General features: G+C 39.4%; 1 protein-coding gene across 3 annotated transcripts; it reads left to right on the top strand.

Annotated features, from left to right (window-relative positions):
* Positions 1 to 38222: 38222 nt before the first annotated feature.
* Positions 38223 to 127284, top strand: LOC131066770 (uncharacterized). 3 transcript variants are annotated; one of them, XR_009111723.2, is made up of 12 exons: positions 38223 to 38799; positions 66179 to 66339; positions 67558 to 67681; positions 67817 to 67949; positions 83985 to 84052; positions 84221 to 84311; positions 84422 to 87814; positions 87944 to 88030; positions 88249 to 88353; positions 88471 to 88531; positions 88928 to 89037; positions 126352 to 127284. XR_009111723.2 is itself a non-coding variant. In XM_058001609.2 (11 exons), the coding sequence occupies exons 1-10, from the start codon at positions 38645 to 38647 to the stop codon at positions 88516 to 88518; spliced, it is 4365 nt and encodes a 1454-aa protein (XP_057857592.2). In that variant the 5' UTR covers positions 38223 to 38644; the 3' UTR covers positions 88519 to 88531; positions 126352 to 127284. The 3 variants fall into 3 exon arrangements, 1 of the variants encoding a protein (XP_057857592.2); XR_009111724.2 differs by having other exon boundaries at positions 88928 to 89061; XM_058001609.2 differs by lacking the exon at positions 88928 to 89037.
* Positions 127285 to 144179: the final 16895 nt, after the last annotated feature.

Here is a 144179-nt window from a genome sequence, read left to right as displayed (position 1 = left end):
CTCTCTTAAACTCAGATGGTATTTCACTATCAAATGAAGTTCCAACCGGTGAGAGGCAAGCTTCCGGTTGTAACCCTTCCGAGTCACTTTCCTTAATACCGGTGATATTCAATATATTTTCCTTGATCTCTTTCACCTGTTTAGTTTCTTTCCTGATATATTGCTCTCTTTTCTTCCTTCGTTGTGTTTGTACTTTGCTTTCAATGGTTTCAACACTACCAAATATTTTCTCTTCAGGTTCTCTAGGGGCTTCAAGTAGGGCTTTGGCATATGTCTTAATTATGTTTACATCAACCTCATAACCTATTTATGTCACCCAAACAGTTCTAGTAACCATTGCCTCCATCCAAATTTCATCTTTCTTAATAACAAAACAAATTTCTTTCTGATATTTGTCAACAATGTTCTGAGGTAGCCTTTCCCTTGTTTTCATTCTAGCCTTAAATGCTTGGAAATATTCAATTATATTGTTTTCCCTGTCTGTTCCCATGCCGGTAAAGATATCCAATAGTTGTTTACCTATCGGTATGTCAAAACCAAATTATTTCCTGCCTATACTGGGAACTTCCTTTGTAATATATAGCATTAGACACACAAGTAGATTACCAAATATGAAAGTACCTTTCTTATCACCTTTCATTTTCTTCAAGTTGTCAATCAATTCATCCTTCAACCATTCACATATAACTATCTTAGAATTACTATTCACCATATCATAAGCACTCTTGATACATAGACTAGAAACAAAGTTCAATCTGTTAGCATGTGTAGTTTTGTATCCTAGTATCATGCTAATGAATCTGACATTTATGTCTTTCACATCATTGACTCTTAAGGATCTACTGTCATGGGTTGCACCAGTTAATGTCATCACAATGTTATTTGAAACTTTCTTAGTTTTGTCAAGCCTGCTACCGGTGGAAGGTAAGCCAATCACTGCCTTTATTGCTTCTCTAATGATCTTATGGATGGAATCAAGCCAAAAGAATTCTCCATGAACTATGTTGAGTAAAATCCTCACAACTTCCTTAGGGAAATCCGGAATATCAAGTATTTCCACAAAACCTAGGGTTTCTATGATCTTATGTTCTGGTTTCACAACACTATTCTCATCACAAATGACAGTCTTATACATATTCATGATTTCATCAACACCTAGTTCCTCAATATGACAATGTATGTATATCACAGGATCTTTTGCATATGCAACTCCTTTAGGGATTTTAGAGAATGCAACTAGGGTATCATCCTGCTTTGCTACTTCGGGTATGATCTTGAATACGGGCCTAGGGCATTTAACCACTTCAATAACAGTAGGGTTTGCAATGAATTCGGGAGCAGAGGAGGAAGCCAGTGATAAATACCTTAATCTGCCTTTAGGTTTGGATGCTTGAAAGATTTTGCTTCACTTCTCATTGTGGATGCCTTCACTCGGGTTTTTTGTGCTCTTAGGAAATTTGAATGCTCGGTGAGTGAAAAGGAGTGAAAAATACTTGGTTTATAATGTCATTTCCTTCAACTACCACAATAAATGCCTCCCGGTTAAGTGAAACTTAACACATCCACCGGTAAAGAAGCAATTCATCTTCTTACCATCAACCGAGGGTAAACTAGCATGATTTTCAATTAGTTGCCATACCCCCAAAAGGTTTCTTTTCAGTTAGATGAAGAATCTCCCGCCAGTGGAGTGATACTTTGTTCTACCGGTGAAGGAATAGTCTCATCAACATTCTGATCTCTCTTTCTAATCCATTGTTTTGAAAATTCTTGCTTTACCTCATCAACCTTCTCTGTACCTTTCAAACTGGGTCCTTTATTATTTGTCGGTGATGCCTTACTTCTACAAAATTTTGCAATATGTCCAATCTTGTTACAAGCATAACAAGTCACATTGTTTTTTTTTGAATAGCCTTTCCATATCCTATGTCGGTATGTGTTCTACATTGATTAGATAAGTGTCCAAATCTTCCACAAAAATAACATCTTACATTCATTCTGCAATTTTTTGAATTATGACCAATTTTGTTGCATTTGGAACATTGACCAATGGGTGCATTAGTGTTTTGATAGTTTCTAGATCTACATTGATTTTCTCTATGACCATACTTGTTACAGTTAAAGCATTTCCCATTAAATTTGCAGGCATTAGGTTGTCTTACTGATTTACCGTGATCATGATTATTTGCAGTACCAGGGCTTTCACCAAATTCAAAGCCAAGTCCATTAGTGTCTCCATCAGGTCTCTGATTTTCAGCATGTTATCAAGTTCCTCTGAAATTTTCTTGAATTTCTCTTTGTGTTGATTTGCAGTAGCTAACTCATTTTCTAAGATTCCCTTCTGTCTTATAAGTTTAGTTTTACCATTTTCCATGTGGATCAGATCTGTCTTCAACATATCATTTTCATGACTAAGTCTTAGATTTTCAGTTCCAACATCATCGAGTCTTCTAGTCAAGCCATCTTCATTCTTCTTTTTGTCTTCAATGTCTTTGCAAAACCTCATAGTCATATCTTGCATCTCATTCCTCATAGCATTGTTTTCTTGTCTCAACTTGTTCACAAGGTCATTAAGAGTTTCCTTTTCATCATCATCACTCTGCATCTTCTCATGAAGTTCTCTTTTTTTTTCTAGCAATAGTGAAATTCTCTTGAAGTCCTTGAATGAATTCATGTGCAATCTTCAGATCATCTTCAAGTTTGATATTCTTCAACTTTTCTGAATCGTAATCTGAAAGAGTTGTTTCCAATTGCTTTCTCAAACTTTCCATCTATACCGGTGTCAGAATCTCTCTCAAGTTGTTAGGCTTATAAAAATAGAGGACCAAGCTCTGATACCAATTGTGAGGATTCCCAAAGATACTAAGAGGGGGGGTGAATCAGTATCTAACTGGTTAACAAATTTTCTAACCTTATTAAATAAATTGCATTCCAAAATAGTGTACCGATAAACAATAATTAATGCAGTAAATATGAACAATAAACACAACATAGAAAGCACACCATAACACAAGATTTTTGGCGAGGAAACCCGGTGTGGGAAAAACCTCGGTGGGATTTGTGACCCACAATATCACTCACTGGCCAATGAATGGATATTACTTACAATAGTTGTGCCTGCACATGCAGGAAGGCCAACTGCCTAGAGCTCACTGCTCAATTACAAAAGGAAGTCTCACTGACTTACAAAATGGATTATGGAAATCCAATGTGATGTACTGCTACAAAAAGCATCTGCTATGCCACATTTAGTACTGGTTTAAGCTCATACAACAACCATAAACCTTACTCCAAAATCTGCCTTAATATTCGCTCATCATATTCATCCTATCATATATGTGTATGTCTGAAATGATCTTCAAGGTCTCATACTTATATATGAGTCTTGTTACAATATGCCATGTCAACTTACAAAAAGATATTATAATTAAATACAATATACAATAATCAAAATCTTGTCGGCTGGGGTGCCGGTAATCATCTTTGTCGCTATCGGTGAACTATCTGTCGGTGTAGAGTCTGTCGGTGCCAGTGCCACAGGATTGCAAGGTTTCCATCAATGACAATAGCTTCAATCATCTACAATTATCATTGGAGTGTGCAATGCCAACACTAACATCTAAATTGTCATATAGTTGTGTCGATATTTGCTTCTCAATTTCCAACAAAGCTTTCTTATATATATCCAAATATAATAAAATTGCTTCCTCAACTTCTCTTTGCTCATCATTATCTAAATGCTCATAATAGAATTTTACACTTTTCAACATACCATCCTTAGTAATTTCATCTACCAATTCTGCACAAGTCTTAGGTGGAATAATAGTTACATTACCGATGACAATTGCCAAGTTTGTGTCATCCATCTTCTTTCTTCTTCCAGTACCAAATGGAGCAGAAGGTGTTTCCTTTGGAGCTCTTTTCTTTGTCGGTACCTTGATTGTAACCTTCCTTACAGGTTGCTTCCCAGCTTCCTCCTTGGACTCTTCACCTTTCTTCCTTAATACCCTCTTGAATGCTAAGGGTGTGTCATCTTCAGTTCCAGAGTCTGATGGAATAGGCTCAATAAAAACTTCAGGCTCTTTCCTCTTCCTTCCTTTTTTTGGAACAACATCCATTAATGCCTTGATGTCCTGAGATACTTGTTCAACAAATTTGCTTGCCTTGCCCTATTGTTTCTCCCTCTTCTTTCAGTTAAACTCAGTTTGAACCTCTTGCTTCTTCTATTCTACAGTACCAAAGGATTTCTCAGCTTCATCAATAGGAGCATCAATTAACATCTTTGCATAAGCATCCAAAATATATTCATCAACTTCATAACCCATCTCTTCAATCCATATCTTCCAAGGTTTGACTGCTTCCTTCAAGGTTTCATCCTTTTTAACCATGACACATATCTCGGTTGAGTATTTCTCAACAATTTACTTTGGAACCCTCTCTCTAGATTTCATAGCCTTCTAGAATGCCTTGAAGTAACCCCAAACCTTATCATTTCGCTGACTACCCAGAGTAGCAATAGATTGTTTTAGTTGTCTTCCTACCGGGATATCAAATGCCCACTAACTCTTCCCAAAACTAGGAGTTTCGTTAATGAAAAAATAGCATCGAATAGACAATAAGATTTTCATACCAGAATGTCCCCTTCTTCTCTCCTTTGATCTTCCCTAGGTTAATTAACAACTCATCTAACATCCATCCACGAAGATCTAACTTCTCATTTTCCCTCATGATCTTGTGTGCGACATAAATGCAGGAGCTAGAAACAAAATTAAGATGATTAGATTGAGTTAGCTTGTATCCAATAATCAAGCTACCAAATCTGATGTCTCTATCTGTGATGGTGTTAATCCTCATCGATTGTCGGTCCAAAGTTGTGTCGGTGAGTTTGTTAACCTAATCATTAGAAATATTCTTCTCTAGACACTGACCAATATGCGACAAACCAGTGATGGCCCTAATGGCCTCCTTCGAGATCTTATAAGGTTTGTCCAACCAGATGAATTCTCCATGCACTCTGCTCAATACATATCTGACAATCTCATCCTCAAATTCAAGAATATCCATAATACCGATAAACCCTAGATCCTTAATGTGCTTGTACTTGGGCTTGATCTTTCCAGAGTTCATATACATGCTCTTGATATCACTAGTACCCAAATCCTCAATGTGGTAGTGAATGTATGCTCTGACATCTTTCACATATACAACTCCTTCTGGGACACGATAAAATGCGCCAACCAAATCATCCAAGATGGCAATATGCGGACATTATTTGAAAGTCATCCTAGGACGATCCTTAACCTCAACAATAGTAGGATTTGCAATAAAAGTAGGTGTAGAGGATGATCCCGCTTCCATGATGAAAGATGATATCGATAAGTACCTGAGAAATAGTTGTCAGTGAAACCCTAAAGAACTCTTCCGATCGCTGATGAAGATATCAGATTGCACTGAATCACCTTAGACTTGCTCTGAATCGCTCTGAATGCAAGGTGATCAGAAATGAAGTGGATTCAACCTTTTAACCTCCAAGAAACCCTAATTTGTCATTGATATGAATGACTTTCGGTGAAAGATACTAGATCTCGGTCGAACATCTCCATGCCAGATAAGCATTTCCAATGTCTAGAATATCTTCAAGAACTCCTTCCCGAGGCTTAAGTAGTATGTTCATGAGATTTTCCTACCCCTAAGGCATTTGCATTAGTTACCAGATGATCTTCCTACCAGTGTAGGAGCAACCCCCTCTATCGGTTGAGTAACTAGAGCATTTCCATCTGCTGATTGATCATCTGACTTCCTGACCCATTTCTTGATATGATCTTACATGATTTCATTAACCTTATCTTTTTCTTTATCATTTGATCCATCATTGTTAACTGGTGGATTTTTGCTTCTATAGAACTTAGCTATGTGTCCAACCTTGTTGCATGCATAACATGCAACATTGTTCTTTTGAATTGCTTTGCTATAACTGGTATAATTGCTTGACCTACATTGATTAGCCATATGTCCAAATTATCCACATGCATGACATTTTACATTCATTTTGCAATCATCTATGTTATGACCATACTTATTGCATTTAGAACATTGACCAAGAGCAGAATTATAGTTCTGATTTGCTCTATTTCTACATTGCCTAGCCATGTGACCAAATTTATTACAAACAAAGCATATACCATGATAATTTGTAAGCATTAAGTTGCCTTATCGGTGCCTTTTGGTTTTGATCTTCATTTGCAGTACCAGAGCTTTGACCTTGTTGAAATCCAAGTCCACTAGAATCTCCATTCTGTCTTTGACTTTTCAATAATTCATCAAGTTGTGTTGAACTAACCTTGAATTTGTCCTTATACTCACTTGCAATAGTCAGATCATCTCTTAGAATTATCATTTGTCTTTCAAGTTCTTGTTCATTACTTTGGGATTGTACTAAATCAGTTCTCAACATATCATTTTCATGAACCAACCAGATGCATTCTTCAGATCTATCTTTCAGAGATCTCCCAAAGTTTTCTTCATTCATCTTGCAGTCTTCAATCTCCTTTGACATCCTCATAGTCAGGGCTTTCATTTCATTCCTCATGACCATTTTCTCCTGACTCAGCTTCTGACATCTTTCATTAAGGGCAACTTTCTCATCATTATCCTAATTTTGCAGAAGTTCCTTCCTCCTAGCTTGAACATATGACAACCTCTCTTGTAGGATAAGAATGAATTCCCGAGAAGAATTCAATTTATCTTTTAACTTTAAGTTCTTCATCCTTTCAGCATCATAATCTTCAAGTGCTACCTTAAGTTACTTCTCCAAACTCATATCCATGGATTCCGGATGCAGGATCTCCCTCAAGCTATTAAACTTCCTCTGAGGCACAAGGCTCTGATACCAATTGTTGGAATCCAAGAACACTGAGAGTGGGGGGCGAATTAGTGTTCTACCAGAATGTTCAATTTTAACTTTATTAAAACATGCATTCACCAACCGGTAAACCGATACATATAAGATTGAAAGAAGTAAAGCAATCAATAATCCAATCACACAAATTAATACCATAACACAAATAATTATAAATGGAAAACCTCAAAGAGGAAAAACCATGGTGGGATGGATTACATCCCAAAGCACATTGCTCATCATAATGGAGTCTCGCTGACTATAGTTACTCTAAATAAGAAAACATAAAACTGAACTCGTATAATGCATCTGTTATGCCTGATAGAGTTTCAGTTCAAGCTCTGACTGTTTCGGTTCTGAAACCCTAAACCCTTACCGGAATAACCTCTTACATAATCTTCGCATTACAATTGTCTCTCTCTCTCACTCATATTACATTACATCATATCACAAAATGATCTAATCAACTGACCTATATACCCTTACAATCCTTCATGCCTTATGTCGGCTTTGTTGGTATTATAGATGTGTTGCATTGGTTTTGTCATTGATGTCAACACTTGTCAACACTTATCCTTGTGGAGATCTTTAGTTGTGTTCACTGACATGTTTAGTGACTTATGCACAGTCACTAGTATCTGGTTCACCGACAGGTTATATTGTCCACCGGCACTGAGGATGATCTGTTATCATCTGGAGATTACTTGGTTATGTCAAAGACATTGTTTGGACACTTGGTTTTGGTGATTTGGTTATTGGTACAATCGAGTTTGCGTATTTGTTGTTACCAGCAAATAGGTCTAGGTTATGGACCGACAAGCGTTATCTATTCCAGATCAACACGACACATTATGGAGATGTTTTATTGATTGGTTATTATTGCAAATGTATTGAGCCGACATTATGCATCACATATTGATTCATTTGTAATTGATTTTATTGTAATATCTTTAGTGAGCCGACCTACACATTTGGTCTTAGGTTTTGGTATATATGTAAGATCTCATTTGTGAGATTAGTAGAGAAGGGGAAAAAGGATTGTAATAAGGTATACGTGAATATAGGCAGAGCTATACACGTAGACATCATTTAAAGATTCAAGGAAGGTATGAAGAAGACAATCCGAGCTTAACCGGTATTGAAACTAGCATATGAAGATGTTATTTTGAGCAGTACATTATCATTGGATTTAACCATTCAATTGTAGTCAGTGTGACTCTCATTTAGTGATCGAGCAGTGAGCTCTAGGCAGTTGGCCTTTCTGCATGTGTAGACCCCATTTGTACACACATACTATCTGCAGTAGTATCATCTGATTGTGGGTAAGGTTTCCCACCGTGGTTTTTCCCCTTACAGGGTTTCCACGTACAAATAATTGTGTTATGTGTTGTGGATGTTATTTGTCTTTCTGTTTCATGTATTAAACTTTACCGGTATTGTTATTAACTATTAAACTATTTCATGCATTTGGTTAAAGTATATTTGGGCTGAAATTAATAGACAACTTATTCATCCCCCCTCTCAATTGCCTCCGAGTCCTAACAGGCTTACATAGATAATTACAAAATGAATATACATGTCGACTCAATTACATGTATACATAAATATCAAAATCAATTATCGATTGTCGGATCTCCCAAATGAAATGACATCGGCCTCCTATATCAGTATTCGAAATGTAAGTCATGTCGGCCTGCAATGCCGGTACCCAAATAATTTCTCCTACCGGTGAAGATACCTACTGGTGCCGGTGTCAGTGTCGCTAAACAACCAAACCAAAATATGAAAGCCAGAACATGTTGCCATCAATGTCAACATATTGAAACCAATTAAATGAGTGTCAATTGCCAACATATCTTTCTTCTAAATCTTTGCATTCTTCTCCCCATCCTTATCTAAAACATTATATTTTGAAGGAACATTACAATTCCTCAATTGAATATCGTCAACTTCTATTACATTCAGACCAGGAGCATTTGAATCAATCTTAAATATTTGTTGAGGATGATTGTTCTTCGGGTTTGGAACTGGTTGTGTCGATCTCTAAGGTTGATTCACTTTCTCATTAGTAGAATTAGGTCAAGTAATAAGAGGTGGAGGTTGTCCCCAAGGTCGTTTTAGGCCTTGGTTCTGCCAACGTTGAAATTGAGGTTGATTTTTTTGCCACGATGGAGGATTGGGTTGCTACCATGGTTGATTTGGTTGCCATTATGGTTGGTTCCATTGATGAATAATCCACTCTGGAGGTCCCCAAGATGTAGGAGATTGTTGCATTGCATAAGGAGGGGTTTACTGATTGATATTCTGCCACTGGTTTTGTAGCGTCGTAAATTTTACACCCTTGCCAGCGTGGTACAATTCCATGCTTGGTTTAGAACCAACCTTAGTGTGTTTTGCATCTTGCATTTCTAATGTCCTTTAATAATTTAATTAATTAAATCTAAATTCATATTTCATCACTGCACACATTATAAAGTTGGGCCCTTTACCCTAAGCATGCCCCTTTTCATTTTATTCCTTCAATAAATCATTAAATCTTAAACCCTGATAATGTCCTATTTCAACCTTTAAGTCTTGATTTTGCATGTCAAAACATCTTGGAATCAGCTGTAACTTTGGGATTATCTCTAATATTATCATATCTAACAGCCCTGAAAAATTTAGTGAAAAGTTGGTCGGACCAGGTGCAAGTTGCACTTGGTCCCCGACATTTTTCCCAAAAATTTGGGAGTATAAATTTATGATATTATAATGCTTAACCCCAAGAAATTGGCAATAAATTCAAATCCTAGGTCAACCTAAAGGTAAAATTAAGATCTAGGGTTTCATACATAAGAGGTTTCTTTCTTCATTTGAAGAGGGAATTGAAGATCTAGGAAAAAAGCTTTTGGAGTGATCACGAGGAGCCTTCTATGCAGTGAAAGAGAGCAGATCTTTTGGAGTTCAAAAACATTCAACAACATCTATCAAACATTCATCAAGCATTCTTTCATCAATTGGGGGCTTTTGAAGATGTAGGAAAGCAATAGGAGATCATCAACTGAAGATTGGCTTGTACCTCTCCCTTAGGGTTGGGTATGATTTCATGTTGTTTCCATGTCTTTGTATGAGCTTAATTGCATAAATTTAATTTACATTCATGCTTTAGATCACTTTGAATCATTGATTTAGAGAATTTACTTTGTCAATTACGAGCATTTAGAGTTTACTCTTTAGGGTTGCTCTAGATTGTTTGCATTCATCTTAGGGTTTTGCACACACACAATATTCTTGCACACACTATTTTACTATAGAAATTGGCTATTTGTTGAGGTGGAAATCACCAAAAAAGGGGTTTGACTAAGACAAAACCCCATATAGCCACCCAAAACCCTGTTTTCAGTTATAGGTGCATATTCGAGATCCAAGGGCTGCAATTTTCAGGACTGGCATAGCACACATACATATTTCCAGGGACCAAATCTAAGCATAAACCACTAGGATAGGGGCATGGCACCCTAGTCCTACCCAGGATAGGAGTGTGGCACCCTGGTCCTCCCATATTTTGGCAAATTTTAGCAAGATAGCAATTCACAGTCTTTAGATCTTGGCATGTCAGTTACAACTTCCAGTCTGCAAAATCAGGATAGGGGCATAGAACTCCTATCCTGGACATTTTGGCTCAAATTTATAGCATAAGTGCACCTCTGAATTTGCCTCCTAATCTTTGCTTTTTAGCAACATATCAATTACTCTCATTCTAGGTTAATTATTTAAATCTGCACTTTGAATTTCTCCTATCTCTCATTTACAACAAAGAAATAGAAACCCTAAGAGGTAATCATTGGCTCTCTCTTCCTCACAAGAAGTATCTAAAACACATTACCTCCCTAGGCTCTTTCATATTCCACGAGTGTGTACATGAGAGTGTGATTAGGGTTTATTTACTTGGTCTCATTTTTTCCCCTACACATCTTTGAATTCCAATTATTTCTAGGGCCATATTGTCCTGAATAAGCATTAAACCCTAAATTTTGAGATCTTTGTCTGACATAGTTAAGCTCTTCTTCCACAATAGGAGGTTTATTCAAATGATTCTTAATCTCTAGTAATAGATTACAAGAGCTTGTTGCATGGTGCTTTTCACAAATTTCACAAAGATCAATTTGATTCAATGAACATTCCCTCAAAAGATGTTTTCCCCTACATTTTGAACAGTAAATGGCTAAGGGCACAATGTTTTTCTTATTTTCCTGAGTGTTAAGGTGAAAGAGTATATCAATTTTAATTTTTTCTATTTCTTTCAATACTCGAGATATATCATGACCTAAAGCTTTGTTCCTTTCATAATCCTTGGTTCCAACTTTGGTCCAAGAGTAATTTCTGCATATACCAATAATATCTTCCATTAAGGAATCCATCAAATTCAAAGCTTCCTTAGATTCATCATAAATTCCCCTTAGGAAATTTTTCCTACTAATTTCATCATTGAGTCCATCAATACATCTTTTGTATACAAAAAGAAACCTATCAACATAATCTTCCAAACTTTCATCTTTCATTTGCTTCATTCGAAACAAATCATCCTTCCTATCTCTCACCCAACAATAATCTTGGTACTTGTCTAAGAATACAATTTCCATCTCTTTCCATATTGAGATTGAACTAGCACTCAAACCCTAAACTATCATAATGTTGACTTTTTTAGAGTAGAAGGAAACAATTTTAACTTCTGGTTATCAGATATATAATCATAAGTCTAACAAAAGACTTTAAACTCAAAAAGAAACTAATCAGGATCTTCAAAAGTTTTTCCCCTAAAAGTAGTTAAAAGAGAGGGTGAAACATTTTTCATAGGTGGCTCATTATCTCCCACATTCAAATTATTAGGATATGAGAATGTCCTATTGGGTGGGAGATCCTCAGCTACTACTCGATCACCCATTTCTTCTTGTTGTTTCTCATATTATTCTTGTTGTTCTTGAGAGCCTTGAGATTCCAATAGATCAATATTATAATGCCTTGGAAGGAATCTTCCAAGAGGATCTCTAGCTCTTCTCATCAACAACTTAACTTTTTTGTTTATCAATACTAAAGCTTCAAACTTTGGTAGCCAAATCTTTTAGTTCCTCGACAACAGTGCCAAAAATGATGGATGAGGCCATTCGTGTCACAACTCGCATCATTTAGTTTCTCATTATCAAACCAGGTGTGTCTTAGAGCTATATGCAATAAGGGTGAGTTTAAGTTGGGGGGTTTTTGCAATGAGAACAATGACTTATGCTTCGGTCATGCTCCGCAAGGAGCTCTTAGGATCACTTTCTAAGAACTATTTCCTATGTGGATGACACTTCTCTTTCCTAACAAAAATGAAACTTAAGGTACTAAATCTATTCCAAGAAAGACTTTGTTTTTTTAAGTGCAATATAAACAAGACTTGATTAAAACTAATTCATGGAATTATCTAGCTAAGACTAAGACCATATTTAAACTACAACACAAATTCAAATTATATTCTACTTGTTGAGTAATAAAATCTATTTTACATTTGTAGAAAATCAAAATTCTATTCTACAAAACATTTAAAGTAAACTAAATTTCATGAACAAGTTTAATAAAGCTTATGTCTAATCACTACTTTAATCACCATTGTCATTTACTTTAATACAACTAGAAACTAGAATGCAATGGTTGATGAAATTAAGCTAAATAAAACATAAATCTGAACATACATGAGCAAATTAATCTATTTTTGAAAGCTACTTAAACAATCTATGAATGAAAGCTATATATTGCAATTGATTTTTGGCTTTTAGAATTAACATAAACTTACAGAAAAGAATGCAACTTGTATATGGTGAAAATGGATAACAATAATAACAATATTGAAAGGCTAAATAGATTCAACCACAAAACCCTAGCCTAACAATCAACAAAGATCCACCATAACATATGAAGATTACCTAAGACAATGCAAATCACATGAAATCACAAAGATTATACCATCACATGTCCAATAGGATTTTGATCTCCATTCTTCCTATCTCCATTGATCTTGCTTGATATATATTTGCTCTCAGATTTTATGTGCACAAGAGCTCAACAAAGAACGGAATGTGGTTGCAAGTAGGATCGTAATGTAGTCAAGTCCTTAAGATGATTCATTAGCTCATTAGGGTTTGATAATGAAGGAAGCATCTCCTTATATAGAAGACACAATATGAAATGGAGGGTTAAGATTGAGAGGTGTAAAAGAAGGTCAGCTAAGATTAGAGGGTAGGTAGAAGAAATAATAAAATAATGAAAGGGGTAGGTAGTGTATGAATTAAGAGATGAATGACATGTGTCATGGGTAGAAAAGGTTAATGAATTAATTAAATAAATAAAGATTTATTTAATTAATAGAAGAAGTATGATAATTAAATAAATAAGAATATTTATTTAATTTAGGAAAAGGATAATTTAAATAAATAAATGTATTTATTTAAATGAGAAATAAGGCTAGAAGAGGATAAATGAATTAATTAAATAAATAAGGATTTATTTAATTAATAGAAGAATTAGGCTTAGATAATTAAATAAATAAAATATTTATTTAATTAGACATGACAATTTTAGGTGTCTACATTTTGCCCCTCTTTGAGACAATGCGGCTTGTCGCGTTGTTTCACAGAAGATAAGATGAACTGATACATAGTTGCCCCAGAATGGGAATGATATGCCCCCTCGAGAGATTGGATGAAAATGTCTGAAAAGATTGCAGACAATCTCTCGATAAGAAAGAAAGGCTAGAATGGACTGACCAGATAAAGTGACAGAGTCACGGGATAACGAAGACTGACTCCGGAAATGAAGGCTAAGGCTAGGGTAGGCTATAAGATAGACCACGGGCAAAAGACATCCTCATTGTCATCTACACCATCATGAGATCAAAGTGCAGAGCGAGAAAAGAGCAAGAGCAGTCAACAGCGATAGCTTTGGTTCACAGATTCGACCGCGTTCGCCGATTCCAAAGGCCAGCAGAGGCAGGAGAGCCGGTAAGTACCACCAAACCTCCTTGTACTTTGATGCATGTATTTTTGTCATTAATGCATGCTAGTTAGAGCAATAAATGCGCTTAGGAATAGGGTACCAAAAAAGTCTGAAAACGTGCAACCGTGTCTGCGTCGGTGCCAGGCGCATCTGTGTCCGACAGGCGCGTCTGTGTCGGTGCCAAACACGTCTGTGTCTGGAACCGCGTTTGCGTCGATTGCGGGCGCGTCTACGTTGCGCAGGGGCGTTTGCGATGTATAGTCGCGTTTATGCACCGCCTAGGCACGTCTATGTCCTACAGGTGTGTCTGTGTTTTTCAGGCGCGCTCGTGCAGTCTATAGGCACGTTTGTGTTAGTCAATCACGTTTGTGTTGAAAAAAATGCAAGTTCGGTCTTCGAGGTCAAATCGACAGTTCTGTGATGAACATATGCTGTCGATTGGATAAGCTGCTAAGAGGATACACTCAAGCAGGTCCTCTAGGAAGACTAGGATAGATCAAGGCACTTTGTGATGAACAGTGAGTACCAAGATAGAGTACTTTATGATGAACAGGGAGTACCCCAAAGTATGAGCAGCACTTTGTGATGAACAGGGAGTGCAAATGTGAGTAACACTTTGTGATGAACAGGGAGTGTCACACACGTAGTACTTTGTGATGAACAGGGAGTACTACTAGAATAGAAGTAACACTTTGTGATGAACAGTGAGTGTCACTAGGATAGATAACCATATGCATTTAGATAAAAGAGTAGCATTTTGTGATGAACAGTGAATGCCACCATGACTGACATGATTAAGTTGCTTGACTGCAGGAGTACTTGCCTATGCTGGAGTCACGGGAGAGATTCCCGTCGACGCAGAGATTGCGACCTGAGCTGACCTTCGAGGACAGAGCTGCTATTGAGGCTATGGGTCTGAGACATATTCTGTATGTGCCTGAGTTTCGGGCAAACATGGGTTTGCTGACTGCGCTTGCTGAGAGATGGCACTCAGAGACGTGCACCTTCCATTTGCCGATGGGTGAGATGACAGTCACCCTTAAGGATGTCTACAGGATTCTGCATATACCGATTGATGGAGACTTGATTCCATATGATCGAGATGGTGACAGAGAGGCATTGAGACGGGTGTTTCAGGATCCCGGCCTAGAGATGAGGGCCGGTCATGTGGCATGGGACACCATGACAGCCACAGGGTTAGCATTGCCAGCTGTGATTGGAGGAGTGATTAGTGGGTTCTTGTGTCCAGATAGGGCGACACGGGGATTGGTAGTGGGCTGGAGCGGAGCATTGGAGACACTGGTGATGCAGCACACCAGATATGCTTGGGGACCATGTGTGTTAGCCCACTTATATTATGAGCTTCACCAGTTTGTATACCATGGGTCAATTGGATTGGGTTGCAGGGTGACACTACTGCAGGTTTGGGCCTATGAGCATCTGCCAGTGACGAGGCCGATACATTTCCGAGGCAGAGGACATGGACGCAGCTTTGTTCATTTGTACGACATGATTACCTCACAGCCGCGGATTGGCAGGTTAGAGCATTGGCGGCGAGTGCTGGATGATATTGATGTAGTCATCTGGAGACCGTATCTAGGATGCGAGGAGTGGGAGGATGACGCATTGGAGTTGCCATACACCTTCCGGAGCAAGTATCTGATTGGGCGGATGCCCTATGTGTTAGAGAGGCAGCTTGTGGACAGGGTTAGCCGACAGTTTGGCTGGATTCAGAGGATGCCACGAGGCTCGGGTATGTATGCCCGTACAGTCAGGGATCAAGCGCAGTTTGGGCCGCTACTATCGTATGATCAGGCAGTGACACAGCTGATAGAGATGATACCTCTACCCTGGGACATGTGGCCAGAGGTCGACGATGCTGGGATGGATGCTGAGTATTCAGCATATTGGGCAGAGCATCCATTCCCACGAGTGACAGATCCAGGGGAGCTACTGGATGGAGATGGAGGAGGAGATGATGATGATGATGGTGGAGGTGATGGGGGTAGAGGCCGACGGAGGCAGAGGGGAGTAGTGGGAGAGAGGCGAGTTGCACCTCGGAGAGAGGGTGGAGAGGAGCGGCAGGCTCGGGTGGTGAGGGGTCGCGGTAGATTACCCCTACAGGTACCAGCAGCACAGGATCCCAGGCAGAGACAGGTGCAGGGACAGAGGCATGCACAGAGACAGGTACCCGTACAGGTACCGATACAGGGGTAGGCACCTGCAGAGGGGGAGCCACAGGCCGAGGCAGAGGGTGGGGATGCAGAGGAGGATGAGTTGATTGAGCTCAGGGAGATCTGCCAGGGTCAGACAGATGAGATACAGGAGTTGAAGAGGGAGAGAGACCGACTCAGGACGAGGCTCAGGGATACTGAGCGGGAGAGAGAGATCAGGTGATTCAGTGCTACACAGAGGCTGAGACAGCGCTGAGGGCAGGGAGGTAGGCGGCGGAGGACACAGGGGCAGGCTATGCATATGTCCTGCGGGCAGGAGAGGAGATTGGATACTGGAGGGACCTCTACTATGGTACAGTGCCAGCAGATCAGCGGGCGAGGAGCTTCCATAGACCGTCGCGCACAGCGACAGCTACGGGAGGGAGTCGGAGGAGGCAGGCATCTAGCGGTGGGGTTATGGGTCCTCCACCACCACCAGATAGAGGGGGCAGGCGGGATGATCCTGGGGCGGATCCTTCAGGGGCTCAGATTCCATCGAGGCCAGGCGGCTCCAAGAGAGGGAGTTCATCATAGCCTTAGAGGGCTCCCATTGTATCAGTGTTGTACCATTCTTTTGTATTGTAGACACCTGCGGGTGATTGTAGCCATATGATTTTGACATCATTGTATCATGACACTTTTGATTATATATATGAGATGATTCATCTTTGCGACAGCTATATGCATGTGTACCTATGTGATGAGATGTTCTTATGTGATGCTTATGATATGGATGCAAATATGTATGTAATGCCATATTTTTGTTCTTTTATGTTTTATATGTGTATGCATGATGCAAATGTGAATGTATGTAATGCAGATGAATATGATAATGCAAATGTAAATTGTGCTAACAGGTGTTGTGTGCAGGATGTGATGCAGTTGTGATATCTATATGTATGTATGAAATACTTATATGTGGTAATGCAGGTACAACTACATGAAATGCAAATGTTTTTGGTGTGTCATTATACTCAATCATGTGATAGCAGGCTACGCGGACTCGAGGAGGATGATAGAAGTCAATCAAGAAAGGGGGATGGAAGACAGAAGATATGAAAGTGAAAGAGCTTCTTGTGCGTTATCATCATTGAGCTTTATTATGGCAAGTAGGTTATGACAATCGAGGCATGTGTTCGACCCAGAAAGTCATTGTACCTATTTGCATGGAGATAAGACAGTCACAAACAAGGAATGCCCCAGTTCACACTAGACTCACAGTGTCCTCATATCCTTGGACAAGTCATAGCATTACTAAGAGACAATCCACAGACAGCAAAGACAAATAGGTGACGATACCCCATCCTCGCCTTTCTAGTCAAAGACATCCTGGAGATAGAATCTCTAGTCAAAGACATCCCGGGAAAGCTAAAAGACATGTCACCAAAAAAAGATGAAATCAAAAGAAAACCAAGACTCGACACCAACATCCACTGTAGTCCTCAAGTTTAGTGTCTCTTGTCACTTGTATAAGTCTTATTTTATTGTGGTCACAATGTTCACTTTCACAGAAAGGATAGATAGCACTGAACCATAATGTTGTTTGAGTCTGTTGAAATATTTGATTTGTTGAAGCCCATTGTTGCTGCTGTGTCTCATCTAAAACTGACTGAATCCATGAAACTGATACTTTATTGCGGAGAAGATGAAACTTCATTGCGGATCTGTGATGCAAATGTTGCTTTATTGCGGATTGTGCGTGGATAGACTGAAGAAAGCTGGAAGAAACTGTACTCCTCGAAACATGTGATGTTCTCAGTTCCACACCCATTACTAGACGTAGGATTTTGCCTTAGCCACAGATAGGATCTGATTTATTATGGATGGAAAGGGATGTGAAAAGGGAGGTTTATTATGAATGGCTAACCAATCTTAGGTAGATCAATAACAAGCCATGATGGGAATGGGTAAGTTTATCATGGATGAATAGGGTGTGAGTGTGTGCAAAGTGGAGGATGAAAATGAATCCTGAAGGAGGGAGGAGCAATGTCTCTACGCATGGTGCTGGTAACCCAGTTTTCACCATGGTACTTGCCCAGGGCGCCACCGAAGTGGTTTTCACCGTTGGACGAAATTATTTCTCTTTACTTTTTTCGATTTTTCAATGTTTTTTGTGTCACAAGGCGCCTGTTTGCCAGGTTTTCACCAAGTAACGATTTTTTTGTTTTATAATTTTTTTGTATTTTTGAATTTTTTTTTTTTTTTGAATTAGGATATTCCGACGAGCTATGTGTAGAACCTGCGAAGGTGCATGTTGTTGATAGGATCCTCCAAAGGTTCACCTTCTGTAGTTGAGAGCTGATATGCCCCAGAGCCATATACTGCTGTGATGATGTAAGGACCAAGCCAGTTTGGTTCAAACTTGCCCTTCTTCTCTCTATCTTGCTGATTCTTGGGGTTTTCTCTGAGAACCAAGTCACCTACCTCAAATGTGCAAGGCTTGACTTTGTGATTGTAGCTGTGACTCATTCGTTGTTAGTAAGCTTTGAGATGATTAAAAGCAGTTTGTCTCCGTTCATCCAACAATTCTAGTTCTTGTAAGCGAGAGACCCTGTAGTCTTCATCAGTGATGATGTTTTGCAAAGAGACCCGTAAAGAGGGTAACTCGACCTCAATAGGCAAGATGGCTTCAGAACCATAGACTAGTGAATAGGGTGTAGCTCCTGTAGGTGTACGGACGCTTGTGTGGTAGGCCCAGAGTGTAGGATTGAGTTGGATATGCCAATTACGGCCAGCGTCGTCAACTGTCTTCTTGAGGATTTTAAAGATTGTTTTATTAGACGCCTCAGCTTGGCCATTACCTTGGGGGTAATATGGTGTGGAGAAACGATGGGAAATATGGAAGCGGTCACAGAGTTCACGAACATCTTGATTTTTGAAGGGACGCCCGTTATCAGTGATAATGGAAACCGGAATACCGTATCGGCAAATGATATAGTTAAGGATGAATGTAGCAATTTGCTTTCCTGTAACTTGTGTGAGAGGCATGGCTTCAATCCATTTTGTAAAATACTCTGTGGCAGTGATAATGAATTTATGACCATTGGAAGAAGGAGGGTGAATCTTGCCTATGAGATCGAGTCCCCACTGACAAAAGGGCCAAGGAGACGCAAGTGGTTGTAGTTCTTGTGCTGGCGCATGTATGAGGTCTCCATGAATTTGACAATGCTTACATTTCTTGACAAACTGATATGAGTCTTTTTCCATATTGGGCTAGTAATATCCAGTCCTAATGAGTTTCTTGGCCAAGGTAGGACCACTAGCATGTGGACCACATATCCCTTCATGCACTTCATGTAACGCAATCTGAGCTTCGTCACTTTCTAAACATCTAAGAAGAGTGCCATCTAGACCTCGCCGGTATAGGATATCAGCTAAAATGACATATCGAGAGGATTGGCGAATGAAAGTACGACGTTGGCTATTTGATAGATCAGGAGGTAAAGTATTGTCGCGTAGGTATGTGAAAATGGAACCATATAACTGGGATTCGGGACCGACAACACATATCATCTCAGTAGGCATTATCTCATATGAAGGGACTAAAAGGTTATCCACCAAGAACTCATAACGGGTCTCGTTTGGAGGTAAATCAATCAATGAAGCAATTGTAGCCATGGCATCTGCGGCGCGATTCTGCTCTCTTGGTATCTGCTCAAAGTCTATCTTTGTAAAGTGTTGTTTCAGATTATCCACCATTTGTTTATAAGGCATTAACTTTTCATCTTTTGTTTGATAATCACCAGTTGCTTGATGGATAACAAGTTGGGAATCTCCAAAAACACGAAGTTCCTGGATCTTCCATTGAACTGCAATTTGTAATCCTGTTGTTAATGCCTCATATTCCGCTATATTGTTAGTGCAAGGAAATGATAAGCGGTACGATTTTGGTATAGAATCCCCTTGAGGAGTTATAAAGAGGATGCCAGCTCCTGCCCCATGCTGTGTGTATGAGCCGTCAAAGTATAGTTGCCATGGCTTTGCATGTGATATTGTTAAAATGGATTCATCTGGAAATTCTGAATTTAGAGGAACATCATCAATCATGGGAGCATCTGCTAATTGATCTGCGATGGCTTGTCCTTTTATTGCTTTTCTGTCCACATACTCGATGTCAAATTCACTCAGTATCATTACCCATTTGGCCAGTCGCCTAGTAAGCGTTGCCTTATTGAGAAGGTATTTCAACGGATCTATCCTTTCAACCAACTTAGTCTTATGAGTGAGCATGTAATGTCATAATTTCTGTGAAGCAAAGACCACGGCGAGACATGCGCGCTCAATTGGTGTGTAGTTTAGCTCGTATCCCACCAATGTGCGACTGATATAGTATACTGCTTTTTCCTTGCCCCCAGTAATTTGTTGTGCTAAGAGTGCCCCTAGTGCTGTTGGAGTAGCTGATATGTATAGTAGCAGTGGTTGATCTGGAACTGGTGGCATCAGAACTGGTAGATTTAGGAGATAGTCTTTGAGCGTCTGGAAAGCCTATTGACAGTTGTCATCCCATTTGAATTTGATGTTTTTATGTAGCAGGTGTTGAAAAGGATTACACTTATCTGTCAGTTGTGCTATGAATCTTCGTATGGACTGGAGTCTGCCTTGTAAGGATCGAAGTTGACTGATATTTTTTGGTGGTTGCATTTCCAGGATAGCTTTGACTTTTGCTGGATCCGCTTCAATTCCTCTTTTGGATACAATGAATCCTACGAGTTTCCCGGAGGTTACTCCAAAGACACATTTCTTAGGGTTTAACCTGACTTTGTATTTTTCCAACCGATCAAAGGCAACTGAAAGTATGTCCAAGTGTGTATTTCTGTCTATTGATTTGACCAGGAGGTCGTCAACATAATCTTCCACAGTTACATGCATGAGATCATGAAAGATAGTAGTCATAGCTCTTTGATATGTAGCACCTGCATTCTTTAACCCGAAGGGCATGACATTCCAACAGAAAGTTCCCCAAGGATAAGTGAATGATGTTTTGTGTTGATCTTCGGGTGTAATTCTTATCTGATTATAGCCAGAGAATCCATCCATTAATGATAGCATTTCATGACCTGCTGTGAGATCAACGATCAAGTCAATGTTTGGTAATGGGAAGTCATCCTTTGGACAAGCTTTGTTGATGTCTCTGAAATCTGTGCAAATTTTGATGCTGCGATCTGGTTTACTGACAGGTACCAAGTTAGAGATCCATTCCGGATAATCAATTGGGCATATGAATCCGACATCGAGTAATTTCTCAAGCTCTGCTTTGACTAGTAATGCCACTTGTGGATGCATTTTTCTCAATTTCTGTTTTACTGGTTTTGCCCCTGGTTTAACTGTCAGATGATGCATTACCAAATCTGGATCCAATCCAGGCATATCAGCGTATGACCAGGCGAAGTTGATTTGTCGCTCTTTGAAGAAACTTATGAATTTTGACCTTTCGGACCCTGTCAATGATTGAGCTAGGAATATGTTGTGCGGAACCTCTTCTGTACCGATGTTTGTTTTGATAGTTTCTTCTACCAACATGGATGATTTTTCCTCATATGATGATGGGAGAATGTCGAGCCTTCCATCTTCGGGCGCCTCAGAGAGGTTTTCACCCTCAGATACGTCCTTTCTTTTTACTTTTTTGGGATCAGATAGCGCCACAGTGTGGTTTTCGCCATAAGACCCTTGATTTGTTCTTATTTTCACATTTTTACGACTGGAAGGTCCGACACCCTCACCAAAATATGCCACGCTATTGAGTTCTATGGTGTATCCCGCTTTATGGTCTCCAGGAGGAAGATCATTTCGTATGCCTAGATAATCAATAAAAGCTTCATCGTTTTGGAAAGTATCCAATTGTGCAGGTCCTTCATTATCCCAGTCAATGAGTTGGTGATGAACGAGGGGAAGGCCGTTAATGTCTTCGAAGTTAGCGGGGCTAAGAGTGAAGATGTGGTTATATTCGGGTATGTCAAGGTAATTATCGAGGTCATCGATGGCACTCTCCTCATCAGTCTTGATCACGAACGAATCCAAATTATCATTACTAGTAGCACATTCTGGAACAGGTGTTCTGATCCTATGTGATTTCAACCTAGAACCTTGAGACAAGGACTGTGTAGACTCCTCATGGGTTGTTTCTTGACCAACTCTGAATTTGTTATAAAATTCCTCCTCTTCTGTGGGTTCATCTGGCTCTCTGAATGTCTCGGTGAGCTCATTGTCACTGGAGGATTTGTCTGAACCCCATTCCCATTCGTTGGAGTCTGTGGAATAGCGATCCTCTTGTTGAATTTTGGCAATTTTGATTTGTGATGCTTCTTCTGTCCTTTTAGTGTGGATCTTGGAAGTCAGAAAACCGAGTCCCTTCGAGCGTTCCCTTTTTACAGTCAATTCAGGTTGTAAGGGCTCCATAACGCCTTCTTTGCGTAACCCAAGAGGGCTTTTTCCATCATACCCAAATTTTTGTAGAATCTTGAAGCCTTTGCCATATTTCTCACAGGGTATATTGATCTGATCTTGTGTGTCATCTTCAATGTCTTTGTAGAGCATTTTGTATAAGCCTTCCTCTTCCAATTCGCCCCATCTTTGAAAGGTAGTAGGATCCCATTTGAGCGTCATGATGAATGTTTGCTTGTTAGGATGTGGCCTTCCATATTCTTTTGGAGAGTTCATGACTTGTCGTAAATACATGGTCTGATTTAAAGTGTATTCTCCCATGCCTTTGTCCTGAAATCTGCCTTTAAGTTCACCCTGTTTTGATGTCGAAGGTTTTAATGACTCAGGGTCAATGTATGCCGAAGAAGGAACAGCTTCACGATTACTGGGAATGATGGTCTCAGTATGTGATCTCAAGTTATTGCAATATATGAACGGATTAGGATCGCCGTTAACTGTTACCTCGACTCCATTATGAGGAAACTTAATGCATTGGTGATATGTCGATGGGACTGCCCTCATTTCATGAATCCAAGGACGTCCTAGCAATATATTATAAGTGAGATCTAAATCTAGGACTTGACAAACTACATCCTTTGTAACTGGCCCAATTCTTAGAGGTAAGGTGACCGTGCCCTTGGATGAGCGTTCTTCATCATCATATGCCTTGATGGTGATTTGATTTTTTGAATTCATAGCTTTATCGAAATATCCCAATTGTTTAATGGTGCTCAATGTGCAAATGTTTAGACCAGCTCCTCCATCTATCAGGACTCGTTTTATTCGATGTTTGTGTATGAAGGCTTCAATATGTAATGGTGCATTATGTGGCTGACTTACGGAGGCATCATCGGCTTCTGTGAATGTAAGGGAATGTGGAATGGAAAGGTGTCCCACCATGGCTTGAAACTGGTCCACGTTCAGATCAGTAGGAACGGCGGTGTCTCTGAAGATTTTGTCAAGAATAGCTTTATGAGCGGGGGATATGCGTAAGAGCTCAAGGATGGAGATGAGCACGGGTGTCTTCCCTAACTGTTCTACAAGGTCATACTCAGGTTTGGTAGATGAAGAAGCGGTGTTTTTATTTGAAGCACCTGGCAAAGTAATTTTACCTCAACGAGTTGTAACATGACATTCAGAGGTAGGCTCGGAAGAAGATCCAACACCTCTTAGGACAATCTTGGGTCGCTGAGGAGGATTCTCAGGGTTTTTGTTCTTGATGGTAATAGTAGAGATATGATTGTCCATCGAGATATGATTGATAGTTAAATCATAGTTGTAAGGTGCTCTAGTATAGTTGGCTTGATCATCTGTGACTTTAGCTTTTCCATTGTCGTGCTTTGGGAATGGTTCCTTAAACATCTCATGTTCTTGATTGGATGAGTGTCCCTCAATCTCAATGTCACCTCTATCAATGAGATCTTGCACAATATTCTTCAGTCGATGACAATTACCTGTTTTATGACCCTTGCTTTTATGAAATTCACAATACTCATCATCATTCCACCAATTTGGTTTGACCTTTGGTTCATATGGCGGGAAATCTGGAATTGTGATCACTTTGTTTGCCACTAGCTTTTTGAAGACTGACTCAAGTGGTTCTCCCAAAGGAGTGTACTTCCTTCGTGACCTGGAAGTTGTTTGAGTATTCACTTGATTGTTTGTAGAACTTGATCCTGAAAAGATGACTTTGGGTCGCACTGTGTTGGCATCAACAACACCATCATTGACTGTGTTCTTGTTTTTATTCCAAAATCTTGGCTTGTCTTTTCCTTTAAAGTCATCTTTGTTTTCCTTGAATATCTTAATGACTCCTTGCTCAATTAGGACCTTTTCTGTTGCTAAGCCTTTTTCAATGACGTCCTTGAAGGTGGACAAACTAGCTTTCCTTAAGTCATAACCAATCTCTTTATTAACATTCTGGGTGAACATTTCTACCATTTGTTTTTGTGGAATTTCGCAAGAGCATCTGCTGGCTAGATTTCTCCATCTTTGTAAAAATGATGCAAAAGATTCTCCCTCTTTTTGCTTAGTGTTGCACAAAGTAGTGACTGATATGTCTATCTCTATATTGTAGGAGAAATGTTGAATAAATGCTTCTGCTAGGTCACCCCATGACTTAATACCAGGTGGAAGTTGGGAGAACCATTCCATAGCTTGATCACCTAAGCTTTGTGGGAATAATCTCATCAAATATGTCTCTTCTGCTGCTACCTCAACGCAAGCTGTGAAAAATTGTCTTATGTGTGCCTTAGGATCCCCTTTTCCTCTATACTTGTCAAATTTAGGCGTCACAAAGTGTGTAGGAAATGAAGGCATTGGAATGCTCTTGTCAAATGGATAAGGACATATGTCTCTCATTGTGTATGTTGGCTTCGGTGTATTTATGTCCTCCATTTTCTTTTGTAAGTCCCTGATTTGTTGTTCCAAACCGCTCTTAGGTGGAGATCGACTTCTTGGACCATATCCTATGTTTGAGGTACCCATTGGAGGAGGTGCATGTTGCATATATGGATGATATTGATCATACACATGTTCATATGGAGGAGGTCTGTAATGATGCTGCATATGTGGAGCACTTGGTATAGATTCATGTTGAGGAACACCATATCTATTTTGTGCATGTATACCATACTCTACAGGAATGTCATGTTCTATTGTATTGCCCCTAAATTTGACATGAGGTTTCCTTGTGTCCAAATTTTGAGCATGCCTTGGAATATCCCATTACTTTGGTGGTTGATCCTTAGCATTGATATGTGATTGAGCATATTTTTCTCCATAAGACTTCCATAATGGTCTGCGAAGGTGAGTATCATATGTTTGACCATGTGTATGTGGGACCTCTGGTTTTTGAAGCAAAGCTGATGGTGATTCAGGTACCATGTGTGGTCCTCTATTTCCTCCACTATTAGGTCTCCTTTGATCCCTATTGGAGTGAGGTTGTTGCAAAGGTCTATGTTCCATTATTTGAGACATGTCAAAATCATGAGGTATCTTGGCTCCACTTTGTGCCATCATGTGTAAGAAGTATTGTCTATCCCTCCTCATTATCTCCTCAATCAATCGATTGAAATGGGGATTCATAATGGATTCTTCCACATTTGCTGAATGTATTGATAAGTTGTCCAAATTATCATTGTGTGTAGCATTGTTGTTTAGAGTGTCCATGTTCTCAACATTTGGAATGTTTCTATAAGCCTCCATGTCAGGTAATGTAGTGTGATCGGTATTGAAAAATAAGTCATTGTCATACTCATAAGAACTCATGTTTGCGGACTCTTGAGCTTCTTTAGTTTCTCTCCTAGATTTTTGAAGACGGGTTTCAACCATGAACTAGGTATTGACCAAGATGTGAGAGACTAGCTTGAAAATGGAAAAAGTATGGAAGACCAAGAGTTGGATGGAATGTAAATGAATCTGAAGTGTACTTGCAATGTCCAAAGTGTAAGACCAAGTATGTATGTAGTAGAGTAGGGGTGACTTCCAAAGAGAGGATAGTTTCTCTTGATGAGGTAAGCTGACCTTGACCCTAAGTAAAACCAAATGAGACCCAAAGGTAAGAAACCTTGATGAGGGACCACTTAGCAAAGTGTTGTTGTATGTAGTGTGCTGACAAAGTATAGTGAGGACAAGCAAGTGACCTTTTGACTCAAGTTTAGACAAATGTGAATGTAATGTAAGGTGTAAAGCAATGATGGACTTTGTGAGACCCAAAGACAGGTTGAATGCTAAATGAAAACCTTAGAGAGATGACCTAGGAAGCTCAAGATTTCCGAAACTGACTGTATTTGCTTGCTGGACTGTAACAGTTTTTCAATTCTGGACGCCGACACGACTGTATACTGCACAGACGCGGTTTCCTGACACAGATGCTACTCTGTTTAACACAGACGCGATTCTGAGATTTTCCTGTTTATGTTTGCTGGACTGTAACAGTTTTTCAATTCTGGACACAGACGCGACTGTATACTGCACAGACGCGGTTACCCGACACAGACGCTACTCTGTTTAACACAGACGCTGTTATAAACACAGACGCTATTTTGCCCTTCACAGACGCGCTTAGACAACACAGACGCGGTTAAAACATACACAGACGCGTTTCTGTAAAATTTGTGCAATTTTTTCAATCTATGAAGTCGTTTTTGTTGTGACTCAATCTGACTGTTTGACTGACTTTCATGACAAGAGGACACAGTGTTAATGAGGACTCAATGTTTGCTAGTGTTTAGACTCCAAAATGACTCCAAGAAAAGTGTGTTGTTTGATGTAAAATTGTTTTGCATACACTTGAAGACACAAAAGACACAATGTTTTGTTGTTTGGTCTTGATTGTTTGAATGTTTAACATAAGTCAAGCACAATTTTTATGGCTGGCCAAGACAATAGTTGTTGATCCCACATGGGGTTTTACCCCCGAGGCTACGCTATTCAGAGCGGATACTTAGATGCTTGACCTCACTGGCTCCACCCTCGGCACTCACTTCTCAGGTCAGCCAAGCATCAGTCTCCATGAAAACTCCCCATGGCGAACTTTGTATCTCTACTAAGAACCGTATGTGTGTGGGCCGCTACCAGAGGTCCACCTCCTGCCCCAACAATTAGAAGGATTTGGGCCTCTAAAATAAAATGGTGCTAGTAAGGGCATCCGCTCGTGTGGCCATACATGCAGCACTTTCAACTCTGTAAATACAGAAGGCTCCCAGCCGGTAGGGGTTACGCCCTACAAATGATCAAATAAATTTGATCAAACGGGTTTATGGGGAGACATAGTGTCGGTATGAACTAATCAGCACACGTTATCCATAGTTTTCACCATGAATACATTTGATTATAGTGGTTCGGATGAGGTGGGTTTTCCTCACTACCACTTGGGTCGTCCTCTTCTCACTAGTAGTCCTAATGACCACACGGAAAGACAGGCCCTCTAAAGAATTAAACAAAAAGAGCCTATTGCTCAACACACAAAAGACAATGATTCAATTTTAGTGCACCAATGGAAGTGTTTGTTAGTCTATGAAAACAAGGCACACAATAAAATTCAAAACCCTAGCCAAGAACCTACAACAAAAGTTGTTAGTAGTTTGGGTTGTTTGACATAATCACCCCTTCCTGCAAACACACAAGTTAGGTACATTTTAAAAACCCAAAAGACTTTGTGACATAGGGGCCTTCAACAAAACATTTTTTTTTGCTTCCAAGACAAGCTGCACCAATTTAGTTAGCTAGATCTGAAAGTGTTAGTCCGAAAATAAACCAAATCTGAAACCTTAAGTACAAAATCCGAAAGTCGAATCAATGAAAACTTCCAAATTCTGAAACAGTAAATACACAGACGCTGTTACCCTCAACGCAGATGCGCCTGGATAACACAGACGCGGTTCTGTGATGCACAAACGCTCCTTTCCGACACAGACGCGAGTGAATGCAACACAGACGCGCTCCTGTAACACAGACGCTCTTCTGTAACACAGACGCAGATAGAAAAGACACAGACGCGCCTATCCTGGAACCTGCAAAACGAAATATTGACAAAACACAGACGCGGATAAAGTTGTCACAGACGTGCCTGAAAATCAAAAACGCGATCCGAAAGTGCACAGACGCGGGAATGTCAAAAATGTTGTCGAAAATGCCAGATCTGCAACTTCAAACAAAAATCTGCAACAAAGATGTTAATGTAAAAGGGACAAGAGTCCCACCGGCCGTGCCAAAATGTATATGGTGAAAATGGATAACAATAATAACAATATTGAAAGGCTAAATAGATTCAACCACAAAACCCTAGCCTAACAATCAACAAAGATCCACCATAACATATGAAGATTACCTAAGACAATGCAAATCACATGAAATCACAAAGATTATACCATCACATGTCCAATAGGATTTTGATCTTCATTCTTCCTATCTCCATTGATCTTGCTTGATATATATTTGCTCTTAGATTTTATGTGCACAAGAGCTCAACAAAGAACGGAATGTGGTTGCAAGTAGGATCGTAATGTAGTCAAGTCCTTAAGATGATTCATTAGCTCATTAGGGTTTGATAATGAAGGAAGCATCTCCTTATATAGAAGACACAATATGAAATGGAGGGTTAAGATTGAGAGGTGTAAAAGGAGGTCGGCTAAGATTAGAGGGTAGGTAGAAGAAATAATAAAATAATGAAAGGGGTAGGTAGTGTATGAATTAAGAGATGAATGACATGTGTCATGGGTAGAAAAGGTTAATGAATTAATTAAATAAATAAAGATTTATTTAATTAATAGAAGAAGTAGGATAATTAAATAAATAAGAATATTTATTTAATTTAGGAAAAGGATAATTTAAATAAATAAATGTATTTATTTAAATGAGAAATAAGGCTAGAAGAGGATAAATGAATTAATTAAATAAATAAGGATTTATTTAATTAATAGAAGAATTAGGCTTAGATAATTAAATAAATAAAATATTTATTTAATTAGACATGACAATTTTAGGTGTCTACACAACTAAAACAAACATGTAGTATCTAAATAAAAACAAAGAACCAACTTAGGATCACCTCCCTTTGGTTGAGTAGGCCCTGCTCTTCCTCTGGTGGGATACATGAACACCGAGATTTCAAATCAACTTCATATTTGCATTTCAATTGGCTTCCAGAAGGGAGTAAAACAAGTTTTTTTGAAATTACAAAGAAATAAGACTCTAAAACTGATGATTGATTTACATACTAGCTAGCTAATTTTTTTTATGAAAGCTATGGGATACATATACACATATCCTTATTCAAATTCAAATGCAATGTTACCAGCCTATATGAGCAATGACTACTAACTTAAAATATAGAAGACTTGATGTCTTTATTACAATGAATTTACTGCTTCAAATGAAACTAAACGTTTCACAAATAGCCGATGAAAATAGATTTGGAGAGAACGAATGTACCATCCAATTGGAGTGATAAGAAGAGTGACCAATCTTTCCACATTGTTGGACAAGATGTTTATAAATCCATGTCTTGAAATTTATTTTCAACACATCTAAAAATATATACAAGAAAGATAGAACAAGATATAACAACAAAAATCTTGAATATCGGTTGTTTCTTCGTTAATTAGTCATAAAAGTAATATATTAGCGGTTGAGACATTTTGATTATCGAGTTCTCTTCAACTAGTTGACCTGGAGCTTTGTGTTTTAGTACTAAAATTGTTGGTGTATACACCTAAAAATGGTCTAAAGATAATTAATTGAATAAGCAATTATTTAATTAACCCCCTTTCCCAATTTAATTGAATTCATTAGCAATTTGATTAATTCCCTTTCATCTGCTTATTAGTAAATTTAAGGATTTATTTAATAAGTTCATCTCAATAGTCCCCTTTGATTAATTAATCCAAATTAATTAATCCTCCCCCCATTTAATTCATTCCTTGTAATCGCCTAATTAATTAAATCAAATCAATTTATGAGTTGTTGAAAGTTAATTAACCTTTTCCTATTATTGGAATTTTTAAATTCAAATTACCCACATGCCTCCTAACTTCTAACCACCTAACCTAACCACATTCTAACCTAATCCATTCCACCTAACCCTGGGTTTAACTAACCCTGTCCTATCTTGCACAACCTAACCTCCTTATCCTAACCTCCTATGGGTTGGATATCCTCCCCTTGAGACACATGACACTTATGCCACGTGTCTCCTCCCTTGGACACTTGCCCTCTTAGGAGCAAGGCTCCTTGACACTTGTCACCACAAAGGTGACAAGTGTCCCTCCCTCCAACCTCTTCTCCAACCTCCTCTAATTTCACCCTTGATATCTTCAAACTCAATCTTGACCGTTGATTCCTGCCACCTCACCCGTGCCCTTGGAAATCCTATAAATATTCCTCATTTTGGAGCATAAAATATCCCATCTCATTTTCATCTTATGCATTGTTACTACAGGCATATCCCATCTCATTTTCATCATATGCATTGTTATTATAGGCATATCCCATCTCATATCATTTTAGGCATTGTTACTATAGGCATATCCATTCTAGCATATTATTTAAGCATTGTTATCATAGGCAATTGCATCTTAGATCTAGCTTAATTTGATCATTTTCTAGCATAATTGTTGAATCATGTAGCTTAATCAATTTATATTCTAGCTTAATTGCATCATCATCGTCATATCTTAATCATGCATATCATTAGCTTAACTAGCCTCTTGGATCAATCTAGCATAATCAATCTCATCTAGCTTGCATATCATATCATTTTAAATCCTCCATTTAGGTGTAGTCAAGTCACCGAGATTACTTATCCAGATCTAAGAGCAAATCCACACTCACATCTCTTAGGAGGCAATAGGTCGCTTTGTCGTGGTTTATCTTTCGTTTGATTTCAATTTGCTAACCATGCTTGTAATGGTCTATTGAGTGTTTGTGTTGCAACTACAGGTACCCTACTTCACACACACGATAGTTGAATTTTTTTTATACTTGAAGGTTACTTGCATGGATTGATAAGATGTTATGCCCGGGGGCTTGATCATACTCTGCTAAAGTGGGGGCTAAATGCAACATCGTAAATTGTACACCCCTAGTTAGGGTTGTCCAATTCCACTCTTAGGTTGACATCTGCCTTAGTGTGCCCCATTGCATTTACAAGGCTCCTTTAGGCATTTAATTATTAATTTAATTAAATATAAAGTCCTCTCTAAACAATTCACATATCATAAAATTGGGCCCTTAACCCTAAGCGTACCCCTTTTTATTTTATTTTAATTAATCCTAATAATGTTCTAATTTCAATCTTCAAAGCACATTTTCGCATATCTAAACACCTTGGATTGACCTACCATGTTGGATTTGACTTTTATAATCATGATATCTCACATCCCTAGAAAATTGGAAAAAAGTCAGGCAAACTAGAATGCTAGCATTCTGGTCATGTACTTTTTCCCCAAATTTTGGGAGCTTAATGTAACGATGTTATAATATTCAAATCCAGCTTTGTGTCAATTTTTTTTAATTCTAAGTCGACCTAAAGGTGAATTTAATCATGAAATCCCTATATACGACATCCCTCACAATTCATTTTCACAATTACACTTTATGCAAACATTATCATCAATTCAAAAGCAATTATTCTTCCTCGAGAGTAGATTTGATTCAAGGAGTAACAAACTACATCAAGACATCTTCAACTTATATTTTATCTATGATTTCATGATGGATTTTACGTGATTTATCATGTTATTACATTAGCACATGAAGGAATTATCCTAAGATCATTGCATCACCTATTGAAGGTATAATCATTTACATTCAAGCATTTCAACCTTACCCTCAAAAGGCGTGCTTTTCCATTTCAATTCAAGTTCAATTTCTATTTCAATTAGGGTTAATTCCAAAGCCGAGGTTTGACCTAAGGCAAACCCCTATCCACAACTCCCTTTCTTTCCTTTTTATGTGCAGTTATAGATATCTAGTGGAGTCGAAAATCATAACAACATCAAGACCTAGAGACAGATAATCTAGCCAAATTTCAACAGAAAGTACCAGGACTAGGGTGCCTAACATACTAGTCCTCCTCAGTCAACCTTATATTTGGTAGGAATCTCTCAAGCAGTCTCAGACTTCATCCCCCAAGATTGTAGCTCAACCCAGTCTCTATGACCAGGGCACCCAACACCCTGGTCCTACCAATTTGAGCTCAAATCTTGGTCACAAGTGCACAACAAAATTCCATTCTCAGATATATACTTGTTGTATCGGTTCTATTAAGTTATTAGTCTATTATCTTACTATTTTAGTCACTTGTATTCATCTTCTTTGCATAGTTTTAAATTCTTCCATATTTTGCACATTCCCTTTCATAGCAGCAAAGGAATATAATCCCTAAAAGTATTCCTTGGCTCTCGTTCACAAGAGTTAGTCAAAGAGAATCACTCCTTAAGGTGCTTTCATATTCCAATGTATGAATAAAAGTGGAGTTAGGTCCTAATAATACCCGATTCCATTTTTATACAATACACATAGATTGATTTAGTAATCTCCTTTTTGTAATGATGAGTATTGGATTGAGCCCTTTAGAGCTAATATGGGATTAGCCGGAACCACCCAACAAGCGTATCCTAGAGTCCTTTTGTGATTTTTAGTTGTATTGTGCTAGTATGTGTCCTTTTGTGTTGATTGTGGGTGTTGTGGGTATAGTTGTGGTAAAATGAGTCCACTTGGCCTCTACCTTGTCTTGTAGGAGTCATCTAATGACTCGGTGACACTAAATTTGATCTATTTTCTCATTGTTTTCTCATTTTCTCCCAATTCAAGAATCATGTTTGCATTTTGACTTCACCAAGGGGTCCGAGGTGTCTAGGGCTTCATATAGCCCATCTGGGAAGCTCATTGGTTTTGGATGAACATGGAATTCAGGGACATTAGCATGTGTTCACCAATCTGGAGGATGCCAACACAACTCCAAGACACTTTTGTCCTCAATTCATGCTAGTTTCCTCACAATACACTGGTGAAGCTAGCTCTAGTGTCTAAGATATTGATGAGGCTAGCTCTAGTGTCCTCAACTATGCAAGCGTCCTACTTGTTTGACCCTATTTCAGTTGTGTTGTGAAGGTGGTGATATTAGGGAATACTTAGATAGAGGTAATTTGAGTAGCTTTTAAGTGAGTTTTGGATGGTGTCAAGGATGTTTGATTGTAATTAGGGTTTCGCAAGAGCCCATTTGTGACACTTAGACTTGGCAGTATGTCCTGTTTGACAAATTGAGCTTGGCAATTTTGGGGATGGTCATGTGTGATCCTCAACACCTCTTAGACCTAATCCTAGAGTCTAGGAGACCTTTCCCCTTGTCTATTTGAGTGTTTTGTCTTCCACTTGTGCATTATTAGTTATCAACATTTTGATCTTATCTAGAGGTTTTAGTGCTAGATATTTGTATATGTTATGCATGATGGAACTTTATTACATAAAAAAAATATTTTCATGCATTTCTTGTATAATTAGCTCATATCCTCTAAGGTTCTTTGGCAGAGTGTTACAACCTGAAACAAGAGGGAAGAAATCAAATGTAAAAACCCATGCATATGATGCTGAACAACCAACATACATGGTAATAAAATGATAATATTCACATGGCTTTAACATGGGTACGTAGCCCATAACCAATCAAATCTTCGACTTCTTGGATTCTCAACAACTCTTTAATGACTCTTTTGCTCATACTATAACACAACCTTTCACCTTCCAATCTTGGGTGCCCAGCTCATGAATCTTCACATTCCCAAAAGTGGATGCTTAAAATGAATCTTATCTCATTTTTCCCTGTAACCATCACCACCACATGTTCACATCTTTGAAATGCAATTACAATTTTTCATAGAAAAAAATATTAAATATTTTCCCTCTCATGTCTCCTAGAACACTTTCCAAGGAATGTGGAGACACTTAAGAATGGCATGGGAATACAAGGTTATTGTCAACTACCCTAACACTTGTAACTCCCTCTTATATGCTTTTACACACTTTATAAAATCTCTTATTAGTCTTACTATGTCATATACGCTCTCACATTTTACATGGTATTAGATATTCTTACATGACATCATAACACAAATTACATCAGCATAAGGTTCCACCTCAAGTGTCTTGTTAGTTTTAGAACTTAAATAATAAATATGAACATTAAGAATTAAATGGTATGATACCTAATCATAACATTCTCCCACTTTTTATATACTTGCAAGAGAAAAAGGGAATAACAACAAAATTGAACTATCTCCCAAGGAAAAAATACCCATGACTCTATACACCATTTGAACCTTTTCATCTCCACAGGCTTTGTCAAAGAATCTATGACATTAAATAAAGTATGTACCTTCTTGACCATAGCCTTCCCATCTTCCACCATGCCATGATCAAAATAGTACTAAACATTAAGGTTTCTTGACCTTGAATGAAGTGGAGATTTATTTGCCAAGTTAATGAAACTCTCACTATCAAAATTAATCCCTACTATTCATTGACTTAGTCCAACAAATGAACAAAACCCCTAAAAATAGGATACCTCCTATCACATATTTTTCCTCTGTAGTGGAAAGAGCGGCCACATCTTGTTGCTCACTTAACCAACTAATTGCACTACCAAGTAGGGTAAATACACAACCACTAGTTAGTTCCAAATATTCCACCTAATTTGAGCCTACAAACTCTTATACCTCTATTGATTGCTACAAGTGTGATCTAGGTATCCCAAAACACCACTAAAAGCATCATCAACACAACTACATGCATACCTCAAGTGACCCATGATTCTACATGCATTTCGAATACTACTACAAGCATGCCTTAAGTGTACCAAGGTATTGCTACAAGATCACCAACATGGCTACAAGCATACTCTAGGTGTCTTGAAACGCTTCTTTGATAACAAATATAATACTCCATTGTGATCCACATTTATTTAAAGGTTCTCTTCACCATTACCTAGTGTTCCTTGCCAAAATTAGTCGTAAATTGATACAAGACTTTCACTACTTGGGTGATGTTTTCTCTAGTGTATACCATAGTAGCATACATAAAGATTCAAACAACATTTAAACAAGAGTTATGAATCATGTCCTCCATCTCATTAGGCATGGGAGGAAATCGCTTAGTCAAAATCCTCGTTCTTACAAGAATAGGAACACTCACTAGCTTGTAGTCCTCCATGTTGCACTTTATTTTGTTGTCAATAATCATATCCAACATTAGTTCATTTAAAAATATTTTTTACATTAGTCCTTGAAATATCTTTTGAACATTAATCCATCTAGTTGACAAATTTTATATACATGACAAGAGTTAACAAATGTGCATTACATATATTTTCTCAAGAACTATGATATCCAAGGGATTCATAAATTATTGGTAGTAGAGTAGTGCAAATGTGAAGTTTGTGAAATGTAAACACTACCATGAAACGAGACAAATCTTATATACAAACCAATACATTATATGTAAGTGGTGGGAAGGAAGCAATTGAGAGGTGGAAACATGTCAACATAACTATTAGAGACACACACATTTCAAGTTTGAGTCATTTCATGTGTGCAAGGTTACATTACTAGAGCTATAATTAAACACATCTATGTAATAGTTTTTATTACTATTCAGTATGATTTTTTAGCAGATGAAATGAGTTTGAATAAAACACAAAAATTCAATATACTATTCCATGTGTCATACAAGTATTGCTAAATCTAATAGGATATTTTAGGCTTTTATCTTTTAACTTCTAGTGATGCTTTCCTTCACATGGTCTTACAAAAATCCACTCTTATGTATTTTGGTGACATATTTTTTTGATGTCTTATCATTCTAGGTAAATGATGATTTTTTATAATCAAATCTCTTGCTAACTTTAAGTTGACTCTAAGAATTCATTATCCTTTGACCAAAATGGAAGAAATTGAGAAAAAGTGTTGCCAAAAATATCTATTACAACACAATTTTGTAAGATTGTAGGGAGGAAAGTATAACAAAAAAAATTAAAAGATAATACACCAAAAAATCTTATTAGATTTGGCTGTATCCATTTGAAACTTGGAATAGTATATGTTCTAGATGAATAAAATGATTTCATCTACCAAAAAAATAAAATAAAATAATAGGAATCATTACTTGGCTATGTTTAGTTGTAGTTTTTGTAGCTATGCTTGGTTGTAATTTTAGCTTCTAGAGATTACTGTCTAGCACTGTGCCTACTTTTCCTATCCTCTCAATTGCTTCCTTCCCATTGCTTACATAATTTATAAGTTTCTTCTCATTCCACGATGGTGCTTGTATTTCATAGACTTTGTATTTACACTAAGTTCTGCCAATAATTTATGAATCCCTTAGAGGTCATACAAAACTTGACAACCATGGGGTTAATGTTGAAACACTATTTCAACAAGACCTTATACAAATCAATTTTAAATGTATTGATGTTGGATATGGTGAAGCATCAGTAAAAACTAGATGTAACGACATAACGTCTCATTTAAAAGAGTTTCCTAAAATAAATTTTATTTTGCAAAAATCATCTCTCAATTTTCATAGCTCTAAGCTTTCAATATTAAAAGTAAAAGTTGTTAGGTTTTACGTATTCATAATTAGGAGTAGAAACACAATCAATTTGTTGAAAAGATCCCCCTAGTGGATTTAAGTGCAAAAAGGGAAGCTCATTATATCTCCTAGTCGTGACTCCAAATGCAAAAGAGAAGCTCACACAAACACTCTCTATACAACCTTATTCTCTTGTACAAGTATTTTCAATGCTTGAATTTAAACTTTGTTCGGTACGTTTGCTTACCATTTAAAAGTGAAATAGATAGGCACAAAAATAATGAGAATGCTATTTTTAATCAATATTGATACATGTATAAACTAATAAAGTTAGTAAAATCAAGTTATAGTGTCACATGTCTTTAGTTCACACACATTTTTGTAGTGTGTGTTGCCACATACACCCACATGCCATTGCTGATAAATGCCCTAACAATCCAAATTGCCACATACACCCACATGCTATTTTTGATAAATGCCCTAACAATCCAAATCAACTAAATATTTTGGTTGTATGCCCAGGTGTGAGAATACATGACTATGCTTACAATTGTGAGTGTTTGAAACTACAAGCATTTGACAAGATGGTTTTAATTGATGTGCGTGTCAATTTGCTACCCATCAATGAACTCCCTTTTTTGCCTTTGTTTCAACATTATATTTTTGTTAAATATATTGTAAAGTATCTACACCAGAAGATTTGAATATTTTGTAGTCACAACGTAAAGCCATCCCATAGCTACATCATACAATCTCGTCTCTTATTTTCTCTTCTCACTTTGTTAATTTTACTTATTCTCATATGAAATTTGTTAGATTCTATTTGTTTCTTTGATATAACTTTACCATACAAATAACTATAGACTTGACAAATATATAAAACTTTTAATAATACATGAGATAAATTCTTTGTTTGTTGGTGACTTTAACTACCATAGCCAAATCAAATCCCCTTTCCCCTATTCAAACCACTTCTATATTACCAATGTTGATATCATCCATTCTATGTTCTCACCATAATTTCTTTCTCCTTTTCCATATGCTCACATTGATTCCTTCTACAAAATATTTAACTTTGACTAAAAGTAATATCTAAAATATCATATAAATGACAATTTATTCTAATTTCAACCTTCTTTCTTTCTTATTGATTCTAATTTATATCCATTTTCTTATGTCTACATTGATTCTTTCTACAAACTATTAACTTTAACTAAAAGCAATGTCAAATAAATGATAATTTATTCTAACATAATATCTAAAATACCATATAGATGACAATTTATTCTAATTTCAACCTTCTTTCTTTCTTATTGATTCTAATTTATATCCATTTTCTTATGTCTACATTGATTCTTTCTACAAACTATTAACTTTAACTAAAAGCAATGTCAATAAATGATAATTTATTCTAATATCAACTTACTTTCTCTTTTTATTCTAATTTGTATCCATTCATTGCAATTTTATTTAAATATTTTTGTTTTCCTTTTTATTACAAGCCTAAATTTGATGGCCGTATGCAATTTCTTTTATTTTATTGATAAAATACATTTTCCATTCAGTAATTAAAAATGCCAGTCACTTCCACCAAAACAGTGCGTTCTGAACTAACGGGTACGTGACACCGCCTTCCACTTCATCCCGCCAATGCCATTGACATACAAAAGCTTGTTTAATTTCTGATCCAGGCCTATTTGTCTTGGCTTTCACGCCCAGTTTCATAAACATTTTCAACAGCTCAATGATACCTCACGGATCTTTCTCTGCACCCCAACTTGGCAATGTCCAAATGCTACATAATCCTTTCTCAGACCCATATTATCCCATCAGACAACAGAGCAGGAGCACACTTGAAGGTTACGTTGGCTTCGGGGCACTGTAAAATTGGGCCCAGCTAAGCGCATAATGGTTTTGGCCACTACATTTTGCTTCTAGTGTTCAGATTGAGCTTTTAAGCGCTCTCAACGGTGCGGCTTTGGTTTGCATTAAGGAGTGAGTAAATATTTGCTTGATCATGCCGCTGGTAAGATATGAGATACGAAATGAGTACAGTTTGGCGAAGCCTGAGTTGTACAGGTCAGCAGGGAAGGATGAGTCTGATGTGTTGCTGGAAGGGGTCGCCATGGCTGGGCTTGTTGGGATACTGCGCCAGCTCGGCGACTTAGCCCAGTAACTTCTTTCTTCTAACCCTTGCTCCTCTCTGTATATCTAGTCTTAATGTGACTCTGTTTCTTCAGTTTTAGTTCCCGGTGTTAAATGTTTGTGCTTTCCCTAAGGTTGCAGTTAAAAGTCGGGGTTTATTTTCAGTGGCGGTGTTTTAGCAACATTACTCTTGTTAATTTAGTATTTTCGTCTGCGTTTTATTCTGAATCTCCACTACATGTTGCCTTGCACTTTGAATTAAATAAGATTTGCCTTTACGCCTGCTATAGTATATGACATTTCAGACTATTTTGTTGTAAATGTCAGATGAGCATGAGATTCTCTGCCATTGCATTAAATGACAGTGGCAGTTTCACGTTATCTCCTCGGGATAAACCGTTCGGTCAATCTATTCAGTTTATGCAAGTTTACTTTTGGCGTTTGCGAGAATGGAGTGTGTCTTTGGTGCATTAGTACATCTCTGTTCTTCACCTGTTACCTTATTTATGGTAGCTTATCCTTCTGGTTATCGGATTCAGCCGTGGGTTTTAAAATTGAAAATACATTATAAAGGAAAGGGACACCTGGCTTTTTAAATCGAATAATCTGATCTAGGCCGGCCTTAACTAGGAGAAGAAAAAAAGTCAGCAAGCATGCTTTAAGGGGGCGATTCCATGTAGGAGATGTTCCTCCTATTTTTGGTGTGCGGGTGGCTTATAGGAAGTTTTTAAGTGCTACAGGGATAAAATAAATTTTCTCACAAAAGTCTAAATGGCCAGTATCAGGATTTTAGGTTGAAGGTTTGAAGGCGTTCTGGAGACAGGGGATGGCAGAACTTTGCAGCCTCTGCTAAGAGAATTTAGGAAAATAGTTTAGCAAATGGAAGCATGTATATTGTGATACTTTTTAAGATATTTTTATTTTAAATCTAGGACATAAACACTTGAAAAATTGTACGGGATAGCTCCAACGGTTAAGCCCACAGAAGAAGTTATGGTAGTCTCCTACAGTGCCATCTGACAGGGAACATATAGAATGTAGATACATTTTGTGCAACGACACATTATAACGAATTGAGTTTTTCAGTTTCGGGAGTGGGTTGCACCAGTGCTAATAATGTATGTTCGTTACACATTCAGCATCTTACCTAACCTTTCTCAAAGCCTTTAGCCCGGAGGAATGCTTAACTAGTCACTACACCAAGACTAAACTCGCTCCCTCTTGCCCTCCCACTTCGCTTCCCCAGAAAAAAAAACAGAAGGATCTAAAGTTCTAAACAATTTAATTTATTTTAGTTTGGATCTTAATCTCCACAAGTGGCTGATGGGACGGAAGAAAAGTAGATAGTCCAGAAGCACACGAAGAGAGTGCATAGTGCATTTCAAATAAACAATCAATAATGGCAAGAGAGAAGTAATGTGAGGCAACAGACCTGAAAATCCAAAACTATGTCAACTAGCCGCTGTCTTCATATTAAAGAAGTTGGTGATGGGTTTATATTGATATTTATCTGGGTTCTATAATATAAATGTTTTCTGAATTATTTCTTACCATGTTTTGGAACTTACAAGGTTCCTCGCAGCTTGGCAACATGGAATGATTTTTAGCCGATCATTTTCTGTGTAAATGGTAACACGCCATTAGATTGGATGAAGGTCCACAAGGAACCATGAGAATCTTTAAAGAGGCAGTGGAACCTGCTGCTGCTCTCACTACTGGTAGAATAGCCTACAAGTATAGGATCCTCAAACCCAGGCTCCCAGAGAAAAAGTTGAATGTATTCACCTCTTGTTGGAGGTGGCAACCTGATGCCATAAGAGGTTGAAGAGAACAAACTCAAATCTGTGCTTAAGGTGATCTTAGGTAGCAGCAATGCATTGTCTTCGTGGGGTACTTCAGAACTTGGATTCAATAATTTTGCAGGAATAAATAATTAATAAAATTACAAGCAATGGAAAAAATCAAATATAAAAGATTCTCTTAGACATTTCCATATTACCTAGGTTAGGTTTTGTAAACCTCCTTGTGGACACCTCTGTGAATCTTCTGTTTGGTGAGTTCAGGGATTGCTTGTAGACTCAAGAGTAGCAAGTCTCTATATCAGTAAGAACAGAAGTTAAGATGGGTAGCGATGACAAATATATGCATAAAGTAGCTGTGAACACCAAAATCTAGAGGAGAAAAAAGGGAGATGAATGCAAAACAACTCCTACGATGAATTTGACATTATAACTTTGATAGAGCAAAAAGGCAAGCGATGCACAAATTTTCAAAGATATCCAAGCATTATACCTTCTTGATGCATGCATGAGCTCTTTCTTGCGGATGAAGGATTGATAGGTATGGAATGTAGGTTGCTCATGAGAGGCTCCTAATTTGGCAACATGTAACTATGATCTTTGAAGCACCTCCACATATGGTAAGTGTCTCTGGAATGAGGATTTATATAGATTTTAAGCCCATGATATCGATGGTTGAGACATGTTTTAGATTGGATGGCTAACATTTGTTTGCATGTGAGGATGGATGAAAAGATGCAAGCGGAGGGATATGATTAAATCAAGTTGACAGAGGGCTAGAATTGCTTAACTTGCATTAATAGATGATTTAGGAGCATATGGGTGCACAATCAACATCAACAAAAACATCCCAGGTTTTGTTTGCTTTGTTTTTGTTGGTTTTTGGTGTTTTGCTTCATGAGAAATTTAGGATGCAAGTTGACCAAGGTAATGAATTTTGGAGGTTTGCTAGGTTTGCAAACTAGTTGGCTCACCAAAATATTTCATTGTCAAAACAATTCGCACATTTGATTGAGCGCCAATGAGAACATCGACTAAGTCATGAAGGTTCGACAGTTCAAAGTTCTGTTGAATTGGCAATTGTTGAAAACTCTTAAATCTAGCAAACTTCTTAGTTGCAAACTCTTTGGTTTGCTAGTTTGAAGTTTCACTGAATTGTAGATCATCAAAACACAAACAAAGATATCATAAAGCCTTTGTCAATAGGTTCAGAAGTTTGCGAACTTGCCAACTCGCCAAAGAAGAGATGGATCAGGCAATGGAACAAATGGTTTGTGGAGAAGTGATTTCGTCTTCATGTTCGCCAAATTGTTAAAAAGGCAAAACAACTAAGGGAGAAAGCTTCAAAGGTTTGTGAAAGTCTCAGTGCCGAAAGATCAAAGTGCCAAATAGTTTGAAGGCTTGTGAACTCATCGTAACACCAAAGATGACAAGAATTAAAAGCTCAATAAGGTCGAACATGGATGTTGATAGATCTCAACCATACAAGGACTCAACAAAGAGAGAATTGGAGTGCTATGATAGGGGCATGGACAACTAAAGCTCATGTTAGAGGATGCGGTTGTTGGATGATGGTTATACATGCAAATTAGAGAGCAACTATTTTGGGCGTGACTTCTTCCTCATGTGTGAGAGTTTGGAAGATAGTCTTGTGGAGTTAGATATTTGAGCAATGGTTAGAAGAAGGGAAATGAAGTAGAAGATCGAGGGAGCCGAGAAGAGGGTGAAGGTTGGGTGAGTTTTCCCGCTAGTCCACTGGCAAAGAGAGTGAGGAGGGTGTTAGAATCAGAGATCACTGAGAGGGGGGGGGGGGGGGGGGGGGCGTGAATCAGTGATTTGCTGGAAATCAAATCCACAAACTTATTCTTTATCCACCGTTCAACAATGCATAACAGAAAAGAACATAAACATGCAATAAATAAACCACAGATCCACAACACCGAAATTTTTACGTGGAAACCCGGAAAGGGAAAAACCACGGTGGGGCTGGAACCCACAATATTCATATACTATGGCTAGGAGTACATAAATATTACATAGATGGGGAATGCACTTGCATTCAAGCTCATTGCCTAGATGTCACTGCTCAATTAAAATGACCCGAAAGGCTACAACCTCTAGGGAAGTCTCACTGACTTACAATTTGATTACAATGAGAAAATACAATGAAATGAACTCTAAGATAGCATCTGACAATGCAAGAATGAGTTCCGGTTAAGCACTAGATTTGTGTCTGTCCTCGCTCTGCAAATACTCTGTTTCTATCTTAGTCAGCTACTGGATTATCCATAAACCAAATGTGCACGTGAAACTGCACTCAATCGCTCCAAAACGGATCACCACACTTGTATTACCTCAAAAACCAATCGCCAAATCGATCTTATATATCCGGTCTTAACATAAAAATAATCTCCTTCAAGTCGGCTTCAAGAAGTGTAATGTGTAGCTCCAAGTCATCTTCAATCTCAAACAAAACATAGCACCGGACCGAAAGAGTATAATCACACGCTTCCTAAGGATCTTTCCATTCACCAAGAACACGAGATCAACCACCAAAATCACTGCAATCATCGGAAGTCATTTCAGACCAAAACATTACTTTGATAGCCCTGTTTTACCCGTTAACTGTCTACCGGTTAACTCCTGCTTCCGGATAAGATGAATCACAATCACCAGATTGAATCACCAAGAAGAGTTGCCATAAATGACAACCCTAGACCAATAAGCAACTATTGGAAGTCACCGGATGAGTGTCAATTGCCAACAATCTCCCCCTTTGGCATTGATGGCAACACTTGTGAAAAATGATTGTGTAGAAACTTGTGAAACCTGTACACCGGATGAAAAAGAATGAAAGAATTCTAGGGCTCCCCCTTAGATCAATAACCCAAAAATCTGCATCACTGAACTGTACACTCCATACACAATTAGTCTGTACATTTTTCACCTCATCTCTCCCCCTTTGACAACAATGCCAAAGATATGGTGTGCAACAAAATATTCAGTACATATATACACACACACCGGATGATCAAATCTATACATGCTTAAGTATATCTGCATATGCCATCTTAAGGAACCCAATATAGGTGTTCCAACCTGCCCGCAACTTCTCCAGAATCGAAACAAAACCATTTAAAACATAAGCATGAAATTCTATAGTTGCAATCTCAGTTGGAGTCTCCTGATACATGTTTTGAATGCAGTCCATCTTATGGTACACTAAGGTGTCTAACCAGGGACCAATTAGGTTCCAGAGTTCACCTGTCCGCCTAACCATTCTCTCCTTGTCAAAATTCCTAATCTGCTTGGTAATAGTCAAAATTTGGCCTTCAATACCGCTAGTGAAGTTAGCTATAGGATCATAAGCTTGAGAAATTTGAGCTAATTGTCCTTTGCAATTATCTAATTGCTTGTCTATTTTAGTAGTGAAATTTGTCAAAACTAGACAAGACATATAAATTTTACCGCCTTCTGTTAAGGCCTCATCAATTAGTTTTGATTCCTTTTCAAGCTGGGCCTTATCATTGCTGATCATTTGCAAAAATGTTTGAACTTTGGCATCTTTAAATTTCTCCACAGCCTGCCTAGCTGATGCCTTGGTCAAAGAATCAAATTGAGTGGATATATGATCTATCAAGTTCTGAAGCTTACCGAATGAACTGGTAGTAGCATCAAGTTGTAGTTCCAGTACCACCTGTTCCAAAATTGAAACTGTTTTCTCAATGAGTCTTTGTTGCCAAGTCTGTCAAGACCCTGCTTTATCTGTTGGGCCACCGGTCAAAAGCCCACTGCACTCTACTGGTTTTGGGGATCTGATTCATGAAGTAAAGTGCCAGATAGATAACCAAGGAACCAAATTTGAAGACATGCTTTTTATCTTGCTTAATTTTCTTCAATTTTATCTTCAATTCCTCCAACAGAACACTACACAGATCATAATGTGCATCTTCCTTAACCATCTGGTAGGCCGCATGGATGCTAGTGCCGGATATAAAATTCAGTCGGTTAGATTGATATACCTTGTAACCGATTACCATCGCAGCAAACTTAACATCATCTTCCTTGATTGTGCTGATCTTCATTGATCGTCCATCAAACTATGCATCGGTTAACTTGTTGACAGTAGGGTTTGTGACTTTGCGCAGCCTTGGCTTGTCACCGGTTTGATTCAAACAAGTTACCTCCCTAATTGCTTCCGAAGTGATTTTATAGGGTTGGTCTAGCCATATAAATTCTGCATGAATTCTGCTCAATACATAACTCACCCATTCATTTTCATCGAACAACGGAAAGTTCACAAATTGAGTGAAACCCTTTCTCTGCAACTGCACAAATTCCGGCTTAGGGTTGCCGATTTCATCCATAATGTTGTTGGTATATAGGTCCAAGATATCCTCAGTGCCGGTTTCTTCGATCTCACAGTGAATATAGGCCCGTACATCATCTACATGCAAAACTCCGTGCGAAATGGAAGAGAATGCTCCAACCGGGTCGACCTCCATGGATTTGTAAGGGTGTTTCTTAAACACGGGACGAGGTCTATCCTTGACCTCAACAACCAGTGGAGTAGCAATGGAAGACGAGGATGCCATTTCAAATTTTCAGAAAACCAAACTTAGAAGTGCTCTTCGAAAAATACCTCAATTGAATGTCGAATGCCCTAGATCACTTGCCGGATTGCTTTTAGTTTGCTGATCGCCTGGAAGCCTTGATCACCTTGTTCTGCAACTCGAAAACATTATTCACAAAGTGAATAATAGCTCTCGTATTTGCCCTTTTAACTTTGCACACCCTAATTTCACTTTGAAATAAATGCACCTCAGATATCCAATTGGATGCCTTGTTTAACTACCGGATGCCAAAATCAGCCATTTGAATCCCGGATGTCAATTGAAATTCAATTCCTGCCATCTGTAATCCATCGATTACAGATCTCATCAAGGGGTACTGCAAGATTTGCATGAATTTGCCTCCCCCTAAGGCCAAAAGCCCTAGTTACCGAACAAAGGTTCTACACCGGATCCAGGTACAGATCAACCATTTGCCATAGATTCATCCTTCTTTACCCACATCTTCTTATGCTGATCTGTGATCTCATCTACCTTTGCTTTTCCCTTTTCTTCTGATTTGTTCTTGTCTACCGAAACATTGTTTTTGCATCTGCAGTACTTTGCAATGTGACCGGTTTTGTTGCATGCTCTGCAAACAACATTATTTTGCATAGGTTTGAAGTTCATTTGATTTGGTCTTGTCCTGCACTAATTAGAGATATGTCCACAAGCATAGCATCTTTTGTTCTAAAAGTTATTCATTACTGCTCTACACATATTTGACTTGTGTCCAAAGTTATTGCATATGAAACACTGACCGATAAAGGTAGGTACATTATTCATATTGTTCATCATATTGTTACTATTCATCATTCCATTATTCATCCTACTTCTGCATTGACTTGCCATATGACCAAACTTATTGCAAGTAAAACATCTACCATTGAATTTATGAGCATCAGGTTGTCTTACAGGAGGATTCTTGCTCTTCTTCTGATCAGGTTTTGTATTTCCTTGTCCAGATCCAGAGGATTCACCTTTCTCAAATCCTAAACCTCGCATGTCCTTTCCATGTCTCTGACTTTCCAACATCTCATCAAGCCTTGTTGAACTACCTTTGAATTTGTCTTTGTACTCATTAGCAGTAGCAAGTTCATCTCTCAAGGTAGCATTTCAAGTTCTTGACCATTATTCCTTGATTGTGTCAACTCAAGCTTCAAATGATCATTCTCATAGGTAAGCTTGAAGCATTCATCAACTCTTTCCTTCAATGATTGTGCCAGATTCTCTTCATTCTTCTTCCGGTCCTCAATTTCCTTGGTTAGCCTCATCACAATGGATTGCATTTCATTCTTCAAGGCAGCATTTTCTCTCTCAAGCTTGTTAACTTCATCAGCTTTGTCCTGATATTCCATGATCTGATCTTCTTTCTCCTTCAACTTGTCCATCAATTCCTTCCTCTTCTCTCTACAGACACTTGCTTGATCCTTCAGCTCACTAACGAATTCATCAACAACATTCTGGTTCTTCTTCAAGGTACAGATCTAATTTCTAGTTGCATCAAGATCCTCAAGTGCCACATTTAGTTGTCTCTGAAAACCAAAATCCATAGAATCAATCTCCCGGATCTTCCTCAAGCGGTTAAGCTTCCTCAGAGGAACTAGGCTCTGATACCAATTGTTAGAATTAGAGATCACTGAGAGGGGGGGGAGGGGGGGTGAATCAGTGATCTGTCGGAAATCAAATCCACAAACTTATTCTTTATCCACCGGTCAGCAATGCATAACAAAAACTAACATAAACATGTAATAAATAAACCACAAATTCACAACACCAGAATTTTTATGTGGAAACCCGGAAAGGGAAAAACTATGGTGGGGCTGGAACCCACAATATTCATATACTATGGCCAGGAGTACATAAATATTACATAGATGGGGAATGCACTTGCATTCAGGTTCACTGCCTAGAGCTCACTGCTCAATTACAATGACCCAGAAGGCTACAACTTTCAGGGAAGTCTCACTAACTTACAATTTGATTACAATGAGAAAATACAATGAAATGAACTCTGAGATAGCATCTGACAATGCAAGAATGAGTTCCGGTTAAGCATTAGATCTCTGATTGTCCTCGCTCTGCAAATACTCTGTTTCTGTCTTAGTCAGCTATCGGATTATTTGTAAACCAAATGCTCACGTGAAACTGCACTCAATCGCACCAAAACAGATCACCACACTTGTATTACCTCAAAAACCAATCGCAAAATCGATCTTATATATCCAGTCTTAACATAAAAATAATCTCCTTCAAGTCATCTTCAATCTCAAACAAAACATAGCACCGGACCAAAAGAGTATAATTACACGCTTCCTAAGGATCTTCCCATTCACCAAGAACACGAGATCAACCACCAAAATCACCGCAATCATTAGAAGTCATTCCGGACCAAAACATTACCGAGATAGCCTTATTTTATCGGTTAACTGTCTACTGGTTAACTCCTGCTTCCGGATAAGATGAATCACGATCACTGGATTGAATCACCAAGAAGAGTTGCCATCAATGACAACCCTAGATTAATAAGCAACTATCAGATGTCATCGGATGAGTGTCAATTGCCAACAGAGGGTAGAGAAAACGACTATGAAAAGAAGGCCATGCCTGTAATCTAATGTAATGTATTTCTTGAAGCATATGAATAAAAGAAACATGTTTTGACTATATGCATGTGTTGTTTTGTGTGTTGTAGGTTGAGCAGGTCACATGTTTGGACAATCTAGTAAGACTCCCTGGCTACAACTACACCAATAGATGAGATGCAAGCAAGTGGAGGCTTGAGGACAGTGCAAGTATTTGAGGGAGATTGCACCATAGGGTGGATGAATGAAGGCTCAAGATGCAAAGTCCATTTTTTGGACTTTTGTGGTGAAATGAAAATGATTTTTAATTTAATTTTTAAATGAAGAGAAATGTGCATTAGCCTAATTAGTTAGATAAGCATCTATTCAATTAGTTGGTGATGGAGGAAGGTTAAGGTAATTAATTAAATATTATAAAATTAATTGGTGAAAGGTTTTAGCTTAATTAATTAGCCATTAGAGAAAAAACTAAATTAAATTAATTAGTGAATAAACGATGTAGGATCAATGATGGTGGTTGGAGGTATAGATAAGCTAAAACAGGAAAGTAGGTTTTCGGAGTTTACATTTTGTCTTTATTTGAGACAATGTCAAACAACTAGGAGAAGTGATGTTGTTTCAAAGAAAATAAATATAGATGTTTGATGAGGTAAAACTGAGGGCAAGATGTCCTAGTTATTCATAGGAAATGATGCTAGTAAGTAGGTTAGAGATGCTCCCTTGAGAGAAAAAGCAGTTTGGCAAGACCCAAGTGGTCTCTCAAAAGAAGAACTAGGTTCAAAGGGATAAAAAATGGAGAGAAGGGGTTTGAATAGATAGAGGGAAGGAGGGAGTGGGGAATGATTAGGTGCATGAAGTTTGAGCATGGAGAATAAAAAATAATATTAATAAAGGGATGAAATGTGTGAAGAGTTCTTGAAATGCAAAGGGAGATGTGAATGGCTACGATGTGAATGGATGAGGAAGGGAGAATGATAATGATATGATGTGTTGGGATTGAGTATGGTTGATGGTAGGTACATGCTAAGAATCTTTTGGAGGAATCCTAATATGGCAAGCAATCAAAATTTGTTGTAGCACCAAAAATTATGCACTATGATATAAGGGTTCACGATGTTGTGACAAGTGCATAAAGGATTGACACCCAAGTAGGCATATGAATTGATTCATCATGATATGGAAAACATGACAATGTTGGTGACGAGGTGCCCTAAGGATTGACTCACAATTGCAAGCTACAAAAGAAACACACAAACATGCACAAATGATGATAAGACGAATAAGATTTTCCCTTCATCAAGTTGAAAGCCAAAGATTAATTGATTTGATGATGATGATAGAATAGTTTAAGGATTGGGAACAATATATCTCAATAACAATGTAAAATTTGAAATTGGACAAGGTTTAGATTTTAGCAAGAGTAAGCACAAACTTATGGATGCTTTTGGATTTGTGTTGGATTGCTTGGCTAGATTTGTCTCGATTTTTTTGTTTTTCAAATTGTGTTTGGATAAGTTGTAGCTTTGGTTTTGGATTGGTTGCATGTATTGGACTTGGGTTGGTTTAGAGTAGCTGGATACTTGGTATGGGATCACAAAATTGAAATCTTGAGTATCTAGAATTCAGGATAGTGGATTTGTGTTAGGAATTGATTTGTTGTATGTTGTTGAGCTTGAGATTGGTTGATTTTCAAATCATTGAGGAAAGAATCCTTTTTAGAACTAGGGATGAAGGTGTTGGATGGAGGGAAGGGTTTGGAGGATTTAGGATGTGATGAGGGATGGAATTCATGATGGAAATGGGAAGGGTATGTAGGATGTGGTCACCAAAGACTACATGGCATAGGAATGATATGCCTCACTTTACTATTTGCAATTCATGATGTTGTGTTGAAGTGCTCACCAAATCTGATTCAACTTAATCCATGAATCATTACAATAAAATTGAGTGTTTAAGTTGAAGATTAATCATTAGATAGATCAAGAGGTTTTCAAAAACATGTTTCAAGATCTTGTGCACTTCTTTATCAAGGTCAAAAGTGGGAATGAAGATCAATATGATGGCATGCAGATGCAAATGTGATGGATGGGAATAATTTGATGGTGTGATATGGATGATTGGCTAAAGTCTATGGAGGGTGGATGTTATGAGTGGGTGGAAGAAGCTTGCCCCCACGTGTAAGGTACACAGATAACTAATTTGCACATGATGCCTACTGAAGGGTTTTCATCATGGTACTTGCCCAAGGTGCCATGGGAATGGTTTGTAATGTCAGTAGCTGTTTCAGGCATCTGCGAGGAAAATGCCGTGGGAATAACAACGGGGGCTGAGAATGGAATGGAGACTCGTGGAAATGCTTCTTGAGGGTCAACCGATGTTTTGGCGGGTGCTAGTGTAAGGGTAGTGGGAATTTGGGTCTGCATTGTAACAAAATGGGCAGCAGTAGAAGGAACAACTTGAGCAGAAGGAAAAGGCAAAGTAGGGTGTAGCTGAACCGTGGAAGTCACCAGCTGCTGAGGAACTGAGGGGACCTCTAGGGCTTGAGAAGATGAGCTTTTCTTTGCTGAATCTAGATTTTGCTTCTTACGCGAAGGAGGGTCGGGTGCCTGTTTCTCAGCTTGTCTCTTACCTGCCTGGGAACGAGGTCTACGAGCAGAACTGGCGAGAGGAAGAAGAATACGAGGCTCGGTATCTTGCTCTTCGATACTTATAACCTCTACGTCTTGCCGCTGGGCCACCTCAGGAGACGAGTACCCACGTGGTGAACTATCACCCGTCTCTTCATTAGATTTATTGCACTGGCGCCATTCTAGCTCGAAACGCTCGTCTAGGGGGGCATTCCCAATATTAGCCCTAGGCTGACTCACTTCTTGCCGGTAGATCCAAAAATCCTCCCTCTTCTTTTTGGGCCAAGAATCTAAAGTCATGGCTTCTAGCATCGCCTGGGGAATGGGCTTTGCGGGGTTATACTTTTGCATGATTGAATAGAAGCTCAACCACGGGGGCCGCTTTAGGACGGGAAAATCATTGAGACCCACATACAGAGTTGGGTCATCCACCTGTGGATTTGTGCGTCCTTCCCACGAGCTTTGCGGCTCGTGTTTCACTGCATTCTTCCTTCTACTAAGACACCCATCTGGGTCGTAACTCCAAGAATCGTCAATCACCACTAAGCCGAGTTGCACCAGCTTGGATGTCAAGACTTCCTCCGCAATGTTCCTCCGGACCAGAGTGACGGGGCCAATTGCCTTGTGGTCTTCAGTGATGGAGGTGTCATGCTTTCCCGCCCCGATGGCCCTTTTGATTCTTACCAATTGCCGCACAATTTCAAGGGCGAGGGTCCTTTTTGTTACATAAGTAGGTAGGCGAAAGGGTTCTTCTGAGAACCCATGCACTCGAATAAAAGAAAAATCGCTACCTAGGAACCAGTCGCAGGGAGGGTGTTCATTGTACATCCAGTTCATTTGAATCTGAGAGAAGCGGGCAAGCGGTTCATTAGGGATTGACCCAAAATCCTTAAGGATGGGGGTTAAGAAACAATCGGAGAATTGATAGGCATCGTAAGAAGCTAATAGAATGGGCGTCCAAGCTGACATCGACATCTTGTTCCCTGACTTGTCGTAGATAGCCAATCGCATATATTGGCTGAAGAAGGCCTCATTTTGGTGCAGGAGCAGATGGACAAGGACTGAGGTGAATTTGAAGCGCCGCAATTGCTGAAACTCTGATAGTTGCTTTACCATTGCTCTGGCTATGAAGACAGAGAAGTCAAAATGGAAAGACCCCTTCTGCTTTCGGCATTTGAAAAGGAAGCCCATCATAGCAGTCGTGATTTCCCAGTCATTTTCGTGACTGCATAGCCATGCAAGAGTGGATGAGATATCCCTTAGGTCATCATGCTTCAAGTCACTGTAAGATAGAGGAAGCCTTGGGAGTCTGGAAGACAGACTCCGATTGAGGGTACAATGGCAAAAAGAGAGGGCATCTCTTTTGGTGTTCCAAAATTCTTCCATAGCGGTCTCAGAGAAAACCTTTGTCCCCTCAAAAATGGGGCAACACATCATATCCCTTATGGCTTCCAGGGAGATTACTACTCTTAAGAAAGAGATGCTAATTGAGCAGGAAGTAGGGTCAAACCCGTTAGCGCACACAGCCACAAGCTCTGGGGAATAAGGAACCATAGGGACCACGAATTGGGGGGTGCCACTGTTCCAGAAATGAGCCGCCATGGATTGAGGCTCGACTCTACGATGAAGCATTCTAGTGCACGCAGCCTCTCTGAGGTTTTTGGGCTGCTTGTGGAGCTCGGGCTCGACAACATTTTCATAAGAATCTATTACTTTAGACGTGTTGCGGGTAACCATCTTGGACCTGGCTTTGGTTCTTGGATATTCCGACCTAGGCGGAATAGCGTGGGAAGAATAAGAGAGCTCCCCAAAAACATCTACCCACAATCCTCCCTAAGCAGCACCTGAGGAAGTAGCTTCTGTTTCCATTTTCGGAAAGAGATCTCCACTCTGTCAATCTTTCAGAAGTCTTGGGCACTTAGGTTACAAAAGTAGCAATAAGATGAATATCGGGCGGCCTCCTTCCTTTAATGCACTGCATGCCTAGATTTTCGCGAAAGGGGACGCTTAATGACAAGCGTCCGTTTGCACGTATGCCAATTCATTTTGCAGTCGCAATTAACCCTGAAGAGGATGAGCGTCACCATTTACGATTTCCAAGGGAAAACTTATTTAGCCTGCCGTTAATCAAAGCCACTTGAGGCAATTTACTTGTCCGGACGGACCCCCTCCTTTATGAAGGAAATCAACAGCCAGCAGGGTTCGTACAAGTTAAGATAGTCCTGCGGGATTTATGGTTTAAAACGCGATGTACTTACACATACGTGTGGCGTCTGTTTGCATCATCTCTTTCTTTGAGGAACCGGGTAGGACGTTTGCCAACTCTGAATCAGATCTCGCCTACTTGTGCGAATTGATGAGGAATGACAGGAGCATTGGATTTCGGGAGTACTGGCGTCTTTACCACTTCACCTTGAGCCGATAATTCGTTATAAATGTCTTTTCAGACATTCTTTTACAGAGTATCAACTTCAACGACGGAGCTTCTTTCAGGAAATGGATACTCCTGTTAGACTCATCAGTAGTAACTTAGGTCGCTTTCCTTGGGAATGTTTTTGACCGGAGGCTGTAGATTATGACAAGGCGGAAGAATCCCCTGATTATTGCTGCTATCAAATGGGTGCTTGGCGAGGATTTTATAGATAACGTGGACCAATACTGTGTAAACACAAACATTTGTTCGCGTTTTGTGGCTTCGTTGCTGGATTTCGGAACGGCTGGGCTATTGACCTCGGAACTCACCAAGGCACTCTTCTCCCAAGATTTTTTTGGGGGGCTGGAAGACGTAGTAGCGTACTATGTCCCTTTCAAGGGCCTCCCTCTGGCATCGGACTTGAGGCGCTTCATTACTTCCGGCGAGGAGGTGACTTGGCACCCGCTTATCGGCGGTCTGAGGACGATGACACTGTCATCCCATCGTTTTCGAGTGGAGCTTGCTGCGGAGTTTCTCCTTCGGGTCCATCTGATAGTCCCTGTCCCAGATGGTATTGAATGGTACATTGATTTTAGGGATTACATTTTTCCAAGGGTCTTGATGCCGCACATTCAACCGAATTTGGTTGTTATTTCCATGGCCGGGGCGCCTATTGCGTTTTTGACCATGAGTGGTCAGAAGGGGATGATACTTCAGATGATAGTGGAGACCTTGATTTCCAGATGGAGGACGATGAAGATGGAGAGGATTTTTAAGGAAATGACAACCTTGGTTTTGAGGGCTTCATCTTGCTTCTTTTTGTAAAAAATGGGCCGGAGGCTTGCCCAAAAATTGTAAAAACCACCCATAATATAATGATTTTCTTTTTGCTTAATTATGGTGCATCATGTGGTTTTACTTTGCCTGCTCGAGAAAATGATCGGGAATAATTAAATAAATAAGGCACACAAAAGCACTTATTTACATTATATACATTCAGAGAAAAACCGCTTAATGAAAAGGCTTGAGGTGGAACTCGTTGATCGGGATCCTGACAGAGTCCCTTTGCATATCTTCGAAGTCAAACAAATTGAAACCTTTGTAGCCTATGATGCGGAAGGATCCCTCCCATAACCCATGGAACTTGGCATGTTGATCGGGCTAGGCCGCTCTTTCATTGTATTTCAAAACAAGATCGCCTTGTTTGAATTTTGGGTCGGAACTCTTTTTACTATCGAACCACCTCTTGACGGTTTGCTGACGGTTTTGGAGAGTTGCGAACATTGCCTCCCTGGCCTCTTCTAGTTCCATAATCTCTACCAACCTTACGTCCATGGGACCATTCTCTGCTACTTCGACAGACTTAAGTAATTGCAAGGCTGGGATTTCCAGAGAAACAGGAAACGATGCGTCCTTATCATAGAACAGCTTATAAGGGGAGTTCTTTAAGACCTGCTTGGGCGTTATTTGGTCGACCCATAACACGTTCCTCAAGTGGTGGTGCCACTCCCTCTTGCACTTCGAGCCTATCCTTTTAATGAGTCTGATGAGATTCTTATTAGTGGACTCGACGAGCCCAGTTCCTTGCGGATTGTAGTTTGAGGAGGTTTTGAGGTAAATACCTTTGCTGAGGGCAAATTGGGTGATTCGCGAACCTACGAATGCGCGCGCGTTGTCTGAGATTACGGTCTTTGGCGGACCATATTGGCACACTAGGTCCTCCAGGAACGTCAACACCTCGGTCTTTGATGAATTCTTTAGGGGAACAACTTTAGACCATCTGGTGAAGTAGTCGGTAGCGGTTGGGATCCACTTATGTCCAGTCGAGCTTGGGGGATTGATCATCCCTATGAAATCGAGTCCCCATTGAGCAAAGGGTTCCTCTACCATTATAGGCCTGAGTAGCATCGCTGCTTTTCTACTCCTGCCACTGTAATATTGGCATTCTTTGCACTCCCTTACCAAGGTGTGCACGTCTTTGAACATAGAGGGCCAGAAGTATCCAGCACGAGTGATCTTGATGATGGTTGTTTGTGCTGAAAAGTGACCTCCTGATGAACCATAGTGGAATTCATGTAAAACCTTGCCAGCTTGGGATTGGTTCACGCAGCGGAGTAGGATTCCATCGAAATTTCTTTTGAAAAGTATGCCATCCACCAAGCGGAAACCACTGTTCTGAAGTCTATAGAATCTCTTCTTTTCAGGGGGGAGACCTTCAGGAAAACTTCCCGTCTTCATGAAATGTTTCCAGGCCTCCTTCCAGCACGTCTCTAATGGTTCGGAGGTAACCATCACGACTTCTTCTGCGGCCATCTCAGCTTCTCGGGGCTTGAACACTTGGGCTATATATTTGCACAAGCCTTTGCCGCGGATTATTTTGGTGGGCCTAACATCAATGTTGTACTCCAGGATTTTGGTAATCCAGTTTGCCCTTTTCTCGGTGATGTCGCCTTCCATGATGTATTCTCTGACTGAAGGATGAGCAACATACACGGTAGTCTTATTGCAGGCGATAAAGTGCCTAAAATTTTTCAGGCCCTTGACTACGACCAAAGCTTGCTTTTCAACGAAATTATACTTAGCCTCATATTCTTTTAGAGTTTTTGAATGGAAGGCTATAGGGTGTTCACTCCCTTTTTCCGCATCCTTCTGGGTCAGGACCACAACAATGCTATAGTGGCTTGAGAAAACATACATTATGAAGTCCTTCGACATATCCGGGTTGGATAACACGGGGGTTGAGCAGATAGCATCTTTGATGTTCTCGAAAGCTTCTTTAGCTTCGAGAGTCCATTTGAAATGCGTTTCTTTGTTGAGCATCAGGGTGATAGGCCTTACCATTCCTGCAAAATCAGAAATAAAGCGGCTAACGAAGTTAACCTTACCTAGGAAAGATTGGACCCCCTTTTTATTGACAGGAAGGGGGAGCTCTTTTATTGCCTTAATTCGATCAAGGTCGATAGAGACTCCTTCCTTTGACACTACGTGCCCTAGTAATTTCCCTTGAGGGACTCCAAAGATACATTTTTTGGGTTCAAAGATGTCCCAAATTCTAGACACTTTTGGAACACCAGCTCGAGATGATCGAAATGATCTTCTCTGTGCTTTGAAAACACCGTTAAGTCATCCAAATATAGAAGGATGATTTTGTTGATAAGCTCCTTGAAGGCCAGGTCCATAGCTCTTTGAAAAGTCGCGCCGACATTTGACAACCCAAACGACATTTTTTGATAGGCAAATGTTCCCCATTTGGTTGTGAAGGTGGTCTTATGTTGATCCTCTAGCTTCACCAAGACTTGATTATAGCCCGAGAAACCGTCTAGCATTGAGAACATTTTCGATACCGCCACTGTGCTTAGTAATTGCTCCATTGGTGGCAAAGGGTAGTGATCTTTTAGAGATGCTTGGTTTAAGTCTCTGAAGTCCACGCAAAGGTGGATGTCCCTGTTCTTTTTCCTGACTGGCACCAGGTTGGATACCCAGGTACTGTGCTTGATGGGGTAGATGATTCTGGATTCTATCAGCTTTTTCAACTCTTGGGCCATGAGGGACTCAATCTTCGGATTGACTGGTCTCTGCTTCTGTCGGACCGGTTTGGCTCCATCGGTGAGCTCGATGGTGTGCTGAATGATGTTGGGATTGTAACCTTTCAAATCTTCATAGGACCACACCAGTACACCCACATATTCATCACAATATTGGGTCAATCTTTTTCGGTCCTCTGGAGGAACCTCCTTTCCGACTTTGAGCATTCTCCCACCTCCTACCGATATTTCGGTATAGTTTCCTTTATCAGCTGTAAGCTTTCGCTTATCATTTGGTGTCATCCTGGTTGAACAAATTTTCTAGGGTGATCAACCCGTTAGGAAGCTTGTTGGATCTCAGCTGGATGATTTAGTTCCCAAAAGCCTCTTTCACTTTAGGTTGCAGTTGATCTGCAAACTCCCTTGAGTTTTGAATGAATAGGGCAATTTGCTCATCACTTTCGAAGACTTGCCAGTGGGTGTCATTGTCAGGAATAGCTGGCTGAACAACCACACAGACCGTCTGGGAGTTGGCGAGCAGGTCCGTAGCAGGGTCAAATTGCGATCCAATTGTAGCCATCTGATCAACAACAACATTTGTTTTTCGAGGAAATCTCTGGATATTGAAAGCTTCGAGCTTTCAATCAGATCCCATGTTCTGTGACGGCAGGACCTCATTGGGACATGCTTGGCACTAGAGACTCCTCGAACCTGGTGCACCAACAGCTCAGAATCACCCAGAACTTTCAATTGTTTGATACCCATCCTCTCTGCCAAGCTCAAGCCTTGGATCAATGCTTCATACTCCGCTTCATTGTTTGAGCATGCGAATCTTAGACGGAAAGATTTCAAGATCCGTTCACTTGAAGGTGAGTTGAGGCAAATATTGGCTCTTGAACCTACTTTGCATCTTGCACCATCAAAGTGTAGGGTCCAAAGTGCAGAGGACAACTCCTCTTCAAAAAATGGTTCCTTGGTAAGTTTTGGGATGACCTGGTTTTCGTCAAAAATGCAATAAGTACCTAGGCCGGTGGCATGGTAGTTGGAGTATGGATCAGAGTCTATGAATTCATTTAGGAAAATCTCCTGATCTGGTGGAATATCCCTGGTCACTTCTTCATCCTCTAGGAGCTCTACGGTTTTCCTTTCTTTGTTTGAGATGGAAGTATGAGTGGGTTCAAAATTGAGCATGGCCTGATCTGCTACGTGTTCAGCGTGAAGGGGCTCTGAAAGGATTTTGAGTTTGGCACTACGCTGAGTGCGGAGGATAAGGTGGGACCAGTCTAAGGACAAGTAACCTCCTAATTTGGCGGTAAAATCTCGGGAAAGGTAGAGCCCAAAAACAGGCGGGATGTCGATGACTACCACTTCTTGGGGCACAGTGACACTAGGACATGCGAACAATGTTAGCAGAGGGTTCTTGATAAGACTTACGGTCTGGACTTTATTCCCGTCTAACTTCATAACACCTCTATTTAACGGCTCATATTTGATATTCAAAACCTCAACGATTTGCTTAGGCATGACGGTAGTGCTGGCACCAAAATCTATCATAGAATTATGCAAGAGTTTATCCCCAACTATGAGGCTCAGGTAGAAAGGATTTGGTTTGTGTTTACCTTCCGTTTGAGACTTAGGAGGCGTGGCTTCATTAGTTAACACGGTTGGAGAGCATGATCTGTCCGTAGAGGGCTGAAACCTTCCTTCGTTGATCTGCGGAGCTTTGGTGGCGTTTCCGCTTGCATTTTTCCCGATGTCGGACAGGGCCTCTTTTAGTCGATTCTTTTGCTCTAGGATACTAAGGAGATCCCACAAGGAGACGTTGGCTGAAGCTTTCTTCAACTGTTCCACCACGTCTAGTATTGTCGGCATCGACGCTTCTGGCTCTCTTGGTTTATAGGGGATAAACTCCTTCCTTGGGTATGTGGGAGCAATCGCGGGTTGTTCAGGAGCTTTATCTGTGGACATTCTCTCCGGTGTGTTTGTATTCTCCCCATTGAAGCGCCTTTTCGAGCGGAGGTTGTAATTTCATTGCATGAGGGGGGCCCCTTCCTTTGAGGTAGTTGCGCCATTGGTGAGCACGACATCTTCGTCCTCCATCCAAGAGAATAGTGCGTGGTCTAGAGCTATCTTTGCCTCTTGTTGCATCGACATACCCTACATTTGGGCAATGAGAGATGCGTTATCCATGCCAGGAGACGCATAGACTGACTCATTTGGTATCATGCCTAGGCTTCGTTGCTTTGCAATTTTTTGCTGCAAATTACCTCTCGGACAATTTCTGGGAGTGTGAGCATTATTGCATGGAAAACACCAAGAGTTAGTATCGTCCGCTAGATTATTTTGCCCCACTGTCAACTCCTTACTGGTGCTGGGGTAAATGGTTTGCAAAGGATTGGGGATCGGGACTATTTGATCGTTTGGCTGGGTGGACTTATCAGCACGATTATTTGCATACTGGTTTTGCTGGTATGTTGGTCTATTCCCTTGGAAATTTTGTTGAAAAGGGGGTCTAGCGGGTGAGATTTGGGCCCTTTTCAGATCGACAATCTCAATGGAAAAAGTTCTCAACAAATTCTTCATGTCGCTGGCTTCCACGGCCAAAGACGATTGCAGAGGGGCTTATGCTTGCTGTGGGCCGGGGTACATATACATGGATTGAGGAGTAGATGTGCTGGGCACGGCCTCTTCAAAGGCTTGGTTAGATAGCTCGGGAAAGATTGGCATGAAGGGGCGTGGCGCGAGCTTCCCTGCATCGATTAGGTTATTTTTTGCTTGGACTGCTATTTCGAATGCTTGCGGGAGGGTATTGCCTCCTAGAAACTGGATCATTACTGATATGTCGGAATTGAAGGCTTTCAGATAAAAGACAAATGCCATATCCGCAAGAGGGCAGGTGGACAGAGGTATTCTTTGCCAGGTCCTCTGGAATCTTAAGCTGAATTCCGTCAGTGCTTCCTGAGGGGCCCTCTTTATCGTAATCAACTGGTGCATCAACGATGATCTATCGGCCTTGTCAGAGAATCTCTAAAAGAAGCGGTCACCTAGTTGATCCCAATCCGCTATAGTATTCGGACCTCAGGATCTGTACCAATCTAGAGCCCTTCCTTTGAAAGAGGCTACGAGCAATCTTAAGGCTACATGTTGCTCGGTGATACCGTGGACGGTGCAGACATTGGCTATATCTTGTAGATGTTCCCGGGGGGTCTTGTGACATTCTCTAGTAAATTTAGGGACGACTTTTAGCGCGGCAGAGGGAATTGGCCCCCATACTACAGGTGGAGTGGGGGGAATGAGAGGGCTTCCGTTATTCCATGTTACAAAATTTCTAGGAGGGACATGTGCCATTGTTGCAAGGGCGACTGCAGGGAAGATAGGTAAGCTCTGTAAAGAAGAGGCTGCAGCCGAATGGATGTTTACTAGGGGAGGAAGGAGTAAACTGGGATTCGGGGCTGTTTGACTCCTGGTAACAGGCCTGAAACTCATAAACTAGCTCAGGCTTTTTCAAAATTATCGTCCCATCGGGCGTGCCAGAAAAAAAACTGTTGACTCTAAATATCACCTTGAAAGCGAACAACCTTATGGGAAATTCAGTGATGGGGGACCTATTGCACTAAACTCACTGAATGACCTCCAGATTTAAGAAGCCAACTCTTCCTTGTGATTGGGAGAAAAGGGGAAGAAGAAACTTAAAACAAAATGATCTAAACTATTTAGGAGATGCGGCAGAACATTTTGGAAAAAGCATAAACAACATATAAAACCTAGACACATCCGGTTTTAAAGTCCATTCAACAATCTATATATCCGAACATAACCGCAATCAAGATACAACCAAGATTTCTTTTAACATAAAGAAACATACATCATGCATCCACCAGATAACAAGTGCAAAACATAGTTTAATCGGCGGAGTATTAGGCATATATTTCCAGAGTTATCAGAATCACAAGAATGCACAGATTACTATCACAACATACTGAAAGACGAGCATCACAGAGGCCACAGGCACAATTTGATTATCCTTTCCTCAGAAAAAAACAATAGCTCCAAGGCTTAATTCCTATCTAGAATACTTAATTGTCTCTTTTCATAAAAGTTCTGAACCCCTAAAACAGGAAAAACCAAAGCATAAATAGAGCCCTTGACTCAGCTAACAGTTCAAAGCATCAGCCATCCTCCCGCAATCGCTTCAGACCGGAAAAACTGTTGTGGCAACCTTGTAGGAATGCACCTAGCAAAACCGCCTCCGAGATTGTTACTTCCACCCTATCGTGGCGATCTCCATACCTGCCCAAACATAAAACTTTGATGCGAACCGCAGCCTGAGGGACAAGTCACCATGGAAAACATGCGGCAGCTCCGGGGAGATCCACAAAAGAGTGCAGAAACAGAAATAGAACGAGCAGCGTGGAGGCACCAAGTGTCCCTATCTTTGCACGATATGGGGTGGGGGCCAAAGAAATGCTCAGTCATCAAAACTTGAGCCACTTGGCAAATCTGCGTTCCCCCAAACTTCAAACAGAAAAAGCGGGCCATCAGGGACAATGCTGAGACGACATCTAGCCTACGCGTTTTGTACGTTGAGCATTGCTGGAAAGTCACAAAGAAAGGGGTGCCACCCGATAAAAAATGCCGCCTACGGATTTTACCTTAAAATAATGTTAACAATAGTCTTATACACTTTCATGGTTTCATCATCCTTTTTAACCAAAGTACCATTACTTTGAACGGAGTCTCTGGTTGAATACATCTCTTTTGCTTGTTTTTGTACTTAACGATTCATAATTCTTTTTATGGTTTGTGTTACTTAAATACTCTTCTAATTTAGAGCCGAGAGATTAATGGTATTCTCTAGATGAATCTTCTTTCCTCCTTGGAACTACAATATTATTTTGGTCTGTAGAGTTGTCAACATTCTGATTTGCTCCTTTTAATGTGACACAAAATATAATAGATGTGTGGTAGAACTGCTCTTTAAATTATAAGTAAAAATTCCTTGAAAATAAATATTAAGCTAATTTGCACAATATATACTTGTTATTTACAATCTTTACATTGTTTTTTTCGGGTGGTTCACGATCACGTTCAATAAAATTAAATGTGTTATCTTTCTGGATTTACCTAGGGCAAAAAGTTAACACACCTAAATGCAAGACAAAAGGTTTTTTTACGTTTTTTGGCTAAAAATAAATCCTACGATTTCACTCTTTCATTGTTTAGCTAAAAACAAAATTGGATATTGTTTGCACACAAATGGGGTGAATAAATTTAAAGACACAAAAACACAAATGTTTTGGTAGATTAAATTAAGGGATCGGTACAAAACCACAATCTCCATTTTTGAGCAAACTTACAATATAAAGCAATTTGATCCACCTCAGCACACATAACAAATAAGACTCTCAATAGCAATTTAGAAGCAAGATAAACATAATAGATCTTATTGAATGAATACTGAAATCTGGATAAAAAATAATATTGTATAGCAATTTCAGCAACAAGTAGGTATGACTATTATAATTAGAAAATTAAGTGCAAAATGAGATTTATTTATAAGGTTTACAAAATGTTTAATTAAAATAAATTAAAGAAATTCACCGCACCTCTACTGTGGCTATGATTGCTTGCATGGCATGGAAGTTTTATTACAAAATATTCTATCCACTAATTCTAAATATAAAACCATGCGATGACCAGTTAGATTGATGATAGGAATTATTATAAACTCCCACTTAGAACTCACACCTCTTGCATAATAAGATACCCCCCAAAAAATCATCTAATAATAGTTGATTCTTTAAAAAAACTCCTCGAGCCAAAAAGAGGGAACTGCTAGGAATAGTGTGGGCTATAAATAGATTTTTGGATAGGAAGATAAAATTGATGAAACTTTATTTGAAAACAAAACCGTTCTTCTCTATAAGACTGTCAAAACCCTACAAAAGGGAACTAACCTGCTGGTGTACTTTTCATTCAAATATTGGTAAATAAAATTATGATTTTAATATATTCTGGTGTCATTTTTCTGCTACGATTTGTTTTGAATTGGATTTCTTCAGTGCTTTACATTGAAGAAGTAAGTTGCTTTGATCATAAAGTTCCTTTCAAATTGGGCATCCTCGTCCTATTAATAGGGGAATTGTCTTTTTGAGAATGCCGCTTGGGTGTTATAGACACACCTATAAATAAAGTATTCCTTATTTTAATAGCTCAAAGCCAGCCTTATAACGTGATGAATGTAATTTAAAACATCGAAATCTGTCTTTGGATTCCTATATAGAGGGGTGCACCACTCAAGTTTTACTTAATATCTTCGATCAAGTGCATGCTTATATACTGGGTGTACACCTATCCTTTGAAAACTTCAAATCCTTTTTGCCTTTATGCATGTACCAACAAAGTGACATAGTTTTTTCTTCCTTTCTATAGGGGTGCACTTCATCACCAGGTGCACCCTTTTAAACATGAGATAAAAACAATATTTTGAAATTTGAAATATAAATTTGATCAGATGCGCACTTCCTCACTAGGTGCACACCTTCGAATGTGACCTAAGTTTGAATATTCCTTTGGTGAGGTGCACACCTACAACTCGGATGTGCACTTGATAACTAGATCTTGCACTTGAACTTTAAATCAGAATTTAGTTGGACATTGCTGCTGCTAGGATATGTTGTTGTCATTGATGTTATCATATTCCTGTGATTTATTGCTCTGGTGGTTGCAGATTGGTTTATTGAGATCATGGTTTGGTTTATGGAGTATTTCTTGTATCATTATATCTTTCTGTATTGGTTTCAGTGATCCGGTAGCTTAATTGATCATATCATATAATTCGGTTTGCAGTTTAGTTTTTCTGATCAGTGCTTTGCAGAGTTTTGTATTTCCTCCGGTATATTCCGGTGTGATCAGATCTTGAGTTATGATTTTGGGATTGTTTGGGATGTCCATGTGTATCTCTACATTTCAGATGGTTCGTGATTTGGTGCTCCGCAAGCTATCTTTCTAGTCCGAGTTGCTGCTGTTTGGTTCTTGAGTCTCAGATGTTGATCAATGAAGATTTGATAAGTGGTGTTGATGCAGCTATTGCGGATGGTTCTAATGTGCTTGTTGGTGTTTCCTAATCGTGTCCTATTTGTTTTGGTGGTCTGCATTTATCATTGTGCGCGGTATTGGTGATTTTGCTGATCCAGTGATATTCTTCGTGTTATGCGGTATTCTTGGTGGTGTAGCGTGTTGCGGTTGATCTTGGCGTAATTTTCGGTGGTGTTGCGTGTTTGAGAATTTGATTTAGGTCCATGTTATATCATGTATATCATTATATTGGTCTGGTGGTCGATCTTTGTATCGTGTGATGGAATTTTGTAATTGTGAGTTGAGGTTTAGCTGACCTTGTTGCCAAGGTTGATGAATTGTATATATAGGTGATATATTCATGTAAATTTGGTATTGATGCAATGTTTGCATTATCAAAGAATGGTAAAGGTGCGAACAAGTGAATACATCCTTCGCCATTGTGATTGAGCAGAGATTGGAGTGTTGCAGAACAGACAATGTGCTTAACCGAAACTGTCATCAGACATTTGTAGATGCTATTCTTTCAGTTCATTTGATTTCAGATTGTTATCCGAATATTTTGTAAGTCAGTGAGACTTCCTTGTAAGGTAGTGAACCTTCTCTGAGAGTTGTAGCCTTCCGGGTTATTATATCCTGAGCAGTGAGCCTGAATGCATGTGCATTCTCCATTGTAATTATTTTCACACACTATTGCAGAGTATCATCTTATTATGGGTAGGTTCCCACCGTGGTTTTTCCCTTAACCGGGTTTTCCACGTCAAAATCTTGGTGTTGTGTGTTGTGCTATCAATTTGCTTATCTTTTTTGTTACAACAATTTATCAGATTTGCTTTCAAGGTTAAGTTTGATAATCCGATGAAAACTGATTCACCCCCCTCTCAGTTTTCCTTCATTGTTGTTGCTAACAATCCCTTCGCTAAGTGTGCTCTTATAGGATAGGTTCACCCTTATAGGATAGGCACACACTTTTGAATCCAAACACATCATTTTGATTTTCAAATCAAGAAACTCTTTTGTTGGGCACACCTTTGAGTCTCACATGTGCACCTAATAATATGACCAAAGCATTTTCAAGTTTCGAAGAGAAGTCCCACAATCAGGCATTCACTTGTATCAACTCTTCTGCAGTAAGATTTTTGATTTTTCTTTGCTATGTGTGCATTGAACATGAGACTTATGATTTGAAGATTGATATCCCCTTTTCTTTAATGAGGTACTCACCTCTACTCTTCATGTGCACCTAAACATAACTTGGATTTCAATTTTCCCCCTCATTGGTGCACACACCTCATGCTCCCATGGACCGCTAACAACAGCCATTGGAAATTGAGACTTCACCATTTTCAAGTGCATATTTCAGCTCCATGCGTGTCCTATAACATAATGTATATTTTTTTTGATTTGAATGCCTCCTCAAAGGTGTGCCCTTGAAGATAATGCTTAGCAAATTCTTTTGGGTTTTGAACATGACTTCAATTACTCCTTATAGAGCCATGCACCTTTGAATGTAAACTCTAGAGTTGAATTTGGATGAAACTTCCCTTCATAAAATCGCACCCTCTCTATGCAAAAACTTTGACATTTTTAACTCCTTGCTATATTGGGTGGTGCATGCTGATCTTTAGATTTAGCAAATCTCTCCGTGAGCTCAAGAATTTCTATCAATGATCCTGCAAACATTAAAAAAATAGCCACAAAGATATGAAGACAAAACAGACTAGACAAGACCTAATCATGACTTGATCTTGGGAAAACAATGGACATTAACTTTAAACTTGACACAATACAAATTTTTTGTTTGGGTATAACAAGAATAAAATAGGACATGGCTTTAGACCCATGCATATGGAGCTTTGATCCTTCCATGAAACTAAGTTTCTGAAATTTATCTACTAGAATGGGTAGCCTAGCTAGTATTTTCTAAATTATTTGATTGTTTATCATAGTCTTTTGTATTCATTGTTTATCTAGATTTTAACTGTTGTAAGAATACCTACTATGTTGTTTTGAGGTTTGAATTCAATTTCCCTTCGTGACTTTTAGTTTGTCCCATGTATCTGTCGGGTCTTCAGCTTTGGTATCTACTGCAGTTTGAATGCTATTGTACCATGCAAGGCTTTTCTCTTGTGACTAGAACTACCATGGCAATTTTTTTGCTTCACTTAGTTCATTAATTTTAAGTAAAGATCTGTTGCTACTGGACTGAAAGTATGGGTGATAATTTCTCTCAAGCTTGTGGTTGGTGTTCACATGTTTGTTAACTTGCAAGTTATTTAATATTAGTGGCTGGCCCTATGATGGCAATTTCTTTCCACATCTCTCTCTCTCTCTCTCTCTCTCTCCCCCTGTAATACCTCAAACACCAAAACCTTTTCCATTGTTTGTTCCTAAGAAAAATACAGTTATATTGTGGAAGTTAAGTGCATTTATCATTGCCTTGAAAATTTCTTATGAGAAAATGGAAAAATCATTGAAATGCTTTTACTTTGTGTTGGACTTTAATCAATTTTTATTTTTTCTCATATTGAGTTTACATTGTTGTCAAAATCTTTGATCTTTCTGAAGTTCTCCAATTAAAGCTCTCATTTCTGTCCTATTATGTTTTCCAAAATCATCATTAATATAATGCAACTTACAACATAATAAAAAGTGAGCCACTTGTTTGTTGAACATTTTACAACGTGCTTGATGCATTAAGTATTGTGTTTGTTTCATGCTTTTAGGATATTAGATGTTAGACAGTCTAAGATTTTTAATTTTGACACCAGGTTTGCTGCTGAAATCTTTCATGACGTGCATGAAGAAATGATGGCAACTGCAGCTAGAAGTCATGGACTTATAATTCGCATACAACAACTTGAAGCTGAGGTCCCTTCAATTGAAAAGGCATTGATGGCTGGAAACCAAGTCCGTTTTGCACATACACTGGGTAAGCTTTATTTGTGAAACAATCAAATATGTTCTGAATACACTGTAGTTAAGGTTTTTCTGAGGTACAGGGAATACATATACCTATAACTATTAAGACACTATTTCTGCCAAGAACAGTTGTTTGTTGTTTTCAGGCTCAATTTTATTTCTTTTTGGATGATAACTACCGAGAAACCTTTTCTTGGTCTAACCTTAAAGAAAGCACCAATTTTCTTTTTGGAAATTAAAAATTACATGGGAAGACAATAAAAAGGCTGTAATGTTCAGTATATCTGTAACTTTTGTATCTATTTTTATCTGTTTGAAAGCATCCAGGCTGATAACTTGCTAATCCATACTAATCAGTCACTATGGATGATAATAGTGGCCCTATATAAGAAGTTAGCAATTATAACCCATAGGGCTTGCTGTCTGTACTTTGTCATGATAATTTCAATCTCTACGATGATTTACTATGGCTATGAATTTAGTGGAAACAATCAGATTGCATTCAAGGAAGGCTATCAAAATGTAAGGACAAAATTGACATGCTCTGTGGACTGTGTTATTTTTAGCACACCTGCAATCTTGACTTAACCACAGAAGGAAATTAGTGGTGATTCGATCTACAATTTGAGCTCAATTTTTTATGATATACATTGCTTCATTAAACTAATTGATTTTTCCCGCCTTCACAGAGCTCTTTGTAAGATACTTAAGCTGCTTCTTTTTTGGGTACTAATAGATCAGCAATATTTTATTTTAGTTGAGTAGCCATGCTATTATAATGGCAAATATGTATATCTAGTATCTACAGAGCTTGTAGAATAACAGAATATTGGTTTTAATGCAAATTTGAAATTACTCACTGTTAATAGTTTTGTGATCTCCTAACAATTAAATGATATTAATAATTTGATTGTTTAAATTTGATATTATTTAAGCATGTATGTTCAAGCCATTTTTTTGTAAAGCAAATTTGAAATTACTCACTGCTAATAGTTTTGTGATCTCGTAAGGATTAACTGATATTAATAATTTTATTGTTTAAATTTGATATTCTTTAAGCAGAAATGTTCAAGCTATTTTTTTTGTAGTTTCCATATTGAGTGTAAATTACCAAAGAGTTCGAACATGTGAGAACCCAATAAATATACTTATTTACTACACCGCTTAGCTGTGTATGAATGTATTTATTCTAAATTCTGATGTAGGGTCTTTACACACATCCTTGCAGGCAGTGACTGGCAGGCGAGTATTCCAAACCATCATAATCATCTCACTTACAGTGAATTGCCTTGCTTTATACGGAATGCCTATGAAGAATGTAGAGGGCCACCCCGGCTCTTTACACTGGACAAGTAAAAGCTTAGTTTGCTTCATTGTTTATGTGTTTTTGATAAAGATTTAAACATAATGCAATAGTTTTTTTTAGAGCTTATTTTTTGTTATTTATGCTTATTTTTTGCAACTTGGTTTTTTTGTGGCCAATTCAGGTTTGATATTGCAGGGACTGGAGCTTGTTTGAAAAGGTACACGGATCCTTCATTTTTCAAAACAGAATTGGCCAGCTCTGAACTCAGGAAAGCAGAAAATGCTCAAAGGGACAGATATACAGCCAGATTGAAGGTGTTTATTAGATCTCAAAAAGAGTTAGATCTTTATTTCTAGTATTTTAAAATTTTCCTTTCTTAATGGTATTTCTACCTGTGTAGGGGAAAAAGTGACACTAAGCAAACATGCCCTAATCTCACTTTCAATCACACACTTATGGAATACGAAAGAGCTTAGAGGTATCACACAATTGGCTACTTCTTTTTGTGGAAGAGAGAGCCACGGGCTACCTGTTAGGATTTCTATTCCTTTGTTGCAAATGATAGATAGAATGATGCAAGTTCAATTCCTAACCCCAAAGTGCAAGTATGAACTACTAACAAGATTGCAGAATTGAAACTAAACAATGGAAAGCTGTAAACACAAGGACAAAACAAGAGTGCAGATGCGTACCTGGAGTTAAAATTTGAGTGAAAATGTTCAGGATGGGGGCGTAGGCGCAGGCGCCACTGTCCTGATTCTGCTCCTGAAACTGCTGTTTTGCAACCTGAAAAGCTGTCGGAAATGCTAAACTTGCTGTCTGATAGAAGGACCAGGGTGCCCAGCGCCCCTGTCCCAAGGACCAGGGCGCCCCACGCCCCTGTCCTGGTCTTTTGCATTGAAATTTGGTGTGAAGTTCTGTCTCGGTCCGCTTCCGTCGGATCTGCAACTTGCGGCGTCCTTCGAATTCGGAAATCTGCAGTTATATCTGAAAAGGTATGGTGGGCGGCTATATAGGGTTTTGCCTTAGTCAAACCCTCGCTTTGGTGATTTCCACCTCCACGAATAACCAAGTTGTATTGTAAAAGTAGTGTGTGTGCAGACCTTGTGTGTGTGCAAGATCCTAAAATGCAAGTAAGCAAACTAGAGCAACCTAGAAAGTAAACCCTAATTGTTTGCAAATGATAATGTAAATGCTCCAAATCAAGATGTAAAGAGATCTAAAGCATGAATACAAGTGATATAATGAGGCTTATGCAAAGACATGAAAACAACATGAAATCATACCCAACCCCAAGGGAGGGGTACAAGCCAATCTTCAGTCGGTGATCCCCTATTGCTCTTCAATGTCTTCAAAGCCCTAAATGGATGAATGCTTGATGGATGGATGTTGAATGTTGTTGAAGTCTTCAAAGATCTGCTCTTTCGTTGCATAGAAGGCCCTTGAAACCAAAAATCTGGATCCTTTCAAATGAAAAAAGAGAGCTCTTATATATGAAACCCTAGGTCTTAATTTCAACTTTTGGCCGACCTAGAGATTGAATCTCCTACCAATTTCTTGGGGTTAAGCTTTATTTTATGATTGGATTGCGCTCCTAAAATTTTGGGAAAAATGTCCGGGACCATGTGCACTCCGGGCGCCATGGTCCCGACAACTTTTCACCAAATTTTCAGGGCCGTCGGATATGATGATTTTAGAGAGAATCCCGAAGTTACAGCTGATTTCGAGATGTTTTGACTCCCGAAATCAAGCCCCCAAGTTCAAAATAAGACCTAATTAGGGTTTTTGGTTAAATGATGTATTGGAAGAATAAAATGAAAGGGGCACACTTTAATGAAAAGGGCCCAACTTAATGATGATGAAATGATAAAATAGAACCTTAGGCCTAATTAATTTGATTAATTAAGTGCTAAAGGGGAAATGCAATGCAAAATGCAAAATGCGCCAAGGCGGGTGCTAAACTAGGTGTGAAATTGTACCACCCTAGCAAGTGCGTACAATTTACGACGCTACACTACCTATTTTTGTTTTTAGTGATGACTATTCAAATTTACTTTCAGTTTTCAGCTCTTCTTTCTGGGTCGTATAACTTGTTTCTTAATGCACCTTTTTCATGCAAATATTTTTCCATTATATCCAAATGTTAATGCATTTTACCTTTATTTTATGCTTCATGTTTAATAATTAATGATAAAATGTATCAGATTGATACTTCATTCTTGTAGATCTTGGGGAGTGCTCAAAGCCCCTCCTTCTGCAAGAGAGAGGCCTTCAGATCCTCAATTAGAGCCCTTGTAAGAACCCCTCTAAAATTTCACCCAAAATCATGCATTCCTCTTCATACACATTTTGTCAAACACTTTGCATACTTTCTCAGGTTAAAAGGTTTTAGTGTTGCAGGTTTGGTCTGTTCAGATTCATGGGTGTTTCATAGAATAAAGTGATGCTAATTGTATAGGAAATAAAGCATGAAAAACCATACAATCATTTGATACAGGAAATGCCAAATAAATTTCTGAATATGGATTGTATTAAATATCAGAAAATAAAATAACTCAGATTTGACCTGTCATTTATTTCTTGAAATCTTGCATTACATTGTCGACCAAGTTTGGTACAAATTTACATAAATGATGTGGCTGCCAATATACTTGAAAAATATCTGCCCAAACTCATCAAATAGTGTTAGTTTTTAGTGATCAGATTAACAAATAGGTAGCAGAAACAAAATACACAGTAATGCAAAGCACACAACACAAATATACCCTGGGAAAACCTCCCTCTTGGAGGAAAAACCCAGCAACCAAAGTATCAGATCTGAATATTATTAAGGGCAGAAAACAGTTACAACTGTTTGCCCTCTCGGGTAAACGGTTAAATGCAGAAAGTAAATGCACAGAACATAATGGAAATAAATTAAATAACCAGCCTTTGTATTAATTCCGCAGTCCATGTACAATAAGTGCTTATAACATTACATCTGACACGACTAATATGATCCTTTCGAAGAAAAGGTACACAATATATAATACCCGAAGGGGTGTGACACAACCGTTGCGACTCCAACTACCTACCCGTTGGCTAACTAACTGACCGCCGTAACTCATTATTACCGACGACAACATAAACATAATATAACAACATAACATAATGATTATTCCCGACAACATCATCCCCCCCAAGAAAAGAAGTCGACTCCGACGACTTAATACAAAATAGAGATGAATGGCAGGAACTATTGACGCCAGTCGGGCCCGGATCTTATACACTTGCTGCGTCCTCGCCTGAAAATCCTTTTCTGCTACCATCCGATGCTTAAGTGCGGATTTCACCAATATTGCTTCCTTTGCCATCACAGTCCTCCTGTGCCTAACCCAAACTTGTCTGCAAAACACGTTTTTCAGTCTCAGCTTCCACCAACTGCTACTCAATTGATACTATCTCCCTAGCCAATTTGTCCTCGATAGCCACCCGTGCTGCTCTCTCGGCATCCAACTCTTGGTTACGCTGAACTAAGTCTCACGCGACTATTGCCTCCAACCTGGTGGTCAGCTCCTCCCGAGCCCTCTGTGCATTCACCAAGGCAACCTCACGTCCAGCCGAGACATACTCCGAGTTCCTCAAAGCGTACCAGTCATGCCTGGAGGTGGCCACAATCTGCTGGCACAAATGCTAGGAAACACCTCAAATCCTCCATCACACTCCCCAAAGGCTAAAAACTGAACTGAATAACTCCCTGGTGTCATACAACTGCGCGGACCTGCAATGCCTTCCCTCAAACTCTGTTTGTTCCCAACCTCCAAATCCGTCTCCCTCTACGGCTTATGGCTTCCCCGCCAATGTTTAGCTGCAGGCTTCTTTCTCGCAGTACGGACAACCACAACACTTTCTGTGGTATTCTGTAGCTCAAAAATAAACTGGGGGTCTGGGGGCAACGCCCCCAGCGGGGTCGAGGGGCAGCGCCCCTCGCGGGGTCTGGGGCAGCGCCCCAGCGGGGTCGAGGGGCAGCGCCCCAGCGGGGTCTTGGGGCAGCATTTCATGGATATTTTAAGATGCCAACAACCCTTCTTTTCCACTCTGAATTTCCAGTGTCCTGGCTTCAAACTCCAGCGAATCATTTTAAATCTGGTCGTCGTCGTTATTTTTTTTAATTTTTTTTTTCTTTTCTTTTGGGCACTATAATGTCCCTGATGGCACCCCGGCCATACAACCTCCCTGTACGGTCAACAACAGCACTGGCACCTCCGATCATGCGGCCACCTTCCTGTGCCGTCAACACCCCTCCACCGTACGGCGGACCATTGACGACGGAGCGGCTGCGTGGTTGTGCGTCTTAATCTTTGCGGCTGTGGGCTGTTCGGTGCGAGTGTGCGGGTGGGTGAGTTGTGCGGCTGCGGGCGCCACCGCCGGTGTCCACCGTACGGTGTTACCACCGCCGATGGCCCACTGCACGATGTCAGTGTTACCACCGCACGGTGGTCCCACCGTAGGTCCGTCCCCCCCCCCCCCCCCGGCCTTTTTTTTGACCGTACGGTCGCTGTCGTACGACCGTGCGATTTTTTCATTTTTTAAAAAATTTTTGATCATACGGTTGCCTGTCATACGACCGTACGTTTTTCTTTCTTTCTTCCAACCGTACGGTCATCTGCCGTACGGCCCCGTACGGTGGTGTTTTTTTTCCTGCCGTGCAGTTAACTGTCTCGTGCGACCATACGGTTTTTAATTTAATTTAATTTTTATTTTAAGTTGTCTAGAGAGTCTTCGGCTCAGGTCCCCTGTCTCTGGGATCGCCCTTCATCCTTCTCGGTTTTCCTCGCCCAAAAGTCTCCTTTTGTCCCGTGCCTCTCGAGTCGCCTGCCCGGCCTCTCAGGTCCCCTTCCATCCTCTCGGGTCCCCCTTCGGGCTCTCGGGTGTCCGTTCGGCCTCTCGGGTCCCCTGCGCGCTTCGCGTGGTAGGGTTTCAATTTGAACCTATTGGTGGCAAGTTTATTTTCCATGGCCATCAGAAGACTTGGAACCACAAATTCTACAGGGACCACGACCTCCTTCCCGTACATAAGAAGAAGAAGAATAATAAAGATTTTGAAGACTGCGGTCTTCCACACAGGGTTCCAATCGTTGCCAACACTCTTCGGATTATCTATGTCGCCAGGGTTTGGGGCGTCTCCCTTCCAATATTCTTTGTATTCCGGCAGGTACACCTCTGTTGGTTGCTCTGGTTCCTCTACTTCGAGCCTGTAGCTTTGGAACATTTCATAATCCTCCATTTGCCAGTGGAAGAGCCCGTTAAGTGAGCATACCTCATCTTCAGAACATCCCTCCAATTCGAGCACCCCTTAACTGTTCGGCTCCATCGCGTTCTTGCCCTTGCTTTCATCAGGACCCCCTTCCCCTTTATTAGAGTCCTCTGAGTCCGAGTTTGAAGAGGCGAGCTCTTCGCCGACATCTTGGGTGTGTAGGTCAATGGTATATTTCCGCCCTCCCTTCTCCATGGAAAGTGTATTTTTCTTCCAGTTGTGGTTTACCCTCGTGTTGATCAACCACGCTCTCCCCAGGATGGCGTCATAGCCTTTCTTCTTCGAGGGAATAACCACGAAATCTAACAAGAATGGTTGCGTACCAATTGTCACTTGCTGGGCCATCAACAGGCCGAGTGGCTTAATGCCGTGTTGGTCCGCTCCCACCAGGTTGAATGTGAGTGGCCACAGGGTGGGCTTCCCCAGCCGCTTCCATGTTTCTTCTGGTAGTACATTCACCCCAGATCCCCCATCCACAATGGTGTCCTTCAGAATGGTCCCATGGATACCCATTTCTACCACAGCTAGGTGTCTACCACTGCTCAAGGCTAGTAACATCGGGTCAATCGAAGGGCTAACGGAAACCTCCACTTGTGGTGCACTCTTCGAAGCGGTGGCGGGAACCCCTACTTGTGGTGCACTCGACGATGCGGTGGCGGGAACCCGTACCTGTGGTGCACTCGACGATGCGGTGGCGGGAACCCGTACCTGTGGTGTACTCGATAATGCGGTGCTTTGCACATTGGTGAGGATGACAGTCCTTAATTGTGGCATAGAGTCTAGAAGGTCTTTTACCTTTATCGACACTTCCATCTGCAAGATTTGCCCAATGATGTTATTTTCCGCTTCCGTACGGGATGATGTACTCGCCACCTCGTTGTTCTGTCGTTCGGTCGTCATCTCACGTTCAATATTGGCCTTTGCCTCTCGTAATTTCTCCTTCTCCGTACGGGGGTCAAGATAAGTGGCTTTTTTCGTCTGGGCGCGGGTGATCGCCAGTACTTCTTTCTCACTAGTCTTCTCAGCCTTCTCAATGTTGAGGAGATTAACCCCTGCCTGCGGGCAATTTGCGTCCTCATGGTCGCCTGGCCCACACCAACGGCAGAGGTGCTGAGGGGTGGCTTCCTTCGTGCAATCACGGGCGAAGTGCCCCCACTGATTACAGACCTTACATTGGATAATTGGCCGGCCCTTGGCGTCATACTAGATACGGCTTCCATTATTGTTATTGTTGCTATTCCTTCCGCCGCCGCGTCTGTTGTCCTGGTATCCTCCAGATGATGCCGTTGTGTTAGTATGTTGGCCGGTACCCACTGGTGCGGATGTTGTGGCCTGCTCCGTGAACAACACCTGGTTCATTTGCGTACCTCGGGTTTTCATGTTGTATGGGCACTCCTTGGTGGAGTGTCCCATCACTTGGCAAATCTCGTAGAATGCCTTCTTTTGGCAAGTATCTTTTGTGTGCCCTTCCTCTTTGCACTCAGTGCACCATATGTCCCCTTCGTTCCGACCGGTGCTTCTCATTATTTTGAATTCCTTTCTCATTCGTTCCATGTCTTTCTAGAGCGCTTGCACCCATTTGCCAGCCTCATCGTCGTTGCTGCTTTCCTGTGAAGAGTCATCGTCCTCGGATGAGGATTTATTACTTTTCTTCTTCTTTGATGTTTTGTGTTCGCTTTCCAGGTCCATCGCCCTATTATAAGCATCGTCATATGACGTCGAGGGTACAATTTTCATCTTCCTCCGTAGGGAGGATTTCAACCCTTCAACGAACCATCGTTTCTTCAATCCATCTGCGGGTTGGCTTTCCATTTTACCCAAGAGTTCTTTCAGCCTCCGACTGTATGCCCGTACTGTCTCCCTGGTACCTTGTTTGGTATTGTATATCTCCGTTACAATTTCATTGTCATCCCGGAGCAACTGAAACTCCCTCGTGAATTCCTTCTGTAGATTGACCCACGTGGCCACTTTTTGCTTGTCCACATCGGAGTACCAATCTATGGCAACTCCTCGTAACGTGGCTGGGAACTCCTGTACCCAGTCATCCTGGTCTGTTACTCCGTTGGCGGACCAAATGGTTTCACATGTATGACAGTGCCGTAAGGGGTCTTCCTTGCCCTCCCCTGTGAACTTTGGCAATTTTTGTTTACTCGCCATCCCACCGCTGGGTCTCGCTCCTCTAATTCCTTGTGTGCTTGTACCTGGTGATCCTCCGCCTCCTGCAACTGAACCTCCACTCGTGGGTCCTCCGGAAAAAGTTGCTGACACCGAACCAAACAAATTACCTCCCGTATGATACCCTTGTGCTCCCTCGGAACCTTCGGTCGTACCGTCACCTTCCGTTGTCTCCCTCCGGTTGTCCTCTGAAATGGACAAATTCTTTAGCAAGTCTCTGGTAGCGTCGATCAGGTTTAGACTTCGCCTTGTTTGTTCCACCAACTCTTCGCGACTTCTTACCCTACGGTGGTATTCTGGCAAACTGTAGAGTTCTCCTTCGGCACCCTCTGTGACTCCTTCTGGCAGCCCTACAACAGTGTAGACAGTGTAGTTCTCTCCGTCTATCTCTGCCTCCGCAACCTCCGTGACACCTCCTGGGTTCCCTTCGGCAAACCCCTCGGCCGGTCGTCCCTCGGCAAGCTGCCTTAGCCTACGCCTTCGTTCTATCTGCTGTTTGAGATTCAACGCGGTTTGTGCCACTTCCCATTCGTCACTCTGTATCTTTTTATTTTTGTCCTTATTTAGTCTATTGGGCATAAGTCACTTCCATACACAGCAACCACACGCCATGTACAAAAAAAACTTTCATTATTTTTATTTTTATTTTGCCTTTCGGCCACAATTTATATCAGCAGTGTGTCGGGATTATTACAAGGTTCAATTTCCTCCTGGCCTGGCGCCATCTCGTTCCGTTTCCCGTCGGCTGTTCTCTTCGTAGAGTTGCAGGATTTGTTGTCGTCGCTCTTCCTGGGCAATCTCCTCCAGGCGGGCTTGTTGTGCCAGCGATGCCTGTGCAAGCAACCGGGGGAGGTGGTTCATCAACCGGTTTACTGCCGGGCTAACCTCCAGCGCTGTCCACACGGCACTTGGTGGGATTTCTGCCTCCGCCGCTTCTCGTCGGACGTAGGTCTGAATGGCGGAGCAAAATTGAAAATTCTCGTGTTGCCGTGTCTTCTCCTGTGTAAAGTTCTGTTCGGGCGTCGTTGGCCTTTGGGTTTATTTCACCAACGGGTAGGCCCATTGTGTCTGTGCGCCATCCGTGTCTTCCGTTCCCGAGTACGTCTAGGCAGCGGCGCCAAATGTTTGCCCTCTCGGGTAAACGGTTAAATGCAGAAAGTAAATGCACAAAACATAATGGAAATATATTAAATAACCAGCCTCTGTATTAATTCCGCAGTCCATGTACAATAAGTGCTTATAACATTACATCTGACACGACTAACATGATCCTTTCGAAGAAAAGGTACACAATATATAATACCCGAAGGGGTGCGACACAACTGTCGCGACTCCAACTACCTACCCGTCGGCTAACTAACTGACCGCCATAACTCATTATTACCGACGACAACATAAACATAATATAATGATTATTCCTGGCAACAACAACTTAGCCCAGCTAAGGCACAAATATGAATGTCAACTGAACACACTTATCTGATGTCCTGATCAGATCTGAATATGATCGAATCATTCAGAATATTATGTGCAGACCCAGACCCTGAGTGAAATTCGCTGGTCCTCAAATGAATTTGTCAGCCTTGAATGGAAGTATGCTCAGCCTATATGATGTTCGCCCAGCCTAGAAGATAGTTTGGCAGCACTTGAATGCCTTCGCTCAGCACATGAATTGCTTCGCTCAGCCCTTGAACAACTTCAGCAGCCCTTGTATAAATTCGTCACACTTGTAGATTCACTGATGTTGCATATGCTGATCATGTAGCAGACCTAGTTCGCTTAGATAGCAGACCTTGTGTAGAAGCAGTCATAAGTTCGCTTGCTTGATTGTGTTTGTGATCCTCAAGTCTCCTTACATATAGGAGATTAAGCATAACATAATACTTGGTATTCAAATGTATTTCCTATGCATTACAAATAGGCCTTGACCTATATAATTTACAAGTTACATGTTCAATAGGGCCCGACCTGATGAGTTACAAGTTACTTAAAGGATAGGTCTTGCCCCATAACCCTTACAAGTCACATAAATTGAGCGCCCAAATAGGGCCTGCCCTTTCAATGTTCACAAGTTACATTAAGTTCCATTTGGGCCCAGCCCAATTACATGATATAATTAATCAATATGTAAGTTACATAAGCATCCAAATTGGGCCCAGCCCTATACATTAAGTGATTACATCAATATAATTAATTTTAAGGCCAAGGGCCACATTAAAATTAATTAAGCTAGGGGATTCGACCTAGCTACATTTCAACAAATAGATGCCCAGAAAACCCTGATTTGATATCCTTGGCTGCACTAAAATTGCTGCAGACTTAAAACCTCAAATCACCCAAAATTGCACAGAAATTACCCTTCACACAGTCATAAATCTATCCAGAATTTCTGTAATCAAAATCGCCCAGTCTCACTGCATCTCATGCCTCTAATGATGGGATAATCTGTCCAGAAATTGCTATATTTAGATCAAATATTTTCTGCTCAAATCCTACACCTGTAGCTCACAAAAAATACTAAGAAAAATCCCTGAAATTTGTCTTTTTGGAAAGACTTCACAAATTTCTAAAATCTTCACAATCTGACCATTGAAGTGCAACTGTGAATACTGGGATGGATTCACTAAGGGTTAAGCTGGGTTTTTGTCCAACCTACCAAAATACACAAAGGTTTTCGTCCTAGGAAACATTGAACTTGCAGAAAATGCTCCATAAAATTTTCTGATAGAAAATATCAAAACAAGATGTCTAAATGACCCGCTCTCATCTCTTTTTAATGGTTCAGCTGAATCTTCTAGAAGGATATGATTTAACCTCCTTTGGAGCTTTCTAGAAGAATCACTTAATTTTTTTTAATAAAGTGACTTTATAATATTTGATTTTTTTTTGCTTAAGTCATTTTAAAAATATTTGATAGAGTGAATTTATGATATTTTATTATTTTATTTTTCTTTTTATTGATAGGTGATTTAATTTATTTTTCACTTAACTCACTTTAATTAAATTAATTGAAATAAAGTTATCCCTAGGATTTAATTTAATTGGAATAACTTTAAAATAATTAACTTAATTAATTTATTTCCTTATAATTGCCCATCCTAGCCTATGGGAATAAAATAGGCTAGAAATCTCCGTTGGATTTTTACGTGGAAAAAGGAGATATTACATCCCTTACGTTGGTCGAGAGCATAACATACCTTTGCTTGATATTATGAGAATCATGAAATTCAATTTGTACAATTTTTCCATTAAAAATTATAAGGATCTTGCTATTGACCTATTTCCATTTTTCTCATTGCTCAGTATTAAATAGGCAGGGTTTAAAACATTACATTCATCACACGTTTTCTTTCGATTGGTGCTGTTGGCAAGTGTTAAACCAAGAAATGGGATTGACAAAGATTCACATACAAAATATGAATAACACATGTAACAATACTGGATTGTGTTTAGGGATGAGACATATGGCAATACTGCGTCACAATGATACAAAATAGTGGTATGCTGTTAATTTATACTCAAAAAGATGTCTTTGTATTGGTGTTTCAAGCTTATCGAAGCAATTTGGGCTGATCAATCAAGCTGGTTTTGTGGAATAGGAGACAAATGGAGGCATTGCTAGACCCCATGATGTTCACAAAGTCCTTGTCAAACAATTTACAATTGACAAGATGTGATGGCATGGAATTGCAATTGGGGGACAGGGAGTGTGGGTACTATAGCAGCACAAAGGCAAAATGTCATAGTGGAATGATTTTAGTGCAGTCTTGGAAACACATCCATGTGTAGCATTGATTGACACTTATCAGAGCAATTTTGTTTCTTAGGAAAATGGCTTATGCTAGAAAACTTGACATCCCATTACAATGAGAAAGCAAGGCAACCTCACCTTGCTATGTTAGGACTCTAGACTCTAGGAGAAACAACTTTACATTACCATGTGGCAGCAGGGAAGTAGGAGCATCATATTAACTTGTGTTCTTGAGTCTTCAACTACTTCAGTTTTTTGAAATGTTTCAATGACATCCATTATTGCCAAAAGTGACAGATGGATCCCATCACTCATACTTGGCAACAATCCTGCACTAGCTTTGTCAGCAACAATGATCTGCCACAAGCCCTATAAACATGTATCTTTCCTTCCATTTGTCTAAATGAGTTGATTTTCCACAACTGCTTGCTACTGCAACATTGGTTATATTCTCTTATCAACAACTCTCTAAAATTGCACTTTCTCCTTGTCTGCTTTGCTAGTTGATACAGCGATTCAATGCTTATACATTTGTAATGGTGTGCACACCAGGTTTGCAGGATAATTCCATAAGCCAAGGAATCATCCTGTATCATGGCACCCTCAGCAGAAAACGGTGAGCCTCTTGGCCCATGGTTCAGTTTAAAAATGAGTTGTTGGGGACTACCACAAGTGACAATGCTTCTTTTGAATCTGTGATCTTTTCTTCCTCATATTTTAAACTTCTCAATGTGAATTCACTTCACATCTTCTTCAATCAGATAATCTTGTACTAATTAATGCTTCATCTTCAGCTTTATGCACATCTTCTTGTGCTTCTTCCTAAATCTCTTCTGCAGCAAATATTTCCATCTCCTTTGCTCTATTTTCACTTTCATACTTGGATACACAGCTTTTTGCTATCCTGTTGGAATATTTCCTTTTTGTAAGTTGTTGGTGTGTCACCACCAAATGGCCTTAGCAACATTTTCATTTGTCAAGACTTATTGGCACATTAACCACCCATATTCAGGTTTGGAATGGGCCGACCTATGTATCTTGTCAAGAGATGTGTTATAGTTCATTGCTTTTCTTAGTTTCCTTCCTCAGTATTCCCATGATGACGATTACCTATTCTGCCCACATACAATCCACTCCTCGCCCTTATTATAGCATCCTCAAAAACACACATTCCATATACAACATTATGACGTACTTTATATCCTTCAAAAATCCATTTGCCTCAAACTTGCTTGATTGATATCATCATTCATGGATGGCTATGTGCATTTTGATTTGTTTGGTTTACAGTATCATCCATGGAGGCTGATGTTCAAATTGACTAGCTAACATCACTGGCAGTGGCAAATTTGAAATTGTTGATTCTAGAGTTAAGAGCCATACACATAACCTTCCTAATGCCATTTTTGAAAGGTAGGTTTTAGGGTAATGACTACTTCACCAAAGGAAGAAAATTTGCATGCAAGTGTACCTTGCCATGATCGACTAAGGTTTCTACTATCCATCTTGATTTCACTTACAACCACTTCTCTATGAGTACTTAAGGGGAGGTTTAATGTGCCTAGAAGTTGACCCAAGCATCTTTTCGCCTTAATAATTTATGCAGGTCTGCTTCTTGTATGCTTTATTACTTTATATTATTTGTTATCTTGCATATATTTTTTTTTTGGTCGGCAATAGGTTATGATTTTATTAAGAGTAAAACCAGGGAGAAACTTGGCCCTGACCAAGGGTGGTAACAGCCAGGGATACCACCATCCCGAAGAGAAAGTAAAACAGAGGGCTCCATTAACAGATCACAAAAAACAGAAAATGACCCAAAACTTACATGTAATACAAATTATGTTTTGATATTGGCACCTCCCTTTGAATGGGAACAAAGGGCCATATCAAAGGGGTTATTCAACTTAATTCTTCATTTTTCTTTTTTTTCCCTTTTCACAGTGTGCCAGCTTTCTTCAAGCCTGGCAGCCTCAACCTGCCAATCCAAAGAATTAACCTTGGAAAAATTCTCGTAGTCCATCAAACTGGAAACCTCATGCTGGATCTTACTGTCCGCTATCAATGTAGCCTCCTCCATATCTTGGGACCCCAAAGGCCTGCATTTCTCCCTTCCCTCCGGGGTTACAGCTCCGCTACCCAACAACAGCGCCTTATCACACCCACCCAAACCAGTTTCGACACTGTCCTTTATTGCTTGCTCATCCTGAGGTAGAGGATCTGTAGATTTCTGAATTGTTTCCTCCAAAACAACCTGAGAAAAACTCTTTTGCATCCCATCCTTCTTCTCCACCGTATAAAGCTTTTGAGTGATATCTTTCCACCAAGAGGCCGTCTTAAGAATCCTATCTTTGGCACACTGCGCAGCCATATGCCATGTTTGGAAGCATCTTCTACACCTGAAGGGGACCCCTTCATAGTCCAAAGGCTGCACCCAGCAACCTTTTGTAGTTTTAATCGATATTTCTGCAGGAAGCCCCTCAGAGACATCCATTTCCACCAAAATGCGAGCAAATGTAGAGGGGAAGAGATTAGAAGATCCTTCATCTACCATCAAGAAACTTCCTAATGAGTTTCCAACCACCTCAAAACAAGAATCAAACCAAAGATTTAAGGGAAGATTAGGAAGCCTCACCCATATCGGGATCTTGTCAAAGATTTCGGTAGTTGGACAAAAAGCTGGATGCCAGGGCTTCAGTTATCTTGCATATTTAGTAGCATTAGGTTTTCACAGTTTATTGAAAATGAATTTATAAGGCTTTTGGTAAAACTGTGTACAAATTTATACTTTGACGTTTTGGATCATTAGAATGAGTTTGCAAAAGAATGTGAAGATTATAAAAATTGGACACATTGTAATGTACCCATTTTCAGCCCAGGTGTTTGGAGAGAAAATAATTTAGCTAATAAAATTGAGTTGTCTAACTTAATGTTTTTCAGGCAACTTGGATTTAATTAATCATGTTTTTAAGTTGAGTATTTTATTTTTATAAAGTGACTATAAAAGGAGGTTGAGGAGAAGAAAGGAGGGCTTTTTGAAGATTGATAATTTCTCTTTTCGAGATTTATTCCTCTGGCCAAACTCTTTTTAGTGGGACAAAAACCCCAATGTTCTTGACAGATGAAAATCTGAAAGACAGAGCGGTTCCATACAGGGATCGACAGTGAGCTGAAGATTTGGAGTTTGGAAGTGGAAACCCTCCGATTCCATTGGAGCAATTTCATACAAAAGTTGCCTTTGTGCTGAATGTTTGCAAAAGGGTTTGGAGCAAATTGATTTATCTTTCCTGGATTTGTTAGGTTTGCAGATACAAAACAAATAATAAATTTATAAGTTGCGTGTACGTAGTGGAAGAACCAAAATTATGATTGCAGTGATGTGTGTGCCACAGTGAAATAAATTTTAAATTAAATCCTAAAGCTGGTGAATTCCAGCTGTACCCCTTTATAACCCTAAAGAGGCCGTGCCACATCATACATTGCAAAGAAAGGAGCAATTGTTAATTCTAAAGGTTTTAAAGCTTAGTTGGCTTCCAATGGAGACTATATAGGCTGGTCAAAGCTGCTGCATCAGCCAAAAAGGAATTCATAGCCTTCCTAAGGTTTCCATAGTACCAAGGAAGGTGTTGATTCATGAGTTTGGAGGCTTAAAATGATAAATAACACCTGTCACAGCTTGTGAGGGATAATAAATGGTCAGCAAGGACAAAACAGCTCTCAAAAAGTGATTGCTACTCACAAAAAGACTGCCGTACATTCTTCATACCTGCTGTAACCTTTTTTGGTTCTGCCGTGCCTGAGGAAAGCTTGCCGTACCATCGTGAGAGGCGCTGTAAAATTGCTAGGATGGGGTAAGGAGAGTTTGTAAGAATTGTTTGTGCTGTCTGCAGCTATTTTCAGAGGTCAGCAATTTTATAATAAGTGATTTGTACCTTCTGCAGATTTTTAATCCCTATTCTAGTTGTATATATATTTTCAAAGTGTTCTTGAATGTGTATTCAGCAAATTTGTAAATGAATTGTTATAATGCTATCTGGAAATTATGAATAAAATCTCTGTGATGAACAAATATGAAAATATGTTAAGACCACCTTGCATGTAATCTGTTTGATGAATGTCCGTTTGAAGTTTTATACCAATGCTGAGGTTTTATGGAGGATTCATGACTGTTTTTTCTAGTAGCAACAACTTTAATGATTTGCGCTCAGAAATTCTTCATATCTGATTACCTGTAAAGTTTTTGACGAAATCCCTGCCTTGCAAAAATTGTGAAAAATTCCAAGTTTTGTTAATACATCCTGGTAGGGGTTATTACACACATATAATGTTTAAGATGCCATGAAGGTTGGTTACTGTGGGGAACGCAAGAGAAGGATAACGGGGGAGGGGTGGGGGTTAAATTAACATACTATGCTATTATACCCCTTTATCATCTCTTTCACTTGCTCAAATTCACATGCACTTGCTATGCATATTTAGTTTCACTTGAATGGCCTGGGAGAAATGCTATTTTGATTGTGAACATATTTCAAGCTTACATGTCATCCAAGTTAATGGGTTCACCATCTTCCACCACCTTCCAGTGAAAGGAGCTCACAATATAGAACAGCTGATCAAAATATGAGTCCTAGTGAATTGTTTGTGTTGGGATTGGTGAATCATCTCTGGGATCAACAACTGCTTACGTTGGGAAGCCTACTCACTGCTCAATAGCTGGTCCAGACCAATTGGCTACATCCATCATCGGTTTTCCTTTTTCTGAAACTCTTTAATCTTGCTATGCTTTTTCCTCCACAAATCCAAACAAGGAAAATTCATTCTTGCAATTTAAATTTTTTCTTTCATGAGTGGATGCCAATGCATATTTATAACTCTTATATTGGCTATATATATATATATATATATATATATATATATATATATATATATATATATATATATACAGTCAAATAGTAGAATAATCATATGTGAAAAGGGTACTTTTGAGTTTCCAAAAGAGTATTTGTACATTTAACTCTAAAGGCCTTATTTTTGGATTTCACTTTCAGTAACACCTGAACTGTAATCCCTGTTTGAATTTTCATGTCTTTATTGACACCTTTCATATTTGCTGATGTAATAATTTAGAAAAGAGTACGGAGGCAAAGGAATAGTGAAACTACAGAAGTTTCTGTGACATCCCAACAAAATTCTAGGTATTATTTTTCTCTTGAATGTGATTAACTTTATGGACACATGTTGTAATACTAGGCACATATAAGACAAAATAAGTTTATGTTTTATCTTGATTAAGTTTAATTCAAGTTTTACTTGTTCAATCTTATGCATACCATAGCTATTTATTGCAGTGCTGGCCTTTGCAGGATTCATTGTTCAGTGTTTGATGTAGCCGATCCAAGGTGTGCCCCTGGAAACCAATGTTATACTGCTAATCACATATTAGAGTCGAAACAGGTGAAAATATCTTACCTTGTCCAAGTGACAGGAAGAAAATAAAAGCAGGATCTATCCAATTCAATGTTTCCAATGAATGCTTACATGATCTTTTGTGACCTTGTTAACAGCGAAAGAAATTCCCTTCAGCAGGAATGATTGAAGAAGATCAGGCCAAAGATGATCTTCCTATGGGCCAAGTTACAGGATTTCAGTCAGTGAATATTAGTGGCAAGGAGACAAAGGAGAGGAGAATGTGTTGTGGCATCATTCAAACAGAGGAAAAGTTTGTATTTGTCAATAGAGAAAGGAAGATACAAGCTGAAGATGATTTGGGTTCATTTGAAGATTTTGGAGGTGAGCCAGAGAATTTTGTTGATGCTCTTACCACCATGGAATCAGAAATAGAAATAGATTCTGAGTGCCAAATTAAACAGGAGGTAAATTCTGACATCATTTCTGAGCATAGGGAAACTGGATCTCTGGCCTATACAAAATCATACGAACAGCCAGTACGATACTCTGTTTTTCGGGATACGCAATCCCTGCACACTGCCAAATCTTCTAGTGGTGTTGCAAATACTAAAACAAGCACACCCTCAGAAGGTAGTGTGGAGCAATCTCTGATTCTTGCTTCTGTCCATGCATCTCCACAGTCCGGAGAAAAAGGATCAGCGGTTGATCTTGACAGTGACAATGAGGCCAACATGGTTGCAAGTAGTGTCTCCTCAGAATGTGGTAATGTTGTGTGGACAACTGATACCTCCAACATGGAAGCAGTACACGATCATGATAATGTCACACTTTTGGCTCCTGCTTTGGAAACCATGGCTACTGTAAAGAACAATTTTTTTCAGACACCTGATGCTGTTAAGAACCATTCGTCCTCTTTTGCATTTTCAAATACAGAGTTATCTTCCAGTCTTGGTCGTGTCCATGTGCTGACAGATTGTAGGGAGAAAGACTCAACAGCTGATCTTGACAGTGGTAATAATTGTAACACTGTTCGGACAACTTATTCCTCCACTGAGATGGTACTGGATGATCATCTTTATAAACCATTTGCTGCTACTGCATGTGATGTTCCCATCACAAGCACAAGTCTTTTTCAGAAATCAGAAGCTGCACTGGACCGTTCATCCTCTTTTGCTTTTACTAACTTTGAATCATTCAATGGTTCTCTAAATGCTACACCATCTGCCTGTTTTGATAGTGGAGATGCCTTTTTCAGATTTGTCACGCCTGAGTTATCCATCATGTACAATGATGCAAAATTTGCATCATCAATTATAATTGAAGAACTTGGTGATTCACAACTTTCTTTCATATCTGGATCTTCCAACAAAATCAAATCATTATCTGTCTCAGAAGCTTCCAAATATACATGTAATGAGGAACTTGAAAGTTCTCTTATTCCTTCCATACCTCCAGATGCTGGTGAAAATGAATTAGAATCTTGCTCTGATTTGTCTGAGTTTGCTTCTGGTCTTCACAATGTGCAAGGTGATCATTTGTATCCTGACTTAGAAATTGATGATGTGAAAAGCGAAATGCCTAGTGACTGTGTTTCCTGTGATAAGACTTATCCTAAACATGAAAATCCGTCTACCACATTAGCTGGATCCATATCTCCTCAATCAGAGATTGAAGAAACATTTATAGAATCTCCAATTGGAAACTTACATAGTAAACATTCTACTGGGCTATGTGCATACTTGTTTTCAGATCCTATGAATGATAAAGCTCTTGAATCTAGCATTGATGTTGAGACAGTTGGTAATCGAGTGCTTGATGTTTCATCATCTGATGATGTTCTTAAAATGAAACCTGTTCACATGTATGAAGGTTCATCAGATAGTTCAGTGGTAATATCAACAGCATCAAATCATAGACATTTTGAGTTTTGTCCTGAGTTACAAAGTTTTCAAGTTTCTGTAAATTACACATCTATTCCATTACCTGAAAATAGGGAGTTTTCATGTGACATGTTGGGAGAGAAGCCAATCAGTAGGTTTCATAACTCAAAGGTAGTTGGTACTGTCCTTGAAAATAATTTGATTTCTGACTTTCCCACAAAGGATATTTCTGTAGATATGATTCAAGCTGAGCTTGCTACTGTTGGGCATATTAATTCAGATTCTGGGCTTACCTCATCAAACAATGATTGCCATGAAAGATCAATAAATGTATTCAAGAAGGATGAAACTGAAGCGTTTGTTGTTGCAGATTCTCCAATTGTTAGTTGCTCTACCATGTCTCCCATTTCCATCTTTCATTCTAGATCTCTTGTGGAATCTGCTAATACTGGGTCAAACAACCTTTCCAGCACTGAGATAAAGACAAGTCTCCTTGGTGAGGTCCATACTGGAAGGATTCATGATGTGCCTTCTGCAAGCTCTGCTGGTAATATTCTCCTTGATGATCATCCCCACAAGGAATCTGTCACTAAGAATTCTAGTGCTGGCCTTCAAAGCCACGGTGTTGACGAACAACATTGGGGCTATGCAAAAGAAGGGTCAATCTCAAGCCTTGGTCATATTGACTCACAGGGTCATGATCTATCGTCTTCCCTTCAAGATCAGACAGATATTTCCTTCTCTCAGCCTGCTATAGGATCTCCTCTCCATCTTCTCTTCACTAGGAGTGACTATTACCCAGAAAATTTGAGTCCAGAAAGAAGTTCATGTAATATAAGAATCACCAATCTGTCACCTCTCTGTTTGTTGCCAGAACCTGTGATTCCACTTGAAAAGGAATTGGAGGGAAAAGATACTGCTGATTGTACTTCTCTTGCATCAAATAATCTTGAGAAATCCTCTCAGGCTATCATAGATGAAATGCAGTCCTTAAAGTTGTCATATACAGCTGATGGTTCTGAAGGTGGACATCAAAGAAGCCATGTGGCACATTCTTCAGTCTCATTTAGTGACCATTTTGTGGAATCTACTACTGAATCTGCAGTGATCCCTGAAATTACCCTGAGTGCTAATGAAAAGCTTGGGTCTTCAAGAATTCTGTTAACTTCTTTATTGACAAACTCATTGAGTTCAAGTGAACCCAGAAGTTCAATACTGATGAATCTTGATGATGGCAGTGGAGAGGCAGGAGATAACAGCAACTCCTTTCAACCATCTCCAAGGCCTTGGACATCCATTAGGCTTTCATTGCCTGCTTCTCAGGACAACAACACTCATGATGTCATTTTTGGTACAAGTCAGATGATGAATCAGTATGAGTCGGTAGGTTCTGAAGATTTAGTTTCAAGTTCTTTAATTACAGAATCTAAAATTCCAGAGAACCTTTCACAGGAGACACCACCACCACCTCCACTCCCTCCTTTGGACTGGTGGATAACGAGACCCCAAAAAGTATCATTAACATCCATTGAATCGGCTGTACCTCTTGCGCCGCCTCCTCCTCCATCAAAGCTCAGTTGGCCTGCACAGAATTCACAATCTCAGAAGACTTATATTGAAAGGAATGATTCACTCATAAAGTCCATCGCATCACATGACAAAAGCAGGGTATTGGTCTATTTTTATGCTGCTTTGCTTTGAAAATTTATTACGTATGTATGAAGCAGTTGAATGCCTGCTTGTTTAAGAATTTTGTCAAATCAGCTCTTACAGGTGGGGTATAAATGTTTTATGCAGTTGAGGAAAGTTATACAACAAACCCAGTCATTAAAAGCCAAACCATTAACTGAAAGAGAGGAGTTACTTGAGCAAATACGGAATCGGGTTTGTAGCTGTGCCCTTTGTTGCATGTTTTTGGTTTCTTTATTGAGCTAGATTTTAAATTACATTCTTGATGTCATAAGATATGTTTGCTACGTTTCTGAAAAATTATTTGTCATCCAGTTCCAGGTTTGTGAGCTTTGTTTATTTTGCATGATCAGCTAAAGTATTTGTCGAGTAGCTTGTTAATATTATCTAGATATTTTGGTTTCATTGGCCAGTCTTTCAGCTTGAGACCGACAGTTACAAAAAAGCTTGAAATCCCTAGACCAGCAACAAGTATTAATGTCACTGCTATCCTGAAAAAGGCCAGTGCCATTCGAAAGGTTAGACATCAGCTTAATCTTATTCCTTCTATATTCATCTCTATGCCATTGCATGACATTCAGCAATTTGATGTCCCCTGTATCTCAATCTCAAGAAACTTTATGTTTTAATTGCAGGCTGTTGGAAGTGAAGACGATGAAGATGATGATTGGAGTGATGCTTGAATTCTAATTCATGGTATTTTTCATCTGCTCTTACTTTTATGATTATTATTATTATGTGATTCATGGTCAGAAAACATTTTAGGAATAAAAAAGGTCCCTTTCCATCTTTTAAAAGGCTTATAACAAAATAAATCTAATTATGCCAATCTAACCTACCTTGATATATATGGTGCGAATCCTTAATCATATAATGTGCATAGGGTTATGAGGAGTTGGCTTGCAGCTACCTTAACTCTTAATTAAGATATATGATCATTTTTGTATTCTTATTTAGATATGTAGGTAGTCCTAGGTGTTAAGTTTAGGTGTCTAAGTTTTGGTGTCTACGTCTTCAAGATGATGTTTTAATTTTGGTAGCAATATAGCTAAGGACATACGTGTACTAAAAATAAATTGTTCTATATTGAAGGGTTGAGTGATGAATAAGAGGAGGAACCGATAGTAGAGGGTGGCAATGAGTTAGATGCTGAAGATTTAGGAGATACTCAACCTACCATTTCTTGTCACATGCTTGTTAGAGTGAGTGCACTACAAACTCTCAAGGTGGGGTGTTTCTTGATGAAAGAAAGAGTAACAATATTGATAGATTTGAGAAGCACACACAACTCCATTAACGAGAATTTAGCTACTTGTCTAAATTGTTTTATATTTCTTGCTCCAATATTTCAGGTTCCAAATGCAAATGGAGTTACTATTGTTGCTTATTAAAATGTCACAGTATTAAATTGATCATGTGAGAGTATCGACTTGATTGTCCAATGTTTTCTATTCCCATGGGTACAAGTTACAACTGATATAGTGTTGAGAGTAGAGTGGCTCACTACATTAGGAACAATTGGGATGAATTTCTAGCAGTTATTGATGAGTTTTCAATTAGAAGCCAAGATGGTTGAACTAAGAGGCTTGCATGCAAAGTCCCCATAGATGGTAAACTTTCATCAAATGCAAAAGAAGCTTAACAAGGGGCCTATTGTTTTGTGGCCCGATTGTTTTCATTAGCAGCCTGTGAGTCAAATGCTGCTAATGAAAACTATTAATATCCCCTTTATCTACTATAGCAAATGCTACTAATGAAAACTATTTGTCTCCCCTTTATCTACTATAGAAAATTTGTGAATTATGGCCACATAGTAGATAAAGGGGAGACAAATAAGACAAATGGTCTTTTGCATCCCTTAGTTATTCCTAGGCAGCAACCGGAAGAGGTTTCCATGGATTTCATCATAGGCCTTCTAAGATCTAGAGGTAATAATGTCGTCATGGTAGTGGTGGATTGCCTCATCAAATATGCCCATTTTTCTGCATTGTCCCATCCTTTAACAACAAGTAAAATAGCAAAAGCATTTATTCAGAATATACAAAATTTGCATGATACCCCAAGGTTTATTGTTAGTGATTATGATCACATCTTTGTGTAAGAACCCTACCAAGATTCTACCCCAAAAGTTTTAGTGATTATGATCCTATATGTATGTATGTATGTATATGTATGCACATATATATACATATACATACATAGATACATATATATACATATACATACATAGATACATATATGTATGATTATTGTTAGTGATTATGTATGTATGTATGTATGTATACAAACGATATAGCATTTAGTTAGATATAGGCATACTGTTATGCTCAATTTTGTAGCAATGAGCATTGTGTTAGATCAAATAGCTATAGAGGAAGGGTAGTATAGAATTAAGGCCTTGGAGTAAAAAGGTTTTGTGGCTGATAACAAAAGGCCTGATATAATATTTACCATGTAAATCTCCTTTTAAATCAATATAAAGGGTGCTGCCCCATAGCAGCTATTAACTTATCAAAAAAATAAAAAGTAAAAATCATTAAATTTAATTTCAAAATATTAAAAAAAAAAAATTGTATATTCAAATGAAAAAACTTTTATTTTAATGTGCTTAAAAAAATCTTTTACTCTAAAGAAAACAATAATATTTTATAAAAATAAATATATAAGTTCATAATTGTAAGTATATATAGTAAAAATATTTATAATTTGCAAATATATACTAAAATATTTAGTTTATAAAATATATTAAAAAATAGTTATTTTTTTAAATACTTATAAATATACATTTTGTTGGTGTTGGAAATAAGCCACACCCGGACTGATGATGGACTGGTCCAAGAGGGGCCAGTAGCTCAGTGGTAGAGCACTCCAGCAGCGTATGGAAGGTCCTAGGTTCGAGTCCTAGCTGGTCCATGTCTCAACATGGTATCAGAGCCAAGTCCAGGCTAGGAGCCCCAAGCACACGAGAGGTGTGGCTTAAGGGGGGGTGTTGGTGTTGGAGATAAGCTACACTCGGACTGATGATGGACTGGTCCAAGAGGGGCCAGTAGCTCAATGGTAGAGCACTCCAGCAGCGTATGGAAGGTCCCAGGTTCGAGTCCTAGTTGGTCCATGTCTCAACACATTTCATTCTGTAACGTTGTAAATTGCACCTCGCGCAATTCCACGTCACATAAGCGCCTTTGCCTAAGCTGATTGGAATCATGCATCGCCTCATTTGTCCTTTTGTCCACATGGATTGCCTTGTCAGCTTAGGATTTGGTTTCTAGCGACCATGTTGACCAGTTGACTGATTGACTCTACCGTGCTGCGGAGATTTCCGCGTGCCGCGCTAACGTCTCGTGAATCTGTCAGTTGTAGGTAGCTGTTTGAGCATTACACTTATGCTCGAAAGACTTTGTAACGCCTCTGTCCGTGGCCATCAACGTCGAGATTCGCTTTGGAGGCTATATCTCATGAATTTTGAGACTTTTTGGAGGATTCTTGATCCTTTGGAAGTTTCTTGAGCTCTTGGTATCCATTTTTCCTTATCTCGCACAGGTTTTCCAGCATTTGAAGACCACCATTATTACAACTTCTTGGAGAACTGGTGGGGCTGTTTTCATAATTGTTGGAGGGGAGTTCACTCTCTTTTCTTAGTTTAATTATCCTTTATCTTTCATCTAGCTTGTCTATTATCTTAATTATCTATTTGTTATCTTTATCGTTTCATTTCTATTGTTGCTACTATTTGAGTTGTCCGTGGAGGTGGAAACACCAAAACGGGGATCTGACTGACGTAGGCCTCTAAACACAACCCCCAACATTTTCCTTTCTTATTTGTGTACAGGTTTGTGATTGTGGGAAGACACTTATCTTGCGGGAGGATTTAATCATGGATCGGTTGTAAGTTTCCTTTGTCCTTTCTCATCTTATTTTGGTGTTTCGCATTCTATATCGTTTGTTTAGTTTATTATTAGTGTTCCATGGGCGTTGGGGATGGGTTTCCGGGACGAGGGGACCAAGGGCCTAGTTTGGGGACGGCCGGGGGACGACGGCGAGGGGGTGGCGGGGTGGTGGTGCTGATATAGTTATACATATACATATAGCACTTGAAAAACTAGTTTTGAAAGATGTATGATAGTATAACAGTATAAGAATTACATTTCAAATGAAACTATAGGAAATTTGAAATACTAAATCTAAATACCAAGATTTCTTCAATGCTAATTGCTAATTAGTTATTGCTAAATAAAATTTGACAAATGAAATTGTCAAATTGGAGATTTCTATTATATTGAAAAAAGGAAAATATGAATATCTGATGCCATTGCAAAGTCTATAATAATAAAGATGATTACATGATTCATCATTACAATGAGTAGCCAAATACAAATACGTGTAGCAATAGCATTACACAAGAGACGAGAGTCAAGGACAAAATGAGAAAACTCAAAATGTAGCTAATGGAGGCCTCTAATCATCTGCGAACTCCTCCTCACTGGAACTGTTGGACTCCTGAAGATCAAGATCCCTCAAGCTCACACCAACTAGCCCTGCATCTGAAGTGGTAGGATCATCCTCATGAATCTGTGAAGGTTCCTCTGGCTCTACATCCCATCATGCCGCTGGACTCTCCTTGTACACAAGTGTCTTGCGGTCCATGAGACACAAAACACTATGTACAACCACAAGCTTCTCTGCTCTCTTAGAGGTAAGTCTGTACCTCTTAAGGAGTGGATGAAGCTATATGTAGACCAGTTCCTCTCAACAACTGAAGAATTGCAAACCTGGGATAGCAGACGGATGGCTAGAGTGGTGGTCAAAGATTTCGGGCCATGACAATTCCACCACAAAAGTGGGTCCTCCTGTGCCATAGTGTCTATATCCATCTTTGTCGCATCTGAATAACCTCTAAGAGTGGCAAATCTTCCCCACTCAGTGCGAATTGTGCCAGCATCTCTAGAATCAAACATCTTCTCTACGCACCTAAAGAAACCCGCCTTAACCTCATCATCCTGAATCGGTGTCACTCTACCCGGTCTAGCCTTGTACCACTTAGGATTCAAGGCAAAGGCAGCCATATGCAAAGGAGTGTTCAACTTGTCCCATCTACGTTGAATGATAGGCCGGATTTGCTCATTGTAGAATGCTAGAGAGGGGTCCTTCACTCACACAACAACCCTCATTTGGTCAAGCATAGAGTCAATGCATTCATACACCTCTCCAAGGTTAGGTGCATCCCCATCCCCATATCTGATCACCTGGAATACTGGAGAAATGATGGAGACAATATATTTCGCATCAGTCCAAAACACATCACTCTTCACTATCTCTTTCACCCTTCTCCCCTGCTCTGTCTTGGCCTCAACCCACCTATTCCACTCATTAGTCATAACCATGAGTTGCAATGCCTCTTGCAACTCAATCATTCTCTACAAGAGAATGAAATAGGATGCATATTTGGTCTCAACCGGTTTCAAGAACTCCTTCGCGAAGGTCCTGAAGAGTGCATGTGAAATGTGGTGGTTGCAGATAAACATCTGCACATCTCTCGCATCGGTGACCACTCCTCTAATCCAGTCAATCTTCCACATGTCCTTGAGTGCATTGTTCATGGCATGCACACAACATGGGGTCCACCAAATGTGTCTATAGGCTGCCTCAATGAGTCTCCTTGCTGCTCTACACACATGGGCTGCATCTGTCACTACTTGGACCACATTTTGTGGCCCAACCCCCTCAATAGCCTCCCTGAGGACTTGAAACTGGAAATCAGCATATTTACAATGCCCTATACAATCAACTGCTCTATGGAAGTATGGGCCCTTTGCACATGTGACCATGACATTGATGAGTGGACGATGGCTAATGTCCGCCCACCCATCCATAACTATGCTACACCCCGATGCCACCCAACATGCCTTCATCTTCTCCATCAAAATATTGATCTTGGAATAGCATTTATCCAAGATCAAGTCCTCATTTTCGTCTCCCCTGGTGGCACATAAGATGGTCCTCCCTTCGCCACCATAGCCATCATCTCCTTATAATAAGGAGACTGTGTAACATGAAATGGAATGCCATTGACAAAGAAGAACTTGTCAATGGATTCATCTATCTCATCTCTTAGCTGCACATTAAACATATCAGCAATGGGGTTACTCTATGGTGTCTGCAACCTACGTTTCCCTGCCCTGGCGACACTAGAAGTGGAAGTGGATGGAGATCCAAACATCATTCCTCCCATCTGCGAAGCATGAGAAGTGTGTGGTGGATTCTGGCTGTGTTGAAGGGCTGCCCTAGTAGACAAAGTAGTGGGCATTGAAATATTTTTGTCATCTGGAACCCCCCAAAGCCTGTTAAACTCAATTCTATACTGTATATTTTTAGCTTCCTCCAAAAAATTACAATGTCTCACACCTTTTCCTCTCCAAAAAAGAAAGTGTGCATTCACCCTACTATTGCTACCAGACCATTCAGTGTCACAAATGTTGCACTTCCACTTCCTTGTTCCCCCACTTGAATGTGATGTGCCTTGTACTGATATTCTTGAAGCAAATTGTTTGAGAGGAGACGTAGGATCAAAATGACCCCTAGCATACGGTGCCAACAACTCTAAAGGGCAACCTGTACTAGTTGGTGCACTCGCCATAGAACTAGATTGGGCTCCAGGATCAGCCCCATGGTCACCCCCCTCATTTTCAAGTTCATATTCTGAATCATTCTCACTATGAGAATGGATTTCCATCTCATCTTCACTCATGCCTTGGGAGCTCATTGTGAAATTGACACTGGATTTCACAAAATAAAAATAAAAATAAAATCAGCCTAGTTTAACAATTTGTTTTTTTTTCCTATTCATCTCAAAATGAGATTTGATGTTGAATCTTGAGGACAAAATGATGAATGATCTCAAAATGAGATTTGATGTTGAATCTTGAGGGCAAAATGATGAATGAATCATTCATCATTTTGAGATGAATAGGAAAAAATAAATCCAAAAATGACATTGAACAATGAAAATCAGAAAATAAAACCAAAAAAACAAGAAAAAGTTGAAAAACCCTACCTTGTGCTTGGAAAATCCCTCCAAAATGCAGTAGAATCTTCTTTCTCCTCTTCTTGTTTCTTCTAGCTCCTATCACACTTGCAATCACTTTTCTCACCCCTTCAATCAGTCTTCTACAAGTTTTTCCTCCACTTCAACTTGCTGGAAAAAAAACTAGTTTTTCAAAATGAGAGTGAAATCAACAAAAAAACATGGTTTTGTGTTGTTTTGGGGGAAAGGGTGGGGCCCATGTCCAATTAGGGTTACCCCTTAACCCCCCAAAAAGTCACATTTTAAATTTTTTTTACTTTTAACCATTGCATTTCCGTGGGGGTGACGGGAGACGTCTAGGTGTTTCCCTGTCCCTCGAGAGGCGTGTGCACGTCTCTCGAGAGACGGGGAGACGCCCAGACGTCTCCCACGTTTCCTTGGGAGACACAGAGACGTCTCCCCGTCTCCAACGACGTTTGGGTGGCGGTGGCGGGACGGCGGGGGACGTCACGTCTTCGTCCCCCCGTCCCGGAGACGTCCCCGTCTCCGAGACGTGGCCAAAAAGGGGGGGTACGCGTCCTCGTGGAACACTGTTTATTATTGTATCATTTGTTTAGTATTGTAATCGTACTTGTCACTTTCTTACGGTTTTTGTGCTCTGTCCATATAGGATGTTAGTGTGCCGCACTGGTGTCCTAGTTCCGTGCTCTTGTCCCGGGGACAAAGACTTAATAGAGTCGTTCGAGAGTCTTATTTATAGCTTGTTAATTTAGTTTTGTATTTTCATCTCCTAGTTCACCTTTAGCACCAATTTAAGTGAGGTAGAGTTCACCACTTCAAGGGTAACAAATCTCGCCTTCTACATTTTGGTGAACCCGACGTGAAGCCAGTTGCATTGTCATTTCATAAGTGCTTGAAGTTTCCTCACGAGGGTTTGGTGCATGTTGTTGAGGTTACTGGATATTGACCCCTGGTAGCCCATGGAGATTTTTCGTTAGATCATTTTTGGCTTGCTCCGATGGGGCCCATGCTTCACTGTGGTGACTTGATGTATTGAGCATATTATCAGTACAAGACGGGGGAGTCGGCCCCTAAATCGGTCCAGCCTAGCTATTCCTTGCCTCTTCTTGCATCAACCTTTGCTCCATCTATTCCTGTGTTGGATCGGGTAGTGCCGTATACCCCTTCATTGTCGGGGGCTGAGGCTAAGCCTATTCCTTCGAATAGACCTCCTCGTCCACCTAGGACTATGCAACATCCAACGGTGTCCTCTCTTCTTGCGATTGCACTTAGTACAGACAAGGGAAAGGCACCCATGCTATTAAAGTCTGCGGCCCGCTCTCCCTTCGAGGTTCCAATCTTGTTCCTCTCGTGCTCGTTGGTCACCACTTGCTCCTACTTCACAGCTCGTGTCAGCACCCTCTATTCCTCTAGTTGCTCCTCGAGCAAAGTGAGGTAGGGCACCCGTTGTTGTGAATGTAGTGCCTATCTTGGGTGCACCTCCTGTTCCATTGGTTGGGCCTTCTCCTATCCCCGATAAGGTTTTAGAGGCCTCTCTTATGGAGCACGGTGCTCTTGACCCTTCTCGGGCTTCAACCCCTGGTCCTCATCTTTGTCGCAATTAGTATGTGCGTGATTTTAAGCGCTATCGACGAGCCATGGCTCAGGAACGAGATCCTGCTTTGCAGTCTGACGGTGCACCTTCAACACCCATTCTTGTCGCATTTGTTGCCATCTCTTCAGATGTTTCAATCTGTGCATCATCTTTGGTGTTGCTTCCGATTGTTTCAGGGCCTATCGATGAACCTCCCCCTAAACGGGCGTGGGTCTTCATTGCTCCTTCCCTGTAGCCGCCCCTTATCACCTCGCTGCCGGATGTACCTCCGTTGTCTCAGCCTTTGGATATGTTGCACATGCAGGTGGTGTCTAGTGTAGCTTTGTTTGCCCCTCCTGTTTCACAACTACTTCTTCATTAGAGCTTTCTCGGGGTCCTCCAACTTGCTACGGTTGACAAACGGCCTGTACCTCATGTGCAGCCTAAGTGCAAGTTCGAGTAGGGCCCCATTTTGGAGTTTCGTCGGTGCAAGTCGGTTTAAGTATGCTCCTCACCTATCTCTTTGTCTGCTTCCGTGCTTGCTTTTGTGCCTGTTTCCGTTTGTGTTGTTGAGAAGGCCCTGCCTTCTCTTGAGTTTGTCATTGCCCCTCTTGCAGAGGCTAATAGTCCAACTCCTGTTTCGCCTCCTCAGATTGAGTCACCAACTTCCTCTATAGAGGCATGCTTGTTCAACTCTCTAGAGGATATCTCGGCATTGCCTTCGATCTTTATCAGTGTTCTACGGTCATTGGGGACGAGGAGACGGGGGGACGGGCTTTGGGGACGGGGGAACAAAGGGAAAAAGTTTCAAGGATGGGTTTCGGGGACGGGGGGGACTTGGGCCTAGGAGGAGGAAACACGTTTCCGTGGAACACTGATCTTTATGCGGTTGTTAACTCTTGCCTCTTCTGAGCTTGTGGACGCAGATGTTGCCACTACCTCATCCCTCTCCCTTGTTGCTGGTGAGGTGCTTGGTGCTACCCTTGCGATTGTTGCGCTTTGGTCTCGCCTTCCTTCCCCATATGATCAAGATTGGGAGGATGATGACTTGATCGTTGAAGGATTTTAGGACAATCCCTTCTTTATCTTGTAGCATAGCGCGTGCATGATTGTGTTCCCCCGTGCTTGCTTTACATGTTTGTTCCCTCTCGGATAACCCAAGCTACTCCGTAGGTGCTTGGAAATGGGAGGTTGATTGTCTTTATCTATTGTGCCCTCTTGGAGGACCCGAGTTACTCTGTCGGTGTTAGGATACAGGGGATTTTTCGTTGTACAACTTCTCTTTGTCCATCTATTTCTTCTATCTATTGTATCTTGCTTTTTGCCATTCGGGAACGATGCAAAGCGTTGGGGGCATTTAGGCCTTCTTCCATGTTGACCCAAATTTTTTATTTTATCTTTGTCTTCATGCGCTCTTCTTCAGATCTGAGAACTTTGGCATTATGATGAAACACCCATTTGCAACTATACTATTTATTTTATCTCCTTGCTATAGGTTCTGATGCCAAATAATTGGATCCCCTTGTGCTCTTGCATTTTTGTTGATGTTGTGGGTCTTATGTGTCACCCGTCGAAGATGACATTCCGTGGAAACATCTCACCATGTTGATGTGCCATAGCATTTCTTCTCCTTAGAATGACATGCCTTCCATGCATACCATTCTTAGGGGGGGCTATTAAATCTGCATAATTTGCATTTGGCATTTGTATCTATTGATCTTAGCATTCTTGTTTGCCTTGGTGGGGCCCAAACCACTTGATCTATTTATTTATCTTGTTTGCCTTGGTGGGGACAAACCACTTGATCTAATCTATTTATCTTGTCGCCTTTGGTGGGGGCCAATCCACTGCTTATCAAATCAATCTACAATCGCTCGATCGCATGACTGTCTAGCATTTTGTTATTTATGTTGGCAAAATCTCGCCCTATCGTATGGCTATCTAGCATAACACAACTTGCTATCCATACTGGCGAAATCTTGCAAATCGTCACCCTATCGTATGGCTATCTAGCATAACACACTTTGCTACCCATATTGACACCATCTCTTTTATCATGGTAGCTACTATCCTATATCTTTCATAATAGGAGTTTTCCTCCATAAGCGGGGTTTGTTTCTATTACACTATCTTATTTATCTTATCTATTCAATGTCTGATCGCTCTTTTGTCTTACACGTTGGACTACAGCTGATGTGTTTTTTATGAAACAACTTAGCAAAATCTAACTCTATCTCGAGTTCATCTTGTTGGGGGCAACATCGTTTGATCGGCTAATTTTGCTTTCCCCTTTGTAAATCTTGACAATATCTCTCTATTTTAGCTTCACATTTCTCGATAAAGATATGCTTACTAAAGTGGGGGCAAAATGTAACGTCGTAAATTGCACCTTGCGCAATTCCATGTCACATAAGCGCCTTCGCTTTAACCTGATTGGAATCATGCATTGCCTCATTTGTCCTTTTGTCCACATGGATTGCCTTATTAGCTTAGAACTTGGCTTCTAGTGACCATGCTGACCAGTTGATTGATGGACTCTAGCGTGTAGGAGAGACATCCGCGTGTCGCGCTAGCGTCCCACGAATCTGTTTGTCCGCAGGTGGCCGTTTGAGTGTTACGCTTGCACCAAGAAGAGTTTGTAACGCCTCTGTTTGCGATTGCTGACATCGGTATTTGCTTTGGAGGCTATGTCTCAAGAATTTTGAGACTCTTTTGGAGGATTCTTGATCATTTGGAAGTTTCTTGAGCTCTTGGTATCCATTTTTCCTTATTTCACATAGGTTTTCCAGTATTTGAAGACCACCATTGTTACAGCTTCTTGGAGAATCGATGGTGCTGTTTTCACAAGTGTTGGAGGGGAGTTCACTCTCTTTTCTTAGTTTACTTATCCATTATCTTTCATCTAGCTTGTCTATTATCTTAATCATCTATTTGTTATCTTTATCGTTTCATTTCTATCATTGCTACTATCTGGGTTGTACGTGGAGGTGGAAACACCGAAACGGGGGTCTGATTGAGGCAAGCCTCTATACACAACCCCCAACATTTTCCTTTCTTATTTGTGTGCAGATTAGTGATTGTGGGGAGAGACTTATCTTGCGGGAGGCTTCAATCGTGGATTGGTTGTAAGCTTCCTTTGTTCTTTCTCATCTTATTTTGGTGTTTCACATTTTGTATCGTTTGTTTAGTTTATTATTGTATCATTTGTTTAGTAGTGTAATTGTACTTGTCACTTTCGTACGGTTTTTGTGCTTTGTTCGTACAGGATGTTAGTGCACTGCGCTAGTGTCCTAGTACTATGTGCTTGTCCTGAGGACAGAGACTTAACAGAGTTGTTCGGGAGTCTTATTTATAGCTTGATAGTGTAGTTTTGTATTTTCATCCCCTGGCTCACCTTTAGCGCCAGTTTAAGTGAGGTAGAGCTAAGGTAGGTTTGTTCCTTGGAGTTCACCATTTCAAGGGTAACAAATCCCGTCCTCTACACATTCATGTGGTGGGGTTTATAAAAAATTGACGAGATAATGGATTTTTTCCCTTTTTGTTTAACCTAATGTTTCTGGTAATTGACGAAGGAATATGGGTCCAATGCTTTTAAATCAGCCCTATATTGATAGGTTGGACGACAATCAAAGAGATAATTTACTTGACCACCCTACCTTCTTTCCCTATCACTAATCTCTCTTTTGATATATCCATCCCTCCAAAATGATCCGTGATTTGTGGATGTTTGCCAAAGAAAAGCACAAAAAAATGGATTAAATAATGAAAACCCTAATTATAAAGAAATATGAATTAGAAAATAACATATATTTGTACAACGACTTAAATGCGTGTAAACAAGAAAAATTCAGCCATTAACATTGACCATGATTTTATTTGAAAATGCAATTTTTTTTTGTGTGGAGGGGAAGGGGGGGTGAAATCACCAACTATGGCGATTTAATAGTTAAACACTAAATTTTCTAAAAAGAAAAATCAAAAGAATTTATTTTAATCATTTAATAAGGTGAATTATCCTATGTCCCCATGCTACTGCTTAAGTGCAATTTCTGCTTAAATTTAAGCAGCTAGAGTGTTCCCATGCAACTATTTAATTACAAGAAAAGGATAAATTGGAATCGTTCCCTATTTTAGTGGAGCAGCTATTGCTTAAAAATAAAAAATAAGCTTTGAAAAAAGGGGGGCTGGAAATAAGTAGCAACTGCATATTGAGAAGAATAATAGGTGGCTCCACAATTTTTTTTTCTTTTATGTCTAGTTTTTTTCCCAAATTTTTTCTACAAAAATTATTTTAATTATTTCATTTAAAAATACAATTTAAGATGACTGCATAAAAATAAGTAGCAAAATTTTAAATTCATGTGGTCATTAACTCCAATAATTGTTGCTTAAAAATTTGAGCAATAGCTGCTAGCCAAAATATGCTAAGCAGCCACATGGGGACCTGCCCTTATTAGTAACTGAAGTGCTGGAGAAGTTGGAAAATGAAATAAAGTCACTTTATGGAGTAAAAAGGGATTATTAATTATAAAGTGATTTTAAATTATATTTTTTTGGGAAGTTCCTCTTGAAAGTTATAAAAGGGTTGAGGAGACTCATTGAAGTCATTCAAGATTTTTTATATTTGATGAAATCCTTTGTGGGAGTTTGAGCTATTATTCAACTTTCCAAGCCCTGGGATGAAAAGCCATATGGCATACATTGGTTTAGCCAGTGAAAGATCTGCCCTAGCTGATTTGCAGGTGGGGTCTTTCAGATTTTATGCATGTGCTGAAGAGTTGTATGTGACGGATTTGTGCTAGAGGTTATCTTTTTCATAAGTTTGGGGTTTTGGTTTTCAATGTTTGCAAAAATTCATTGAGTTATATAAATAGCTGCATCGCCCTCCTAGTCATACCATATTCTTAGCTAAGGACGTACACCTTGCAATGTAGAATACAAAGGGTGGTTAACCTTTTGTAGGGAGGGCAATTATATTGGTGTGACGCTTAAGCCTGATCACAACGAATTCAAAAAGAAAAAAAGTTGTGAGTATTGGTGGGTGCTCTAGATTAGCCACCACATGTGCAAAGGACTCAATGTGGGTTTAAAGAAACTATCACAACATTTCTTGGGAAATTTCTTGCCATGTATTTGGTCTAATTGGGATGATATGAAAGTGTTTGATTTTAGGAAATGACTATCAATGAAGGAATTTTAATGACATCCATGAGACCCATTAGTTTAAGGGACCATGAGACACAAAATTAACACATTCAAATTCTTTTCCATTTGGGTTCTTTTGTTTTGAATCTTCAGCAAGAAACTTGCAGTTTTGTGAAGGCTTGCCTCAAAAAACTCATTCAAACTATCCACCTTAAAGCTGTTATCAAACTGACTGTGGATATGTTTATACACTGCACACTCCTTGATGAAATGCCATTCAGTTTTCACCACACCTTGCTGCAAAAAATGCAAGTCCTTTCTTCCCAATATTCTTTGGGCACCGTCCATTTACCTGTTTCACGTCTCAGATGATGAGAACTAGTCCTCAACTGCACAATTAAAATTTTAGCCTTCACCTTAAGTGTTGACCTCAAATAAACTTTTTGATCATGCTTCCACATGGGGCTAAATTCTTTGATATAGTATGTTTTTTTTTTTTTTTCTGCCTATCGGTTTTGTTGAAAGCCTATCGGTTTTGTTGAAATGGCAGTCTTGAATTTTTCTAACACCAATTTTTTAATCTCCTCATTAGTGTTAGGACAATCATGCAGATTTATGTCCCATGTATCCATCCAATTGCTTCTTCTGAGTGTTCTTCTTACAACGCAGTTTCTCTTTGTAATGTCCCCTTCCAGCCAGTGATCACTCTTGATGGAGAATAGCCTATTCAGGAGGCCCGTAGGCTATTTTTGCAGAATTAGGGTTTCCATCTTCCAGGAGGATTTTGATTGGGAAGCAATTGGAGTTTGGGATTTTTGATTGTGGAGTTTTTCTGGGTTTTCAGAGAGCTTCGCAGTGATGGTACATGCATTGCGTTCAGTTGAGGTTTGCATACTTACTATTTTTAGTAAGTAGGGTTCGAGTAGCACATTTTTTTGGGTTTTTCAAGAGTTTTCTGTACTTACTATTTTTAGTAAGTAGGGTTCGAGTAGCACATTTTTTGGGGTTTTTCAAGAGTTTTCCGACAATATGACATGCAACTTCATCTGACTACACTTCAGTGGACTTACTATTTTTAGGAAGTAACAGTTGATCCCGGTGTGTGCCCTAACGGAGTTGGGAGTCCCTTACTATTTTTAGTAAGTGTGGAAATTTTTAGGGTTTCAATCTAGTTTGGCAGCACCGACTATTTTTGGCAGTTATGTGATAGCTCAGTGACTCAGTTCTATTTCTGGCAGGCATAAATGAGTTCAAAATGCAGTTTAATGGACTTGGTCATTTATCATTAAAATGACTTAAGTTAATACTTTTATGACATTTGGTCTGCAAAATGGTTTATTAAATATTAATACTTTGTCCCAAGTTTAATATTCAATTATTAAATTTGACGACTTAGGAAAGAGGGAAAAATATTCCATTCATAAGATTTTATTATTTCTCCTAAGTCAGGGGTCGAAAAAGAGAAAAGTATTTTGAAATATTATTTGTGGACCTTGGACAAGTTCGAACTTGTCTAGGTGAGGAAAAAATACATCTTGGGTGGCCATATGTTGGTGTAATGAAATGAAATGGAATGCTTATTTGGGTGAAATGAAATGTCATGTAGTGTGGGCGAATTTGGAGGTGTTGAATTTGAATTTCGGTGAGCAAATGTTATAAATAAGAGCTTGGGCTCTCATTTGGATATCTTTGAAAACTTATACTGTTATGCTGTCGGATTGACTCCAGACTTCTTCGAGGGTGAAAACCTCCTAGGGCTTTTTGCAATTTTGAGTGTGTGACATCACTCCTAGATGTGTTTCGATTTTGGATTGTTTGGTTTGATTCTTGTGGGTAGCGTTTGTTGGAGAGCTGAGTGTGTGGTGTTTTCTTCCTCTGAAGGGCACAATTTTTGGTGAAGAGCGTGGCTTTCATTGCTGCCGTACTTACCTTGCAGGCCGTACTTTCATTGCAAGCCGTACTTGCATTGCAGGCTGTATTGTCCTTGCAGGACGTACCTTACTTTGCTGGCCGTACCTTTTGGTGTTTGTTGCTGGACGTGTTTGGTGTGCTTTGTGTGGGAGACTTCGGTGATTCTGTGTTCAGCAATTCTAGTTTTGGGGTGTGTGCGAATCTCCAGTGTTGTTTGTGCTTCGTTGGTGTGGCTTCCCGTAGTTTGCTGTGGTTCGTGGTGCCAGATTGGTGGAGTTGCAGCAGGCTGTTCTCTGTAACAGCAGTTCGGTATTGTGGCTTTTCTCTCTTGCAAACCTTTTCCTTGTTCTCGTGCTTCTCCTTCAGTTCTATGTTTGTAATAGCTCATATTTCATATTGGCTACCATTTTCAGAATGATTCATTGTAAAGCTAAATGGTAGTACCATTAGCTATCATTGTTTGCATCTTATTTGTAATTCCCACTACACAAGTGGAAGAGGATGGCTTGGCTGCCTTCTATGTTTGTAATTAGGAAGTGAGTTCAGTCCTCCCGCTGAAATACTATAGTAGAGTTGATTTGTTGTAATAAGTCCTCCCGCTGAAAACTGCGGTCGAGTTGATTTTGTTTGTAATAAGTCCTCCCGCTGAAATACTATAGTAAAGTTGATTTGTTTGTGTGTTGGTGTTTCTCCTTGGCTGGTTTACCACCAAGTCTTCTGGTTTTCTATCCCGCTGAAAAGTGGAAGGGGCTGTCACTCTACCGCTTATGTAGTGGGAGGACTAAAATGAAGATTACAATCAACTCCACCGCTTATGTAGCGGGAGGACTAAAATGAAGATTACAATCAACTCCACCGCTTATTCAGCGGGAGGACATTATTACAAACAAAGATATGTGGCATGGCCAGCCTCTTTGTAATGTCCCCTTCCTTGTGATGATGCATTCAGTGGTCTATTGGCCTATTCTAGAGACTCGAAGGCTATGTGGAAGGGTGAATTAGGGTTTCCATGTTCTTTGGAGTTCCGACCAAGCTTGTCAGGGATGGATTGTGAACTTACTATTTTTAGTAAGTTAGGGTTTGACCGTCGGGATGGTGTCGAGTTGCTAAGCTCACCAAGCTCTTTCTTTGGTTGCGAAGATCACGATTTTCGGAGCATTATTTTATGACTTGCTTTTTTTAGTAAGTGGCAGTTTGGGCATTCTATTTTTGGCAGCCTTGGAATTGGTCTTGATCCAGCACAATTCAATGATCCTCATTGCTCAGCCTCATCCGGATTTTGTTGATAATCAGTATTAGAGTTATAAGCGATTTAATTAAATATTATTCCTTATCCTAAGGTTATTATTTAATTATTTTATTACTAATTGATGTTATGGGGAATTGTGCAAAAAATGATATTTTTTCTAAGTCTTACCTGGGTGAGAATTATTTAATGGTTATAAGGAGACTTTATTTTTATATACTTCAAAGTTATATCATGCCAAAATCGTGGACCCTCCTCCTAGGCGCGATTTTTGGACTTGGGAAGTGGGCGCCATTCTTGGGTCCACCACATGAAATGAAATGCAGTTTGAAGGAGGGGAATTTGGGGGCAAATTTCATTTAAATTCCAAACTTGAAAATCTATATAAACAGGTGGCTGGCTCTTCATTTGGTTATCTAAAGAAAATATAGCATTATGTTGTCGGAATGACTCCAGACTTCTTCGAGGGGGAATACCTCCTAGATCTTTCCTTCCGGTTTCGAGTGGGACATCACTCTTAGCTATGGTTCGAAGTTGTGAGCTATTTGGTGATTTTTGGGTGTGTTGGTGAAGAGTTGTGTGCTGCTGTGTTTTTTGGTGTTGTTGGTGTGTGTTGGCTGGAAGTGTATTTTACTCGTAGCTATCTGTGTGTTGAGTGCATCGTTCTGGGTGAGGGCTCGTTGGAAGCGTATCGGAGAGACAATAATTCTCCTACATTGGTGTAGCATTTGGAGAACTCTCCAATTTATAGTTGCAAATCGAAATATTCAGCCAAAACGTGATTTCCAAAATTGCCTCGGGTTGCATGCATCATAGTTGCTGCTCTCCAATCGTGGTTTCAAGGTATTGATCTGATTGTTTATGTTATACGCTTCATTTGCATTTGGTTTGGCATGATTCCATTCAGTTTTGAGAGAGTTCAAGGTAAAGAGTGATTTGGTTTTGTTATGCTCTTGTTACCTTGGCTGGTTTATCGCCAAGTTCTTGTTCTTCATCCCGTTGAAAAGTGGAAGGGGCTGGCTTGCTGCCTAGTATTGTATTTGCATTGTAATTTCCAGCGTATTAGTGAGCTAACGAACTCCTTATCACTGTATGCTCTCAGCTTTCCACATTGGGCTCTTGGTGATCAAAAAGTGGAAGGGTTACTTTCAGTAGTATTGGGATTATATTTCCTAACTTTAATGGGTGCATTGTAATATTTGTTGTGCTCAAAAGCCGAAAAAATTAGTGGGGATATTACAGTGGTAGCAGAGCTGGTTTTCCAGCCAGCTTGTGAAGTCAGAGTAAACAAAGTTCTCCATGAGTGACAGAGACGATCGCTACTACAACAGAGAACAGAGATGCCAGCAGTATCAGATTCCTGGAGTGCCTTTTGAAGAGACTTTTGCAGAAGTCTTGAGAAACAGAGATAAGGAAGTTGATTAAGTGGACTCAACAGATTCAATGGGGGAAAGACTATTTGGACATAATGAAACAACTATGGCTGTAAAAAAAATAGAGAAGAAATTTGACACTATGATGGACATTGTGTGCTGGAGGGGGGCATGGTCAAGATCCAAATCAAAATTAGAGTGGTAATAATGTCAGCACTTCCAACAACTCCGATGGTAATGGAAATGGCAGCAATAGTAATGGAATGCCCGTTGGATCGGTGACTAGGCCATTGCAACCCGTTTTCCTTCCAAGGGAAACGCTGCCACCTGAAGTTGAAGTTCTTGTAGCTGAGGAGATTCGGGCCAGTTTTGTGGAGTATGCAGCATTTCCCCAAGCAATTCGAAATGCTATGTCTCTCGACCAATACATGAATCAAAAGAAGAAAAGGGAAGGGAGATATGATAATCGTTACTCCACTCCTAGAGATTATTAACAAACCCTTGGGAAGGTCACTCTAGCACACTTCGATGGAAGCAGTGTGAGCACAACTAGAGCTTGGGTGTAGAAGTTGGACAACTACTTATCCTTGAGACCTTTCGAAGAAAAGGCCATCGAGTTTGCCACCTTGCACCTAGATGGAGCAGCTCACAAATGGTGGTACCAAGGGTTGATCACCCTTGGTCATAACTTGATCCATACCTATGCTGAATTCACCAACAAGTTGATAGAAAGATTTGATACCAAGGATCCGGAGGTGAAGTTTAGAGAGCTTGCACAACTCAAACAACATGGTTCTGTGGACATCTTCATAACTGAATTTCAAAGTCTTTCAGTTATGGTTAGTAGTATCTCAAAGAAAAGACTGGGGGTCCTATTCACTGAAGGACTTGAAGAACCATTGAGAGGCTGGGTAAAAGCCTTTGATCCGCCCACCTTGGCTGATGCAATCAAGAAGGCCAGAAGCATGGAGTTGGCTGCCCCTAAGTCTAGATTTCAGTCAAAGCCTTTCCCATTCCGTAAAGACAAGAAGAAATTTTCTAATCAGCCTAAGAAGTTCCCTCCCCGGATGGATGATGAGCTCCGTCAAGAACTTCAGAGGAAGAATTTGTGTTATTCATGCAAGGAACCTTGGGTTCTGGGTCATAGATGCCATGGAAAGGGTAATGTTTGGCAAATGGAAGCATATTCAGCTGATGGATCAGATTCTGAAAATTTAGAACAACAGCTTGATTTGGAGGAAAGTGAGTATGAAGAGGCTCTAGAAGGGCTTGAAAGTGATCAAGATGATAAGGGTATGGTTGCCCAACTCTCTAGCTTCCACAAGAATGAATCATTCCGAGTTCGAGGAGCATTGGGAGAGCATCGACTTGTTGCTCTAATTGATACCGGAGCAACTCACAATTTCATTGATGCTAGGATTGTTGCCAAGAGAGGTCTTATCACTAATGATGTTGAAGACTTCAAGGTCATGGTGGCTGATGGATCAACAATTTGTTGTAAACGGATGGTGTCAAACATGTCAACGAAGCTTGGTAATTATGAAGTCAAGGATGACTTCTATGTTGTCAATATTTGAGGGACCGATGATGTGGTCCTTGGCATTTAGTGGCTGCAATCTCTTGGTGAGATCACTCTTAACTTGCAAACCATGGAGTTAAAGTTCATGACTGAAGAGAAGAAGGTGTTTTTGCGAGGGATGTCTAATGGGGGTCCTCGGATTGTATCCCTGAAGAGGATGGAGAGGTTGATCCGTCATAACCAAGTAGAGTGGGCAGCATAATGTGTGATAATGCCATCAAACCCATTAGAAGACAAGGGCAGTTACACTACTGATATTCAAGCTCTAATCTCAGACAAGAGCAAGGTCTTTGGAAATCCGCCACTTAGAAGATCTCTGGAGTGTATGGTCATGCCATCCCCCTCATCTGAAGAAAAGAGAAGCTATCCTGAAGACATTTAGGCTTTGATTTCAAAGAGGAGCAAGGTGTTTGAGACTCCACCCCCGGGTAGGCCGCCTGAGCGTGGTACTGAACACATCATTGAGTTGGAAGAAGGTACTAAGCCAATCATGACTACTCCTTACCGTTACCCAAAGAAGCGGAAGGACGAGATTGAGAAAGCCATCAAGGAGCTTCTAGACATGGGTTACATTAGGCCAAGCAAGAGCCCCCTTTGCTTCGGCTATTGTATTGGTGAAGAAGAAGGATGGGACCATGCGTATGTGCGTGGATTACCGAGCCTTAAATCAGAAAACGATCAAGAATCGGTACCCCATTCCGAGGATTGATGAGCTCATTGATGAGCTACATGGTGTTGTGTACTTCTCCAAGATAGACCTTAGATAGGGCAACCATCAAATCAGAATGAGGGCTTCTGATGTTGAGAAGATTGCTTTCAGATGCCACTTTGGGCATTTCGAATTTCTAGTCGTGCCTTTTGGTTTGACTAATGCTCCAGCCACATTTCAGTCTTGCATGAATAGGATCTTTCAGAAGCAATTGAGGAAGTTTGTGCTCATATTCTTCGATGACATTCTCATCTTCAACAAGTCTTGGAAGGAGCACTTACAACACTTAGATAAAATTCTTAGCATTCTGGAGTCTGAATCATTGTTTGCCAAAGAATCTAAGTGTGAGTTTGGAATGAGGGAGTTGCTCTACTTGGGGCACATCATCAGTGCAAAGGGTGTGAAGGTGGATCCTGAAAAGATTAGAGCTATCCTTGATTGGCCACCACTTGAGAACATAACTCATTTGAAAGGATTCTTGGGTCTATGTGGTTTTTATAGGAGGTTTGTGAAGGGTTATTCTCAGTTGGCTGCCCCCCTCACAGATCTCACTAAGAAAGGAGCTTTTGAGTGGTCTGCAAAGGCACAAACAATGTTTGATCAGTTTAAGGAAATCATGAGCTCATGCCCGGTTTTGGCCTTACCAGATTTCACCAAGCCTTTTGAACTGCAATGTGATGCGTCAGGAGAAGGTGTTGGTGCAGTTCTTATGCAAGACAAGCTTCCTATTGTCTTTGAAAGTAGAAAGATGAGAAGGCCTGAAAGGCTATATTCAATCTATGACAAGGAGATGCTTGCCATAATGCATGCCCTTGCGAAATTCAGGCAGTATCTGGTGGGAAGTAGGTTCGTTGTTAAGACTGATCATAACAGTTTTAAGCATTTCTTGCACCAGAAATATTTGAATGAAAGGTAGCAGAAGTGGGTTAGTAAGCTACAGGCTTATGACTTCGACATCAAGTATGTGAAAGGGAAGAACAACATAGTGGCAGATGCCCTTTCACAGAGACCCCATCTAAGCTCTATATGTGAGCTCATTGCTGATTGGAGGGACCTATTGCTTGCTGATTATGCCAAAAATCAGTTTGCAACCAGCATTGTTGAAGGCACTTTTCATGGTGAAAAGTACAGTTTGGTTGATGGATTGATTTTGTATAAGGTAAGGATCCTTCTACCTGAATCTAAGCTGAAGGAGAAGGTATTGCAGACTTTTCACGACATTCCTCTTGCTGGCCACCAAGGTTTTTTCATGACTTACAAGATCCGAGAGAGATTCTCTTGGAGGGTTGAAGAGAGATGTCTTGAAGTACATTAGGGAATGCCATACTTGTCAGAAGAACAAGGATGAACACACAACACCTGCTGGTTTATTGCAACCATTGCCAATTCTTAGTAAAAAATGGGAAAGTATCTCTATGGATTTCATCACCGGGTTGCCAAAGGCTAGTGGGAAGGATTGTATCTATGTGGTGGTGGATAGATTGACAAAATTTGCTCATTTTTTTGCCATCACTAGCTCATTTACAACAGCTCAGATTGCTGATTTGTTCTTCTTTGAGGTGTTTAGGCTACATGGGCTGCCTAAAAATATTGTGAGTGATAAGGACAAGAAGTTCCTAAGCTCCTTCTGGCAAGAGATTTTCAGATTATGTGGTACTGTGCTCACCCCAAGCACGAGTTACCATCCCCAGATAGATGGACAAACAAAGATAGTAAATAAGTGTTTGGAGGGTTACTTGAGGAACTACGTTTCAGAGTAGAAGAAGGCATGGGTAAGATGGCTACATCTTGGTGAATATTGTTACAATTCCACTTATCACATGTCCATCAGGATGTCACCCTTCATGGCACTTTACGGTTATGAGGCCCCTAGTTTTGCTGATTTGGTGTTTGGAGATAGCAGAGCACCTCAAGCTAGGGATATGGTTCAATAGTGTTAGGATATTCTGAAGGCATTGAAGGACAACCTCCAGATTGCACAGAATCGACAGAAGTTGTATGCTGATCAGCAGCGTATTGAGCGCTCATTTGAGGTTGATGATATGGTCTACCTAAGACTTCAGCTCTTCAAATAGTCTACTCTCAAGAAGAGTGGAGCGGAAAAACTCAAGCCACGTTTTTATGGACCATTCAGGGTCATCAGGAGAGTGGAAGTTGTGGCTTACGAGTTGGAGCTACTAGCGAGTAGTCGAGTACATAATGTCTTGCACGTGTCATGCCTCAAAAGGTGCTTGGGCACAATGTGATAGACTCTTCTGATTTTCCTCCTTTGGATGAAGAGGGAGAATTGGTGCTAGTTCCTGAGGCCATCCTTGATGTCAAGGAACAATTGTTGAGGAGGACCATCCGAGAGTATTTGGTTAAGTGGAAGGACTTACCGGTGGAGGATGCTACATGGGGGAATGAGGAGGTTTTACAACATCTTGGCTTGCAATTGCTTGAGGACAAGCAATTTTGGGAAGGGCGGACTGTAATGTCCCCTTCCTTGTGATGATGCATTCAGTGGTCCATTGGCCTATTCCGGAGACCCGAAGGCTATGTGGAAGGGTAAATTAGGGTTTCCATGTTCTTTGGAGTTCCGACCAAGCTTGTTAAGGATGGATTGTGAACTTACTATTTTTAGTTAAGGTTTGGCTGTCAGGATGGTGCAGAGTTGCTAAGCTCACCAAGCTCTTTCTCTGGTTGCAAAGATCACGATTTTCGGAGCATTATTTTATGACTTACTATTTTTAGTAAGTGGCAGTTTGGGCATTCTATTTTTGGCAATCCTGGAATTGGTCCTCATCCAACACAGTTCAGTGATCCTCATTGCTCAACCTCATCCGGATTTTGTTGATAATCAGTACTGGAGTTATAAGTGATTTAATTAAATATTATTCCTTATCCTAAGGTTATTATTTAATTATTTTATTACTGATTGATGTTATGGGGAATTGTGCAAAAAGTGATATTTTTCCTAAGTCTTACTTGGGCGAATTATTTAATGGTTGCAAGGAGACTTTATTTTTATATACTTAAAAGTTATATCATGCCAAAATATTGGACCCTCCTAGGCGCGATTTTTGGACTTGGGAAGTGTGGGCCCTTCTTGGGTCCACCACATGAAATGAAATGCAGTTTGAATGAGGGGAATTTGAAGGCAATTTCATTTGAATTCTAGACTTGAAAATCTATATAAATAGGTGACTGACTCCTCATTTGGGCAAATTGTGCAAAAAGTGATATTTTTCCTAAGTCTTACTTGGGCGAATTATTTAATGGTTACAAGGAGACTTTATTTTTATATACTTCAAAGTTATACCATGCCAAAATCGTGGACCCTCCTCCTAGGCGCGATTTTTAGACTTGGGAAGTGGGTGCCATTCTTGGGTCCACCACGTGAAATGAAATGTAGTTTGAATGAGGGGAATTTGGAGGCAATTTCATTTGAATTCCGGACTTGAAAATCTATATAAATAGGTGACTGGCTCCTCATTTGGTTATCTAGAGAAAATATATCGTTATGCTGTCGGAATGACTCCAAACTTCTTTGAGGGTGAATACCTCGTAGATCTTTCCTTCCGGTTTCGAGTGTGAGACATCACTCCTAGCTATGGTTCAAAGTTGTGAGCTATTTGGTGATTTTTGGGTGTGTTGGTGAAGAGTTGTGTGCTGCTGTGTTTTTTGGTGTGGCTGGAAGTGTATTTTGCTCGTAGTTATCTGCGTGTTGAGTGCATCGTTCTGGGTGAGGGATCGTTGGAAGCGTATCGGAGAGACAATAATTCTCCTACATTGGTGTAGCATTTGGAGAACTCTCCAATTTACAGTTGCAAATTGAAATATTCAGCCAAAATGCCATTTCTAGAATTGCCTCGGGTTGTGTGCATTATAGTTGCTGCTCTCCAGTCGTTGTTTCAAGGTATTGATCTGATTGTTTATGTTATATGCTTCATTTCCATTTGGTTTGGCATGATTCCATTTAGTTTTGTGAGAGTTACAAGCATTTTAGTGGTTTTTGGGATGGCTGGTTTTGCGTTTCATTGTCTTTGTTTTCAGAACAGCAAGTAGTGTTTGTAGTGAGAATGTGTTATTGAATTCTTGAGATATGTACTTCATTCTATCTTCTCTCACATTTCTATCTTTGTAAGAATTGCTTCAGTAGTACTGACCAATTCATTCTATGTTGCATTTCCCGCTGAACAAGTGGAAGAGGATGGCTTAAGCGCCTTTATGTTTTGTAATTCAGCTTTGTCCTCCCACTGAGCAAGTGGTTGAGTGATATTGTCCTCCTGTTGAAATATGCGGTTGAGTGATAGTTTTATGTAAAAGTCCTCCCACTACATAAGCAGTAGAGTGATTTGGTTATGTTATGCTCTTGTTACCTTGGCTGGTTTATCGCCAAGTTCTTGTTCTTCATCTCGCTAAAAAGTGGAAGGGGCTGGCTTGCCGCCCAGTATTGTATTTGCATTGTAATTTCCAGCGGATTAGTGAGCTAACGAACCCCTTATCATCGTATGCTCTCACCTTCTCACATTGGGCTCTTGGTGATCAGAAAGTGGAACGGTTACTTTCAGTATTATTGGGATTATATTTCCTAACTTTAACGGGTGCATTGTAATATTTGTTGTGCTCAAAAACCGAAAAAATTAGTGGGAATATTACACTCTTTCACTTATGCAGTGGGAAATATAGATAAGTAGCAGTAAGAATGATTGATTAGTACTACTGAAACAATCTTACAAAATAGAGATAAATGATTATAGAAGATGTTTAATGCTGATCCCAAGCAAAATACTTCCAAAATCACACAACATAAAAACACTACTGCTGTTCTAATTCTGCAAGCTAGAAACACACTGTCCAGCCACTATTGGAAACACCAAAACACTCAACTTTCTCGAAACTATCCGTAATCACACCAAATCAAATGCAAATGACTAATATAACATAGGCTACCAATCCAATACCTCAAACCTGCCACTTGGAAGCCTCAAATCTGATGCACACATCCCAAGTTAATTTTGAAAATGGCGCTACAGTTGCAGAATTCGATTTGCAACCAATAAACATAGTGACCACCAAAAGCCATGCCAAGATAGAAGAAGGATTGTCTTCCCAATATGCTTCCAAAGAGCCGATAAAACTCACTTCCAGCCAAAAACGCACCAGCAACACCAAAAACACAGCAGCAACATAGAAACTCCAAAACTCACATTGAAACTGAATCAAGCACTCCAAAAAATGTCACCCAAAATCAACTATCCAGCTAGTACTGGGTCTCAAGTACGAAATTGAAGCAACTAGGGAGCTCTTCCAACTTCGAAGTTTAGTCACTCACCATTCCGACAGCATAACAGTGTAAATTCTCAAGATGATCAAATGAGGAGCCAAGTACCTGTATTAATAGATTTCTCAGTCTGGAATTCAAATCCAAATACCTTCAAATTCACCTTTCAAATTTGCATTTCATTTCCCAAGGTGGGCCCAAGCTTGGTGCCACACTCATATGCCAAAACTCATGCCAAAAAGGGGAAAACCACGATTTGGCAAGTAAATAAAACTTGGCAAATAAAAATAATATCTTCACATTCAGTTTTGGCATCCCCTTAATCAAATAAATATTTCGCCTAGCCAGACTTAGGAAAATAACATTATGCACAATTCTCAATACAATTGATCAGTAATATAAATAATTAAATATTAAAATTTAAAGTAAAGTAATAATATTTAATTAATTCACTTATATCTCCAATACTGATCGTAGTGAAATCCACAGGTGAACTGAAGTGAAGAAGAACTGTACTGGATTGGAGCTCTGCCCAAGACTACCAAAAATAGCAATACTCGAATTGACACTTACTAAAAATAATAAGTCAAGAAAAACTACTTTGAAAATCCAGATCATCGAACCTAGAGAGAGAGTTTAGAAAACCCAGAAAAACGTACTATCCAGTCAGCCCAACACCCACTTACTAAAAATAGTAAGTTCAAAATTCTCCTTAGAATTGAATGCATGTTATACCACCAAGAAACTCTCGAAAAACCCAGAAGGAATCCATGAACAAAAATGTAGAATTCCCACCGGACAGTCCTCAAATGGCTCGTGCAGAACTCCACAAAAATAGGAAACCCTAATTCTCCATTTCAATCAGCCTACGGGTCTCCAAAATAGGCCAATGGACCACTATTTACTCCTCACTGAGAAGGGGACATTACCTGCTCTCACCCTCTCAGATTGGGCTCTCGGTAATCAGAAAGTGGAGGGTTACTTTCAACAGCATTTGGTTTCATTTCCTAACCATAACAAGTGTTGTGTTGAATGTAATTGTGGGAAAAAATTTGGGAAAAATTAAGGGGGATGTTACACTCTTCAACAACCATTTTAGGCCAGCGGTGCTTATCCATATTTTCAACCCTTTTTAAGTGGCTTAACAAAGGAATGATTGTTGATGCCTCTATCGGGAGCATTCCAACCTTAGCTAAAAGGATCTCACATGGAATCGTTGATTTGACTTTGAGACTACTAGTGATTAGATGTTTTTGAATTCTTTCTACTTCTTGCCATTTGTGGTTTGACATGCTACTCACCCAAACCTCACATCCATAGAGGATAATTGACACAACTAACAAACTGAAAAGGGCTTTTTTAGTCTTCCAATCCAACAACTTTGCTTTCCTACAGTTGTTTTGAAGAAGGTAAGAAGCTCTCCACCTTCCTTGGATCCTTTTGTCTCCCAGTTGCTTTCCTAGGTATTTGTATTCATCTACTATCTCCAATGAACTTTCTTTGAAGATAAAGTTAACCTATTGCTTCTTCCTCTTCAAAGAAAATATCACGACTTTGGTCTTGTTAGTGTTTATTTGCATCCCAACCTCTTGACAAAAGTCCTTTAGAGCTTTCAAATGCTCCCTCAAGCCTTGGGCAGATTTTGCAATTAGAACAAGATCCTTTGCATATAAAAGCAATTTTACCACGTGGCCTGCCAATTGGATACTCTCTTTGATGGTATTGTTTAACCACCCTTAAAGTTTATCAATATATATACAAGTCAACGTAGGGGATAAAGGACACCCTTGTTTGACTCCAATGTTGCTACCAAAGCATTCAAATGTAGCCTCTTTAGTTCTGATTTTAGCTCTAATATATTCAAAGAGGTTATGGACAGCCACTCTAAACTTCTTTGGAATCACAAGATCTTCCATTTTGTGCCAAAGCATGTCCCTAGGAACGGTGTCAAAAGGTTTTTGAAATCAATGTAACAAGAAAATGCTTGTCCTCCTTGGCTGTTCCAAACTTTTTCAATGAAATGCTTTAAAATGATGCAATGATCAACGATAGAGTGTTTAGGCTTAAAGCAAATTTGCCCCTTTGCTCTTTTTCGTCTTTTTCTGCCCAACTGTTGATTCTACGTTCTAGTGTTCTCCCAAAAAGCTTTCCAAGAAGAGGATTGACCATAATAGTACGATAATTAGAAGGATTATTGATGTCTCTACTTTTGTAAAGAGGTATAAAGACACTAGTTCACTCAAAAGGAAAGATGTTTTGAGTAACACTGTTAAAGATCCTTTTGATGTGCAGAGCTAGGAGCTCAACTCATTTTAAAAATTTTGCCTGCAAACCATCAATGTCTTGAGCTTTACCACTTGCTGAATTCTTTATACCTTGTTTGATTTCTTCTATTGGAAAAAGCTCGGCTGAAGTGTCAATTATGGGAGGGTTACTTTTCTCGTTTGCTTATTCACATAAAAGTTTCACATAATCTAATCACTGGGCATCCATGATATTATTTTTTATTTGTTTTCTCTTTTGTTGTAGCTACCTCCAAAAGCCTTTTGGATTGTGTTTCCCCAAATAAATTAATTCCTTTCTATTTGAAATCACATACCTTCTTTTTTTTGATTTTATTAATTATTAAATTACTTTATCTTGTTTTCTTTGCTTGATTCCTCTTTAAGGCATCTTTTAGCAGCCTTGCACTCTTTGTCACACCAAGGATTATCTGGGAAGGTATTTGAAACTCTCTTCAAAGTTTGAGATCTCTTACAAACCTTTAAAGCCTTGTCGATTAAAGGGATCGATATACTGCTATATTCATTTTGCCCCTCGTTTTCCTTGCATTCTCTACGTTTTTTAGCCAATTGGAGGTGCTATTCAAGAGTGAAGAGCTCTTGATTTTTTCGATTCACAAGAATTTTACCTTGTGTATGAAATTTGTTGTGTGTGTGTTGGATCTCCTCTCCTTGTAGGTCATTTGTGTTTATGCCAAACTTAATAAAAAGAGGTATATGGTCAGAATTCAACTCTATAGGACAACCCTCAATATTGAAGTCCAACGACTTGAAAATAGAGCTATGAGAACATACCACATAGTCAACTATGCTTTGCCCGTTGTAAGTTTTACCAATGACACTACTAGATCTAAGCTAGTTTTTCATGCCATTACAACTAACCATGCAATATAAACTAGATAGACCTAACAATTTGCTCCAAAGTGTGAAACACTCCCCTTCTATTCTTGTGATGTCCTTTTCCAAAGGTGATCCTCATTTTCCCCTAGCGACAAGGGGTTGTTGTCCTTTCCTACATTGCTGCCTGTAAAGCGGAAAATCGAACCCTAGGTGTTCCCCCCACTCCAAGGAGAGAGAAAGGAGGTCACTAGGATTGACGGTTTTCACTTAGGAGAGACTTTACATTCAAAAGAGGGGTTGAAACCCACAAGATCCAATCTCACACAATGCAAGACTGGATTCTAAATGAGTTTCAAGGGTTGAGACATCAAGGATACCCTCTTTTGTAAAGAATGTAGATAGAAGGGTTGAACTAGGAATGCATGTAAAGTAAGAAAGATTCGCTTGTAGACGGAGATAGGGACACGGGATGAAGCTGCGGACCTGAAATTAGCAGTAAAATGTCGAGACGATGCTGTCCTGCAAATTTGAGCGAAAGTTGACGGGACGATGGCGCCCGGAGTGCACACGGTCCTCCGAAAAATCCGCGAAACGAAGGGGGATCTGTTCGTCTTTGCACAAGGATTCCAGATCTTCAATTACAGCTGCATACCTGCAACCTACACACAGAAAAGAGAGGACGATTGGGGAGGTTAGGGATTAGGGGTTTGCCTTTAGGTCAAACCCCGGTTTTGGAATTAACCAAAAAATGAGAATGCTGTAAATGTAAGTGTTTGTAATGTAATCAAGTACTGATACCTTGTTGTAAGAATGTTTGTATTCTTACATGCGAAGGTGTAATGATGTTGTATGTTGTAAATGATCTCCTCTTCAATGGTTGAATCCTTGTCTTGAATGCAACACCTAGCCTTGAATGGAGACTTAGAATGCTCAATTGCTTGAAGGAATGCTTGAATGCTTGAATGTTTGAATGTTTGCCTATCGCTTCCGCGTCTTGCACTTGCTTCCTTACTTCCCACCCTTTCTAGGAGGGGAAAAGTAGTTTATATACTTGTCAATTAGGGTTAGGAGACTGATTTTTCCGACCTTAGGCCGACCTAGGAACATTATTTTCCAATTTGCAAACTTAAAGACCCAATGCCCAACAAGAGACCGGGCCCAAAATAGGGTTAGGGACCAGGGCGTTGGGCGCCATGGTCCTGAGGGACCAGGGCGCTAGGCGCCATGATCCCACCTCCCGGGACAGCAGGGTGCAAGGAGGATCAGGCCAAGGTGCAGAAAGATGCAGTTTTTGATGTCGCAAACAAGTTTCGGGGTCTCCATTCAGGTTCAACGTTGCGCCGCCATCGTCAAGACCCAAATGCAGTCGAAATTGCAAGTGTCGCAATTTTACGACGCTACACTGCCCAATTGAATAGATTGATTGTTCGCTGTCCTAGCATTGAAATCACCAATTAGGATTATATCTCCTAGATTGTTGAAAGTAGAATTCTTTTTATCAATGTAGTGGAAGGGTTTTCGTTATCTAGATTTCTCCTCTTGTATAACTTCGAGCTTTTTGGGGCAAATAACAAGCAGCCAGCCAAATTGTTACTTCATTGTCTGTTATTTTCAGCTATATAAATTGTTTATCTGGGTCCTATTTCTCAATTTTTACAATTCTACTCCACATTCTTTTATTAGGATTGTTATCCCTCCATGCCTTCTCACCTGTTTCAGTCTCTTCATTCCAGACAAAGATTTTATTGTATCCTTCAAATTCTGGAACTCTACATCCATCATGCTCATATCTTTCCATAGAAAAATAATATCTTTCCCTTCCACTATGGGTTGGTTCTCTCTTCCATGGGTAACCTCTGCGATTCCAACTTACCATGTTTAGATAGTCCCATGGGGCTCTGAATCCCCATTTCTTGTGTGTTAATCGATCGGTGACTTGAGCTTTCGCGTTTTTCAGCCATGCCCATTTTGTTGCTTCTCTTGGTAGATTTCACTTTCTCCACTCCTTCCTTTGTTCTTCTTGTTGAGCAAATGTCAAGTCTTCATTTAAGTAAATGTGAGTACCTCTAAGCAATCCCCTATTCTTTAGGATCGTAGACTTGCACTCCATATTTCTTAAAGTAACTCTCACATGTCTATCCTTCCCTCTCCTATTTTCTTGTTGAATACGACTTGTCCATTTCAGTTTGTCCTTGAGAAAATCTCTTGGTAGAATATCCGTTCTCTCTTTCTCTCTAAAGTCCTTGAAACCTTCAATGATGACATTTACCACATTGTATCGTTTGTCTTTTTCTTCTCTTATTTGCCTCTTGATTTGTTTCTCTATGATTTCCTTTTGCTCAAAGGGTTTTTTTACCACTTGAGCCCAAGATTTGGCCTCTTTTATGTGCTCCCTTAATTTTTTTTCTCTTATTACCATGTCTGCCATTACTGATTGAAACTCTTCCAACTGCATTGTGTTACTTATTTTTATTGACTTTGAACTCTCTTTTTTCTACTGCTTTTGCTTGTTCTACTTGTTTTAAATTGAATAATTTCTTGCTTCTCTCTCTCCAAATTGTTTTGCAAACTTATTACCTACTCCTTTAACAGCTTGTTTTCCCTTTCAAGTTTCCATCTAGCTTCTATAATTTCCTTTAGTTTGGTGTATTCTTGCTGCCCCTTTGCTTCTATAAATTCAATCCTTTTTTTCATGTTCATTAGTTCACTTACATAAAGCTCTAATGATCACAACAACGGAGAGATTGTGTGATTATACAGGCCTTTATTGCCTTGAGATCCTTCCTCTCTTACCTCTTTGTTTGTTGCAAAAGTTTCAGTTTTGACTTGTTTTGATTCATATGCTTTTTGGGAAGAAAATACCTCTTTCTTTTTGTCTGTCACACCACTGATGTGCTTGGTCATCCACTAAATGATGCATATTAATAGCTATTGTAGAGTTGTTTTTAGCTGTTTTTGGTAAAATCATAGTAAGCTTCTTTTTTTGCAACTATCACCTCTTTTGTACTTGTCTGTGCCTTAATATCCCCAAATGTTGTTTTCCATTTGCAATGATCAACTTATCACCTGTGCCAACTGCATTAACTCGATGAAACTTTGGTAAAAAGGATTTCCAATGTCCAAAATCCCCTCCTTGGGACCATAGTATGAACTTGCAAGCCCTTTTGTTGTCTCAAAACTGTTTGGAGTGCATTTCACTAATTCTAGGGTTTGAGTATACGTTTTCCCCTAAAAAGTGATTTTTGACAGTAGACCCTTGAACCCGAGTCAAAACTTCCTTGACAAAGTTTGTGATGGTGAACCATGGTAGGTATCGTTTTGATAACCCGCAGTTTACAGAACCCTAGTTTGCAGTTTTAAAGAGAGAAAAGCGGGAAAGCTTAAAAGAATTGTGCTGGAAAAAGATAAAGGGGGAGAGTGTGTGGCAAACATGTTCCCGTAGAGCATTGATCAGGGCCTACAAAGCAGAAAGAACCTTTAAAAACTGAATCGACACTACCCTTGTTTGACTTGTTGAGCTCTGTCCCACTATCTTGGAATCAACCATTGAGACTGCTACCTGACAGAAACCCTTGTGACAGAAAACAAACTTCCTCCATGGTCACAGGCATGCATCTACTATGACCATGCATCTGCCATCTCTTCATCTCCCATGCATCTTTGCATCTACCATAGCTGCAACTCCCACACAAGAAGAAAGTAGGTAGCGGGCAAAAGGCGTATGGTGGGCGCTAGCAAAGGAATTGAAAGAGTAAATACGAAAAAGACAATCAAGAGAATCACTATCTTCTTAGAAAATCATGTAGCCTAAGCTGAGGAAGTGGCACTAATGATTTGGTTAAGATTGTTGTAGATTTCAAAATGGTAGCTTTCCACTTGTGCTTGCCTTACAGAGCATCACAAAGGGGGGGGGGAGGAGGAGTGCGGTTGATGCTTTTTCCAAAGCTTAAAAAGTTGAGTCAACACTCAACGCTGCCTTTATAGACTTTTTTAGACCTGCCATATAAATACAACGAGCAAGAGCTATCTTCTAGCAGTTATTGTACCCAAAGTGGAGAGGCCGTACTATTTGGGGAAGCCATTCAACAAATGGGAGAGCAAAAGGGAGTCGCTGATTGGGGTTGACTAATCTTGTATCAAGTTAGTACTATTTGCCAATAAATATTGATTATTGACTATAGACAATGCTATATGTATCTATTTAGGTTATCAATTCTGTAACAGAAACACCTAGAGATATAAAATATTATTGTTAAATGTATTTTGTACTATTTTGGTATCAATAGAACTGTTAGCAATCTGTGAAGTTGAAAAAAAAGATGTTATGATAATTATTTGCAATATATCTAAAAAAAAAGAAGGTTAAAAACAGCTGGTTTGCAAACTGTTTGATGAAATGCCTATGTTTCATAACTGGTGAATGTTGCAAAAAAATGGTTTAAAAATCTGGGTTTGGATTGAGGGTGGACATTACACATATAAATTATTTTCTAAAAGGAACCATTTGATTAAACAGACAGTAAGAACTATATTCATTTATTCTCTTCCCAAGGTTCAATGCAACAAGAGAAGAGCTGGACACATATTCCTCTCTTTCAAAAACACATCTACACAACAAATAATTACTTGTATATCCATTCTATATACATCTATTCATAGTACAATCACATGCTTCCCAGGAACATTTAATAGGTAGCATACAATATAGATCCTTACATTCCTTTCTTTCAACTCTTCTTTTCTTAAACACAATAACCCATTTTTTTCAAGAAATTTTGCACCATCTTTCACATAATACATTAATATGATGTGCACTTTAAATAACGTTTTTTAAAAGAAACCTAAGAGGGTATTTCCTACTTCATTCTCTTAAAATCGTTTTAGTATGAGGTAAAGATAACCATGTTTAAAGTAAATCAATTTCCAACAAAATGCATCCAACCTACACATGAACAACAATCTTCAAGAAGAAGACCATGGAGTGCTCACCTCCCAACCATAGGGTTGCTCACAACCTAGCCCTGAGCTAGGAGGACTCTTGTTGAACTGGGGTACATTCTAAAACCACACAATAAAACATGGCACACTATTTAATTTTTTTTCAAACCATTGCAATACAGATTCCCATATAACCAAGGAGGTTTGCAATATATGAATCTTCTTCAAGATTCAAAATAGGGAGAGAGGAGATGACCTCTCTCTCTTTCCACAACCCAATTCTCAAACACATTGATATAGAATTTTTTTTACACAATCAACTAAACTATTGACTTCACAAATACAACACAATACTTCACATCTTATCTTAACATTTCACAACTCACAGACACCTGACTATTGAGATAACAATCAAAAATATTATCAACATAATTTTCAACAACAAGAAGGTAATAAAACAACACATTCCAAAGAAATGAGAGCCTACCTCTCCAAGCACCAAAAAGTTTGATGAAGAGTTGAAGATATTATTCACCTCAAGCCTTTCCCCATAATCTTCTTCACTCAAACTCTCATCTTTTCCCAACCTCTTTTCCTTTCTTAATTTCCAAACAAGATTAAAAAAAATGAATCCAAGAGAGCTTCTCTCATTCCCGAGTTACTACACATTGCTGAGAAAGAGGCAAAAAGGGCAGAATGTGAAGCTAAATAAGTTGCAAAGAAAGAAACAATTGAGGAGGAAGTGGGCCAAGAGGAAGTTCAAAGAAGGAGGGTTCTGGTTGATGCATGCAGGTGCTAGGTCATTGCCCAATTGGCCAAGGTTGCAGAGTTGTGTGTTTCCTTTGATTAAGACTTGGCCATTGTGTGCAAGGTGTTTGTAGGTTCAACCATGTTGCTAGATTGGGTAGAGACGTGCATAACTCCAATGTGTGTAGATTTGTGTTTGTCCAAGGATGAGCTTGTGGTTAACGACTCTTTAGATAGTGTCGTTAACAACATCAACGTGCAGGTTTAAGCACTATTTCCATGCATTGTTACTTAGCTTATTGTTGATATAGAGGTTTTACAAGATCTTATATAGACATTGTATCATTTAAGTAGTTGGCCTCTAAGACTAAAGAATTTCATCAACAATTGGAAGAGATTTACTAGCAAATGGAACACCTACTGCTAATAGCGCTTGATATGTTTTAGTATATTTTGAGGCAATTCAAGCTATACATTATCTTGTTATAGCTAGTCATCCATACCGGGTAGAGATCTTATTTAATCAAGTTTTATTTGCATTGGAATTGTTCAATGCTTTCTAGGCACTCCTTGGTGTTGTTAGGCATGTATTTTGGGGTTTTGTTTTAAATGTCCTATTTTGAGGACAAAACTCAAAACATCTAATTTGTGTTGGGAGAATGATCGCACTAGAGATGTACTTTGTATCTTGTGTTACTGGGTTTGGCTATTTGACTTTGTGTATTTCTTGGGTATGGTTTGGGGTTTGAAATGGGGCCAAGATGGCCTTGTGTTGCTTAGGGTCTAGCCTAGGCACCTTGGATCCCTTATGGATCCATCCATGCTTGTACCTTGGTGAATCCACATGCAACACACATCAAAATTAGAAAAATGCATTCTCATGATGCCATGACTTCCATCAATGGGAAAGAATTTGTTGGCACAATCAGAGCCATCAGTGGAGGTGAATGTAGAGGAGAGCATACTTTGCTTGTGTAGAATCAAGTAAGTTTGTATAAAAACTATCATCCCCTTGGATTGATATTGAAGGTGGGAAAGCACTTGAAGTGGGGTATTGGATAAGAATTTATGGTAGTGGTGGAAATAGTCTAATTTGCTAGGTTATTTAAATTTATTTATATAATATGTTTATTTTATATTTATTATTAATTTCTAGATTTATAAAATTATAAATTATTTATTTATATTAAAATATTAAAATAATTATTATGAATTTTTTTTATATGTTTCTAATATCACATATGTTTTACAACCAAACCTGGCAATATCTAGAGGAAAAAATCTGCTGTAAGGTGAACGGATTTTGAACTCTTACTCAAATTGGCAACTTAATTTATGTTATGTTTAATATTTAGAAATATGTGCCAAAAATAGATATTCACTAACATTAGAAGATAATGTGCATAAGTAGGGATAGAACATCTAGATGATGTACTTAGAGCACATCATGTAATTTAAGACTGTTGGATAAGATCAGATGCTAACTTTTAGGTGAAGCATGGACAATTCATAGTTGTATATAAAAACAGTCCTATTATAGATTCAATTGGTACTTGGGACAAGTAGCTATATAAACCCCATCATTATACTCATTTTAATCAAGGAATGAAGTAGCAGAGCTCAACTAGTGTTCAAGTATTGCATAATTGCTTGTGAATCTATTTTTGCATATATGATTTTCTGATAGTGTAGGATAATTAGGGGGTGAAGAACTCAAGTGTGCTTTGAGTGAGATCTATGGAGTGTGATGCCAGTACGCAGGAGTGAGCTTAAGTGATTAGCCTTGGTTGTTTGCATGCGTTTCATGAAATGATTATTATGCCTTAGGGTACTTGTATGTAATGTTCATTTTGTGAGTCTAATATGAACCTATTAATCAGGAAAGAAAAACTAGCCTACTTGCCAACCATCATGCAACTTGAGTACCCCCACTGAACTACATACAGACAAATAAAATGAACAAGGACAAAATAAAGGTGAATAAGATTGGTAGTTCGTAACATGGGATTATGCTTTTTATGCATGAATAAGATTAAAACTTTTTAATAGCATTTTTCCTAAATGAATAGAATATTTTCTTTTGAGATTCCATACCGACCATTAATTTTTTCTTCCCAGTAGTTGAGCAGGGTCCAATACTTGCGAGTGTATTGAGCATTAAAAGATTTCCTTTTCGGAATTTTAAGACTATAAGTTGTAAATTCAGAACTATTAGTGGTGACTTTGAATATTAATAATTAAATAAAATATACTCTATAGAGCAAGTCACATAAAACACCAAAATTTTTGTGATGCCACATGGGTGCACCAAAAACACGACATACACAAGTATTGGACGGACTTATTGCTTTGTATTTAATGGCACCTTAGCAAAAATGTGCTGATGTGGCACCATCTTTCATTAGGTGGACACAGAACAGTGGGTTCAGGTAAGCCTGTACAAAAATTTGAGTTTGAATGGTGACAAGCATTTGTGAAATGCAAGTTAGCCCTAAAGGGTCCTTCCCTCCAGCGACCGGCAATCCTGTGTGCCACTGTTGGGATTTTCTGTTATCCTGATTTTGAGATAAATAACTATCTTGACGTTGACATTTGCTGTGAAAATCTTCTGATGAAGTCTGTTTTTTTTTTTTTTCTTATATTTTTTTATTGAATCAGATTTATTTATCTTGTAAATTTGCTGACCTAATTCTTGATTTGCTTCCTAGAGGTTTGTAAATACTGGACGATTCAAATATAATAACTACAAACGCTAGCTTCTATCTAAGCCCAAGATAAATTCAATCTTATTTTGTTACAAAGGCATGGTATTTGGCTGGGGGATACTAAAAGGCAAAGTGCGTAACTATAATCTTGGTTAACAGCATTGGCTTCTTCCTTCCTGAACATGGCTCCAGACGTAGGATCCAAAATTTAGGAGGAAAACTCACAAATGCAGTTGATACAGAAACATTATACAATACAGTACACTGCAGACAAGACAATTTGCAAAGATACACAATATAAATCAGCAAAAACTTTTGTACACGATGGTACAGCTGCTAGTAAACAGAGCAATTCAATTTGAATAACCACAGATGCTTGTAGCTTATATGATTAAATTCTATTCATTCATCCTGTCAAGAACTGTCTGCAGTCTAGAAAACTGCTAGTAAACAGAGCAATTCAATTTGAATAACCACAGATGCTTGTAGCTTATATGATTAAATTGCATTTCATTCATCCTGTCAAGAACTGTCTGCAGTCTAGAAAACTTATTCATATTGAGCTTTGTTTTGAATTTCGTCCTTTTCCACTGCCAAAATGGTTTATTAAATTTGCATTAAGCTCTCTATTTATTTGAAACAAACATCTGAGGACAGTTGCATGCATATATTTGTTCAGCTATCCCATGATTTATTACTTCAGGTATGGGAGATATATTGTTTTTCTTTTGGGGATTGGTTGTTTCAAATCATCATACGTCTTAATTTAATATTTTGAGCATCCATTGATGATATAGGACTTTTTATTTTGTTTATAGACTCTTGGGCTATACACCAAGCAATTACATTTTACAGGATACAAAATTGCATCACCTACAAAATCATGATATATATTTGTTGAGCTATCCCACGATTTAAAGAATTAGGTTATGGAAGGTCTATGGTTTTTCGTTTGGAGATATGGTTCCTTCAAATCATTAACCGTGTGATTTTATTTTTTGAGCATTTAGTAATGATATTGGTTTTTTTCTTTTAAAGTAAAACTTCTAGAATTTTGGGTTTTACACCAAATAACATCATTTTGTAGGGTGCAAAATTGCATAACCAATGGAAATCATGATGTATGAGTTAATGAAAGCGTTTTATTGTTGGTGATGCAGTCTTTTATGTAGGCATGCTTTTTGGAAGCCTTCCTTCAAAATGACTGGAACATTTATAAGGTTGCACAAAATGTTTCAATGTTCTTGATGGCAATTTCATTGGATGATGATGGCATGATTCCTTATGACAACAGGAGTTTCATTGGTGGACAATTAATTCAGAACTGCAAATTCTTCCATGTAATGGTAAAGTCATTCATAGTAGAAATTCTTACTCTTAAAATCTGGAGTGGAATCTCTAAGTGGAACTGTGGAGCTATAAATATCTCTGTACATGGGAACACAAAAATGCAGTAAACAAATTGTGACATCATTGTGGCACTCCTATTGCTCTCATTTTGGACTGCAACTGTTAGTGCTGTCTTGCTGACAGGAGACTATCGTGTCTCTGGTGTAACTCTAATCAGTGTCAAGGAGAAGTTTGGGGAGAAGTTACCAGAGAATTGAAACGCTGTTTGTTATGAGTAATGAAATGATTATAGTTTAGCACCATGAGGATTTTAAGACTTGGAAGGAACGGTACATTTTCTGTAGCTAGATTATAAGATGCAGGTCTTCAGTTCTATCTCAGAAGCCTGTTAAATTTTGGAAGTAATCTTATACTGCTCATCATGAAAGTTGCTGTTTAAGTGCTTTTCAAGGTCTGCAATTATTGGAGGAGAAGCAACACAATTTAACAGCTCAAGGGATGATTCCTTTTTGCATGTAAAAACTGGTTATTATGAAAGTTTTGGTATCTGCAACAGATTTGGGATTCCTATCAAGAATGTCTTCCGAGCTACTGCTTGAAGCTGTGGTCATGTCCATGCAATATTTCTGGAGTTCTGTTCTGCCAAACTTCTTCTCCACTACAGACTAATACGATGCCCTGTGTAACCCATATCACTTGTAAAATGCTATCTCCCTGTCTAAATTAATCTTTTTGAAAAGAAATCATTTGAAATTCTCAAGAACGTTCCTTGTAGATATATTAATTTTGTGTCAAACTCAATTGAACTTTTAATGTGGCTCTTGACACAGCAGGACGTTACAAGAAACACAAAGGAAAACACCCAGCTATATAAAAGCATAAAGATAAATTCATAAGCTTTAATATTTGAAAAGATAATTTATTTCCTTCACTTGGCTACCAGCATGAACTCGTACATATTAATCTATGAAAGGGGACAGTTCATCTCCTAAACACACACGGCTATATAAAAGCATAAAGACAAACTCATAAGCTTTTATATTTGAAAAGATAATTTATTTCCTTCACTTGGCTACCAGCATGAACTCGTACATATTAATCTAGGAAAGGGGACAGTTCATCTCCTAAACACACTCGGCTATATAAAAGCATAAAGACAAACTCATAAGCTTTAATATTTGAAAAGATAATTTATTTCCTTCACTTGGCTACCAGCATGAACTCGTAAATATTAATCTTTGAAAGGAGACAATTCATCTCCTTCATTTGTATCTTAACAGAAACTCATGAGCATTTGTCCTTCAAAGGAGAATTCTTTCCTTCGTTTGGCTTGCCTATCAACATAAACTTATAATCTTTAAAAGATGATTTTTTTCCTTTTAATTTCTCACACTTGCCCCGCCATTTAGTATACAGCATACATTTATGAACATTTTTACTTTCAAACTAGATAGAATTCATTTGATTCATTTATCTATAATTTGTCCCCCCTTATTTAGTCTACAGTTACATTTGAAACTTTAACAGTAAATTCTAAATAGAATTCATTTGATTCATTTATCTATAATTTGTTACCCCTTGTTTAGTCTACAGTTAGATTTGAAACTTTCGCAGTAAATTCTAAAATCTATTTTTCTAAAAATAATGCCGTTTTCTTTGTTTATCAAGTGTACCTTTCTCCTAAAATTATTGATGCTTTTCCTTTTCCCTCAATAAATATCAATTTATAGCTACTTAATAAAGCAACTCCAATCATCATGAAGAAGAGAAGTGAAAAATGTAGTAGCAATTGGACAAATAGGTTGTCAATGGACACATCGATATTTTTGTGATCATAGTAAACTTTTCTTAGAGATAGGTAAGGTAGTCAACTCTTCGATGACATGAAAGATCATACAAAACATATGGGCATTAGTCAACAAGGTCATGCTCGCTAAATTTTTAGTCAATTTAATCATAAAAAATAGTTGGAAGATAAATCCAATATTACAAGGCTATGTTATACCTCTCTAGTTTTCACATCCATCACAGTTAGCTAAAACTTTTCCCCAATTAAGTAAGTGAGCATAGTAAGTATAAAATGGAACAAATTGGAAGTCATTTCTTTTTTTGAGATGAATAGTGAGTCAAAATAATTGAGTAGATTAAATATATATTGATTAAACATAAATTGTTATTATGTCATGGTATTTGAAGACATTCATTGTGCACTTAAACAAATGTTGGAATGTAAGAAATATTGATAAGCAAAATTATTAATGCACACTTCGCCTATTGAGTCAACAAGGTCCCCATTGATGTCTCTTAACACTACCTTGACTTCTCAACTATTCAACATGTAAATGTAAGCAGTTTTTAGAAATAGTTTTTTGTCAAATCATTCTTGTACATCATTTATCAGTTTTGTGTGTCAAGATCAAGTTCATGCCAATAGGGATCAATCATAAAAGATGCAAAATTGACATGAATATGTTTTTGTGCCATTTCAAATTTGTGCTATTTATCAATCCAAAACAAACAATTTTGTGAAAAATAAATTTATCATTCCAAAACATTATTGCGGCTTATCTATCATTGATCCTAAAGCTAAACCCATTTATCCTCTTAGTTTATTGTCAAATTTAGTACAATTATATTATACACAATTCTATTATCTAGATTTGTAATTGATTATTTGCTAAATAATTGAATACATTTATTCAACTAGTTTACATAATTTATGTAAAACTTTTTATTTTTACTTTTTTTTAATTATTATATTAGCAAGAAGAGGGCCTTGATCCCTTAAACAAAACAACAGTTCAAAACATTAACTAGAGGAAACAACTAACAACCCAAGAAACAACCCCAAACAACCAAAAAAATCCCATAAACACTCTCCCTTATATAATCAAAACAATCATGATCAAACATAATATAATCAACCAAGTCTTTTAAACTAACATTGTACCTAAACTAAAATAAAGTTTGAATATTTAAATAGTCTAAATAATTACATGACATAGAAATTAAGACTAAGAACAAAAAAATCAAACTAAAATGGCACCCAAGCCACTACCTAAAGAGCATAAAAAAATTAGACACAAAAACCATCAAACACCTAATTTTTGGGGGTAGAGATGATTTCCCAATCCTTAGATAGTTTTCACAGAATATCTTTCTAGTCGTCATTTGAATAAATATTGCCTTTCTTGTCTTCATTCTTCTCCTCGCTTGTTCCAGCAACCTTCTTAAGTTGTTTCTTTATCTTGGTCTGGCCACACACAGTTCCCATCACCGCCTTTTGCATAATGCCATTAGTAATAATAGCATTATCAAAATGTTTTTTATTGACTCTTGCTTCCTTTGCCATCATCTCCACTTCATTTTGATTTGCAAATTTGCCTCTTGAACTTTCAAGTAAGCAACTGATGTTGCCGGGAATAATCATTATGTTATGTTGTCATATTATGTTTATGTTGTCGTTGGTAATAATGAGTTATGGCAGTCAGTTAGTTAGTCGTCCCGAAGGGCAGTTGGACGTGACGGTTGGTCGCACCCTTTTGGGTATTATATATTGCATACCGTTCCTTCTTAGTATCATGATGATAGTGGTATTTGGGTGTAATGTTATAAGCACTTGATATACATGGACTGTTGAATTAATACAGAGATTGGTTATTTAATATATTTTCATTATGTTTTGTGCATTTACTTTCTGCATTTAATCGTTTACCCATATGTGGCAAACAATCGTTTACCCGTATGTGGCAAACAATCGTTTACCCGTATGTGGCAAACAGTCGTTTACCCATATGTGGCAAACATTTGGCGTCGTTGCCTAGACATACTTGGGAAAGGAAGGAGCGGATGGTGTACGGACACGATGGGCCTACCCATCGGTGAGATTAACCCAGAGGTCGACGACACGCAAACAAAACAATTGTCGTTGGGAAGCAGAGCGTGATGGCAAGAGGCGAAGGGGAAATTGAACCCTGTAATAATCCTGACACAATGTTGATATAAATTGTGGCTGAAAGGGAAAATAATAAAAGAGTTTTTTTTTTTTTTGTTGTGTACATTATGTGTGCTTGCTATGTACGGAAGTGATTTATGCCAAATATACTAAATAAGGACAAAAATAAAAAGATACAAAGTGACGAATGGGAAGTGGCAAAAAGAGCGTTGAATCTTAGACAACAAATAGAATGAAGGCGTAGGCTAAGGCAACTTGCCGAGGGACGACTGACCGAGGGGTTGCTCGAAGGGAACCCAACAGAGAGTTTTTTAGTGGCGAGTCTTCCCCAATTGGCGAATTCCGCACGAATAGTCTTGGGCACCATCGTGGTCAAATCGCCTAGAATTTCGGGGTTAACGACACACTATAGAAACTGGCTTCGCCATTGACCAGACACCATCGACGTGCATGCCCGTAATATTCGTCTGGAATCACTCGAACGTGGGTATTAGATCACCTCCGCTATTCGCCAGCAATAGTTAAACGACCACGTACCCAGGACCTAATTCGCCAATGGTAAATTAAATGTTCATTGCAAGCGTCGGCCAAATTCGCCAATATCAAATAAAACATTATAAGCATTCGAGGACCCATTTTGCCCTGCTTAAATTAAATGTTCATTGCACGCTCGCGCAATTTGCCAAAAATGCAATTAAATTAAATGTTTATTGGCAATTGCGACGCTCGGGCCCCGCACAATTCGCCAAAAATGCAATCATGGATTGCTATAAATACACTATTTCTTACACTCTTTCTTACAATTTGTTTGTGTCTGATTAGTAAATTGGGAGCTCTTGGAGTCTCGAGTCTCGATTCGCATTCCGCAAATTGAGTTGGAAAGTCGAAGTTCATTGTAAGGCGGAGGGCCATAGTTACAATCCTACAACACAGGCCCATGCATTCATTCCTGATTCCTGATTCACATAATTGAGATAGCATAAAGGTGAGTAATCATTTCTTCATACTTGATAGTATTAGTTTTAACTTTTAATTCGTAGTGAGAGGTCAAGACTCAAGATGTCACAGTCAGACATGGGTGAGACTCCTCAGGGTGGTGAAGGGATTGAGATGTCAGACAAGGGTAAGACTCCTCGGGGCAGTGAAACTGAAGGGATTGGGAGGCCATCAAAACGCCCAAAACTTAAACTTAAAGATAGTACCATAAAGTCTTTTTTTGGAATTGGCAAAGTTTCTGGTCCATCAACCTCTGCAGTTGCAGAACCCATTCACAGTAGCTCACCACCACCACAAGGTGGGATTGTCATTGAGTTAAATGCATCAAATGAGGATGACAATACCGACATGGCAGAAGATATTCTAAGGGATACACACAATGAGATACCATTGGTGAATGCAAATGCTAGTATTGAAGATGATGTTGGTAGGAAGAAAAGAAAAAGGAAAGTAAAACATGGGTGAGAGTGGGAGATGACAAGGAGTTTTAAGATTGATTGGGTAGAAAAGTACCCATTCATTGAACCGGTCCCAAACAATGATGAACAACCAACAGAATGCAAGTGTAAGATTTGTAGCTGGAAAACTAAAAGAGAGAAGAAGATGCAGCTAAAGCTTGACATCATAGAAAAGCATATTGGTAAGGTTTATGAAAAACAGATCATAGACCGAAAGGAAACACGAGTAGTAAGATGGAAATCAAAGGAATAATGTCTTCATGTTAAGTATGCCGCGAAATATGAAGAGCATAACCACAAAACGACACTGATTCATAATAGTGGATTTGGAAATACAATCAAGGCTGGGCTTGAACATGCAGCAAAAGATGCAAACCTAGCAAAGACTGTTCAGATGAGTGTTGTTTTTCATATTATGTCGAGAGGGCGTCCTATGAAAGATTTCCCAGAATTTAGTAATTTATTATTATTTTTGAATGTTCCTCACTATCCTATGTCACATTGGTCAATAAACGCTAGATGGGAAATGACAAACTGTCTCGCTGAGTTGGAAAAGGAAAATTTGCAAGAGAGTGTAAAAGAGTCAAATTTCATTGCATTATCCATAGATGAAGTTACTGCGGTAGATAACACTGCTTGGGTTTATATGCATGTGTATACCGTAAAAGAACAGGTCCGCCGAGCTCATCTACTCTGTGTTCGTAAAATGAGGGGCAATTCAACAACAGAAAATTTATATTTGGAAGTTAAGAAAACTTTGAATGAAATTGCTCGTATGGATGACTTGACAATTGCTAAGAAGTTGGTGTGTGTTGGAGCTGATGGAGTTGCAGTAATGCAAGGTCAAAGGACCGATCTTTGCGCAAGATTACAAACTAGTATTGCACCATACATGGTTGGCATTCACTGCATTGCCCATTGAATGAATTTAGCATATAGAATTGTAAGCAATTTCCCTACAGTGTCAAAAGTTGAAGATTTGGTCCACGAGCTCCACTCATACTTCTGCTGAAGTCCTAAACGTTTTGTAGAATTTCAGATTTTTGCTGAGAGAGTAACATGAGGAAACAAGCTTCTGAGGGATGTTGAGACCAGATGGATCTCCTTGCATGGACCAGTGGAACGAGTTCTAACAGAATATCAATCCTTGATCGGACTAATGTATGAGCAACGCCTCACAGTAGACAAAGCTCCCGATCTCTTACATATGTTAAGTGATATAGAGACTCTGTTAACTTTAGCTAGTCTTCTCCCCATGTTGGATTCAATGAACAAACTTGTTAAGAAAGCCCAAGACAAAACTATGTATATCAATGAGTATAGCACTCTACGTAAAATGACATGCTTGAGCCTGGATGGTCTATATTCAAATCTAACAGGGCGAAGCCCAAATTTTTGTTAGGTGGCAGATAATTATAGATTTGAATCATGTTGAATTTTTTTTACATTTCAATACAAAAAAATGAGTTATGTGTCTTTGTAAAAGGATTTCGGATACCAATGCACCAATCTAAGACGGGCAAGCGAGGCACATCACTACCAGTTAAAAAGGAAGATTTTGACAGGATTGTTAAATCTGTTAGTGATAATTTGAAGTCTATTGCATATGAACTTTCAACTGAGATCCGTGAAAGATTTCCTCGAGAAGAAATACTTGAAGCCATGGGTTGTGTGTATCCTCAATTTTGGCATTCAATTGGAGATAATCCAAATGACGCAAAGATGTATCATAAAAAACTAGAGGAATTGATATCAACATTTTCAAAAGATGCATATTGCAATGGACAGCCAATAGAAGGAATTTTAAATTCAGATCATCTTAGAAAACAATGTAAACAGTTTGCATTGGTTATGAAACAACAGTTGGTTAACTTGGAGAATCCATTTGAACCTGGATCAATCACAAGGCTTTGGAAAAGGATAGATCAAAGTGAAGCATTGCGTATTGCAATACCAGAATATTTGAAACTTGCTGATTTATGTCAAACAATGATATTGGGGTCGTGTTGACGTGTATTTTGTACACCATCATACACAGAATAAAATACCAATAGGCATCTTATCCTCTCTTGAGAAAATAGTCTCTAACTGTTGAAGATTCGCGTAATGGATCAGTTAGGTAGACTCCAAGGTTCTTTTAGTAGGGTCTCTACGTGTGGACAAGCTTTTTAGTGGTATGATGTGATTTGCTGTTTCCTCCAAGGGGTCTTACGCATTCTAAAGCTCGAAGATTTTACTAAACTAAAAGGAACTTTCAAAAAATAGCAAAAAGATAGGGTTTAAAGAGGTCTAATCTAGCCTAACCCTATGAATGACTTAGTATGGACGAGATTTGGCAAGACTCAACCAACTTCAATTTTGCCATAAGATAACAACTCAATTGAAATTAGTGCAATCTTCTAAGGTAATATAATGGTATTCAATGCATCAAAGATCAAGGACACTACTACGAAGGTACATATCCAAGACACAATGATAGTTGAAGATTAAGGACTCGAAGTGTTCTCCAGTCGACCACGCAAGGCGTTCCTACAATCAGCAAGAAGCTAGTGGTTTGGATTACGAATCCTACCAAATATCAAATCTCACACTTAGTCTTTCAAATTAACAAACTACTTCGATTGAGCACGATTCAAGTGTATCAAACAACCATGAAGATAACCCAAGAAATTTGCAACAAAACACCATAACTTCAATATTTTATTGATTTCTAAGTCATCATGTACAACAATTGCTTGAATTTCTCTCTTCAAGACTCAATCTTGCTACAAAATAAAATTGCTTCTAACTCTAATCTCTCTTGACTCTTACTCTATTGACTCTCTATTACACTATTAACTATTATCAAATGAAATGAAAAATGGGGGTATATATAGCATCCCCAGTTACAATGAAAGGTCCAGATTGAAAGTAAATCAACGGACAAGATCATGACACCTAAACCCTAATTAGGGTTTGTTACAAATGACCTCCTTTTTACTGAACAATATTAAATACATAGCCAAATATTAAATTTGGCACAAAAACCTAGGAGGTATCAACCAATGAGAAATAAGATGTCATGTCATCTGTAACAACCTTTCATCTAGAATCTTATTCCCTTTCCAATTCTCTTTCTTAGCATATGCAATGAATTTTGTCACGATTCCTTCGATTTCTGTGATTGGAATCTCGGGAAGATTCTTGATACTCTCTTCTAAGTGGATGACCTGATTGAATGCATCTAGAAGAGCTGCGTCCCAAGTAGGTTCAAGTTCCTTCGTTCTATCAATCAGGAGCATGGTGGCGTACATCTGATCATACTGTTCATCTGTAACATCTGCGTCCTTGCGAAAGATGATCTTGATTCTATCCTCAAATTCTTGTATATCCACATCTGTCTCGACCTCGATCCTTCTGCCAAGAATGGTACGAAGTACCTCAAATACTCTGTCCTGGATCGGATTGATCACCTCCTCAACTTGACCACATCTAACACTGATGTCCTCGAAGAGAACACTCTTTATATGGAGCAAGGTTGACCACTGAAATAAACTGTGAGAATCACCTTCCAAGATCCTCTCCTGCGCTAGAATTCTTCTGGATGTATGTCTTATTACTTTCAAGACAGGGATGATAACGTCCTTGGTATGGGCAAATGCAGCTACTGTTACCATCAATCTGTGGATTATCTCAAGAACTTGGATAGCCTGATGAATAATCTTCGTCATCCTTGTAACAAACTGTATGGCCATTGTATGAGATCTATCCATCCAACTACATGTACGCTGGACCAGGTTCCTGAATCTTTCTGCTTCATTGATCGATTGAAGGGGCAATGCCTGCACTGGTGATCTAACTGGATCCTGACGTCCTAAAGGTTCATTGATGTGACTGAAATATGTCCTCCATGCACCGACCTCTCTCTCAAGCTTTCTATTCTTTTCCACTTCTTCTCTAAGCTTGTCCTTCAATGCTTCAAATGTGTCGGTGGCATCATCTAAAGTTTGCTCTGCTGTGGATGGTCCTAACTCAAAAGTCTGTATATCATATTCCTCCGCTAGGATCTCACCCTCATATTTGTCTGCTGCCGGTGTAGCTATCTGCAGTTTTCTGGATCCAGTCTCATCTCGAATCATCTTGGACATCTTGGTAGCCTTCTTCTTTTCTGTTACTTCATGTGAGCGTCCAACAAGGCTCTCTAAATCAATTGCATTGTCCTCGTCCTCTACTACGATCACCTTAGTCAATCTTTCCTTCAACCAATCTGGGATATTCGATCTTGTCTCTTGAACTTGAATCTCTTTATGCACTATTTCTTCTTGTCTGGGAGGAGATGTCATTTCATTGTCTTCTTTGTCTTCATCCAACTCATAGTCTTGGAGAGATCCATCTGACGAAACATGCTGTGCCTGTCCTTCCTCCTGTCTGTCATTCTGTACCATAGACTCCATGGATTCTTCTACTTGAATTGCTCTATTCTCTGATCTAGAAGAAGTACCTAGCACTTGATCTTTGTTGGCACCCTGCTTTTTCTTGGAAGACTCTTTCTTTTCTGTTCTTTCCTTTCTCTTTGAACCTCTCGGATGGAGATTGCCCTCACTGGCACATCGAAGGTTACCTTCACCTGAATTCCTAGGATTGGGATTGCCTTCACTCACACTGGCTCCACCTTCGGCTGATTTTTCTTCCAAAGTGAAAGACATAGCTATGCCTTGTTCTCTCAACTTCTGATGCTGAACGTCTACCCACCTGCGAGTACAAGACAAGACTGGTGCCATCAAAGCATCTAAATCCACGACCTCGGGCTCATTCCAATCCAACCTTATTGTTTTGCTTTCTCTATCATAGGAAGACTGGATATGCCTGCCATTGTCCTGAGCTTGGTCAGCCACTCTGTAAATCCTGCATTTCTTGATGAAATCCAAAGGCAATCTAGAATGTATCTTTCGTTTCACTTCAAGATCATCTAGGAGGTTCATCATAAAATCCTCAATTTGATACTCATGTCTAAATCTTCTACCGACCGTCTCCTCTAAATGTCCATGTGGATCGAAGCTATTTCTCCAAGCAAAAGATGAAAAAGAATACAAGGCTAATTCCTTCTCTGCGTCATCCATGGCTAAGACATTAGGACATACCTCAACTGAATTACCCAAAATAATAGGTACCTGAACTCCATTCTGATGTCTGTGTCTGAATGCCTTCACATATGCTGCCAACTGCCTTGTTACCTCAAGTAACACAATTCTGTCTGTCGGATACCTCGGCAACATGTATGGAGGTAAAGGACATCCATGCACTCTAATGTAAGTGAATTTGGGAAACTGAATGAACCAAGCACCGTACCTCTTGATGAATTCCTGGGCATCCTGAGATAATCTATTGTGAATCCCACCTTGCAACGTCCTTGTGATGTTCATCGTGAAAGTATCATTAACTAACTTGTAGTTTTTTCCTGGCGGATGATGCAAGTAGGTATAGGATTCACAAGCTCTGACCTCGCCGGGTCCTCTTCCAATCACTCCTCTGTGAGGTAGTCCTACGTACTCAACACTCCTGATCAAAGCATAGATGACGTATGAACTCATGTGGAAGGACTTAGTAGCCCCGAGTCTCCTCAACTGTACGTCTAAGCAATGGCTAATTATCCTAGCCCAATGTATCGTACCCTTTCCTTGAACAATCACCTGGATGAAGTAAAACATCCACTTCTCAAAATAGAAGGCATGAGGTGCTCCTATAACTCGGTTGAGCATAGTAATCAAATCTCTGTATTCCTCCTGGAAATCAATCCGGTGCGGTGTGTTCGGTACCTTGCTTAGACGGGGACGACTCTTGAGTAGCCAGTTCTTGTTGATTATGCTTAGGCAAGCATCTGGATCATCATCGTACACTGATCTGGCTCCTTCAATGCTCTTATATATCATGTCCCTGTGCTCTGGAAGATGGAAAGCTTCACTTATAGCTTCCTCTGAAAGGTACGCCAAAGTGTTTCCCTCATTGGACACAATTGTCCTGGACTGTGGATTGTAGTGATGGGCACACTCGATCATCAACTCATGGCACTGAATAGCTGGAGAAAAACCGACCGCCTTGATGATGCCACTCTCTATTATTCTCCGGGCGACAGGTGATGGCTTGCCAATGTAAGGGACCTCTCGAAACTTCTTCGTGCTAAAGTTCCCCAAGTTGGTATCTCCGATGTTGCTCCACTTCGACACGATCTTGGTCTCCACTTCTTCGGTCTTCTGATCTTCTTTCATGAGAGCTGAGCGACTGGTGGATGCTCCCGCCTTCGGGGTCGCCATACCTACACAACATTTCATTATGAGAACTAGATTTTGCAATGAATAACATAGATTAGAGAGAGAAACTTTTAGGAAACATCATGATAAGTCTCTAGAGTTATCATTTCCTAAAAAAAAACAACGATGATTGAGCTAAGAGATTCAAAATTTCAAAATTTCAAAATTTAAAATATGACGATCAATAAATAAAGTAATAAAATCAAATCGCCATACCTCAATAGAGAGCTAACTCTAGAATGCAAAAAGACAAAATTCGCCTAGGCAAAATTGAGGTATAAATGGTCTTCAACGTTATCTCCTCAAGAAATCAACTTCGCCACCTTTGTCTTCAATGTGATTTTCAAGTTCACCTTTGGCGTGGTCTTCAACTTTGCTCAAATGAAGGTCTTGCAATATCGCACCACCTTGGATGTACTAGCGCCTCCTTGGATAATAGTTCGCACCTTTGGATTTGAATAGAAATTCGCACTCCACACTTGAAATATGCCTCGCACTTCCTTCTTTCTCCTCAAGATCGCATGTAGAAGGCTAAAATGATTATGTGAAAGTGATTATTTTCACCCTCCATATATAGTGCTTGCATTGCATTCATCTCTCAAGGCCGACTTGGAAAATAAAACCATTTTTAAATGATTTTCAATAAAATAACAAGGCCGACTTCCAGTTATAGCGCTCCATTCGATTTTAATAATTAATTAATAATTAATTAAATGCCTTTCGTTTTTAAATTATCAATTTCGATTTAATAAAGGCAAAATAATTAATAAATGATCAACGCCATATTAAATGCTAATTTAAATAGGATTTTCAATTTTATCGAACTTAGCATTTAAGGAAAATTTGAAATGTTTATTTGGCGCCAAAATTATGAAAATGAAAGGGACGTACCTCATCGCTCTGGTCCCTTGGAGAGGGACAGGAGCGATCCATGATTTTGTCATGTTTCTTGCAATTTTAACGTTCATCTCCTTCCTTTCCACGTTCAATATCGATCATTTTGATGGGTCCTTCGAATTTGATTGCCTTGTATGTGCGCATAAGTGCCTTTGGGTGTTCATCGCCCTGGTCCTTGTCCAAAGGACAGGAGCGATCTTTATATTTTCACGTTCAATATGCATCTTTGATCTTCAATCTTTCATTGTGAAGCGAATATCATCTTTGCTCGTTTCTTCTGCGCTTGTTCCATTTGTTTGCATGTGGTGTTTGGACATTTAGAGGGATCATCGCCCTTGTCCCTTGGAGAGGGACAGGAGCGATCCATGTCTTTCTCCTTAATCTTAGCAATTTCTAACTTCGATCTTCGTTGTGATGTCTTCCAAACGCCGTCCTTTACCATGCCCATCCTCGCCTTGCCTCGACTTTGAAGGAATATGAGTGTTTTTGATGGGATCGCCTTGGTCCTTGTCCAAAGGACAGGAGCGATGTGAGCTTTTAGCATGTTTGACGATGTTTGGACGTTCAAAACACTTGCATGTGATCTTCAAACGATGTCTCGAACCTTGTATGACCTTATGAAGTCTTGACTTAGCACGCATTTGAAACAAAATGGAGAGTCCAAGGCAAATCGCCCTGGTCCCTTGGAGAGGGACAGGAGCGATATGGTCCCTATGTTCATTTTGGTGATTATTTTACGTTCAAAATCCTTGTGTATCACCTTCCTATCATACCATGGACCCTCTAAGACGTTGCGAAACCTTGACCTTACGTAAATCTTGCATGAAATGATCAATATATCCAACATCGCTCTGGTCCCTTCCTGAGGGACAGGAGCGAACTTCATCATTATGTGTTTGTTCTTGTTTTTACCAACTTGCAATCATCTTCATTACGTGAAATGATGTCCTTTCGACCCTCTTGGTTGCTCGAAACTTGATTGCCTTTTGAAATTTACGCCATTATAGAGATATCGCTCTGGTCCCTTCCCAAGGGACACGAGCGATCTGGGTCTTAGAGTGTAAATCTCTTCATTGTGATGACCTTTAAGTGCTTGTGCTCGATGAAGATGTCCTGAAATGTCCTTGCCACCCTTTGTCTTGACTTAGATCGGTTTCAAACTTAAGTAAAAGGCAATATACTCACTATATCGCCTTGGTCCCTTGGAGAGGGACAGGAGCGATCCATCTCTTGTAGCCTTCATTTCATTTTGTCAGGTTCCAAATTTATATTCAACGGACTCGTCATGCTCTACTCCATTCATCCATGCCTTGACATCGTCCGCAACTTGGCAAGAAAATTAATTATAACAAAAATCGCTCTGGTCCCTTCCTGAGGGACAGGAGCGAACTAGGCCTTTTGGGACCCCTGTGGACGTTTTAAAATATTCAATTTATATTCAATGAGTTCATCTCACGCTCTTCCTTGCCTTTGGACGTAAACTTATCTTGATTTTTGCCTGGATTTTGCTCAATGAAGGACATCGCTCTGGTCCCTGGGAGAGGGACGGGAGCTATAAGGTACTTCGCCCTGGTCCCTTGGAGAGGGACAGGAGCGAACTTTGCATTCTGGACCATTCTCCTTTTGTGTTAGCACTTCAAATTATATTCATTTGGTAAAGCATCTTCCTTTGGACCTCTTCAAATCATCAAGTCAACGAAATCTCGCAAGGACAAGGCAAAATTTGATTTGTAGCTCCGGTCCTTCACTGAGGGACAGGAGCGATTTTCCTCCTGGAGGTGTTTCGGTGCTCATGAAAATCTTCAATTTATATTCAATGGAAAGATCTCGCCGTTCTTCATCACTTACAATTCGAAATTTGTCTGGACTCTGCAGGGATAATGAGATATTTGGAAAAGAGCTCCCGTCCTTCACTGAGGGACAGGAGCGATTTTGCTCCTACAGGGCAAAATAACATGATTTTTCACATTTTAACACTTCACAAGGCAAAAACAAATCATTTCCAATGCCCAGGATCAAAGATCAAAAAAGTCAAAATTTAGTCAAAATATTCAATTGGACAAAAATTCACACTTCACTCTTCAACATTTAGACAAATTTAAGCTCTGCATCAACATTCCAATTGAACATTAGACCATTTTGGCGAATTCATTGCATTCAAAATTTGCATCCTAGAAAAGGAAGCTCAAAAGCTCTCAAAAACGACTGGATTTTGGCCTGAAAAGACAAAAATAAAAACCCTAAGGCTTGACCCTAAATCTAGACAACTAACTGACTAACAAAATCCTAAAAACGAAACGAAAGACGAGGGAAAAACGAGCAAAAAGAGGGGGTCCCCATTTGCGATGGGGCGATGTGTGAAATGGTCACAACAGGTCGGTGGAAGATGAGAGAGTTTTCAGTGCATTAGGGCTTTTGAAATCAAAGATCAGAAACAAATTAGACAAGAATTTGGAAACTTGCTTGAGGTTGTTTGTAACCCAGTATAATGTTAGAGATTTTCCATATGATAGGGCATTGGCAATCTGGAATTCCATGCGTGATAGACGAGGGGTGTGCAACACTTTAAAAGCTGGTGGTGCTACTGCTAGTGCTAATGCTGAGACAAATGAATATGATGGATTGTAGACTCAGAGTCAGCATGAAGACGAAGACATTTTTGAATACCCGACTTAGAATGAAGATGAACCTGTTAGTACTAGTCAGTTTACGGATCTTGAGTCCATTTGGGATATAGAAGCCTCAGACAGTCGGACTGAATCACTGAAGTGAATTAGCAGTCAATTTATAGGTATTTATAATTATACTACAATTCTTGAGTCATATTACAATTTCAATTTGCAAAATTGCAATACTATAGTTGTCATTTATGATTTTTGATATTGTATTCCTTGAATTTGTCAATCAGAAGTAGAATGGATACTTATTTCATATTTTTAATTGTGAATTTGAATTATTACTAAACAATTGAATTATTAGTAAATTGGTATTTGGTTCCACATTATGTAACATGTTGAACATGAAATGCAACAAATTTGTGTCACAAGATCCATAAAATTATTCATATTGCATAACTGTTACTGCTAGAACCTTTCTATTGTTCTACATTAAATGCTTAAAATGATGTTCATGGCGATTAGGGTTTTGTGTTTTTTTTTTTTTGTCTTAGTTGGCTAGTAAACCGAAGTTGTTGTGCGTTGAAAATCTGAGTTGTCCTCTATTTATTTGTCCATGTCAACGTCAAGTGTGGTCAAACGGTTGGTCAGACATGTTTAATGGTTATTGCTTGCTCGCAGGTCCTTTATCATCAAGTCAGTTTAAGTCGCGAGCTTGCGAGTACTGGGAGATTTTAGTTGTCGCTAGCTCGCAAGATGTTTTGCACTTGACCATTTTATGTTGCGAGGTTACGACTGGGTGTGATTTTATATTGTCGCACAGTTGCAAGGTGTTCATGGTTAAGTCATTTTAATTTGCGATCATGCGATGTAGTTGGTATCGCAGCTTAGTTGGTTTTGTCGCTTGCTTGCAGGTTTTGAAGTTGTTTAGCATTTTAAGTTGCAATCTGGCGACAGGTAAGTTTTGGTTTGATTTTGTGGTCATCGCATGCTCGCGGGTTTGTAAGTCTTAAGTCAAAAAGTGTTGCGAGCATGCGATGGCGGTTAAGTGCCTTGTTATCACGGGATCACAAGGGTTTAAGTAAGTTAAGTTGCGAGTTGCGAGCTTGCGATGAAATAAGTTATTTTGTTAGATCAACGGATGTCGCTCACTCACGAGATTCTATGAGGATTCGTAAAAGGGGTTGCGAGCTTGTGATTAAGAGGATTTGGTAGCATTGTCGCTAACTCGCCGGTTCCTTTCCTGATTGTTATAACCGGTTGAGAGTGTGATTAAAGATGGGGATTGACACGTGGACTTGTTTGTCGGGTTCTGTAAAAGTTTTGACACGATCGAGCTGAGATTTTGACATTTGTACAATTGCATTAATGCATTGTATCAGTTTAATTGAATTAATGCCACACTAGCTAGTTCATGCAAGTGTGGCAGTTAATGAGACTTGGTCACTTGAGAGAAGTGACGGCGCCCAAATACCATTTTATGTTGCGAGGTTGTGACTGGGTGTGATTTTATGTTATCGCAAGGTCGCGAGGTGTTCGTGGTTAAGTCATTTTAATTTGTGATCATGCGATGCAGTTAAGTTGCTTGCTCGGAGGTTTTGAAGTTGTTTAGCATTTTAAGTTGCGATCTGGCGACAAGTAAGTTTTGGTCTGATTTTGTGGTCATCGCATGCTCGTGGGTTTGTAAGTCTTAAGTCAAAAAGTGTTGCGAGTATGTGAAGGCGGTTAAGTGTCTTGTTGTCGCGGGATCACAAGGGTTTAAGTCAAGTTAAGTTTCTAGTTGCGAGCTTGCGATGAAATATGTTGTTTTGTTAGATCAATGGCTGTCGCTCACTCGCGAGATTCTTTGAGGATTCGTAAAAGGGGTTGCGAGCTTGCGATTAAGAGGATTTGGTAGCATTGTTGCTAACTCGCTAACACGTGGAATTGTTTGCTGGGTTTTGTAAAAGTTTTGAATGCCAATCACCAATCAAATAGAAGGGCATGAATTCAAATTTCGCTCAAGTACTTCAGTTTGAAGTTTGAATTAATGTCATTATGCCACAATAGCTAGTTCATGCAAGTGTGACAATTAATGAGACTTGAGACTTGAGAGAAGTGACGATGCCCAAATTCAAATAGTAAATACCATAAATTGCATGATCGAGCTGAGGTTTTGTATTATTGCATTAATGCATTCTATCTTCGAGGTAATCCAGTGAATTGAGCTCTGCAACAACGTTGGAGAATTCAGAGTGTTGGGTGTGAGAAAATTTCAGAAAATTGGTTAAGTTTTTCTCCTCCAGCTAAAATGAGCCAGGCGATGAGTGGTACTGGAGGTTCCAAGCCCAAACCCAAGCCCAAGCCCAAGGCCACGACAAGTGGAGCAGGAGGACCTGGAGGTTCCAAGGCCTGTGCCACTAAGGAAACGATGGTTAAGAAATACAAAGA

The sequence above is a fragment of the Cryptomeria japonica genome, chromosome 2 (assembly GCF_030272615.1).
Source record: "Cryptomeria japonica chromosome 2, Sugi_1.0, whole genome shotgun sequence".
In the NCBI taxonomy this organism is placed as follows: domain Eukaryota; kingdom Viridiplantae; phylum Streptophyta; class Pinopsida; order Cupressales; family Cupressaceae; genus Cryptomeria; species Cryptomeria japonica.
Note: the sequence above shows the minus strand (reverse complement) of the source record. Positions and strands in the feature narration are given on the sequence as shown.

Coding starts and splice junctions, on each gene's coding strand:
- LOC131066770 (XM_058001609.2), top strand. CDS start 38,645: ATGCCGCTGGTAAGATATGAGATACGAAATGAGTACAGTTTGGCGAAG. Junction 87,815..87,943: donor CATCACATGACAAAAGCAGG/GTATTGGTCTAT, acceptor TGTTTTATGCAG/TTGAGGAAAGTTATACAACA. Junction 88,354..88,470: donor AGGCCAGTGCCATTCGAAAG/GTTAGACATCAG, acceptor TTTTAATTGCAG/GCTGTTGGAAGTGAAGACGA.